We start from the raw sequence: 144,179 nt of genomic DNA on the forward strand, positions 1-144,179 counted from the left end.
GTGAGATAATTTTCCCTAACCTCCTTTTCCCTTCTTAACTCCTTCTCCACCCCCAGGATATTTCTATTCTCCCTCTCTTTCTATTCTTCTTCTTTTTTTTTTTTTTTAGTGAGGCAATCGGGGGTTAAGTGATTTGCCCAAGGTCACACAGCTAGTACGGGTCAAGTGTTTGGTCTGAGGCCAGATTTGAACTCAGGTCCTCCTGACTTCAGGGCCGGTGCTCTATCCACTGCGCCACCTAGCTGCCCTCCATTCTTCTTTAATATCAAGACATAATAGAACCACTCCCAGGCATTGTCTAATTAAACTCCCTCTATGACTTCTGATGAGATATGGTTCAGAGGGGACACGTGTCATCTCCCCATATTTGAACGTAAGCAGTTTATCCTTGTTTAGTCCCTTATTATTCATTTGTGTTTATTTTATGTTTCTCTGAACTCCAACATCTGGTCTTTTCATCAGGATTGCATGAAAGTATTCTGTTTCATTAATGACCCATCCCCCACTCTGCAGCATTAAGTTCAGTTTTGCTGAGTAAATTATTCATTACTGTAAGCCTATATCCTTTGCCTTCTGGAATATTCCAAGTTTTTTGCTACTTTAAAGTGGTGGCTGCTAAGTCACGTATGATTCTGACACCAGCTCCTCAGAACTCGAATTCTTTCTTTCTGGCTGTTTGTATTGTTCTTTTCTTTGACCTGGAAGCTCTGGATTTTAGCTATGCTGTCGGGGTTTTCATTTCTTAGAATATTGAATGGTGTATTTGTTATTTCAAGATTGGGGAACTGCAAGCGCTCAGTGTTCCACAAGTGGCCTAGGGAAAATTCTGATTTCTGTCCCCTTCTTCTGAGCTCTGGAAGTTCCTGACCTGACCTGACCTGCAAGTTCCCTCTCAGTCACCTGAGAAGGTCTGCTGATTCAGTGACAGAAGCATAGGGTCTCTTTTGGTTCAAAATTCCTGACTTGATAATTCCTCTGCAGAAGTCAGATTAAGAGCAGAACCAGGAGAACATTGTACACAATAACAGCTACACTGTGCGATGAATGACTTTGATAGACGTGGCTCTTCTCAGCAATGCAAGGATCTAAGACATCTCCAAAAGACTCACGATGGAAAATGCTATCCACATCCAGAGAAAGAACTATGGAGTCTGAATGCAGATGGAAGCATACTGTTTGTTCTTCTTTTCCTTTGTTTTGTTTTATTGCTTCATTCTCGTGGTTCCTCCCATTAGTTCTAATTGCTCTTTACATCATTACTAATGGGAAAATAGGCTTAATATGAATGTATAAATAGAGCCTATATCAGATTGCAGGCCATCTGGGACGGGTGGAGGAGAGGAAGGGGGAGAAAATTTAAAACTCAAAATCTTGTGGAAGTGAATGTTGAAAACTAAAAATAAATAAATTTAAAAAGAAAAAGGAAGTCAGGTTAAGCTATGTTCTGAAACTTAGTCTCTCCTGTACGCTTGGAGTCTGAGCCACATAGCTGCTGCTTGTTTTTGAACTTGATCCTTTCTAGGTACACAGCCCAAGACTTCCCTGCCCAGGAAAGTAGTATAGGACCCTTTCTCAGTCTGCCCTGGATTAGTGATCTGGAACTGGATAGTGGGTACTAACGCTACCAGTTGGCACCAGTTCCTGCATGGAGTGACCTGGTATTTCTTCTCGCCCTGGTGCACAGCCTCTTCTTGGGTATTGGAGTGCTTTGCCCAGAGAGCGCTTTTGGCCAGACCCCTAGTGTTTGTAGATCTCTGGATCTCTCTACGATGACCTAGGCTGGAAAACTCATTGTGACTTTTTCTGGATTTCCTCATTATGATTCAGTCCTGTGCATTTTCTAGATCTCTCTGGAGAAGTTTGGAAAGAAGAGCTCACTGTACTGCTTCTGGCTATTCCACCAACTTGGTTCTACTTCAGGATACAATTACTGTTAAGAAAAACTAAGAATTTCCTAGCTGATCTGCTTTTGGCAAAAAGAAAGCCAGGCCAATTTATAATGTTTCTTCTCATTTATTTTCCCCCTTCTGTCAAGATATTTTGTGGTATTTGCCAATGACAATATTGCTTCTGTTTCTCTCTCCGTTCATTGTTACCAAAATGCCTCCGTCTCTGGTTTCTGTACTTTGCCCATGATTCTATTTTCTTAAGATATGATTCTACTGTCTCACCCTTTTCAATTGATTCTTCTGAATAACATATACCCTTTCAGAACTTCCATCTAGTCCTGAATCCCATTCTACTAATTTTCATTTATATCTGTGAGGTCACATTTTCCTTTTCGTCTTAGAATTTCTAGTTCACTTTGCTTGTTCTCGGACCATATTTTCTATCACTCTTCTTTCTACATTGTAGCTACTCTCTATGGAACCTGGGATACTAGAGATATTAGCCAATACCTATAGTAACCATTTTACGTGCCATCCAATATTTACTAGCTGTTGTGACCCAAAGAAATCACTGAACTGCCCTGTTCTTGAGTTTCCTCAATGGTAAAATGGGAATAATAATATTTAGCTATCTAACTTCAAAGGGTAATTGTGAGGAAAATATCTGTGAAACTTAAATCAGCAATTATTGTGTAAACTCTCACTAGTCCACTGTTACTACGTTTTAAGCCATATTCCACAAATCCAAATCCCATTTGTGGATGTCATTTTTTTTAACTGTCTGGTCACCTCCCATGCCTGCCTTTCTCTTCTAAACCTTTAATTGGCAGGCAGTAGTGGTAGGAAAACACCACCTCTTCCAATTTCTCTAGCATATTATTGTTTCTCCAGGATTAAACATCTCTAAGTCATACTCAAAAAGAAAAGCAGTATATTCTTATATTCATGATATTATATATTTCCTACTTTTCTTGTGTTACAGAACCTAGGCATGCATTTTCCCATAAAATTATGTGAAATATTTTCCAAGATATTTTCCATATATTGATTTTTCTTATAAAACATATTATCACCAAATTAATATTTATAAGCAAATGAATCCAGCCTATAGACCATGGCATTGTTTTCGGCAATGTGATTCACCCTAACATAGCTTCTTACTCCATTACAAGGCTTGAATGATTCACGTGCAATGTTTCCAATCCACTTTTCTAGGCTCGTGAAACTTTTTAACGAAATGTTAGCATTTGCAGGCACCAGATGTTTTGACATAAGGAGAAGCAATATGTAAATTTTAATCCATGCTAGGAACAATAGCCTGCAGGCACCTTTTTCTTATTACATGAATCATATACATAACCACAATGTGGTGGATCATATCAAAATCATCACCAACTGGAATACAGTACTCTTGTCCTGGGGTTGCCAATTAATAAAACTGATATATATTTAACTCTATAGGTATTAGTGATTTAGCCAATAAGCCTTCTCATACTATGCTACTGTAACCACTAAATAAATAGGTCGTATCCTGAAGGTGATTAACATGTTTTTTTTTTAATTGCTGGTGTTCTCTAATCTCCCATTAGTTGTCAACAAAAATGATGTACGCATCACATATGATTGGTTTTCATTTGTCAATATTACCACTTTTAATTAATTTTTTTTTTTTTAGTAATGAGTATCTTCCCAGATCTCTCCAATATCTTTTGACTTGGTAATTTTTTTCTTTCCAAATAATAGAGGTGACTTGGAGATAGCCTCAACTGTTTCCAAGAGTACAACATTAAAAAGGAACTCTCTTGTTAGGATCAAAATCCCTTGTAATAAAGAATGAACTAGAAAGCAGTTTCTTACAGGCTGTTTACCCAAAACTAAAGTAAATGTAAAAATTTATTCAACCATATGATATTACAATCTAGATGATACTAAAATCTCCAATATTTTTTCTTTCAAAAAATGTGTGATTTATTTTGTCCCATAAAAGTGACAATTTTTTTTTCTCAGTGATATGATTAAAGTGGGTAACTGGTTTGATGTTGGTAAGACATGACCTTGAAATAAAATAGCTATCTGCCAAAGGGAAGGAATAAGAGAAAGCTCACTGAAAGAGAATGCTAACCTTTACAACCTACCTAGGACTAAAACATACTGTTAGTTATTTCTGAGGTGGCTATGCATTGAAGATATGCATTTGGTGCAAATCTATACCAATGTGGAAAATCTCTCTACCAATATAGATGGGCAACTCACCTATATCTTATAGTTGTAGTGAATTATCTGGAATACCACGAGGTTAAGTGATTCACCCAGAACACAACTAGTATATGTCAAGGGTAAGACTTGAACTCAAGTCATCTTGATAACAAGCCTGGCAAGCCATCCATTCTGCCATTCTACCTCTTAAAGGTATATATAAAATTGGCCAAAACATACCTTCTGATGTTAAGAATAATGCTCTACAGGAAATCTTTATCCATTTCATTTAAAAATGCAATCATACATTAAGTGGCATTCCTTTTATGTGTTAGAATAGATGGTCCATGAAGTCCTTTCCCACACCCCCAAAAATCTAGGATAAACAGAACATTTAATTTTAACTTAGAAAATATTTTAAAATCTGATATTTAAGAAACATTAAGGTATTGAATTAGTATCACAGAATTTGGAAATGGGAAAGGAATGTCTCAACTTGTAAAGGTTTTTTTCTTTTAGAATTTTGCAATATTTTAGCAGATCCATCACCATGCTTGCTAGCTATTTGGCAACATTTTAAAACATTTGCCATGAATTAAAGCCTTAACAGCAGGAATAAGCAGATGGCAAGAGACCCTATTAAAGAAAATATCAATTATTTTCATTGGAGAAGTATTAGATCATGATGTGTTATCATGGACTACGTGTTTATCAGTTGTCAAGTATTTCATCAGTTCAATATTCTCTCCAAAGCCTTAGCTCGTTTTTTCTATTATCTAGCACTGTGAATATAGGAAGACAAAATAAGAAGAACTGTTTTTTTAAAAATCTATTATTTAATTGAATATATATAACAAAACATCAGCACATTATAAAAAGGCATTTTATAAAGATTGCATTATGTATTAAGGCAATCTATTCTTGTACATTTACTTAGAAAACAACATACTGTGATTTAAAATGAAAAATTGCAATAATTACAAAATTCTACAGTTTTATAATAACATAAATGCTTTCCCTGATCTAACCAACTTAAGTAAATTAAAATTACAGTCACTTTACATCAGCCATTCATATGTATAGCCCTATTAAAGTCAAAGATTTTATAATGGTGTTCTTATTAAGATTAAATGACTGAATTATTTTTAGTCTTTTATGCCATGAGCAACTACATTACTGTTGATTTAGATGTTTGAATTGGCTGTAGCTTTTCAAACAATAACCATGTGGAAGGCAGCAAAATAATTTGTTTCTTTTTATTGGCATATATATGCATTTCATGAATTAAATGAGAGGATAGTTTGATTCTTTTTCCTTTTGTATCATCATCTTTTTGGTTTTTGCTCTATGACCCTTGCTTTCAAATATCTGTTATATAACACAAAATATTTTTCTTTCAATATATAAACAATGTCATTAAAATTCAGAATTATTTCTTTCTGGGAACACAACCTTAGAAACACAGAAGCCTTTCACTTCTTAAGTCCTGAGTCATAAATGAGGAAACTGCAGTTTTTACAAAGGATTCATCAGTAGAAAAGATACTGAAAATAATTTGGATATATGCTATTACACATGTAAATCCCTTGTAAGAAAAAGGTGAGAGAAAAAATTCCATTTATATATGTAAAGCAGTAGACAGCAGTATCTCATTGCTAAATTGGATGGGTACTAGGAAAGAATTAGCCCACCCCACCTTGGAATGACTTTCTCTGAGAGTTTCTCAAGTTCAGTAGCACTCCCCTTCTCCCGCCCCTCCACCTTCCTTCTGAATCTCCCAGGGAAAATGTAGTGCAGCACCATTTTAAGGACAGAATTCTTTTCTCACTTCCTGACCAGACTATTCCAGTTTCACCTTAAAATAAATCACAGAAGTATTTAAAGTATGGGGATGCACAATGACTAATGAACCATGGAGTAGTTTCTACTATTAATCATAAAGGGTACATAATTTAACGCATAATAAATCATTTATCAGGTCATATACACACCAAAAAAAGCTCATTATGTAATGTTCATTCTATAAACTATTGAAATCGGTATAATTTTAGGTCACCCGAATTCAAATTTTAATGCACTCGTCTTGGAAAAGTAGTATATTACAATTTTTTTTTGAAGTGTAAAATTAGTCATTATGAAGATTTTTTTTCTTTTTTTGAAGGATGGGGGATTTCACAGTGGTGTCATACATCTCTGATTCTGGCTAGGTAATCCTGAAGATTGTCAAAGTTACATGTATTTGTAAATATCTATATGCTTTGTCCTGTTTAGATAACATGAAAAAAGAAACAGATTTTTCAGGTGTATTTTCATCTACTTGTTTGGTATCACTACATAATTAAGTTATTAATTTGAGAACTAATACCTTTATATATGTGTGAATGGCAGTGAAGTCTTGGAATCAAAAGGTTTGTTGTTGTTCAGTCATATCTGACTCTTCGTGACCCCATTTGGGATTTTCTTGGCAAAGATACTGGAGTGGTTTGCCATTTCCTTTTCCAGGTCATTTTACAGATGAGGAAACTGAGGCAAACAGGGTTAAGTGACTTGCCCAGAGTCACACAACTAGTAAGTGTCTGAGGCCAGATTTCATCTCAGGTCTTCCTGACTCCAAGCCCAGCACTCTATCCACTGTATCACCTAGCTGCCCTTGCTGAATCAATAGGACCCAGGTTCAAGTTCTGCCTCTAATAAATACTAGCTGCATGGCCATGGATAAGTCATTGAACCTCTTAGCATTCTAGATATCCCCCAAAGATCATAAATTGCAGAAAAGATACCAGATAACCCCTGATGAAGGGCTTTACTGCACTAGGAATTCCCTACACTAATGAAATCATGGTGGACATTTTATATATGTGTCTGGGTATAGAGTATGTATGTGATTAAGAATATTGTCTATTAAAATCCCCAATTGGGAATTAAAATCCCCAAAAAGAAGTTCTTCTTACTCCCAGAAATCAATGCCTCTTAAATGCTATGAACTGACTTGTAGGCTATGAAATGCCTGCTTTCTGACTTCAGCTGCCAAAAAATACAATTAACAGATATTACTGTGAATCCCAAGTCACCCGACCAACCAAAATCAGGAATAATAAGCAGAGCAAATCAAGGTGCCTACAGCCAAATAGTTTAAGAGGTTTCAGTATTGTATTCTCCAATGAGTTTAAAGCCCATCGTAGGGAAAGGCAACTTGAAAATTTGAGGTACGAAGTGGGAAGAGAAAAGCCTATTTGACCCAACTCTACCCACTTCACCATTTCTTTTTGCTATTTATCCTTTGGTGTTCCTTTATCTACAGTTGGGTTTCCCCTCCCCCACCTCAGCATCCCTGCTCTCCAATCTTTCTTCCCCTTCCTCCATTTCACTGGCCTTGACACACCCCCACTCTTCCTTTGCTCCATCTTTAAAAACCCATTACCCATTTTACAATCCCTCCACAGCAATTATAATCCTGCAGCAGCCACTGCTGCCCTGTAGTTATTAGTGCCATCTCCAGCCCTCTTTTGGGCATGCTTTGCTTTCAATTTTTTGTATGCAGTCCTTATTAGTAGTAGTGATTATGAAGAGGAACAGTTGCTAGTACTACTCCAACAGACCAGAGACGTCTTGAACCAGCAGAGGCAGGCAGGATGACAATGTTTTAATGTTTTAAGACTGCAGAGCATGAGAGAATAAGCAATGAGAAGAGAGCAGAAAGCAGTCCCTACCTAGCAAGTCATGTTACTCATCATTCTAAATTATGGAGTTCCTCCTTTTCACTTGGAAATGTCAAATTAATTACCAAGGGGTAGGTTTTCATAGCAAAGGTAAATCAACAAGCATTAAGTGCCTACTATATGATAGGCATTGTATTAGACATTTTCATAAACTGGAAGGTTGATTTTGTAAATAAAAATAGGGTCCTGGAAATGATGTTATGAGTATAACTTCTTAATCTCATTTTAATCCTTGTTTTCTCATTCTAATCTGAAGATGTAGGTAGGATAAATTTGTCTGTCTTTGTGGTCCTCTGAGGAAATTAAGACCACTGCCTCTAAATCCAAGACCTGAATTACAGTCAAAGAAAAAATTAATTTTTTGGTGGGGGAAGAGGAGTAGAATGGATCATAGAAACTAAGCGTAACTCCTTTAAATTGCCCATGATCTCAATTACAGAAACATTCCCATCTCAAAACATATACTGAATAGTATTACATGCCTATATTTTCCAGATAAAGAAATACATTCATTCACTCACTCAGTATAACAAATATCTATAAAGTGATGAGTGATAAAATTTCTTTAGTCATTTCATAAGCATTTTAAACTATGGTTCCTGACAGTATATAATCTAGCAGTTTTTGTAGGATGTAATAATTTTCTGTTTTATTGCATCTAAATTCTTCTACCTAGTTTTCAAGGCCTTCTATAATTTCTTCTACCCAATCTATATTCTTAAATGCACCCTTAACTCAGGTCAGGAATGTAATTTTCTTTGCCTTGCTCATATTATTCCAGTTACCCTCTTGGATGTACCAACTGCCATCTTCTCCAAAGCCTACACATCATCTTCAAAGTTTAAATCAAGTTCCAGCTCTTCCTTGAAGCTTTCCTTTGTCACTCTGTCCTTCCCTGATCTTCCTCTCTTTTGATTTTCTGAAACATTTGGAGTCTATACTCTGTATTTCAGATGTTAATTATATTTTGTCCTATGTTGGCTCATGTATGTCAGTCTTATTGATTAGACTATAATCTTCCTGATGGCAGAGGCCAAGACTTATACTTCCCTCTGTCTCTTTGTGATGAATAAAAAAGTGCTAAGCATTGAGCTCTTGCTAAGTACTCATTAAAAAGTTGCTAATGAGTTACTTGCTTAAATGAACTAGGTACCCCTTATTAGTCTTTTTGGTAACTCAAGTCTTAAAATACAAAAGATACTCAGAAGATACAAATTTGCACGAATTAATCTAGGAACCCAAACTCACAAAAATTCTCCAAGTTCTTTTAAAGGCAATACCTTCCTCTGGGAATGGATAGAAATAAGTAGCAGTTTTAAAATCTGTTGGTTCACCCAATACTTTCATCATCATCTCCATCAGTGATTACTTAGTTAATACCTAATGTTAGTCACAATCATAATTTTTAAAAGGTGGACTACTAAAGAAACACTTGAAGTCATAACTTATTGCTAGTCAAAATAAACATCTAATCATAATTTAATGTCATTTCCTATAATCAAGCACTTTTCTTTCCTGATAAAGAAAAGAAAGATATGATTTCTCAAGCTGACTACAAAGTCAGAAGGGTAAAAAAAGAAACGAATAGCATTTTTTGAGACAGTCATTTTAGAGGTGATGTGACATAAGCTCACTTTTTAAAATGTTATCATGAGCAGTGGGATGGGAAAATTATGTATCATGTTCTTTGTTCTAGACTAAATGCATCTGTCATCAACTACACTGTGAGGCTTTGAGAACAAGTGAAGTGAAAATGGCTAGAAGAATTAGGAACAATTTGTTAAAGTGCTTGGGAATTTTCAGCACTTTGCTTTGGAAAATGTCCAGTGTTTACTGTAGATTTAATTCTAATTATCCAGGGGCAGATGTTCCATTTTGTAATACATCTCCATTTGGCTATGGGCTCTCATTAGCATGTCCACCAGAGGACAAGGGGGAGCCAATGAACCATAAATCTATCAATCTTGCTGCTCATAAACTGATTTTTTTTTAATGTTGGGCAATGGACAAGATTGAAATGAATGACAAAGTAGAGGTTTGAAGTTTTCATTGACTATAATCGATTCTATCCATAAGCACTTAGCTCAGTTTCTACTTTCAAACCTCAGTGCAGGGCTAACTCCAAAGTAGAAGTCTGTATCCTATGTTTATTTCTTAGTTATAATTTTCACACATCCCTTCCTGGGAACCATTTCAATATTGGTTGAAAACTTCAGAGAGAAAGAAGTATCCATGCAAATGAGGTAACTTTAGCCAAAAATATTCCTCCAACTTAATTTTGCATCTTCAAGCAGTCTCCTCCTTCGCTTCAACACTCCTCAAAACCCAGTTTGCCATGAACAACTTATTCTGTTACAAAAATTAAGCCTCAGCAATATACCAGACTCAGAGCATAATCACATAGCACCAGCAGAGAATTCCTTCCCAATGTGAAGATAGGGTCTGTTCAGTTTTTTTTTTCTTTTTTATAGCTCATCTCCATCATCTGTGCTAAAACTACTTCTCCTACTGCTGTCTTTGGATACTGTAGGTGAAGTGGCAGATAGCAGAGGATCTGTTCCAAATGGAGATATTGAATCATCCAGTAATATATGATCCAATCTTTGTTCCTCTTTCAAGGCAGCACTAAATGATAAATCAGTAAAGTGTGACAGGGGATAAGAAAAAGCCATGGATCCATCGCAGAGGTCAGATCTTGATCCCTGAGCCAGAGTCAGTTCTTGGGAATAATCGCCTGATTTATCCTCTGGATAGGTCTGATGATTGGCGGTATGGGCAACCAAATCAATTGCACTGTGTGAAGAGATGATTGGCAGACCATGTGCCCGAGCTTGTATTTCCAGTTCCTGTAGGTTGAAATAACAATTCAGTAAGTACTTTGAATGTAAATGTTACAATGTAATGCTCTCCAGAATTAGACCCATACGATTAATAGGTATTCATATTGTGAACTGTTATGCTATTAAATATTATCACTATTAAAAATTGCAATTCTGCCCCCCCAAGGGAAAAATTATAGAAACTAGTCTATTTCTAACTAAAAGAAAAAGAAAAAAATATTTAGCTCCCCTCTTCTCACCAATCCTGTTGTTCCCTGGAAATCTGAAGAACACAAGACAGTCCCATGTTACCACAGAGCCTCTTGGAGGTTATGGAAAAATCAATGATTTATTTGAATTGAATAACTTCGCACAACAGTCCTGGACAATTTTACATAAAGCTAGCAAGTACTATACCGGCAATATGCATACCATCTTAAGCAGAAGAAAAAAAAACCTTGAGGAGTAAGAACTACGAAAATCCATATTCTGGTACTTTGTGTCACATGTACAGGTGATGAGTGACTAAATATTACCTGGCACAACATACCCTGAGGCAAAGCAAACCATAGGAATGTTACTAAAGGAAAAAAAATGGGGGGAAGAATTTAGTGTCCTATATTATTTTGAGAAATAAAGGTGATACTTAGTATAAAGTATAATACATACACACACACACACAGCCGTGTGTGTATGTGTACATGCGTGCATGCATGCACCTTTTGGCTGGAAATATACTGTGCAAATGGGATAATCACATATTCCCAAAATTTTGTAATTAGTTCTCCAGATATACACACACACACACACACACACACACACACATATATATAATCCATAGTTACATAGTTTTGACTAGCAATAACATATGCATAATTTATATATATAGTTCTCCAGATTATGTATATATTTTAAGGTCATCATAATTTTGGATTTTATAACTAAAAACCAACTTAAACAACCTGCTCTATGAATTTGCAGAGGCATTTCAAATTGTCCTTCAGAGAGGAGGGAAAAAAAGGGAATGAGGAAAAAAATAAATGAGGCCAATGAATAAAACTGATGATGGGAAAATGGTGCATAAGCTTCGCGGTTCATGGAAACATTCTTATAAAAACCTGAATTCGAAGTAGAAGCTGTCGGTTAACCAGCTCTAATTTCTTCTGCCTGTGTTCTAATTCTCGGGCTCTCTGTTGTTCTTTTTGTAGCCACTTGATGTACTCCACTGAGGCTTTTAAAATAGTTCCTTTGTTCCAGCGCATATCACTGTGGAATGTAGAGATAACCTTTTCACAATTGTGCATGTCAGCAGAATTCATAAGAACTTACAAAATCTTTTACATTAATATGAAATAATGATTTACATGACTATTATTCACTCTTAGATATTATTGCTTCTGAATAGAAATTTTAATAGAATAGTTAAGAAGCCCTTATATAGTAAAATTAATCCCTGAATGAAAATAAGTGTCAAAAGAAAGTAATAAAGTGACTTTTTGTGGGAGAGCTAAATACAATATCATGATTCTACCATTACAGTTTTTATATTTTTAGTGAAAATTGCTTTTATTATTAACTCTGAGATTAAAATCTATGTGCAGTATTTCTGCATTAATGAACTAGGAAATGTATATTACTGAGGACTTAAGCCTAAATTTTTTAAGATCATTTCAAATATACTACTCTTTTTACCTGACTTTCTAATAAGGTTGCTTTTATGCTTGTTAGAAAAAAAATAATAAAAAAAGGTCCATACCAGTGCTGATCCTCATTGATTGTGGAACAGGCAAACTGCACAGTTTAGTGATTTACTATTATATCACTAATAAGGCAAAACTTTCTTAAATGATTTAGCAAAACTTTCCTTATGAAATGCAGCAAAATGGTTGAAAACGCTAGATGCTTATTTGAAACCAGATATTTAAAAAGGCTAAATGATATAAACACGACAGACTCAAAATCATGGAATTCTAGAGCAATCAGGAACTATAGATTAGTTTAGCTTGTTCATGCCTCTTCTACAGATGAGAAGCCTGGGACCCAGGAAGGTTATGACTTGTCCAAGGTCAAGTACATTAATTAGTGGAAGGAGTAGCATTAAAACCATGGCCTCCTGATTCCTAGTCCAATTTGCTTTCCACTAAAACACTCTGCTGCTCACTTCCTGTTAATCTTTCAGGTTTGCATGAAAGAAATGTGCATTTTATTAAAACACATATAATTTTTATTATAGAAGAAATTCCAAATCTGAAAACATGGAACAGACTATAGATTTTAATTCCTGAGAACATCTATCAGTGGAATCAAAGCCAGATGAGTATTTGCATGTATGCACTAGAAAGTGGGCATACCTTCAGTGTCATATTAAGCAGATCTAGTTAAAAATTTTACTGAATTTATAGCTAATAGGCAGTAGGGATTTTTTAATGCAGCATAAATAAATAAATAACACAGTAATACAATTGGACTTCTTTCAATGCCTGTTTTTTGAGGCATGCTAGATTTCACTCTCATAGACTGTATATGAATAACATTGAAACATAGCATATAGTCTTCTGGGGTTGAGTGGTAATATGTAGAAAGCATGCCATCTGGCATGCAAATGAATGATTTGTGTGTTATATGTAGACAACATGTAGCAGTGACTTCAGCTGTTGCACAAAGGAAAATACTTTTTAAAAAAATCACTGAAAGGGATGCGAAAGTCAAATTGCTCCTAGGGTTCCCTTCTTCACAGATGCACTGGGAATGTGTCCTGCATCAGTCACATTATAAAGGTGTGCAGGGAAACCACAGTTTCTGTCACTGCCTTTCAGAAGCATAATATCTTTTGGTCTTAACACATTGACCCATCCCACACTCTTACTTGGTAGTAGAGGTAAGCATCATAGTACAACAGAAAAAGGGCTAGTATCAGAGAGGTCTGTGTTGCAATTTCATTCCTGCCACTTGATGCCACCTGTGTGACCTTAGAGAAATCACTTAACTTCCCCAAGTCTCCTTTTGTTTATTAATAAAATAAGAGCATTGGACTAGATGGTTGTAAGATCTCTTTCATCTCTGACTCTATTATCTTAATAAGGGAACACTGGCCACTTTTATGTTACATAGAGCAGGACCTGTGGTTGAAAAATATGGAAGACTCCAAACCTAAAGATGGAAGTATGAGCAGAGAAGCCACAAGATGTCAGCTCCCTTTCCCATGTTAAAAAAAAAATCTTCTTTGCTAATTTAGAGGCTTTATGTTATGTGATTTAGATCTAAATAAGTCTTTCAAAAAGGTGGTAGGAATTATGTAACAATGGATAAGAACTAGAGATAGTTCTTATCTTCAATTTATTATAGGGTTACCCCTTACAAAATTTCAAAAACACTAACCTTAAAAATGGTTTAATCCTTGCCATTGCTTTCTTTAAAAAAAAAAATCCTATTGGGTTTTTCAATCTGTTTAAGCAATTTTCACCTGTCACTTAAGGGAATTTTAAGCAGCTAGTTGGTTGGTGGTTGTCCTTCTGGAAGAGGACCAAAATGACATCACTACGTTGGGGTCAACTGAAGTAATCAGACCAATACGAGCTTAGAAGGCTTTACCACAGGTTGGGCACAAATAGTTCATGGGAATATTTGGAGTGGAGATGTCTCTAAATTTGGGTATCTCATGTTTCTTTTGAGCTGCTATAATTCTGCTAGCAGCTAGTAACCAGTGAGGGGCACCTGATTGCTCTGCAATACCAAATCTTTTTCTAAAATAATGGCTCAGGATGTCCACCCAATGTAGGCATAAATAACTATCCAGGAACATTTTTGAAAAATAAAATGTTCTCCCTTTCTTTCCTGCCCACTCTGCCAGAAGCTAAAGTATTTTTTTATAATTTATAGGTATGATTTCACTCCTGTCACTCCCATTTTCATATAAACCCAAAACTAAAGTCACTTATGAAGACAGTCGAGGAAAAAAATAAATCAATTTCATGGATTTAAACGAATCAATTTTGTAATGTATAAATTATGGTGATTGTTTAGTATCATGGGAAAAGTATGAGTATACTGAATGAGGATTCTTTTTTTTTCCTTCATTTTGTCATCATTTAAACAACCTGAGAAAACAACAATGATGGAGGAAAATCCCTAAAGATTGAAAAAGACCTTTTTTTTTTTTTTGGTAGGACAGCTCCCACACAAGTTTAGGTGGTAGAGAGATGGTCAAACAGCTTTCTCATTAGTAAAAGTACTGTTTTGTGGTATGTTTTTCTCTCATATTTCTCAACCACATGCTTTTCTGCTTATAATTCCATATTTTCTTTCCAATAAAATATCACAAAGATATTCATATAATTCTATGGCACCATGAAATAACATTGCTCTTAGAGTCAAAAGATTTCAGGTCAGGTGTTGGCAAATCATAATTTTTCTGACCTTTGCTTTCCCTACCTATAAAAGTAAGATAATATGTACCCCAAAGAGGCAGTGTGGCTTAGTGTATAGAAAGCTGGCTCTACAGTCCAGAAAACCTAAAATCAATCTTTCCCTCTGACACACACTGCCTTTATGACCCTCCAGAAAATCGTTACGCCACAGGTTCCCTACCTCTATTGTAGATTATTATAAGTAGGAGATTTTTTTTGACCTGATAAAAGTATTACAATCTGTGTCAGAGACAGATATCCCAGAATGCAGTCTCTATTAAGTATGCTTTCAGACCTGCTATGGTGGTGACGAGACACTGAGGTTCCAAAGTTATTTCTGTGACTTAGTGGAAAGGGAATAGAGGAAAACCAGGAGGTGCTTACCACAACCCTCCACTTGGTAACTTCCTTTTAAAAATTTTTTTTGATATTTTGTTGGTGCCTTCTGTTTCCTACATCACCATAGTTATCCCAAGTACCTCTCACCCTCCCTTCCCTCTAGAACCAACCATATAACAAATAGTATTTTTAAGAGAGGAAAAAAATTAGGAAAAGTAATCAATATATTGAAAAAGTCTGAAAACATGTGCAATGTGAACCTTCAGTGGATCTCCCACCTGCAGAAAATGAGTTTGGGGTGTTGTCTGATATCTCCTCATTCAATTTCCTACTTGATCTTAATAATGCTGTTACCTTTATTTTTTTTATGTGTAGTTCTTTCTGTTTATGCAGTGTAGGGATAGTTACAGATTGCATAGTGGATAGAGCATGAGCTATAGTCAGGAAGACCTGAATTCAAATCCAGCCTGTGACACTTACTAGCTCTGTGACCACAGGCAAATCACTTAACCTTTGTTTGCCTCAGTTTTCTCATCTGTAAAATGGAGATAATAATAGCGCCTATGTCCTGGGGTTGTTGTGAAGATGAGATAATACTTTTAAGTGCCTTGAATAGTGCATGGCACATAATAAGGGCTATATAAATATTAGCTATGTTACTGTTATCATCATTATTATTACTGTGTATTGTTTTCTTGGCTCTGCTTATTTCATTCTGCATCAGTTCATAAAGATCTTTCCATTCTTCTCTGTATTCATTTACACACATCATTTCTTACCACACAGTAATATTCCATTACATTCACATACCACAGGCCATTCCCCAATTGGTGGGCATCTACTTTGTTTCCAATTCTTTGCTATCACAAAAAGTGCTGGGTTGCTTCCTATTTCAACTAATTATTCTTCCTAGGTGCTAAAAAGCCTTCAAGAGTTGTCAGTACTCTTTAAATTCAGCACCCTGGGATCCAGTTACTTTGGTTAAGTTATAATTCTGTAAGCTGGTCAAAGAGATAGGTTTAAGGACCAGATCTATAATTTCATTGTTATAAAGAATTCTCAAGTGAGAAAATTCCTTCTTTGATATACGTCAGAACTGTCTTTGCAACTTGTCTTGAATTTTGCATAGATCACTGACAAGTGGCTCACCCAGGCTTAAACAGCCAGTATGTATCAGGGGCAGAACTTTAACACAGCTCTTCCCAGTTTCAAGACTTGCTCTCTATTTTTTATTCATGTTGCCTCCCTAAAGTAAAGGAAATATTTGAGGCTAAAATAGGTAGATTCTCAAAATGCCTGAAGCTAGGTCTACATATTGAGTCTTTAAGGATTAAATCGATGTATTTATGATTAGACTAAAAAAATTACCTGCTTGCATGTAATGCAACAGAACTAATAAATTGTTTTTCTTCAAAATTTTAAAGATACAGACACCCAGGGAATGTTTAAAGTGATGTTCCTTCATTAACATCCTGTTCAAGCATGTATTTCTACATTAAATTTACTTTTCATATTACACAAAATGAGTTTGAACCGTCATTAATAGGGCCCCTCACTTTTATCATGTGTTAACCTACTGTCCTTTCTGTCCATAGGTAAATCTATTTTAAATTCAGCCTAATCTTTCCATCATGAAGCTTTGAATTTCTCTGACTTTTTCTATTTTTTTGCTTCTTCTGAGTTTTCAATTATAAAATAAGGGTCAGGCATATATAGAGGTTATAAGGTGTGTGGCATAGTAGAAAGGGGGCCTGAATTAGAATCCAGTGTAACCCTGGATAAGTCACTTATCGTCTCTGGGGCCTCAGTTTCCTCATCTGGACTGGGAAAGTTGACTAGATGACCTCTAATACAATAAGCTGAAAAGTAAAGATTGTGTTCAATAAACAGGCTACTTGGGTTGCAGAGTACCAAATGCTCAGCTTCACTGAGGTTCTGTCTATATAATCCCACAAAAGTTTTAAAACTTCACCTCATTATTTGACCTATAGGAGTTAAACTTACATAAATAATAACTTTTGTCCCTCCTATAGCTCCAGATCTTTGAGACAACTAGAAAGTTCAAGTTCACTCTAAATGGCCCAACAATATTATGTGTTGATGTACAGAATCACTCTCAAACAGGTTAAATCAGTCCATCTTCTGAATGACCTTTAATCTACCCACTATGATTGACAATATGATGCCAGATATAGAAATTCACTAAGACCTAGAAGGAAACAACCTACTCATTTCCTGTAGATTTATAAAACAACTCTCAGTGATGACATTGACCATTAGCAGCTGTAATCCTGGAATGGATTTTTAAAAATGGGTTTCTGTAATATCCTTATCTTTTCCTTGAGCCACCTAGTTTCCTAGTCATTGGTTCTTCCATTCCCCCCCCCAGTATTGAAACCATAGACATTATTATAGAAATGACTGTTGAACTCACGGATCATTAGACTTTGGAATAAGAGTGCCAAGCTCCTTGATTCGGTAATTAATATTGTACCTTCTTCTTCTTTCAACTATTAGAAAAGAAATGTTATTGATTATTCTCATTAAAGCACAGTGCAATTATGACTAGATGTAAACTTTTTTGAAGACCTCTGAAAAACAGTAGGCAAAGATTATAATTTAGTCATAAAGAGTTATAGACAAAAGAAAAAAAATGGGTGTTATTGTTCTAGAACTAGAAAGATCCTGATACTGCATTTTAAGATTCCCCAAAGTGAATTTTTCCATTCTTTTTTGTGTAGTCTACCACCCACATTAGTTTTAACTTTGTGTGTATATATAAATGGGTATATACACATATAAACATATGAGAAGTTTATGATGGGCTTGACAAGGCAGCAACACTATAAGGAATAACAAATGAGAAACAAAATTGTTTTCCAAAAATATGTGAACAAAAAAGAAAATAGACTAGTCATGTGATGAGAGTGATAGATAATCATTAGCCAACCTACCTGCTCCACTGATGTATTCACAAAATTAAAAGAAAGTGAGGAAGGACCCTAAAACATTGGGCTGATAGCCCATGATGAACTTAGACATGGTAGTGGACAAGAGTTGATCAGGATGGGCTACCACTTAATATAACTGGATAAACTACCTTCCTAGATGAGTTCACAGATCTATTTGAGTATTGATTGTGCGACTTGACACATATATTGATACCAACTAGACTATCAACCCCTAGAGAAGCAGGGACCACCTCTACCATTGCTTTCATGGTCTTCACGATAACTAGAAAAGTGCTAGTTGCATAGTAGGGGTATGCTAACTACTTATTATTTCAAAGTGTTATGTTTTTGTATTATTATAATGATTTTTAGATAACTTGCATTATAAGGTTCAACTTTAATTTATAACTTTCCAAAATGTGACGAAGCATTTTATGAGCTGTAATTTACTGCAAGCACTTTAAATAGATTAAGTTCTTCAAATAAAAACTTTCTTTGGTATGGATTTTGTCTTCTTCTGGTTTCATAGTCTCTCATAGTGACTAGTACAATACAGTATACACAATAAGTGCTTAACAACCACTATGTGAATAAATGGACTTTTCCCATATTAACTAATTCTGGCCATTGATCATTCTTGATTTCAAGCAAATTATTTCATATCACTTATAGACTTGAGCTTCTTAAGAAAGGTCAGAGGACCTTGGTTCAAATCATGCCTCTGCCCTGTTACTACATTGGGACTCTGGGAAAGTCACTTATACTTTCATGATATTGGTTTCCTCAAATTAAAAAATAGGGGGTTATACTAAATGATCCCTTTCTTCTTTAAATCTGTGATCTTAAAAAGGGGATGAAGAGACCTAAAAGGTCCCTAAAGGGAAGAATGCATCAAATCCCCCAAAGTAGATCAAGACGACATTGTAGAATTATTTTGGATCTGTTCTTGAGGACAGTAGGATAACACAAACCTGTAAGAACATCAGCTACCTTAGTGAGCACACTCTCCAAAGCAAATCATGGCTAAAGGATTTCACCTTTAGAAGTACCCTACCAAAATTTCTCTAAAAGTAGAACATAATTGATCCTCAACTCAATGCTGTTTCTTTTTGTACCACTGTTTTTCTGATGAATATAATTTAAAGAAAGGTTAAGTACAATCACTTGAAAATTTTAAGAGAAGAAAAATTAAAGATAAGCCTGAATAACAAAAGAAAATTATTTCACAGTGTATCTTAACTAATAACTATTAGCATATCCAAACATTCCACTCATATATGAAATAAATCCAAAAAAATAAGTTTCAGTTCTGGGTAAAAAGGCTTTTTCCTGCATCTAAAATAGTAGGATACATTACTCTCCTGGTTGTTTGTATAATCTGGTTGTTTGTTACTTTTAAATCCCAATACACAAAATGTCATCAGTTATTAGAATGTGCTCTATAAAATTGCTCATCTATTAGAAAGAGAAATCTAGTTCCCAGTGTTATCCATGTATGCCTTTAAAGTTGAATGATGAATGTTAGGAAATGTATTATAATTTTAGTAATATGTGAAAAGTATGTACGCTTTCAATGTTCAAAATAATTTGTTATTTCATTGCGTTGTAAGAATATATTCTAGAGCAGCTAGGTGGCACAGTGGATAGAGCTCCAGCCTTGAAGTCAGGAGGACCTGAGTTCAAATCTGGCCTCAGACACTTGACACTTACTAGCTGTGTGACCCTGGGCAAGTCACTTAACCTCAATTGCCTCACCAAAAAGCAAAAAAACAAAAACAAAAACAAAAACAAAAAACTACTCCAGTGGATGAAGATAGCACCCAAGGATTCCAGCTAAAACTCTTAAGAATCAGATACCAATATTGTTTTAAGTTAAGTGGCTTTTTTTAAATATCTAAGCTGCCAAGATTGAAGAAAGCTAGGAAGAGTTATTAGCAGCCTACCTGATTTAGGATTTAGAGGCAAGTGTAATAATAAGAGAACCAAGTACCTCCCAGATTAAGTCCTTTCCAATGGATGAAAAGTAATCATATGGGGGTAGTTCAGCAACATGTGCTGAGCTTTGATTTCAATTAGCATTTGAATCAAGTGGAGAACAAATGCAGAGATGAGTCTTCCTTTATTAGAACTAAGGGTAAGAAGAGCCATTTCTTAAAAAGATAAGTATAATACTTTAGTTCATTTTTTGAGTAATAGGCAGTAGTACATCTAGGAGAACTATCCAACATTAGAGCCTCAGTGTTTCAAGAGCACCTGTGCCTGTAACTAATGGCTACTGGGGCTTTGCCTGAGAATGAGTCATTCTATAAAGGCTCCAAATACGTCAGTGGGGCCATAAGTTTCAATATGATTTCCAAGTGAATTGTAATTTGTACAGGCTGAGTCTATGGAGGGTTCAAAAGCCCCTTCTGAAGTCTCTTTCGACTCTGAGTTTCTGTGAATCTGCAAATGGCCATGACAGTATATAAACTACAGAGAAGGGGGAGGGAAGGTAAGACCAGAGTCAAGAGAGTTCAAATTTTAATTGAATATACTGAACTAAGCCATAAACTGCCATTCTTCACTCTAATGCCAAGACTGCAATATGTCACCATTACATTCAAATTTGAAACATGTTTTGTCCCCATAAAAATTCAAGCGTATGACCTTCAAAGAAATAGAAAAATTACTCTTAGAAATAGCTCTTGAATTATTATAATCCTGCCCACTCAATGGGAGTTGGCTTGGACCATTTACTAAAACAGTTACTTTTTAAAGACTCTTAAGTAAGTCAGTGAATATTGAGCACATAGTCAGCTGGCTTAATAGCAGTTTCTATTTCCTCCTAGTTTCTTTCCTCCTGGTCAGTATGAAATAATATCAGAGGATATCCTTCATCATAGCCTTGGTACAACAATGAAATCAGTGCAGTCCTCCATAGTGCTGTTCTCATGCAACTCACCTCCAATTCTCTTCTAACCATCATTAGCACCATTTAGCTACTCAGGTTCTAGGTTCCAACTCTTTTTCTCCCCTCCTTGAGTTTCTCTCTTCTGTCTACTACTAGGAGCTAGACAATTGGCATTTGAAGTTTGCAAATCACTTTACGTATATTCTCATTTGATAAACTGTGCACCAGCCAATCAAATGCATCTGAGAAACGTTCTAATGTCAACAATCAGCCTTTTCTCATATTCTTAGGACTTTCCAGACTTGCCCTACATCTGCCCTACAACAAAATTTTCTCTTAAAAAAATGATTTTTATTGATGTCTTTTGTCTTTTTTTATATTACCATAGTTTCCTCATGTTCTGCACTCTATCTAGAGAGCCATCCCATATAAATAGTATTTTTTAAAGCCTAAGAAAGAGGAAAAACCAGCATGACTGAACAATATATTTTAAAAAATCCAAGAATATGTGCAACATGCAACACTTATGGACCTTCTATCCTTGCAAAAAAAAAAGTGAGGTGGGGGCATCTTCTCATATGTCTTGTTTAGAATCATGCTTGTTCTTTATAATTTTGCAACGTTTTTGTTTCTGTGCTTTGTTCTGATTTTGCATATGTATGACTGTTCTTTTCAATTACGTTTTTCTAATTACTGTGTATAATTCTTGCTCTGCTTCCGTTCATGTAGATCTTTCCATGCTTCTCTCTATTCATCACATTAATCATTTTTTACAGCACAATAATAATATTCCATTACATTCATGTACTGTAATTTGTTGTCATTCCCTAATTGATGGGTATCTATTTTGTATCCAATTCTTTGGTATCATAAAAAGTGCTGCTTTAACTATTTTGGTGTAGAAGAAGACTTTCCTCTTGTCAATGACTTCTTTGGATTATATGCTCAGGAACGGAACCTCTGGGTCAAAGGGTGTGGGCATTTCAGTCACTTTATTGCATAGTTAAAAACTGCTTTCCAAAGTGATTGCACCAATTCATCACTTTACCAATAATATACTAGTATTCCTATTTCTCTACAACACTTCCAACATTGACTATTGCTATCTTTTGTTTATTTTTGCCAGTTTTCAGAATATGAGGTAAAACTCGAGGTTGCTTTGATTTGCATTTCTTCTATTGTTAATATTTTGGAACATTTCGTATGGTTGTGAATAGTTTTCAGTTCTCTCCTTTGACCACATAGCTACAGGGGAATGGCTTTTGGTTAGATCTGTATTTATCTGCATATTCTTCTAGCCTATTTCTTTTTTTGGATTTGTTAGTGCTGGGCTCTGTGCATTCCTGGGGTATGGCTGGCCTGAGCTTCCTTTTATATATTTCTGCTACTTCCAGTGCTCCCAAAGTGATGTGATCCAAGGTGAGGTCTGCTCACAGTCCTGGTCTGAGCTCTGCAAGTTCCTGACACAGGTTTCTGTCTGTTGCCTTGTCCCTGGATGGGGGATTTAATAGACAACTCTATCACTATTAACCCGAGAGGCTCTGCAGGTGCAGATTGACTGAAGTGCAGATTCTGCTTTGGTATGTGACTACTGTCCTGATTTATGCTGGGCTGGAGGCTAAAATTGAGTCTCTGCTCTCCTCTTGGAAACAGAGCCACATAGCTAGCTTTTGCTTCTAAAGCATGTTCCCTGCCCAGTACACAGTATGCCATTACTCCTGTCCCCCCTGGATCTGTGACTCAGAATTGGGTAGTGGGTGACAGAGCTACCAGATGGCCCCTATTCCTGTACCCTATGCTAGTTTAGGAATCCCTGAGATCTTTCTGCCCCAGTGCTTTCTACTCTGGTGCTCAATCTCTGTCCTCTTTCAGTCCCTGGACATTGTAATGCTACTTACTGGAAGTATCTCTAAATAAACTCTCTCCCCAGTATCCTAAGATCTCTTCATCCATCTCCCTAAGCTGCTCTGGTCTGGAAAAATAATTCACAGTGACTAATTCTGTCTGGTGTGTTTTTATAGAGGAAATATGGTGAAAAGCTAGACTTCTTTTTTTTTCCTACATCTTGGATACTTAGCCCTTACCACAGAAATCTGACACAAAGATTTCTTTTCCCCTACTTGATTATTCTTTTTATCCTAAGTGAGTTAGATTTGTGTAGTAGCTTTTCAGTTTCATCTAATTAAGTTATCCATTTTATCTTTGTATTTGCCTCTATCCCTTGTTTGGTTAAGAATACATTTCCTTCCCATAGCTGTGAATTATCTACTTCTCTTATAATTTTTTTTAAAATGCTATAATCTTTAATATTATGGTCACTTATCCATTTAGGATATATTGTAGAATAGAGTGTTGGTCTAAGCTTAATTCTATAAGATATTTTTTTATAGTTTTCCCAGCAAGGTTTATCAAATAGGAAGTTCTTTCCTAAGTTATTTTTTTCTACTTTACCAAAAACTGGTTCTCATTGAATATCATTGTTTCTGATTCTCTCTTGTCTAGTCTGTTCCATTGAGCTACTTTTCAATTTTTTAACCTACACCAATTAATTTTGATACTAGTAATATGGTTTGAAGTGTGAAAGTGCTATTCTTCCTTTGTCTTTGCCTTTCTTCCCCATTACCCTTGATATTCTAGATCTTTTGTTTTTCTAAACTAATTGTCATTATTTTATCAAGTTCTATAAAATATCCCACTGATAATTTGATTGATATAGCATTAAAAGCATAAATTAACTTTGTCAGTCTTGTCATTTTTATTATATTGGCACTGCCCAACCATGAGCACCAAATATTGCTCCAGTTATATGAAAGTTGTTCTTTATTTCTTTATGGAATATACTGATCACCTCCTAGACATGCAATCCTGGGAACTGAGGTCAAAAGATAATTTCTTCTGTTGAGGAAGGCTTCTCATCTACAAACATTGCAAAGACATGTCTATGCATAGACACCATTCTACATATAGCTCACCCCTTACTTTTTTCTCATTTTGTTGCATTTGGTTGCTTGGACAATAAGACCTCATGTTCATTTAGTCAAGCTCACTTGAGAACTAAAGTACACTGTACACTTGTTATGTGTTATGAAAAGCAACACCCTCTTTTTGAAACTGTCTTGTTTTCTCAATTTAGCTATTTATTAGATGATACAATTGACTAATATGCATTCATCTGAGCTAATTTGCAAGGATTACACTGAGTGGGACTTTGGTGTCTTTAGTATTGTCAGAGGAAGCAAGAACAGAAGGAGACTCTGTTCTTATTTCTCTTACTTTAAAAGATTGCAAATTTTCCAAAGACAGTTTCATTTGGTGCAAACCTTTGAATTAGTGAGCCATAACACAGCATGTATACTCTTGGACCAATGAATGATAAAGAAAGGAAAGCAGGATTTTTCAGTATACGAAAAGATCTTGATGTTCATTCTTAATAAAATTTGGACATATTCTGTACAAAGCTGCTACAACATACATTACTTCACAATAATTTCATTAATACTTTACAACCAAACACTGGCAAATTCATGAAACTTTGCTGTAATGTTTTGTCTACTCTTCCACTTATGATGAGTCTTCTCCCTTCTACCCCTCCTCTCATGGAAAAATAGCTTCATGTAATATAACTTTAGCCTACATTGTGTTTCTATTTACCCAATTAGCAATATTAGGCAGAATATAACTATATACTTTTCAAAATTTTATTTTTTCTCAATTTCATGTAAAAATAATTAACATTTTTTTAATTTTGAGGAATTGTTTTGACATGCAATTAAGAAAAAGTAAAAATTTTAAAAGTATATAGTTATATTCTGCCTAATATCATTAATTGGGTCAATAAAAAGACAATGAAATTTTGAGTTCCAAAGTTTCTCTCTCCCTCCCTGTCCATACAATTAATTAATGTTCAGTTAATATGAAGCACCTCACAGAAGAGTCTTAGAAAGGCAGTGTATTATTTTAGTTACAACATATTCCTCTTTATCTAGTTATTTTAATTTAAAAAAAAAATAAGTATACTCACTGAGATTATGATTGTCCTTTTTTTGCCTCTCTTTTGCCAGAGCCCGGGTATCTGTTTCTGACCAAAAGCAATATTATTAAAATAGACTTTGATTCTACCTAAGTTTGGATAGCTTTACTTAATATATCTAGCAATATCAAAAGATTAAAATTAAGTGGAAGGATGTTTAATTAGATAACACCACTAATCATGCATTTTTCATCTAAATATTTGCAAATATGAAACTTTTCTAGCAAGTCATAATTGTAATTTATAGAATCTCACATGGGAAGCCCAGGGGGTCAGAAGACCACTCACCAATAGGGACTACCCTTTCCCCCTTGCCTTCATAGATATTACATAATTATTATTATTACCTAAATTTTTCAAATAAATTTAGATTTCTCTATATCCTTGAGTTGAATTTCACTTGATTTTCAAGATCCTCTTCTTGAAACATTAATTATGTCCTCTTTAGATCAGCATAACTTCTTTTTTTAAAAAATAATGGTATTAATACAATATTTCCACACTTTCTTTGAATGGGCTTATTGAAAGGTGTGTATGTGTGTGTGTGTATGTATATACAAAGAGAGAGAGAGAAATCTAATTTATTATATGAGGCAGGATTTGTCTATTTATGGCATTAGGATCTAAAGTGAGAAAAATTGGCATGCCCTAAAGAATTAAGTGTATTTCTAATGTAAACAGTCTTGAGGATCATTTTGAGCCACCAAACTAAGATCAGTGTAACCATTTAATTCTAACTCTATTTTGCTCTTGTACAACTAGACTAGGTCAGGAAATGTGGGTCCTGGCTCTGAGAATAACCAGATTTGGGAAAATCCCTTAAGTTCTGTGGGTGCATTTCTTCCTATGTAATATAGTGTAGTGATAGAAGAGATAGACACTCAGCTATTTCCTAGCTCTAGGAAGTTGAAGTGATTCTAACTTCAGTCTCACTCTTTGTGTTTTTGGTATAATGGCAAAATGCAAATGAAAGCAGCTCCACTTGGAAAGTGGAAAAACATCAACTCATTTGCTCATGACACTAAATAATCATTTTGCCTAATTATTGCACCAATTTAATTTATTGTTTTTAATCTAATATTATTTTGCTACAGCAGTTGAAAAAAGGAGAATTTCCGTCAGATTATTTTATGCAGCACAGCCTTGGTATAGGATTAGCCAGTGCCCAAACAACCAATAGCTCAGCCTGGATGATTGATCAACTGATTATCCAGTCAAAATCCTGCGTTGTGAGGAGAGGGAAAAGATATGTTGAGTTTTCCCTACTTCAACTGGCTGTGTCGATAGTGTGAACAAACACACATCATATACGGTTTCAGCAAGCATATTATCAAAACTTGGCCCATTGCTATTTTTAATAGAATATAAAAGTAGCATTGCTCTATTACCTGGGGTTTCCCTTTTCACAGGCAGAGTTGGACAGGATGCATTAGTGAGTCCCATGTTAACTGGTGAAATCCCCTGGTCACCATTGTACACATCCAAGATGCTTCCAGATAACTTTGTGAGGAAGGAGAAGAAGAAAAAGGTTTTAAAAAATCAGAACAGATTAATGACATCATCACCACCACCACGCCACTGCTGCTTCTAATATAGTTTTGACAAATTTTCCATTTATTAAATTTTGGTAAATCTTCATCAGATAGTTGGAAGGATAAAACATACTGCAAGAGAATGGGTGCTTACTACCTAGGCTAAAAGTAAGCTCTAGTGCTAACGGAAACAGAATTCTCGAATATTTTTAAATATTATGAGAGTTTTGATCTATTCCATAGCCTAGCTAAAAGTAGGAACGCTTAAGAATCATAGCTTGGGAGAAATGAATAGCACATGAAGAGAGATGGAAACTTCATTGCAAGTTAAAACTAAGGAAGACCTGTTGGGAGAATTTCTTTAAATACTAGTGTATTAAAGTATAAAAGTATTTTATTAAATGGAATTTCTTAAATATTAAATACTTAAAATACTAATTTAAATACTAAATAAATACTATTAAGCATCTCATGTTCAAAAGGAATATCACATAATAAAATTAAATGAAACTTATTTTATGAAAGGATTATTTTTCTTGTTATAGATATTTCAGCTGCATATAAACTCTAGGCTAACATCTTTCCTACTAATAAATGTATGGTTCATCCAAATAGAGCAACACTGTGTTACTTAAGGTACTTCCAAGAGAATGATTCTGTGGAATGCCATTTCTTATGCTCAATCTGAAATAGCCACCAAGGCAATATTAGAAAATCTGTTCACGTATCTGAACTCCCAAGAAAATGAATTTCAAAGCATGCTTAGAATTTGTTCTAATTATTACTGAAGAAAAAGCTATACTTTATAGCAAGAATCTGAAAGGGAACCACATTTCCATCTGAAATAACTAGATTTCACTTTAGATAGCAAACCAAGAACTGGACAATAGCAAGCTTTCCACATTCTTCAAGAACTAGGTATGGTCTCTTTCCTTGACTCAACCCATATGTCTTCAACCTTTCACTCCTAAAATCCAAGAAAGCGGCATCTCTTTCCAATTCCGAACTGCAGAGGTACCACCATTCCTGATTTGTGTTATTAAAGTCCTTGCAAGCCGATTTCTGAACCTACCGCTTAATTGAAACCGTTCCCTCAAAGGTTACCAGTGGGCTCTTAAGCGCTAGAACCCACATCCTTTTTCAAAACTCATCCTTATTGCCCTTTCTGAAGTTTTAAACAAACCCTTCCTCCCGAATCCTCTCATCATAGGAGTAGAAGATTGCAGATTAAGAACATTAAAAATGACCTCCTGTCCCCTGGCCATCTCACATGTTCTCCCTCCTTCACCTGTCTCATAAAATCTCTAACTTCCAACAAGATACTCAGGCATCACCTGTGATATGATCCCCACAAGAGCTGGCACCCTCCCTGCCTAAACGACCATGGATTTATCTTGAGAGTATCGAGGATTCTGCCTCACATCCCTGCCATTTTCGTAGCATATCTTCTCCACTCCAACCATCATCTTCACCTTCTCCGCACCAGAACCTTACACTCTGCCCCCAAAACCACCCTGGGCTCTGATTGTCATGCTTTTTGCCTTATTCTGGCCTAATATAGGCATCCACATCACTTTGAGGCCATTTCCATTCCATGCTGCTGGTCGTTCATACCTCCTCCTCTGCTTTAGAGATCCTCTTTCTATATAGTTCCTCCCTCTGCCCTCATTAGAACACATGCTCCCAGAGGCCAGAGACTTTCTTTCTTTCTTTCTTTCTTTCTCGTCACACAGCTAGCTAGTAAGTATCTGCGGCCACATTTGAATTCAGGTCCTCCTGACTCCAGGGCCAGTGCTCTATCCATTGCGCCACCTAGCTGCCCCCAAGACTATCTTTGTTGCTTGAGTTTTCAGCTCTAATACTTAGCATAGTTCCTGGCACATAGAAAACATTTAAAAAATGCTTGCTTCATCAACCTATTTTGTATTTTGGGGGGGATAAGGAAGAGTGAGGTGTTATCTCCCCCTATACTTATGTAAGTTCCTTGAAAGCAAGGACTGTTTCATTTCTGTTTTTGTATAACTTGTACCCATCACAACACCTGGCACATAGTAATACTTCCTAAATGTTTGATGTTTATTGATTGGAGTCGAAAGGAACTTGAGTGAGTTGTCCAGTCAGTGTCACACAGGTAGTAAGGGGCAGAGCTAGAATTTGATTCCAGATTCTCAGATTCCAAATCTAGTGCCCTTTCCAATGATCCATGTTACTTGGTTTCTATGAAAAAGCTCTTCCAAGTCTTCTATTTCTTCCACTATCTAGTTACTTGTCAATGCTTTGTCATTCACCTCCTGCCCCTCCCTTGCCCCCATGAGTATATGTCCAAGGCTCTGACCAGAGTCTTTCTCCCTTGTCTACATTCTCTCCTTTGGTGATCTTATCCAATTTCATAGTTTCAATGATTACCTCTACATAGTTGACTCCCAAATCTTCATATCTAGACCCTAACTCTCTCCTTAATCCTCTCTCTGAAAATTCTCTTCTACCTCACATATTCTACACCCTCAACCGTGTACTCACCATCTTTGGATGTCCAAAGGCCTCTCAAACTCAAAGTGTTCAAAGACCAATTCATCATCTTCCAGTCACCCAGGCTCAAAACCTGGATCATCTTTGACTCTTCCATATGCTTCTTCCCCCATATCCAACTGGTCATCATGTCCTACTGATGTTACCTCTCTCTACATGCCTTGTGTCTATCTCCTTTTCCCCACTCACATTGCCATCACCACTCTTCAGACTTTCATTTCATCTTGCCTGGACTATTGCAATACCCTCCTGATTGGTCTCTTGTCTCCATTCTGTCTCTTCTCCAAGCACATCCTCTACACAGCTACCAAAATAATCTTCCAAAGATACGTGTCTGACCACATCACTCTTCCATTCAAAAACTCCTAATGGCACCCTTTTACCTCTAGGATAGAATACAAGATTCTTAGCTTGGCATTTAAGGCCCTTCACAATTGGACTGCAACATACCTTTACCATCTTATTTCATGAATCCTACATTCCAGCCAAACCTGGTAGCTAGCTATTCTCTAACCTCAATATGTTGCCTCCTCTCTCTGTGCATTGCATTTGCTTTCCCTTTAATGGAATGCATATGATAGAAAAGTACTTTCTTCTCATTTCTACATTTGAGAAGCCCTTTATCTCTTCTTGGCTCACATCAACTGCTTTTTTCTCCATGTATCCTTCCCAAATTCCCTGAACAAAAGCCTCTTTTATATCATGTATTCCTAAATCAACTTGCTTGGATTTCTCTTTTATTCCCAACCACTCTCCACTTGTTATTCTACTTAACTCTGTCCATATCATGTTCCTCCCACACAGTTACCAACATAGTAGAATTTACCTCCCTTTATGAATAGACCATGCCCCATTTTAATCTTTTTATTCCCAGTACTTAACACACTGCCCTCTACATAGTAGATATTTAATAAATTTTTGTTAATTTGAATCATGGAGGTGATTCTCCATTTTCAAAGTTTTATAGTAATAGAAGTAGCATGTTATAGTCAATAGAGAGCTCAACTTGGAGCCAGAAATATCTGGGTTCAAATCTCATTTCTCTCACAGAGATAGCTAGGTGGTGCAGTGGATAGAGCACCAGACTTGGAGTCAGGAAGACCTGAATTCCAATCCAACCTCAGTCACTTACTAGCTGTGTCACCTTGGGCAAGTCACTTAACATTTGTTTGCCTCAGTTCCCTCAAGTCTATAATGGAGATAAAAGGGATAAAACCTAGCTCACCAGGTTACTGTGAAGATAACATGAGATATTTGTAAAGCGCTCAGCACTGTACCTGCCATAGTATAGTAGGTGCTATATAAATGCTTACTTCCTTTCCTTCCCCTCCCTCCTTTTGACACATAGTGCCTTTATGGCCCTGTGCAAATCCTTTCACCACATAGGGCCCTAGAACTAACTCCCCCAGTTGCCAAGAAGATAGCGGTCTGCACTGGCAGATGGAGTTTCCTTACCTGGGAACTCCCTATATCAATGAAATCAAAGGTCCAATCCCTGTAATAACAGACAAATATGAAAATAGAGAAACCATGGCGTAGAGGATAGAGAGCTGGCCTTTGAGCCAGGAAGACCTGAATTCAAGTCCTACTGGGTGTCTATGCAAGTCACTTCACTTTGCAGGGGCTAAGACAATACGTTACGTAGCACATACCAACCTGAATTAGAAGAGGAAGTTTCCCAACTGGAAATGTATTGTACTAAGCAAAGGTCTAGTCATGCAGGGGTGGGGAACCTGCAGCCTCGAGGCCACATGTGGTCCTCTAGGTCCTCAAGTGTGGCCCCTGGTTTGAGAATGAAGGACAAACAGTAGCAGCAGCAGTGTCTATCCCAGTAAATTTGTAAAATATTTTACACGTTATATCACTTAATCTTCACAATAACCTGGTGATGTAGGTGCAATTATTATACTCATCCTACAGATGAGGAAACTGAGGTAGAGAGAGGTTAAATGACTTGCCCAGGGTCATACAGCTAATAAGCAACTGAGGCAGAATTTGAACTCTTCTCCTTGATTCCAAGTGCAGTGCTCTAGCCACTTAGATGCCTTTATATTTTCTAAGTTCAAGCTCTGCCAAGCTTTTACAGATTTGGAAAGGCTTCAATTATGGGTCTGGTAAAAGACATTATGCCTGTTATCTGAGGCCCAATTTAGCTAAGCTTGAAGAGACTCATCACCACAAGGGCATTCACTAAGTAATGACTTTTCCACTATAGCAACCCATGAAAACCATCATGTAAGTCACAGAGGGATTATGATAGAAATCAGGGAATACCTACTGTGATACAGACACAAATCTGAAATATTCAAGCTGAAGTTGTATCTCTCTGTTTTCAATCTGTTGCAAAGTTTCCATAATCAAATTTTAAGTTTCTTGATGTAATCTCATCTCTTTTTCTCCACAATCCATATTTCATTTCAATAAAGATACAGACTTTTTAAGACGTCATTACCATCATAATACCATGGTTGTGCAGATTTTTCAAAAATTGTTTCAAACATATTTGACTCGATATTGTATATTTTATATTTAGGATATGCCCTGCCTTGGGACAAAATAAAATCTGGTCGTTAAACTATTTTGCATTTTCTTTCATTTCTGGGAGCTGTTCTATGAGCTTCAGGAGCTCCTCACAGTCTCCTTTCTCATCCTCAGCAGAAGGTGCCTTGTCTGCCTTTATCTTTTTGTGGAGCATGACCTGACTTTTCTAGTTAATGTCCATAGACTTGAGCTAGTCAATTCAATAAACATCTATTAACTCTTACCACAGATCAGGGACTTAATAAATGCTTGTTGAATTGAACTATCAAAAAATTTTGCCTCCAACAGGAAGTCCTGAGTTCAAGTGTGGCCTTGACACATATGGTTGTTTGACCCTGTGGATTCAAAGACAAAAGAAAAAATAGCAATTTTTTCTCTCAAGGAGCTTTTGTGCTACTCAGGGAATATATCAAGAGGGCAGAGTCACATGTACATGGATAAATATAAATCATGCACAAAATAATTTGGAGCAGGGACAGGAAGATCAAGTTCAGGAAAGGTTTCATGTAGGGGGTGGCACTTCAGTGAGTACTGAATAGAGCTCAAGATTTTATGAAAACTAAGATGATTAATACATGTTAATTTTCCACAGGTGAAAACAAACAACAACAACCAAAAAAAAAAAAAAGCCCTCCATCTCCAAACCTTACCTCTCACATGTGCTGGAGATTAATGTTTCTAATGCTCTACATCACTGGAAGTCTTGAAGCTGAAGATGGATGACCACTTGTTAAAGCAGGTCTGGGTGAGCTAGATCACCTCTGAGGTCCCTTCCGACTCTGAGATTCTATGATATGATACAGGACATTTTTTGCCTGAATGTCCCATAAGTGTCTCAAAATTAACACGTTCAGAACAATTACTTCTCTCATTTCCTCTCAAACCACTAACCTTTTTCACCAATCCCATTTATGTTAATGCTACTATCATTTCAAGTGGTTACCTAATACCTTTTTTTGCTCTTTTCTCTTTAACTGCTATTCATAATTTGTCACTAAGTCACGATATTTCCTCATCCTCAATGTCTCTCAGATTTGGGAAGATAAACTACAGGCATAAATGGAAAGCCTTGTGTTCCCCAATCCCAAAACAATAACTCACACCTAATTTACTACCTCACATGTTCTGCCTGTTCCCAGCTCTGTCCCCTCCAAGCTATTCTTGATGACAGAATAATGTTCTAAAACCACCAATTTCATCAAGTTACTTTTCTACTCAAGACTTTAACATGACTCCCTATTGGCAATCACATGGAATCTAAACTCTTCCTAGCTTTCAAGGTCCGTTACAACCTGGCCTCACCAGATCTATCCAACCATATCTCCTGCTCCTCCCCAACATGCACTCTTCATTCTGGTCAGGCCAGTCTTTGTTTAATATATTAACCTTGCTTCAAATGTCCTCCATTTTCCCTTCCACCATTCAAAATTTTATTCACACTTTAAGTACTAGTCAGTGGTGTCTGTACCTGGTTAGAAAGTCTTCCCTGATTACATTAGTCCATTGGTCCTTGTCTGTCTCTTTTAAACTTCTATTCCATGCACTATATATACCACAGAGGTTGGTGATTATTTTGTCTTAATATTTCCTATATTAGTTTTGATGGCAAGGTCTTTAACAGAGACTATTTCTTCTGCCACCTTTATTTCCCCTAGAGCACTTAAAGCACAGATGGGTAGATACTCAGTAAACACTTATTGAATGAATGATTAATTGAAAGGACACAGGAATTTATGGAGGTCTTTAGATATAATGCCATCCTTTGTCTCCCTGGAACACTGAGGAGAAGGCTGTTTGAGTTTTTAAGACTGTTTCTTGGCTTCTCTGCTTTGCTTTTCCGCTGGAGATGCAGCCATACTATTACAGAAAGGGGTTGATGGGAAAAGTTAGCATGAGGCTATTAGGTAGAACAACTGGGGACATAAAAGGAAGATAAACTACAGGCATAAATGCAGAACTCAGTAGGGGAGCATGTACATGTACAATGTATGCATACATGAAAAGCTTAGCTTTTCAAAGATTAACACATTTTCCTTTGGGGCTCCTATTCATTTAAATGCAGTAGACAGTACTTTTACAGTTTTAGGATGCATTGTTGAGTTCAATCCTGCCTCATTTCTGTTTGCCATAGCTAGGCTCTGAGGCTCAGATGATAAACACTGAACATAGGGAGAAGGCCCACTCATTTTTTTTTAGTACAAATAATGCATAAAAAATTATATGAAAAGCAAATTTTAAAAACCTAGATCTGTCTCTTATAACTTGAGATGAACAGAAAAAATACAACGTAGGAGAATGATACTTTTTTCACATTCTTTTCACATTTATAGGCATATATAAATCTATGTACCTTGTGTGTATCCAATGTATTGATTAACTATGTATATATAGCAATATATATAAATGTATATATGAACTATAGCCAATAAAAGGTAAATTATAGCTTAATATATAAGCACTTGAACAAATAGCATATAGTTCCTTCCCAAGGGGAAGCTGACTTTAGTGTTTACCCTTTAAATGAAAAGTCCAGAGCAGGACACTATGATTCTAACAGTTCTATAGAAAATAAAACACATAGAATTTTAAAGTTTTCATAGAGTCCACAGCACTACACTCTATCGACTCAGCTGTCAAATCTTGTTGGTAGATTAGCCTCTGTTTCTATGTGCTCCAATAGTCTGTTTTAAAGATACCTTCTTTTATTATTTCTAAGATTATAAGTTTCTGCTCAGCATTTACTGTGCTTTTCAAACTCAAGACACTGACAGATAATTCACTTGCTCACCAGTCTGAACTTTGGGGAGTCTATAACCTTCACAATGGCAATGGTTTTCTCTTTCTCCTTCATCATTCCCTTTTTCTTAAACTTGCAAACAATAAGCAGAAGAGCTAGGCTGAAACTTCTGCGCTAAAATGAACTTTGATTCTTCCTTGGACTTTAAGACTAATTTGGTCTAGGATGTGACTGACAAAAGCTTCCTCACTGATGTTATGCACATTCTCAAGTTACTCAGCTAAGCGAAGGGGGTTGTTAATATTTACTCAATCCCCATCCCTGGAATGGTTTTGACCTATAACAGTTTACTTAGATTGCCCAATGCCCCCAGCATTTACATTTACCTGGTTGAAGAAATACCGATAAAATAAGATGAAGATATGAGTTACTTGGGTCAGCAGAATTACGTGTACCTCTGAAAAGGAAGAACCTATCTTTCCTAATGTGTGGCAGCTCCATTTTCCTCATACAAAATCATTCTCACTGAGTAATATAAAAGGGAAATATTTTATCTATTTGATATGTTTTCTAAGAACTACATCCCATCCCCTGGAATCAGGGAGTTAGTAAAAGTATTTAACCTCTCCCTTTCATGGATTCTTAATTACTCTGTGCTTGTGTGTATACATGCATCTACTGACTATACACTCAACTAATCCAGAGGACTAAATTTCTGACCCATCACAGAGGTAAAACCGGCCAAACTATTGATTCTTTTTGGTCATCTTAATGACTAGGTGAGTCAATTGGTCAACAATGACTCTTTTTGCTATCTACAATGTAGAAAGAGCCACGCCAGCAGCACCAAGTGACCAGTGAAAGACCACCCCTGGCTATCTCCTCACGACTCCCTAAAGAAAGTCATCTGTCAGTGGGGGTCAGGGGGAGGGAGTACGTGAAAATCTGAACTGAGGCTTCATGAACAAAGAAAAAACTATTCCTTGAGATCTCATTTTCTTATATGAATTTTGACAAACTAACTCTCTAATGAAAATAATTTATTCCTTCTGAAACAGAGTTGAGAATAATAGTTATGTGGTTATCATCAGTAAGTGGTCATTAAAAACTCTTGGCACACAATTTATTACCACATCTTCCTTCTTTTAGTGTACTGACACAAACACTTATTCAAATATCAACATTTCCATTAACAAATAGAGACGTGGGCAATTTAGCTTGGAAATAAACCTCCAAAAAGCTAAAGAATGCCAGTCCCTAAGGAAGGATCTAAACCAGCTGATCCTACAACCCTACGGTCACTGCCTCTATTCTTTTTTACTTTAGAAGACACAATTTACTAGCCACATATTCTAATGCCAAATCCTCCCCATATATATATTACATTCACAATTCACTATTATATTATGCAATGATGACTGCAATATACTAAAATCCTACCAGCTAATATAATATGGACACTTAAATTTGGAAGGAGCCTCAGAGAGCATCTTGTCCAATCTCCACCCAAACCACAAACACCATTTCCAACATTCCCCTAAAGCAGGAATCTAATTTTGCTTGAAGAAGTTGTGATTAGCCTAATGCTCATGTGTTTACCCTAAGAGTTATTGCCAGACTAAATGTGAAGCTCACTTTTTAGGCTATTTACTTAAAAACTTCAAGGGTCCACAGTTTCATCTATATGGATGCTTCCTCTCGTGATGTAAATCCCAACCCCCTCTCCCACTTAGGAAACAGTTTAACGAAATAGTAAGGTGTTTAAAGAGTACCTAAAGCAATAAAATTCATCACTACATAGATAACCCTCTGTAAGTAAACCTCTAACAAATGTAGTTAGGCCAGTCGTTGGACATAACAGACAAAGTTTGTTGCCAGCCGCACAAAGCCTTTCCATTTTGGGAGGTCCAGAGCCTATATCCCAGTGTTTTATGGACTGATTCCTTGAAGAGGCACAGGAATAGGACTCTAGTGGAGATAAGCTGGTACCTCCCAACAATAGCAGAAAACATCAGAAATAAAAAAAAAAGAATAAGAATTCAAGCTTTTTTAAAACCATGCAATGCCCTAATATCCACACCAGATTAAGCATGATATCAGCTTAAACTATATTGAATGCAGTCTTTATAGGTCCATAGACAGAATTATTTAGCTAGATATTTCCTTCAATGAAGTTCTTATGCATCTCACACAGACTTCTTTCTCTACGGTCATGAATGCTTTCCTCATTGTGAAATCTAACCCTTCATCCTTCAATCAATCAGTAAACACTTAATAAGTGACGACTATGTACCAGTCATTTTGCTAAGTGCTGAGGATACAAAAAGAAGTAAAAGACAGTCCCTTCCTCAAGGAATTTGCATCTTCTTACGGCCCTCTGCAGCATTTACCACTGTTGACCAGTTTCCTACTGGACAGTCTCTTTTTTCTGGTTTTCTTGGCAGTGTTCTCGCCTGGTTATCCTCTTGCCCATCTCCTAACCCGTAACTCCTCCTAAGTCTCCTTTGCTGAAGTCTCCACAGCCACTAATAGTGGGTGTACCCCCAAGGCTCTGTCTTAGATCCTCTTCTCTTTTCTCTCTATAATCTCTCATTTGATGACTTCTTCAGCATCCATGGGTTCTATCTCTCTGTGCAGATGACTTCCAGATTGATATATGTAGCCATGAGCTTTCTACTGAATTCTGGTCTTGCATCACACCAACTGCCTGTTGGATATTTCAAACCAGCTGTCTAAAACAGAACTCATTATCTTCCCTCCCTACCCAACCACAGACACCACTGTCCTTCTAGCTTAAAACTTCATGTCATCATTACTTCTTCACTTATTCTACATATCCAATTAGTTGACAAATCTGTCTTTTTCTACAATATCTCTGACGGTCCTTCTCTCTCCATTCATACAGTCACCACCCTAGTTACTGACCTGATCAGTTTTATATATTATCCATTCATACAGCAGAATGCCTAGTTCAGGCGCTTGTCATTTCTTGTCTGGGTTATTGAACTATCCACCTATGTAATATTCCTCTTTCAATTCTCTTTCACTTCTAGTTCGTCCTCCATACAAGCACCAAAGTGAGTCTCCTTAAGCTCAGGTCTCTCCATGTCACTTCCATACTCAAACTCCAGTCCTGAATACGATCAACTATAAAATTCTTTATCTGCCATTGAAAGCTCTTTCAACTTGCCCCCATCACACATGGATGAGTCTATGTGGTGGATTTATTAAAGTCCAAAAGGATGAGAAGACATGGGTGAGTTGTATAGGACTGGACACATTGGTGAGGTCACTGGTCAGTAAAAATATTAAAGCAAGAAGAAGCTGACTGGTTTCAAACAACCGACTGGGTCTGATATTTATGATCCTATACAATTCAACAGTCCAATTCCACCTCCATTAGGTTAGTAAGGAATGAGAAACTCTTTTAAATAATATGAAAGGGAATTTCTGCATTCAAGTTGAAAGTAACACAACTAAATATTTAAGTGATTATATTGGCCAATGAGTGATTCAACCAGTATATTAAGTATTTGCTAAGTGCCAGGTAGAGTCCCTGCCCTCTGGATGAATTTTCACATTCTATTGCAGTTCCCGCTATCCTAAGTTCTAACTTTGAGGTTAGTTAGAGGCTAGAGCTTGACGTTTTGGGCTTGTGTCAATTGCCTATTTCATCCAAATTTGTTCCTCCCTCCCAAAAATGAAATATGTTCCTACATTTCAAAAAATACTAGTCAAAGTTATGATCTTTAAAAAATGATTTAAAGTTACCATCAAAGATATCTAGGTGAATATGTATATGAATTTACAGTGTTTAATAATCTCAACTGAGAAAAATTGTTCATATTCTCTGATATGGGTGACATTCATTTAACATCATTTCAATATTGCATTCTGTATAACACATGCAAGAAATGGGTATGTTGTAATCAAATCAATTCCAAAGAAAGAGAAAATCATGAAGAAAGAAAGTATATATGTATGTGTGTATATATATATATATATATATATATGTACACACACAAACACACACACACACACATACATATATTGAGGAACAAGATGTTTCAAATAGTAGAATTCATACATAGGAGAAAGAAGTTTGTAGGAAATTAAGCCACATTTTCCTTAATCTAGGAGGTGAAGAAACAATAAGAAAATAATATTTCCATTCCAGGAAGTTAGATATGCAGTATTTGCCATGACCAGATAACTATTTTACTTTAAGCATAAGGTGAGACTCAAGAGGTAGAATCTTTTGAAATAGCAATCCTCAATAAAGTTGGTCATGGAATATTAGCCCAAAAGAACAAAGTTTGGGCATAAAATTTACCAAAAAAAACCCAAAAAACAAAAAACACACAACAATTTTAAAATCTCATCAATGGTAATTAAGTGCTTCAGCGATCATTAAATTGCCAGATTGAGAGTAGGGGTAGAGAAGTGTTGGTAGAAAGGGCATCCTCTCTTCTGGAAATGAAAGGATTAAAGGGACTCTTTATGGAACTCCTTGAGAATTCAAAATAAGAACTCACAGCCCTTAAAAGTAAGCCAACATTCTTTGTACTAAAGGAACAAGCCCCATGTTTTGCACAATTGCATAAATTTAGACCTAGAAGGGATCTAGTCCAACCACCCCTCTCCACCCCCAACATCAGAAACCTGAGGCTCTGGGGCTGAAGTAATTTATCCACAGTTACACAAATAGTACGTGACATAGTTGGGATTCAAACATAGGTTCTTTGACGGCAAATCCAGTGCTTTTTTCTCCTGAACCATACTGAGTGCCAAAGAGCTCAGAATTCACATCATTAATTTAAGTTGTTTAAAAAAAAAAACCCACCTAAAGTCAGCATTTGAAGTGTTCATCTTTTTTTTTCCTCTTACTTTCTGGAAAGATATAAATTTCTGAAAATCCCTGAAGGAGAATCTATACACACTACAGCTTGCATCTTTGCTAATTTTTTAATCAGTAATGAGAAGGTTAAGTGAGCAATTGCTGATGAGATTCAGTCCTTGGATTGCACTGCATATTGCTATAACTGAGAGAAGGGAATCAACCAATCTAGAAGGAATTTGTCCTGATTTCAACATCAAGTGTACCCTCTGTGCTTCCATACAGGGTACAGAATGTTTTACATGAACTTGTACTAGCCATAAACACCATTTATGGGCCTTCCAAGAAGTTTCTTTTTTCTTTGTGCTTACTCTTCTAAATCTCTGTGACTTGCAACCCCTCCCTCCCTTCAAGGCTCAGCTCAAAGGCCACCTCCTAAAAGGATCCTTTTACTGACCTGATCAGTTTTATATATTTTACATATTATATTCATATATACATACTGTTCATCCTCACTCTGCCAAAATAATAATAATGATAATTACTAGCATTTATATAGTGCTTTAAGGTTAGCAAAGTGCTTTACACAAAATACTTCATTTTATCTTCAAGACAACCCTAAGAGGTAGATACTATTACTATTATCCTCATTTTCTAGAAGAGGGAACTGAGACAAGCAGAGATTAAATGATTGGTCCAAGATCTGTATACAAGTCTTCTGCAGAGTAGGATGTAAGTCTATGCCTCACCTGGATTATTACACTAGGCTCCTAACTGGCCTCCTTGTCTCAAGTCTCCCCCTACTTCAACCCAATCTTCCACCCAAAAGCTAAAGTGATTTTCCCAAGTACAGTTTTGATCATGTCACTCCTCACATAAAATCCAGTAGTTCCCTCTTGCCTCTGATATAAAATATCAACTCCTGCATTTTTTATCTGAGGCCATTCACAACCTGGTCCCACAATACCTTTTTTCTTTGTTGTTTTATTATGTATTATTCCTATTTCTGTGCTTTAACATGAGGGGTCCCCTATGTATGGATACACACATATACATTCAGCTCTCATTGTTCATATTAGATAGGTTCTATAAAGATACTGTGAACCCTGAAATACTGACCCAGTGTTCTCAGGGAACACACAGGGTTAGGTTCCTGTGAACCTCTGGTCATAATGTAAATGTTAGCACTTTCTGGAGCAGCCTCATATACAGATTAGTGAGTTTTCTCTTCCTTTTTTCTTGAACACTGAACTCATGGTTAGCCGCACTGTCTCATACCTGAACTAAGATTACCAAGCTTAGGAACACTAGACAACACTTCAACACTATGCTTGGGGGCCATTTTAAACAGCAAAATCACCCCACAAATAGCTCAAAAATGCAACAACAACAACAAAGTGTCATTAGATAGACCAAGGGCAGCTAAGTGGCACTGGGTAGAGCACTGGGCTTGGAATCAGGAAAACTCTTCATGAGTTCAAATCCAGCCTTAGACACTCACTAGCTTTGTGATCCTGGGCAAGTCACTAAACCCTGTTTGCCTCAGTTCCTCATCTGTAAAATGAGCTGGAGAAGGAAATGGCGAACTACTCTAGCTAGTATCATTGCCAAGAAAACCCCAAAATGGGGTCCTGGAGAGTCACACACAACTGAAACGACTGAACAACAGCAAATAGACTAGGAAAAGGACATTTGTTTATAGTATGAAAGCTGAAACAAGGCAGGGTGTTGCCTTGTTCCGACTTCAGCTGAGACTTGTGCATTGAATGACTCAGCATGTCTGTGAATGATTGCGAAAGCACCTTTGAGTATTGATTTCACAAATACAAAATCTGTGACAACTGTACATGTATACACAGTATGTGAATACATATACACACTTGTATATACAATTTGGAAATATCTATCTATATAATTTCTCTCCAAACTTTTTCCTTTGGTGATCTCCTCAACTCCCATGTGTTCAATGATCACATTTATGCAGATAACCTCCAAATCTATATGTAACCCTAGGCTGTCTGGCCAGCTCTAGCACTGTTAACTACCATTTACCCTATTTGGAGAAGGAAATGGTAAACCACTCAGTATCTTTGCAAGAAAACCCAAAATAGGATCACGAAGAGTCAGACAAAATGACTAAACAACATTGTCATCCTCTACATGGCTACAAAAGAACTCTTCCTAAGACACAGACCTGACCATGCCATTCTCTTGCTCAAAACCCAATTCCTGATGCTTCCAAGATAAAATACAGACTCCTCAGGATACCATTTGAAGGCCTCCAACATACGTTTTCAGCCTCATTTCACTCTTCTGCTTCAAATAATCTACATTCCAGTTAACCTGTATTATTGAGCTTTTCCCCAAAGTTGACATTCTAGTTTCTGCCTCCATGTTTTTTTTTTTGGGGGGGGGGGCGTTGTTTTTGGTTTGGTTTTGTTTTAAAACAGGGCCCTCTCCCATGGCTGGAATTCAGAACCTCCTCATTGCAATCTCTCAAAATATTCTTGTTCTTTCAAGGTTGAACTCAGGTGAGGCCTTCCTTGATTATCCCAGTTATCAATGTTCTTTTTGTATCCAAATTACATTGTATTATATGTGTCTATAAGTTGTATCCCTCCAGTAGAATGTAAGCTTTTTGAGGGCAAGGACAGTTTGGTTTTTGTTTTCTTCTTTCCAGCACTTACAACAGTGACTTACTCATAGCAGGCAGTTAATAAACGCTTGTTGAATTAGATTGAATTAGAGGGGGACAATGACTTAGCCAAGGACACACAGATAAATGTGTCAAAACTAGGATTCAAACCTAAGTTTGTTGCTGAGTTCTTTTTCCATTATACCATACTATATTGAGAAAAAAAATTTTTTTGAACAGAAGATACATTTTATCAGTCACTTAAGAGGAGGGAAAAATGTCATTGAAGTTAATATCTTTATTAATAAAGATGTAGTTATTAAAAGTTGTAAGTTTTATTTATTTCTAGCCTATTTCATTTTATGATACACAGATCAATTAAAATTTAAAAACACTCACCGTCCTTTGCATTAGGAGTGGATCTTCTGGACAACCTGTTCCTTTATCATTAAAACTTGATTCCATGCTGATTATGTTCTCAAAAACATCATCCATCTAGCAAAATATAATATACTTAAAATAAATACACAAGATCAAAAAGACCACCTCATCCCTACAATCACTCGATTGACAAGCATTTTTAGGCTTTCACCATGGGCCAGAAATTTGCTGGATGATTTCATTTGAAAAATTAAATTATGGTGGCATCTACATAATGGCCCCCACATCTTTGTGTGTGAAAATAATGGTCAGTCCATGCACTTTATGTGGCCAAAATATTCTCACTGAAAATGAAGACGAATAGGAGGCAACGAAGTGAACCAGACGCAACCAGATAGAATGTAGAAAGCACCGACCTAGGAACAGGAGACCTGTCTCTGCCATCATTTCATCTTATGACATTGGCTAACTGAAAATCTTTGTTGTTCAATTATTTTAGTTGTGTTTGACTCTTTGTGACCCAGTTTGGAGTTTTCATGGCAAAGATACTGGAGTGGTTTGCCATTTCTTTCTCCAGCTCATTTTACAGATGAGGAAACTGAGGCAAACAGGGTTAAGTGACTTGCCCAGGGTCACACAGCTAGGTCTGAGGTCAATTTGAACTCATGAATATGAGCTTTCTGGATTCCAGGCCCAGCACTCTATCTACTACACCACCTAGCTCCCTTTAACAATCTCTAGTATGTTAAAATAGATTGGAATAAAAACATAAAATAAAATAAAATAGATTGGAATAAGTAATCACCAGGACCCTTCTAGATCCAAAATTCTATAAATCAACTTTCCGTCCTTTGGTGTAAGTGGATTTTCTCCATACTTGCTCCATGAATAACTAGCAGAGGTTCTGAAAGCGCCTCCTGGAATGACCGGGGCTGGGGGGGGGGCAGTAGCCTCAGGTGCTGTTGGGGGGCATTGAATAAAAATTAGGGGGTGGTGGAAACATAAAGAAAGAGAAGAAAATTTTGAAAAAAATTACATGTTTCATCTGTTGTATAACAGAGTTAAAGTCATAGTGATTACATTGTTTTCCAAATAAACACACAAAATGAACATTATAACTGATCAGTTGGTCAAGTCCACCAACAGGTCTTTACAAGCAAATGTTGGCAGGCAAGCGTGTTGCTCATTGTAGGGAAGTCCAGCATGCATTGGCAGGAACATGTACATCTGATGACTTGTTTACAATATGATACCGTATGGTTATATGACACAATGTTGTGTCATCAAAATTTCAATGCAGGAAAAAAACAAATTAGAAATAAATTATTAAATCTAAAATGCGTCATTTTTTAAAGAAATTTTTTTCAAATGATGCAAATTAAAAAAAAAAATTAAAGGGTTAAAGAAAGTAGATTTCCAGAGGGGCCCAGAGTAATTTTTTTTTTTGAAAAGGGGGCAGTAGGACAAATAAATTTAGGAACCTCTGCACTAGAGCAAGGCAGCCCTTATATAGGAGAACTGGTGGCTATTACCCTAAAGTGCTTCAACGATTTTTCCAGATTCAGAATGCAGGCAAATAGGACCCCGATTGATAAACTTGTCCATTTGCCCAATAATCCCTTTTTTTTGTCCTTGAAACAACTTTTGAACAAAGCTTTTCCATGATCTAGCCTAAATTACAATTCTAGTAAACCACTCATACAAATAAATAGATGCCTGTATATCCAGTCAGAAGACCTAAAAACCTAATACAACTCACCTCCCCTCTCAATCTATTTCCTTAATCCTTTCTTTTTATTATCATCCCCTTTCCACTGCCTCTTACAATTTTTTCTTGTACATGGGCAAAAAGGATATTTCTGAATGCCAGTCTGAATACATAGGGGTAGAGTGTGTGCCATGTTCTCACCTCAGGATGTGAAAACCAATAAAAGAAAGTGAGTACAAATAGTGTAAGGACATTGACACTCCTGTAAGTGGGTCAAAATATTTCATTTTTTCATTAATTTTAAATCCTAAATGAGATGTCTATGGATTTCAAAGAATCAGGAATAATGTGGCTGAAAATGATGTGGAGTCTAGCCTTATATCTAGTTATCTCCATTAGGATTTTCTTAAGAATCACATAAAAGTAATTAAGACTACCACCTAAAATTAAAATAATTATATATGGTTTACTTATGATTATCACGTAATCTAATCTCCAGAAATTTTGAGGTATAACATTTTTTATTATTATTGTCAGCAGGTTTTCATTTTCCCATTTTTCCTTTCACCTAGGTAATAAAATGAGCTCTATATCTAAAGGATATCAGACAAAGAAAAATGCATTTTTTTTAAAATGGTGAGGAATAGCAAAAGTCACAGTGAGCAAAAGATTGTTTTCTTCTGGTCTTTCCTCCAGAAGAAAACAGATGATATTGAAGCCACTCCAGATAAATGTTCTCTATTTTCCCCATACTTTCCCGCCTCCTCTGGGACCTCCATGAATTATCTTCTCTCTTATATCTTCAGTCTTTCCCTCTACACTGAGTTCTTCCCCTTCATCTACAAATAAACTCAGATCTCCCTTATGCTAAACAAATAAATAGAAACTGTCCTTGACTACCCTAATTCCTCAAACTACACATTCTTCATTCATCCATTCATTTATGCATTATGTAAAGAATACCCAATTATGTGGAAGGCAGTTTGATATTAAAAGTGCTCTTTTAGACCTGACCCCCAAATACCATTGTTTTTCAGGCCTCATTCTCCTTGACCTCTCAATAGTATTGACACTGTCCCTCATCCTCTCATTAAAATATGCTCCCCCTTTGGCTCCAGTGACAATGAATTTTCTGGGCTCTCCTCTTATCTCTGGCCCCTCCTCTGCTCTTTTCACTGACTTCTTTTCTTCCTGTTGCCCCACCTAGGTAATCTCCTACCATTAGCTCATCCAGGTTGAATTATCACCACCTAAGTCTCTATCTGCAGTCCATACCTCTCTTTCTGGATACAGTCCTATATTTCCAGCTGCCCCCTGGACATCTCCCCCTCCATATTCCATCAACATGTCAAACTTAATGTCATGAAATGAATTCTTCTTTCCCCAGACCAGCTTCTCTTCCTGGCTTTTCCTATTGTCATTAATTGCCCCATCATCTTCCAAATTCAGTGTTAACTTGTAATCCCTCCTTATTTTTATGCTCTACATCAAATCCTGTCAATTCTCCCTCTGAAATCTGTTGCATCTATTCCCTCATTTCTATTGCCACCACCACCTGTTTCTCAGGTCCTTATCACTTCATACTTGTATTATTGCCACAACCTGATAACTAGCTTATTTGCCTGCAGTCTCTCCTCCAGTATAAACTGAGGGAAGATCTTCCTACCATATTGACTCAATTGCTCAAAAAGCTTCACTGGTCCTCAACAGCCTTTGGAGTAAGTTTTGAGGTGTTTGAAAATGAAATGGGCTACCTTATAAAGTAGTGAGTTTCCTGTGACTCACATTCTTTAAGCAGAAACTAAAGGACCACCTGTCAGAGGGATGGTGCGGAGATGCTTCCTCTATTAGTGGAAGGTGGGATTGGATGGCCAATATGGATGACTTCTAAGAGTCTATGTCTTTCTCCTGCTCAAAAACATTACATGGCTCCCTGTACCTCATTGAATAAAAGCTCTACTTCTCAGTCTGGTATCCAATGTCCTTCATAATCAGACACCAATATGTCTTTCTAGCCTCACAATCTATTCCTCCCTTATGTGCAGCCTATAGTCTAGCTATCATTAAGCATACCTTTGTCATCTGCTCTTTTGCCTGGAACATTCTCTCCCCAAATTTCTGTTGTAATTCTACCCATTTTTTTCAAAGCCAAGCTTAAATATGATCTCATTGATAATTCCTCTTGAACTCCTAGCCAAAGTCATCCTTCCTTCTGATTTACTAATGAACTTTAATGATAGCGTTCCTTACATCTCTTACCACATTCTTTCTCGTAGTTATTTACTGCCTTCTCTTATTCCTACCAACCATCAATAATTGGAAGGTCTTATTTAATCATTATATCTCCCTGTAGTTCCCAGCACAATGTCTGACCCAAAGTGAGTACTCAATAAATATGTTGAATATTTCGAGAAGCCTCCTCTGATTCTTTCCATTGTTCTCCTCAAATGACCTCACATTTACTTATCTGCGTACATGTATCTTTCCAGCATAATGCAAGCTCCTTGAGACCAAGGACTGTTTCATTTTTGCCTTTGAAATCTCAGTATCAGCATATCATCTTATACATAATAGATGTTTAATAAGTATTTAATTGAATTAACTAATGCATGACTGAATGATAGCTAGGGGAAAAACATCTGCAACACTGTCGGATAATACATTTCCCTGTTTCATAGCTGGTAACTTCTAACCAAACTTAAAATCCTGAATTTCAGATAATTTCCTCTGGGTCAATCCTCTGCAGGTAGGAGTTTGGAGAGTGTCTTTGAATAGTTGTTGGCCCCAGGGTTTCCTCTAGAGGGGCTGAGTTGTACTATGTCCGGCTCACTGTGAAAAGTCAGAAGACTGACATTTGTAATTTGACGTCTAGTTAAAAAACAAAAAAAAACAAAAGGAACATATTTCGCATTTTGTTTTGTCTTTCTGATCTGTACTATGTTTTCATCTGTGTATGGAAACTTCTTCTGTCAATGCCAATCATTAACTTGTCTAATACTTTATTCTATGAGAGATTTGTCTATGGTACTGAGAAGTTAAGTGACTTTTCTATAGTCACACAGATGGTATGTTTAAGAATGAGAACTTGAATGGGGCAGCTAAGTGGTGCTGTGGATAGAGCACCAGTCCTGAAGTCAGGAGGACCTGAGTTCAAAGTTGGCCTCAGACCAAACACTTAACACTTACTAGCTGTGTGACCCTGAGCAAGTCACTTAACCCCAATTGCCTTAAAAAAAAAAAAAAGAATGTTAACTTGAATCCAAGTCTTCCTGGCTCTAAGGCTATCACTAACTCATATATTTTGCTTAAGAGAAGTTAAAAAGTTCATATTCTCAAGTTCCACTCAGCACAAGACTATGCCAATAAATTCTCACTTTCTGTCCTTCCCCACCAAAGAGTCATCTCCTATTTCAAAATGCATCTTGAAAATAGATATCTATTGGAAATATGTTTTGCATGACTGCATATGTATAACCTATATCCAATTGCATGCTTTCTCAATAAGGGGGGAAAAGAGGGAGGGAGAGAGAGAATGTGGAACTCATAAATTTTTTAAAAATCAATATTAAAAATTTTTTTTACATGTCACTGAGGAAAAAATATTAAGTAAATGTCAAGAAAAAAAGAAAATGGATATCTATAAGATCCTCTTGCCCTTCGTATGTAAAACTTATTCTCCTCTTATGTTTGCATAGTCTTAATGGAATTATGTGGAAATTCTGAGTCCAAATTCACTTTTACAAAAATGACAAACAATTAGTATGTCAGTATGCATTTTTTTTTTAAATGAAAGAAAGAATACACTAGCCAAATGACTTTCAGAGTTGGGTTTAACTTGCTGAATAGTTCTTGAACTGTGCTCATTTAAAACTTCTTGTGAGATTGTATGTATGTGTGTATGTATGTATATATGTATGTGTATGTGTGTGTGTGTGTATATATATATATAATATATATATAAAATTTTTGTAAAATAAAACATTTTGAATATTTTCTCCAAATGAATTATGATCATGGATTTAGCATGGAAGAGACGTTAGAAACTTTCTAGTTCACCTCCTTTGTTTTACACTTGAGAAAACCAAAACCTAGAGAGGTCAAGTGACTTACTAAAAGTCACAAAGGCTAAAAATGGGATTTGAATCCACCCATCTTTTTCATTGTACTACCTCTAATGCCTCTTTATCCTTTTGTCCTGGTCTTAAGTGACCAATCATAATTTTCAAAGCCGTTAGTCATATATTCCATACCACATTTTCATGGTCCTTCCCAAGAGCTAGCAACTTGGTGATTGGATTTTCTATGATCCCGATCTCACTGTCAGGAGGTGCATGTCCATTCTGTACCAAATGTGTGGCACCTGTGGCTTGTGGATGAGTCAGTGTTAGGGTTTGATTGGGCAACTTGGCATCTAGAGTCAGATACTGCTTAACTTGGTGTCTCTGTGCTTGCTGTATATGGTACCTAGTTGGGTTTTCCACTTGTGTTTGGACCTAGAAATCAAAAAGATAAATGTTAATAGGTCACATCGTTTGTTAAATCAAAATGGCTAACACAGTCTATTTTTAACAGCCAAATCGTGACATTAAACACATAACATCCTAAAACACTCCAAGCCTTTTGTAGATTTTTGTAGTTGTCATAAGTTACATAAGGCTATAATGACTTTACTATTTAGAAAAATCAATATGTGTCAGTGAGAGACTACTGGATTTCTTAACCTTTACTACATATCGTTTGATGCCAAAAGCATTGGTAAAAATTAATTTCTCTCAAAATATTGTACAAAAGAAAATGGCATGCAAATGACACAAAATTAATTGCAAAAGTGATTGCCATAATGCAGTGATAGTGATAAAGAAAATGCTCAAGATCTTGCTGCTGTGAGTTCTTTACTCACCTTGTAATAAGGTCGATCAGTTAAATGAGGCATTGCTGAGTTCTGCAAGAAAGAAAAACTTTCAGTCCTAAGGAAAGCCTACCCATGTATCAAATGCCAATCAAACAACCAGTGTGTGGGCTTTTGGAACCTACAAGTCAAAAGTGAAACTTTTTAAGCTCGGTGGGTCATTATACAGTCCTCAGTAGTAAAAAGCTTGCCACCTTTTTGAAAACTCAAGGAAATCTTTCCACATTTCAGACTTATTTTCACTAGCTTGTGTGTTTGCACACGCGTGTGCATGCACGCACACACACACACACACACACACACACAGTGCTGCTGATAACTTGGGCCTCTGACTTTTCCTTCCACTACCCTGTGAAGTGACTAGTCACCAATTTCTAGTAATAAATTTTCCTCAAGTGGCCCATATGTAAGTGTGTTTAATATGCCTGGCATGTTAAACAATAGCAAAGGCTGCAGTACAATGCTTATTTTTTCTTTTTTATTCCATCTACACAAACTACTGTTTAATTCCCTTAACATACATTAGCCCAGACAAATAGCCCATACAAAGTATTTTGCATTTAAATGAGCTAGTTTGGGGTACAATATTGTAGTACTTACTTTAGTTTAATTCTGTTATGCTGACATTTTTAGCATTATTTTAATTGTGTGACCATAAAATAATTTTTCAGTCATATAAAAAAAGATTAAGATTGGTAATAAAGATTACACATATTACTAATTATATTGCTACGAGCTCTGAAGTTGTAAAATAACATTTCATTAAAACACCAGTGGGAATTTTTTAGGGTGGCTGTTTAGATTATTCTACAGTTTCAAGTTAACACTCCTCATTCTCTTCACACATTTACAAAATATACTTCATAAATAACATTTTCAGACTCATAAATTAGAGTCCTCTTTAGTTATGTATTTTACATTAATATTTAAGGACATTTGTATTAGGTTTTTTTTTTTAAGAGTGCCTCTGGTTCAAAGGAAAGGATGTTGACTTCATCAGTTCCCCAGATTCATTCACCCCTTATGAAGCATTTATTAAAAGCCTACTGTACCAAGTGCGGCGAAGGAGACCAAAGATGTCGAAGACCCAGTTCAAACCTCCAAGGAATTTACAGTTTGGGTACAACATGATCTACACAAATCAGAAAACTCAAGAACAAAACAAAAATGCTTCATAAAGCTGTGCCAATTATAGCCAAAAATAGGAACTAACAAAGTCAAAGTTTTTCAAGAAGGTGAACTTTGAATGAAGTCTTGAAAGAAGGCTAAACCAAGGCAATGTGGCAGAGCTCATGCGGCCTCTGTGAGGGGAGGCCTTTCTAGTGACTTCTAGGGACTAGTGATTTCTCCTTCCTGGAATGACTTTATATTTATTTATCCGTACTTCCCCAGTAGAATATAAGCTCAAAAAGTGCTCCTTGTCAGTTTTTAATCTTTGTATCCATAGCACAGGCCAGCTAGCTGCTGCAGTAGATAGAGAGCTGGGCCTGGAGTCAGGAAGACCTGAGTTCAAATCCAGCCTCAGACACTTACTAGCTCTGTGACTCGCAGCAAGTTGCTTAACCCTGTTTGCCTCTGTTTCCTCATCTGTAAAGTGATCTGGAGAAGGAAATGGCAAACCAGTCCAGTATCTTTGCCAAGAAAACCACAAATGAGTCACAGAGAGTGGGACAGGACTGAAATGACTGAACAACAACAACAAATCCATAGTACCTGGTCCCTGAAAATTTTATTTTCTTTTGTTTCGAGGAAATTTTTTTTGGCGGGGATGGGCTAAAGCTGAGATTTCATTGATGTAGGGGAACTCCTAGTGAAAATATTATCGGTTTTAAAAGGTAACTATTCTGCAGTTTAGAAAATTGCTTTCAGAACTGTGAGATTAAGTACCTTACTCAGAATTACATAGCCAGTATGTGACAGAGGTGACAACTGAACCTAGATCTTCCTGGGCAAGCAGCGGATAGATTGGTAGGCCTGGGGTCAAGAAGACCTCAGCACAAATGTGGCCTCAGTTTCCTCATCTATAAAATGGGGATAATAATAGCACCTAAGTCCCAGGGTTGATATAAATAACAAACGGTATAAAATCTGTAAAGTGCTTTACAAACCTAAAATGCTACATATAACTGCTGCCTGTTATTTCTGGCTCTCTTTTTACCACAGCATGCCTCTTGCCCCGCCTGGCCTGTAGCAGACACCTAATAAATGGTCATCAAACTGAGTTCAATTAGATGAATTTATATGGAAAGCATTGCAAGGGGAGAAAAAATAACCTGAGGAAAAGGAGAAAAGCAATAGCTGGAATCAGGGATGGAAGAGAAACAATCCAGAGCACTTCTCCAAAAAGAAAGCTGCACCCTCTCCCAAACCACAGCAGAACATGAGACATGGTCAAAGATGAACTCAAATGGAACTCGATGTACTTCTCCATTAACGATCTGTTTATTTGCAGTTACAAAGGATGAAACTCTGGCCAGTAAGGAGGCTCGTATGTATATCTGTCCAACACAGCGGTCCAAGTAGAAGGAGATTTGCATAGGGTAAGAGCATAATTTCAAAGTACAGGCCTTCAGAGAAGTCTCATTAGCAGAGGACTTCTTAGCCTTTTTTGTGTCCTGTACTAAGGATGTAAAAATATACACATAGCTCTTTTTGAAGCGGCACAGAACAGGAATTTGAGGGGGGCGTCTACTATTTAAGGAATAGCTGAACAAGTTGTGGTATACAATTGTGATGCTATATATTGTCCTGTACTAATGATAAAGAGGATGGTATCTGAAAACCCTGAGGACACTTGTATGAACTAAGGCAAAGTAAAGTAAGCAGACCTAGGAGAATAATTTATTCACTGACAATAATATGGTAAAGACAAAAAACTTTTGAAAGGCTTAGAAACTGATCAACCACAATTCCAGAAGAGTAAGGATGCCTCAAATTACCTACCTCCTCATAGAAAGGTAAAAGACTCAAGCACGAAGAATGAATGAAACATACATGTAATTTTTTTAGACATGGCTAATATGAAAATTGTTTTGCTTGTATTTGTATTTGTATTAGCAGTTTTATATTCTTTCATTCTCAATTGGGGGTGTGTGGGAGGGAGAGAACAGATTTTTATTGATTGAAATAAATAAAAAAGAATTTTTAAGTGAATGTTGCCAAATTACAGAGAATAAGCATAGCTCCAAAGAATAAAAATGAGAAGAAGCTTCCCCCTGCCCCCGACTCCTGTGCAAAGGTCAGAGTTTCATGGATATGGAAACTTGCATGTGCTTTTGGCCTTTTTTTCAGCATATTGATTGGTTTGCTGATTCTTTTTTCTCTCATCTTTAAAATCTTTGTTACATGAGATGGTTCTCTGAAAGGGAGAAAGTTCTTTCTCTGGAGGTGAATAGCATTTTTCTTGAGTCTTTTGGAATTGTCTTGGATCATCGTATTGCTGAGAATAGCTAAGCCATTCACAGTTGATCAGCAGATGGCTTTCTCAAAGAGTTTAGCCACAAAGGAGAAGGGAAATATCAGATAGTAACTAGCAGAAAAATTAGGATCTAGTCATGGTTTTTTTATGGATGAGGGAAAGATGGGTCTGTTTATTGTTAGTTGAGAAGGAGCCAATTGGTAACTATTGAAGAGAAAGAGAGAGAGTGGTGATAAAGGTGGGGCAAAGCTGCTGGAGAAGACAGGAGACGGGATCAAATCACTTCCTCCTGAATCTCCCAGCATGGCTCCCTTTAATAGCTCAGCAAAAAACAAACAAACAAACAAACAAAAAAAAAAAATAAACAAACCAGACCCTGAGGCCATGTCCTATAATGAAGACTTAATCTTTCATTCTTAATGGGACATAGCCTCAACCCTCTCAAGCAGGTAGGTCTATACCTCTCAAAAAATGTTAACCCAAACTTTTAGGAAATTCCATTCAGCTTAATGCAGTGCAAAGTAGCATTACATAATAACAATTTGCATTAATGAGTGGTTTTCTAAGTTTACAAAATATTTTTCTTCACAATAACCTTATGATGAAGGTAACGCAGATATCATCCTCATTTTATATACAAGGACATGGGTTCTCTAAACATGTCAGCCTGTGATGATGAACTGCTCTCTCCAAAGTCATGTGTTCTCTTACTGCCAAATCCAATGTCCTCAGTACTTATCATTTTTCATCTCACTGCAGTCTTTGACACTTAACAACTCTCTCCTGGATACTTCCTCTTCTCTGTATTTTTGTGATATTATTATTTTTTTTTTTGGTTCTCCTCTTTCCCGTAGGATCAACTGTTTTTCAAACTCTTTTACTCAAAAATCATCCACCATGGTCCCTAAAAATAGGAATCCCTTGAGGATCTGTCCTAGACTCTCTTCTCTTCTCTCACCATGACATTTAATCAGCTCACCTGGGATCAATGATCATCTCTTTGCAAATAGCTCCCACATCTACATATTTAGTCTGAGTCTCTACCCTCAGCTCCCCTCCTGTATCACCAACAGAGCAATGGCCATTTCAAACTGGACATCCTGCAAACATCTAAAACTCAACAGATCCAAAAGACAACTGCCCCTCATACATGAAACTCTATCGCTCTATTTCCCTACCTTTGCTCTTCGTACCTAGAACAGACTCTTGTTCTCAGACTCTCTGGCTTCCTCTAAGGCTAAGCTCAAATGCTACCTTCTACATCAGTGGTTCCCAAAGCGTGGTCTGCAGACCCTTGGAGGATCTTGATAACCTTTCAGGTGGTCCACAAGGCTGAAACCACAGGATTTATATAATAATACTAAATACTTATTGCCTTTTTCATTTTCATTCTCTCACAAGTGACAGTGGAGTTTTCTAGAGGTGAGATGATTTAAACTTAGCTACCAACATGAAGACTGAATATTTCAACTGCAGAATTGTATGTTTGCCTTACAAACAGACAAATCTACAGGCATGATTTGAACTTCAGTTTTGCTTGTATTTATCTGGTAGCCGGACCGACTAATCATCAAAGATTGTCTTTTATGTGAATGTTTGACATCAAAGAAAAGCAGTGCTAAAATATTCAAAATGTTGAGTAGCTTTTTTAAATCTGATGATTTATTCTGGAACAAGCCTGTCTCTTCAAAACTGATAATATTTGCTGCCAGGAATAAAATTTGAGTTTTCAAGTAAAAATTTGAATTTTGGAAAACATGTGTATGTCACCATGAGCTTGACAGCTTCCCAACACGAAAGGAACTACTTGAAAAGCCTACTAAAATACTCCTGCCTTTTCCAACTACTTGTTTGTGTGAAGCTGGACTTTATACTTATTTTGTTGTTGTTGTTATTCAATCTTTTTAGTTGTGGCCAACTCTTCACGACCCCATTTGGGGTTTTCTTGGCAAAGATACTGGAGTGGTTTGCCATTTCCTTTTCCAGCTTATTTTACAGATGAGAAAACTAAGGCAAACAGGGTTAAGTGACTTGCCCAGGGTCATACAGGCCCAACACTCTATCCACTGCACCACCTAGCTTGATATACTTTGACCAAAACAATATATTGCAAACAACAGATTCAATGAAGAAGCAGATATGAGAGTCTATTAAGCCAGACATTTGTGAAAATGTAAAATGATGTCACTCTTCTCACTAATTTTTGTTTTGGAAAATATAGTTATTTTTCATAAAGTATCTTTATGTTTAATATATAAAGGGTTTATTATTGTTACTTTAAAATAAGTATTTTTAAAATATATCCATAACAATTTCTATTGTGGTAAATATTGAGATATGACCCACGTAAAACAAAGCTCTTTGGGAGTTCTCAATAATTTCTAAGAATGTAAATGGGTGGGACAGCTAGGTGGCACAGTGGAGAGAGCTCAGGCCTTGGAGTCAGGAGGACCTGAGTTCAAATCCCGGCCTCAGACACTTGATACTTTCTAGCTGTGTGACCCTGGGCAAGTCACTTAACTCTGATAGCCTCACCAAAAAGGAAAAAAAAAAAGAATGTAAATGGGTTCTAAAACATAAAATTTGAGAACTACTGTTCTCCATGGAGCCTATCTTCACCACTACCCCCCCATTACTATATGTCAATTTTAAATATATCTGCATAAATCTATATATGTGTTGTGCCCTCTCCCTCCAATGGAATCTAAGAAGACAGAACCTGTTACAGTATTATCTTAAACAACACCTAGCACAGTGCATGTTACACAGTAGTTAGGTAATAAACACTTGGTTATTGATTATTTGCCCCCTTTTAACTAAAAAAGTTTCTCTATATTAGACATTAATCAACCAATCAATCAACATTTATTAAGCATCTATTGTACCAGGAACTGCACTCAGAGCTAGGGATACAAAAAGAAGCAAAAGACAATCCCCTCCCTTAGGGAACTCACAATCTAACGAGGAAGAAAACAAATAAGTCCAAATAAACTAGGTGTAGGCTTAATAGGAAAAAAATAACTGAGGGAAGGCACTAGAATTAAGAAGGGTGGGGAATGTTTCTTGTAGAAGGTGGGATTTTAGGGATTTAGGTGGGATTTCTTGTAGAAGGTGGGAAGCCAGTAGACTGAGATAAGGAGAGAGTCCTATGCCTGGGGGATAGCCAAAGAAAATGCCAGCAGCCTAAGGATGGAGTGTCTCGTTCATAGAACGGCCAGAAGACCAATGTTACTAGATCGAAGAGTGTATGTTAGAGAGTAAGGTATAAGAAGACTGGAAAAGTAGGAGGGGGTAGGTTATGATGGGCTTTGAAAATGTCAGAGGATTTTGCATTTGATCCAGGAGCCACCAGACTCTTTTAAGGAAAGGGATCCTTCAGTAAGGTCACTTTCATGGCTGAATGGAGGATGGATTGGAATGGGGAGAGACTTGCGGCAGGCAGACTGACCAGCAGCCATTGCAACTATCCAAGCCTGAGGTGAGGGGGACCTGCACCAGCGCGATGACTCTGCGATTATTTCATTCATCAAACACAGTATTAAGCACCCACTGTGTATAATACAGTTGTAATTCAAACTTTCTGACATCATCCAAAATAATTCAATAATTTTCTTTTCCATTTTTGTCCCTCTCCATTTTCCTCCTACCTCTTCATTCACTGGTTCTGGCTTAAATAGAAAGCACCTGACGGTGTTTTAAGGAAGAATGTTTCTTGGGAGATTTCCTTCCTATTTTGGAGACTCAAAACACCGAAAAAGCTTTCCTTAATCTCTGAATAGGCAGAATTAGATGGTTCATGTTGCTAATCTCATTTCTGAATCTTCTGAGATTTGCCCAAAACTAGTTTAAATTTATACTAAAATGTGCCTTTAAAAACAGGATCTTAAAAGATAAATAATACCTTCAACAAAAATGTAAAGGGCACAGGAATTCTTTTGTAGAACTGAAATCTTTGAAGGATTCAAGTGAAAATCTATTCACAGTTCTAACACTCAGTAGGGAAAATGTTCAGTGAAGCGTGAAGAATCCAGGATACCTGAGTTCTAATCCCAGAATTGCCACTAACTTGCTCCATATTCATAGCATTTGACTTCCCAGGGCCTCAATTTCCTTATTTACAAATTTGTGTATACAATGTCCAAAGGCCCTCCCAGCTCTTTCTACGATTCTTTGAGTCAAAAACATGGGTAATTACCAAGTAGATTAATTTAGATTTGACCAAATCTCTTTATTGTTATCATAGGTAATATTTATGCAGTAATAATAACAGCTAGGCATTTTGCTAGCACTTTAAGGTTTGCTGGGTACTTCATAATACATTTCCTCATTTGATTCTCATAACAACCTTGCTAGGTAAGTACTTCTATTATCCCCATTTTACAAATGAGGAAACTGAGGCAGAGAGGCCAAGTGACTTGGCCAGGATCACACAGCTAGCAATTTACTGAGGCCAAATTTGAATTCACTTCTTCCTGACTCCCAAGTCCTTGGCTTGTTCCACTATCTACTCAGCTACCTCTATAGATTATACTTGTAACAGCCTTGGAAGGTAGGTGGGGAAACTAGGTCCAGGAAAGGAAAATTGATTTACACAGGGTCAATGAGTATTAAGTATCTAAAGCCGGATTCAAATTCAAGTCTTTCTGACTTCAAATCTGGCAAATTTGGAAAGAAGAAGTAACTTTGCTTTATATCTAAATTTAAGCAATTTTTCTTCTTCATTCTCCTCCACCACCACCCTTAGGAACTGATTTCATCACTTTAGGGAACTCCCAGTATAGACACTGCCCTTGCAAATTAAGATCTACAATTCATATCTATCATAGTCTTAGAAAATAGCCAGTAATACAATTGTATATATGTACCAATGCCAGAGATAGGACTTAAATCCAGTTTTTCCTCACTCCAAGATCATCTTGACCTTATCCACTTTGCTACACTACCTCTCAAATGTAAACATATAAAAAGGCCAAAGTCCTATGGAACCTAAGAATTTGCAAACTGGCCTCTACAAATCTAAAATATATTCCCATAATTTCCATACCATGTTATCACCTTGACACTCAAACACAAACAGAAAAAAAAATTAAGTTTGTGAATTTTGTCTAGATCTATAAATGAGCTATTATTTTAATTAACCTAGATAGTAGTTAAGCTAAAAATTCAATTAAAAAAAAATCTTTGGAAAAAAATCACTCAATCTCCATTTTAAAATAATGCTAGTTTCCATTTAGAATTTTGTATCCCCAAAGTGTCATGATCCTTTAACAAAATTTAGAAGCACTATTATATGTTTTTAAGACTGCTACAATTGTTAAATAAAAAACCAGCCAAGAATTATTTAATAAGTAAACCTAAGTACTAGATGAAAATTTAAATCCCAGAAGGTCTAGCTTCAAAGGGCAACAAGTAAGCAACCCAGTCAAGTGGAGGAAAATCCTTTTCCTAGGTGGGGAAAGGCCACTCCCGAAGGAGTCACAATGGCTAACTGAAAGAGTTTTAGCAACCTTGGTCTTTCTTTTACTGCTTCTAGCCCAAAGACAGGAAGATATGCTGGAGCCCTAAGAATTCACACAGATATACAGGAAAAGGCAACTTAGGGCATTTGCTATGGTGAACAGATAGTAGACAGATAAAGTTCTCTCAACACAGCAGTTTTTGGAATCTGCTGAGTCGCTCAAAGTCCCACAGACGTTGCCAAGCCCTGTGAGAACCCAACTCCAAGAAAAGGTTGAAATGAGCTAGAAAACTGCTCTTTGTAAACCTGTCATAAAAACAGGGTTAGATAAGCAAAGATGAGAGTCGACGAGATTTGGTTTCAAGCCACAGCGTTCATTTACTGTGTGGTCCTAGGCAAGTCACCGTACACCTAAAACCCTCATCATCTTCCTATGCCAAATGGAGATAATAATGCTTGGAGTTACTTCCTCCCTGGATTATTGTGAGGAAGCACTTTCTGAACCACAGAAGTATTCTTTCAATTATATTCCTATTTATAATTATCTTATTCAGTTCTGAAAAGCAATTATTTCTTCTACACCAATCCACAGTACTGAGGACTTTTCTGTTTCAACTATATTGAAAAAGATGAAAAGAATGAAACGAGAAATGATAATGATGATGAGTATTAGTGGCCAATCTTCCATCAAAGTCTTCAGTGGCACTATGAAAAGGGGATCTAAGTTTTTAAGTCAGTAATCAATCAACAAGCTTTTAGCAAATGCTTTTTTTGTTGTGGTTCAGATGTTTCAGTCCTGTCTGACTCTAGGGGTTTTCTTGGCAAAGATATTGGAGTGGTTTGCCATTCTCTTCTCCAGATCATTTTACAGTTAAGAAAACTGAGGCAAACAGGGTTAAGTGACTTGTCCAGGGTCACAAGGCTACTAAATGTCTGAGGATGCATTTGAACCCAGGTCTTCCTGACTCCAGACCTCAAACTCTATCCACTGTGCCACCTAACTGCTATGTACCAATCATAGCCATATCGAGTATTTGACTGACTGAAAATTTTATTTTAAAAACTGCTTTGGTTATTGTTTTGTCTGAACAGTTAAATTAGTCAGTTAATTAATAGGGATAGGAACATTACCTGTGATTTCGTTGGTAATGAGAGCTGTGGGGTGAGAATACCCCTGTCAATGCAGATGGACACTGCTCTGCAATTCTGTGGAGAGCTAGTCATAGAGATATGATCCATGTGCTTCTCAAGTAGTCTAGAATCCTTTGACCAGACTTTGATTTATTCTAATAACATTACCAGATCATTTTAAATATCAGAAGGGGAAAAAAAAACCACATCCAAATCAAGACAGACAGTATGAAGCCTGAGGTTTTAATGACCTCTCACGGCAATCTCATTCACTGTAATGTGACTGTCATTATTTCATGTTGTTAATGTTATATTCATTTTGAATTTAATGAATGAAGTAAAAGTTTGGACTTCACAATTGAATAATAGGTTACTATTAATTATGTCACTTGTGTGAGAGGTATATATAAGAGGGAATCTATTTTGGATCTTAATATCCCTACCTGCTAGATATCTACTCGTAAGAAGGATATGACATTTGTTAATGCCTTGTAGTAAAGTATAATAAGTCATTTTTTCAAATCTCACCTTTGGAACAGTAGTCTTTGACAGTGGTATTCTAATAAATCCTGAGGTGACAAGGCCTAAAATCATCTAGTACTGCATGTCTGATTGAGATAAAACTACGAAACTAAAACTCAGGCAGGCTTCATCAAAAGTTTGCCTTGGGTTTCTGAATAACTGTCGACCCATTTTAGCTGAGTGAGCATCCCTCAGTTCGTTAAAAGGAACACAGATTCAGAGTGTGAAAGACTCTTAGAAGTCACTCAGACTTGTGTTTTGCAAATGAGGAAGCTGAGGCTTAGAGAAATTGGATGACTTGAAATGATTTGCTTCCAGGGTCTCACAACACTAAGTACAAGGCAGGTCCTAGACTCCAAACCCAGCATTGTTTTCACTACAGTGTACTACTTAGACACAAATCATTCAAACCTGAAGGATTCCAATCAGAGCACCAAGGCCAAAAAAACCCCAAACTTTTTTTAAGGAGCTCTAAAAATTTTCAAATGGGGCCTTTTCGCCAAAATGCAGTAATTGGTTATTCTTTGTGTGACATTTTAGCAATGGAAATGCTTGAATGAGGCTTTTAATAGCCAAAGTTAGGCTATTAAGAACCTCCTAATAAGACTGATTTAGTACCTGACTACATGGATAACTTAACCTAGTTTTGCCTATTTCTGTTAACTGTATGGATCAGCTCTTGAAAGCCACAAGGAAAAGATTTCCTGGATGAATAATTCTATTTAAATGTATAGAGTACTTTAAAGCTTACAAAACATTTTTCCCCCACAACAACCCAGTAAGGTAGGAATTTCTGCTTTTTTTGTCTTTAAACAAAAATAATCAGTATATGGAAGGCTTCATGATATTCATCAGCATCACATTTTAGAGAGTTCCCTAGGCACTGGGAAATTAAGTCATTATTCATCACTGTCACATACATAATGTGTGGTAAGACTCAAACACAGAACTTCCTACCTAAGTATAGATAGTAACACAACCATTTTACAGATAGGGAAGCTGAGGTTAATCAATTTTGGCCCTTAACATTTTTTGTGTGTTACGGACTCAAACGCAGATGCTGGCCTAGTCCACGGAGTGTTGGACTTGGAATCAGGAAGACCCGAGTTCAAATTCTGCCTCAAGCATTTACCTGCTATGTGACTTTGGGCAAGTCACTTAACCTGTTTGCCTCAATTTCCTCAACTGTAAAATGGGGATAATAACAGCACCCACCTCCCAGCATTGTTGTAAGGATCAAATGAGAGGATATTTGTAAAGCACAATGCCTGGCATATAGTAGGCACTTAATAAATGCTTGGATCCTTCCTTCCTTCTTTTGGCAGTCTGCTGAGGCTTATGCACTGCAGAATAATGTTTTGTTTTGTTTTGTTTTGTTTTTTGGCCAGGCAATGGGGTTAAGTGACTTGCCTAGGGTCACATAGCTAGTAAGTGTAATGTGTCTGAGGCCGGATTTGAACTCAGTTCCTCCTGAATTCGGGCTGGTGCTCTACTGCGCCACCTAGCTGCCCCCAGAATAATGTTTTTAAATGCACCAAATGCAACACAATGGATTAAAAAGGAAAGAAGTTGCATTAAAATAGTTATCAAAAATTTTTAAAGAAAAAGAGAGTAGAGAACTAGATCATTAGATCTCCAGGCCCCCTGGGCCAGGGTGATGTAGCCAGGAAGCAGGAGAGGTTGGATGTGAACCCCAGTTTCATGTCTCCAAGGCCTGTACTCTTTGCATAACATGATGGCCTCTTTTAAATTTCAAATCTGAATTACTATATGAGATTTGAATTAAGCAACTCTCACTGAGAGGCATTAGACACAACCTGTATAAGTACTCAAAACAAGATCCTGTTCAAGTTACAGAAAAAGAAAGCTAGAGTACCAAAAAAAAAAAAAAAAAGATGAAAGGTTTATCTACTTCTGATTCTTGGAAACCAAACTCATTTTGCTAACATAAGCTTAAAAACCTTTTTATGGACAATTATGACATAATTGGTTTTTTTCCCCACATGTTATTATTGGCAACATTTCTTGATTTGATAAGTGTTTATGGAATTCTTATTATATGCATGGTTTAGTCTAGGGGTGGGGAAGACACGGGAATGATTTTTGGTCCCTGCCTTTCTAAGGTCCAGCGAGAAAGAGAAATATACCCACAATCATCAGCTGCAATCAGAGAGGTATAAAGTGCTCTATTAGTTTAGAAGCTGTATGGATAAGTATCTAATATCATCTCTGAATCTGCACTGACTACACTTCCTCTTACCTTGCTAAACTTGCTAATTACAGTTTAGGTCGAGTTTGCTGCCTTTTAGACCTTGTTCCTCCTATTGTAAAATCAACTTCACAGAGCTGCTGCTCAAATCATGGACACCAACTTTCAGAAAAAGAAAGCTACAGAAGGAGGAATTTTGGAAATTTGAAAATAAATTTTCTTCTCAATCAATAATCATTTATTAAGCTCCTTCTAGATGTTAGGCGCTATACAGGGTGCTAGAGATACCAGGAACAAGTGAAATGTTTCCTTCTCTCTGAGTGCCCATAGAAAAAGGAAGTTTCCCTAATAAATGTGTAGCACAGTTCATTCCTTGAGGGGATTTAAAATACACACACACACAAACACACATGCACATGTGTGTATAATTGTTTTTTGTCATTTCTTTCCTATTTATCCTGTATATAGCTTGCTTCGTATATATTTGTTTGCGTGCTCTCTCCCCTATTAGATCGTAAGCTCTTTGAGGGCAGAGACTGTCTTTTGTGTTTTTTTGTATCCCTAGCATTTATTATAATGCCTGGCACACAGTAGGCAATAAATGTTTATTGACTGACATATACACACACATATATACTTATATCTCTATATGAATACAGATATACACACATATGTACACTATTCAAACACACAGACACACACACACATATGTTTAAGACTGGATCTCCCTACCTTTCCCCAGCTGAAAGAGCAGTGGTAACTTAGGGTCCAGTCCCACTGATGACTGACACGGAAGCATTTTCCTGCTCCATTTCCAATCATTGCTGGTTGGTTGCTTCTTAAGCAGCCTCGTAGCCCTTTGCTCCCCAGGCTCACCATGTTGGTACCCAACAGTGCAGACTCAACATCACCTTTTAGGTCTATTGCATCCCAAAACTCCTGAGCTCAAGTAATCCACCAGCCTCAGCCTTCCCAGTAGCAGGAACTACAAGTGTGCACCACCATGCTTAGCTATGAATTAATTTTTAAAAGCATGAACAATCATAAATTTCATAGTAGATAAGAATCAAAAAATTTAAGTGGGGGGGAAAATTCTCCACTATATTTGTCTTCTAATAATGCATCATTTTCCTCTTAGAGCATCTATTTGTAGGTGTATGCCATGGACTTAACACTTGACAAGAGTACAAAATGCATTAGTTGCATACCAATCACAGAACTTAACATGATTGCAGTCTTTTATAAAATAAGAAGCTGTTTTTTCCTTCATAATTACTTGGGGGGGGAAGACTGTGCATCCAATTCGTTAATTCCATTTAAAGGTAACACCCCAAAATGAAAGATTTAAAAGCCTATGTTGTTGTTACTTGGAGCAGGAAAAGCTCAACTCCAAGTGCCCAATTTCAGTAGCTGACTTCAAGAAACATTAATCCTTACTCTAATTAAAGTAAACTTTCCAAGGTCTAACAACATTTTATAACTGTACTGAATTTAGTGGTGTTTTTAGCAGTGGGCTTATTTAAATGATTTAATATCAAAATTAATCTGTCTTTAAAGCTAACAATGAATAATTTCTTACCAAATTTAAAGCTTATCAAAGATTGGTTTGGCTCACTCATTTCGCATCCAAACCTACAGTAGCATACCCAAGCTGAAATATGCAAATTAATTACTTAAGCTAAACTCAGTAAAACATCTCAAATGAAACTTCCTTCAGAAAACTTTTATCTGGTAGCATTAGAGTCTCATCATAAATATGCATAAAGTCAGAACACAAAGCAGAAGACATCCTACTTCAAAAATCAACAACTGTGTTTCGATGATGCTTTACGCTATGCCGTGTCTTTTAAGTTAAAACAAAGCTTGTGTGTGACTCTTAAATGGATGATTTTTTCATCCAGGCTACAGTGACCTTTTGATATCATATTCATAAAGAAGTTGAGAATGTTCTTTCAAGGATGTAGACAGTGAAGAAGCAACATTGCTGAGTTCTTTACAAAGGTCACATTTGAAATACCTTGAAAAGTCATCAATGTCTGTTCTATTTTGGAATTTAGATGTCCTAAAATAACTCTGAAGGTTATAAATGGGCAGAATTTGGGGGGAAAGATACCCTGAAATGCTCTATCATGCTCAGCATTTATTATTAAAAATTCTGATATAAATAAATGTACTGTATTTATAAATTTTTATTATAGCTCAATAGTAGGATTTGGGGTAATATCTATATATTAACATCCATTATTAATAGCCATGAAAAATAGACTTGTCATTTAATTTAGTTGAATATTTAACAATGATAAAAATAAAACTATGCAACTTTGAAAATAAAAAGATTAAAAATATTTTCTGTCAGAGAAATTTTTTTCCCTAAACCAGGCGAATGGTTTCCATATTTTTAACCATGAAAACTTTTTTTATATCCTTTATCTACTCATTTTATTGGTTGATATATTGTAATCAATTAATAGAGTCATTTTTATCATAATAAAATGTCATCATTAGAACTGTAGTAGTCTATTCTAACCACTTCATAAAGTATATGATTGGGACATTTTAAATGGTTAAATATTAAAATAATTTAATTGAAAATGAGACTTTGAGATTACTCATTTTGATTGACAAACTGCTGAAAATAGCTTGGCTTCATAAGTGCTTTTGTCCCTTGTCTGCTCTGCAGACTTCAGTAGTCATTCTGAGGTCGAAATTTGTCTTTCTTTCACCTTGATTGACTGGTAAATATGACTATCTTTGGCTGTCTGCATTAATTGAATTCACCCAATGAAAGCATAATTGCTCAACTCCAGATGGTCTAGGGCCAGTCTGGATCAACTGAGCTAAAAAAGAACCATGGCAAGAAAGTGAAGGTATCTCTACTCATCAAATTTAATCAGATAATAGGCCAACCCTAACTATGCTTGTGATTCTAGTGGTTTTCAGTTCATGCCTTCCTCTTGAGCAATGAAGAGGAAGAAATCCTTCAGGATCAAAGGGGCATGCACTCATTACTTTAGTTTTTATTTTTTGGAAGCTGTACAAATTACATTCATCTTGACATATCAAATAAAGGAACAAAAATGAGATATCTGAAACAAATTCCAGGGAACACATCGATCAAAAACTAATGAGAAGATTTAGAATTAAGACACTAGTTTGAGATCTGTTCATGTCCAAGAATCAATCTGATAGGAGTTCTCCCTAGGAGATTGATTTATATGATGTGAAGTAGGCTCAGTGTAGAAACTTCTAGTCAGTCATTAAATAAACACTTTTTTTTAATGGTCTACTAAGTGCCAAACACTATACTAAAAACTGAGAACACAAAGAAAGGTAAAAGATAATCCCTGCCTTGGAGGAGCTTACAATCTAATCTAACAGCCAGACTGGATATGCTAGGCGATATACAGACAAAAACAAAAACAGAACCTGTCCTCAAGAAGTTTATATTCTCCTATATAAAATGTGGTTAATAAAAACTTTTTTAAATATTATAACCTCACCCCCTCCCCGAACATGTGTTCTTTCTACACAAGGTTAACATTGACCTGAATATTACACTGGTCTGAATAACATTGATCTGAATATTAACGTATTCAGAACACATTTATTTTTAACAATTTGTTCCAATGCTCGTGAGTGGTTCAATGGACACAGTCATATTCTTTTAGTTTCTTTTTGTGTCTGAACATCACATTGTCAGATAATTGAGATGGGGGCAAGGAACACAATTTGTGGCCATGAACAGGGCAAAGCTAGGTAGCCCACATGGGTGATGAACCAATGGCTATCATCTCATCGCCACTGTCCTCTCCTGGGAAACAACACCCTGGATTAATAAACTCAGATCTAATCCCTCACTTCAGGATGCCCTTTTCCGTTAAAGTATAAAAGTGTTACACACTAAGCTGCACAGACACTGTTTCCACAAAGGGACTTTGATTCCTCAAGTGATCTTCCCCAGCCTTAACTTCCAGTTGCCTGATGTTTCATGAACTGAAATCATCTAACGATAGTTTCCAGACAACAGATACAGTTTTAAAGCCAGCATGTCTGATTGTAAAACAAAAATAAATGTCTTGACTTCACTAGCTTTTAGCATCTATTTAGAATTCTCACTCGGGAGGATAGTCCAATAGGTGAGGGGGAAGGAAGAGGAAGCGAATGAGAATTCCTCTTGTGAAACAGGGCTGTAGGGAAATACAGTACTCCTGTATACCTTATTGCTTGCCCTCTCTTTAGTGGGCAAAACTAGACTTTTTTTTTCTTTTTTTAATAAAAAGAGCACTGGGTTTGAGTTCCAGTTCTTCTGTTGATGGGGTGTATCTGGAAAATCTTTTCATTTGTCTTTGTTCATTTGGGACAAGCTTTAATCCAATATATATAGTCATTCATTAACAAAAAAAAAATCAGTGTTGCAACAAGAAAAAAAAGGGACATTTTGAAATGGCAGTTTGAATCTTCTACTCTGGCAAAGCTGGTTACACAGATAGTAGGAGGGAAATCTCTGCCATGAAATATTCCTCGGTAGAAATCAGTATTAATTAGCTAAATTTCCTCCTTGATGAGGAAAAGTATGTGTTGCACATCCTAAAAAGTCTTTCCTGATTTTCAATACCACTAGTGACCAATATTTTTAAAATATTGTATACATTTTGTATTTATATTTATAGGTGTATGTTTTCCCCTAATAGAATATATCTTCCTGAAGGCCAGAACTGTTTCATTTTGTCTTTGTCTCCTTGGCCCTTAGGTGGGTTTCTGGCACAAAATAAGAACTTAATAAATGCTTGTTAAATGAATGCATTATGGTTTTTCTTCTTGTGAGAACTGGTGGCTAAATAGATTAACCTCTTAAAATGACCAAATAGGTTAAGACTGAGCAAATCTCAAACATTTCTGGGGAAATATGAAGGTTCCTCCAACTGAACTGAAAATGTTGATATATTACTCCCATAATTCACTTTTTAAACTTTTATATCATTTTAAAACTCCTAATACCAGGCCTACAGACTGCCTGAGACTTTTCTATCATAGAAGCTCAAATTTTTAATCTTTCAAACTACGCGACACGAAAGATGAACAAAGGTGAAAGCAAAAGCATCAAGGAGTAGAATGAGACACCTTCCCTTCCTCCATCTTGATTGTTCCTTATAGTCTTGCTTATGACCATATAACCCTGAAATTCATGCTCTAAAAAAGCCATCTATAAAATTTGCCATCATGCAACACAAATGACATGTATGGTAGAAAGAAAAGAAGAGATGAGGAAAAGAAAAAAAAATCACAAGTACTTTATCCTCTCTCTGTATAGCATTGAACATTTGCGATGTGAGAGATAGATCAGGATAAGAGCAGGAAATAAAAGCAAGTCTTTATGCAGAAATTTTTACTAATGGGGACCCAAAAGTAGTCATTTTAAAAATAAAAAGCTAATTAATTGGGTATTGGGGGTGGGAGTTTTTCATCAGGCAATCAGTCTTCCTCAAATATCCCAATGCAGCCTTGGCTAAAAGGTCATTTTTAGGCCTTTACCCCTTCTTGAGATATTAATATATACAAAACTTTTACTATGAGGGGTACTTGGTAGAATTCTTTTTCCCCAATGAACTTTAATTATCAAGAAATTTTTTTAAAAATCCATCATAAGTACATTTGACAGTATGAATCCAAAACCAAAATCATAATAAATATTCATGACATTACATGTAAAAATAAAATAAGTACAGTTGAGTACTTGAAGGTATAAAAAGCACCTTAAATACATTATGTCACTGGATTCTCACAGGAGCCCTGTGATAATAGGTACTATTATTATCTTCATTTTACAAATGTGGAAACTAAGGCATAGAGACTTTCCCAGGAATCTGGAGCTGGTAAGTATCTAAGAGGCAGGAATCCATCTCAGCTCTTTCTGACTTCAATCCAGTCCTTTATCCACTAACCCATGTTGCCTCATTGGTACAGGATAAGATGATGCATAAAGTGAGCCTTCTAATTGGACTTTTTACCTTTCTTTTCATTTTAAACTTTAATCATTTCCTTGATGGAGACATCATCATTAATGAACAAGGTCAGTTTTTTCCTTTATTGATAAGTCACTAGTAGTTATTTGCAATGATATCTATCATGACAACCTTACAAATACCTTACAGGATTTACCAAGATCATAATCTATTTTCTATTCTAAAGCAACTCAGCTCAAAGGACATCTTACAAAGTTACATAGACCACATAGCTGAAAAATAAGGCATTTTTCATTACTTTTCGATTTATTTGTTGTGTCCATTCTTCTTTAGTCAAAAAGTGATTTTAGTTTATTCTATAGATATAAAACCTTCTATCCTGGCAAGTACTGAAACTTAGTCTGGGAAGCTAATGAAGTAATCTGTCATAGACCATTATCATCGAAACTCCTGCCAGTGGTTCTAGTATAACAGGCCTTCCAGTGAAACTCCACAAGAGAGATTCAGATAACTATACGACACCCCCACACACAAAGATTGAGTCTCCACCTAAGCTGTGTTTCCAAACGTGAATCATTTGACCATGCAGTCTGTCAAGGAAGTCAAACAGTCAAACCAGGGAGAAACAGAGTGAAGTCGGGCAAAACAAAAACAAAAACAAAAACAAAAACAAATCCTGTCAAATGGCTTCCAACTTGATGCTCATTTCTTGCCTGATGAAGTCAAAATGGTTTTTTTGTTTTGTTTTGCTTTTTCCTGAGGCAATTGGGGTTAAGCGACTTGCCCAGGGTCACACAGCTAGTAAGTGCCAAGTGTCTGAGGCAGGGATTTGAACTCAGGTCCTCCTGACTCCAACACAGGAACTCTATCCATGTACCACCCAGCTGCCCCATGTTTTGTGTGTGTGTGTTTTTTTTTAAAGTCAAACTACTTTGTGCTCATATACACAACTCTGGTAGTTCACACATTTTAATAAATATATGTTGTGTCCAGACTGAGAAAATTTTAACAGGCTACATCAGTGGTGTCAAACTCAAATAGAAACAGGGGCCACTCAACTGTACATAAGGATCCCATGAGTCCCATGGGCTACGTTTCCATACTTGGGGCTAATTATGGTTAAGAGAAATGGATCTACGGCCTGATAGAGAGGTGTGGACTCAAAGTGCAGACTGAGATTTTTTTGACATGAACAATGAGGGAATTCATTTTGTTTGATGACATATTTAAAATTTTTTTTTCTCTTTTTTCAGTGGAAAGCATATTTTCATTTAAAAAACTGTAAATAAAATTTAAGTTTAAAAAAGAGAAAAAGGTCAAAACTGTGGTTTTCCACAGCTAGATCAACTAATGTTCAAGGAACTCTAGCAGCAACAGAAGGAGTTTGGGAATAGCTTTCCCATCAATTGGTAAAAGAGACATTAGGAAAAAGTGAGATAATATTTTTTAAAGTGCTTTGCAAACCTTAAAGAGCTATGTAAATGCTAGCTATCATTATTAATTATTAATTATGATTAATATTAGCTGAGAACCTCTCTAAGAAGAGAGGGGGTATAAGACTAATAGTTGGAAGCTTTAAAGTGCTTTAAAAGTGCCAAGGTACTTTGTATATAAAGGTGTCCCAAAAGGCTGAGTGCATCACACTGCCCTAAGATTTTGGGAACAACCTGTATTATTATTTCATGTAACCCTTTTAACCATCCTGAGAGGTAGCCAGTTTTCTGTCTCAGAGAAGTTAGTTGGGGGAGGGGGGGTGCAGCTAAGTGGCGCAGTGGATAGAGCACCGGCCCTGGAATCAGGAAGACCTGAGTTCAAATAGTCTCAGACCAGATACTTGACATTTACTAGCTGTGTGACCCTGGGCAAAGTCACTTAACCCCAATTGCCTCACCGGAAAAAAAAAAAAAGAAGTTAGCTGACTTGCTGAGGGGTCACACAACTACTAAGTGTCTGAGAAAGAATCTGAACCTAGGACTTCCTAATTCTAATTCTATTTCTGGTACTCTGCCTAATAGAAATGTTACAGGAAGGGGCAGCTAGGTGGCGCAGTGGATAGAGCTCTAGCCCTGAAGTCAGGACGACTCGAGTTCAAATGCAACCTCAGATCAAACACTTGTCACTAGCTGTGTGACCCTGCGCAAGTCGCTTAACCCCAATTGCCGGGAAAAAAAAAAAAAAAGAAATGTTACAGGAACAAGAGATATCCTGCACTTCTAACACCTGCTCCAGCCTCCCCTCATGAGAAGACAAGTCACATGACACAAGTGTAATTTAGCATGGGTTGGAAGGGAACTATAAACTTTCCATCCCCAGGATAGTGCTAGAAGAAATGCACCTCTCTGCCCTGCTTCCTATTGCTTCCCTAGCAGAGTCATCTCTAGTGTCCTGATCTATACCTTGCCACTGGACCCAGATGACTCTGGAGGAGAAAGTGAGGCTGGTGACTTTGCCACAGTTCTCCCTCACTTAAATCCAATTCACTTGTAATTCATCATCACCTTACTGATTTCATGGTCCTCTAGGAGAACAACTATGCTCAGTGCCCCTTAAGAATTGGAGTTGACTCAGGTATAATCACTATAATATTGCTTGCCTTCTCAAGGTGTGAGGGAGTGGTGAGAGGAAGGAAGAAAATTTAGAACTCAAATTTTTTTAAATTAATGTTAAAAAAAATTATATGTAATTGGGAAATATTTAATGAAACTATATACATATTTTTTTTAAATTGAGTCATGGCTAAGAACTGGGGAAAAGAGAGAAGTGCCCCATTCCTTTCTATAGATGCATGAAGGGTAGGTATATGGATGGTATGTATGCCAGAAGCCTACTGGGGAAGAAAGGATATAAACCATGTCACCATCAACCAAAATGGAATTATGGGTAGAGACCCTCTTGGAATAGTTCCTCTAGCCTAAAGATCCCACTTCAGAATAATTTTTTAAATGAATAAAGTAAAATACAGAAGATTATAAAGGAAATAAATTATATTGAAAAATAGTCTATAAACAGGAAGGCTGCAATCACATACAATTTAGCAAGGGGTCTAATAACTGCAGCAGAGGTGACAAGGATTGCAGATGATATTCTGAGATAATGTGCAACAATTATAAATGTGATTGCTATTGGTGACAAAACTACAAGTGCTACTAATACCATAGTTTGTTGCTTCCATTCATAATTGAAGGAATACTAAATTTCAATTTCAGTTCAGTTGTTTTCAGTGATTTCTGACTCTTTGTGACTCCATTTAGGGTTTTCTTGGCAAAGATACTAGAGTGGTTTGCCATTTCCTTCTCCAGCTCATTTTACAGATGAAGAAACTGAGGCAAACAGGGTTAAGTGGCTTGCCCATAGTCACATTGCCAGTAGATTTCTGAGGCCAGATCTGAAAGAAGGGAGATGGATGAGATATATAGGCATTTAGAGGGAGGGTGGCTCACTGATTGATATTTTATTTTCTTTGGACTTTTATGAGTCCCATCTTAAGCTCTAACCCCACAGGCTTTCTTTTTCAAGTCTCACTATGGCATGAAGATAATTTTAAGTCCAAGAAAGCTACATATAAGCAGCTAAATGGCAGAGTGGATAGAGTGCCAGACCTGGAGTTAGGAAGACTCATCTACCTGAGTTTAAATCCAGCCTCAGACACTTGCTAGCTTGTGTGATCCTGGACAAGTCATTTAATCCTGTTTACCTCAGTTTCTTCACCTATAAAATGAGCTGGAGAAGGAAATGGGAAACCACTCCATTATCTTTGCCAAGAAAACCCCAAATGGGCTCATGAGGAGTTGGACAAAACTTAAATAACTGAACAATTACAAAGTCTTCAGTATGTTGCCTTAGAAATGGGACACTGAATTTGGAGTCAGACAACCCAGGTTCAAATCCTGCTTCTGTTACTTATTACATATAACATTGGGCAAGTCCCTTAACCACCTCAAATATCAGTTCTCTCAACTGTAAAACATGGGGAGATTCTGACCAGCTGATTTCCTAAAGTCTTTACCAGCTCTAAATGTGTGATGCAATGAATTTCAATCCTGGCAAAAGATGGCTTGCTTTCTGAGCACTGGCCTAGCTAAGTATGGGGTGACTCATGACCAATAAAGTGGTCACTGCAAGCCAATGAAACAGAGAATGTAGATCAGTCCTATTCAACTCCCTTCCACATCTGTAATGAGGCTGACAGAATGGTGAAAAAAAGGAAATAAATGTTAAGAATCATAGTTTTTAGACTATCCATCCTTATTAGCTTGTCAGTTCATGCTCTGAATGTGAGATCTTTTTCTAGATACCAAGTGAACATATACTTGGAGGAAATAGATCATCTATATTTTGATTTTCTTATAATTAATGCAACCAAATAACAAAAAGAAACTACAACCAAATGGAAGAATGATAGTAGGATGTCTCATGTATTCTCCTTGGAGAAACAAATAAAGGAGTTGATGTAGTTGGTTTTATCTCATGTACAAAGACAATAAGGTACATTATTTCCTGGGACATTTAGTCATCTTATGTTACAGCATTTGAAAGAATATGAGCAAGAAAGCAATTACAGCTCATTGCAGAGTATAAGCATATAAAGGAACTCCGTAAGGGACTTGGTAATGCCAATGGACACATGCTTTGCTACACAGTGACATCAATGAAAAAGTAGGTAGTACAGGAAAAATGAGCTGAAAAGTATGGTTCATGAGTAAGAAATGAGAGGCCAAAGGCCAGTGGAATACACAGAACACTCTCATATATGGATCAAGACTATTTTATTTAAGAAAATACACACATACAGAGAGAGAGAGAGAGAGAGAGAGAAAGACTGATTCTGTAATCTTGAGCTGCATTAAGAGAAGCACATCTTACAGGAATGGAGATGTGATAGTCCTACTGTACTCTGCCTGCTTAGATTTCGAGTAGATTAACCATGAGGTTGGGGGGTGGGGTGGGCGAGGGACTATGTTCAATTCTGGGAACCACAGTTTACAAGGGATAAGAATAAGCTGCAAAGTATCCAGAAGAGGACAACCTTGGGTCCACATCATATGAAGATCACTTAAAAGAACTGGGGATATTTTAGTCTAAAAAAAGAGAAGATTCAGGAGAGACATGATGGCTGTCTTCACCTATCTGACAGTTGTCATGTGAAGAGGGATTAGACTGTTCATGTCTGGCCCCAGAAGGCAAAAAACCAGGAACAATGGGTGGGCATAGGGAAAGTTCTGCTAGTCTATGAATATTCTGTCAAAAAGAGAGACATGGCAGCCAAGGGCAAAAATGACTAAGATAGAAATTAATTTTTAAGTTTTTTCTGAGAAATATGCTAAGATATTATGAGTAATACCATATTATAAAACAGTGAGAAGCAGCAAAGGGGAAAACCAAGCTTAAAAAAACCTTGATGAGATATGCAACTAATCAAAGCAATACCAAAAACATTCAAGTATCAAACCAAAAGGACAAAAAGCAAAAACCATGAAAAAAGATTTTTTTATAATAAACTATTTTCATATTCAAAGACAATAGAACCTCTTCTGCACTCTAATATCACATTCCCAGATGTGTTTCATAAGGAATTGGAAATAACCATGACAAAAATAAAGATGGGGGAGCAGTTCTAGAATGGTCTAGAATGAGTATAAACAAAGGACATCTGGGCTGAAGGTACAGTTTTGAAAGCAATGAGGGGTTGGTTCTCAAGATACCTACAAAAAGAGGATACTAAAGACATTTTTTTTTAATTGGACATTACCAAGAAAAGGCAACAAAAATAGTCTCAGTAACGACTGAACCATACACCTACTTTTTCATCTGGACAAAAATGTTTATGAGAATAGACTACACAGCAAATGAGGAAGTGCATGGAGCGAAATGGCACAAAAGATGTCATCCACAAAATTCACGACCAGAAATCGAAGTGGGTCAGTCCTATAATGAGGACTAAAGGATTAAGAGTCTATGTGGTCAGGGCAGCTAGGAGGTGCAGTGAGTAGAGCTCCAGCCTTGAAGTCAGGAGGACCTGAGTTCAAATTCGGCCTCAGACACATAACACTTACTAGCTGTGTGACCCTGGGCAAGTCACTTAACCCCATTGCCTAACCACCCCCACCAAAAAAAAAAAACCTCAAAAAAAAAAGAGTCTATGTGTTCCTAATGCATTGTTGGTGGAATTGTGAACTGATCCAACCATTCTGGAGAGCAATTTGGAACTATGCCCAAAGAACTATAAAACTGTGCATACCCTTTGACCCAGCAATACCACTAGTAGGTCTGTATCCTAAAAAGATCATAAAAAAGGGAAAAGGACCCATATGTACAAAAAATATTTATAGCAGCTCTTTTTGTGGTGGCAAAGAATTGGAAATTGAGGGAATGCCTAACAATTGGGGAATGGCTGAACAAATCGTGGTATATGAATGTAATGGAATACTATTGTTCCATAAGAAATGGTGAGAAATGGACTTCAGAAAAACCTGGAAAGACTTGCATGAACTGATGCTGAGTGAAGTAAGCAGAACCAGGAGAACAATGCACACAGTAACAGTAACATTGTGCGACAACAGACTTTTTTTTTAGATTTAGCTCTTTTGAGCAATGAAGTGAGTGATCTAAGACAATTCCAAAAGACTTGAGATGGAAAATGCTATCTGCATCCAGAGAAAGAATTATGTAGTCTGAATGCAGATCAAAGCACACTATTTGCTCTTTTTTTGTTGTTGTTCTTTGTTTTTTCTTTCTCTGGATTTTCCCCCTTTGTTCTGTTTCTTCTTTCACAGCGTGACTAATGTAGAAATACGTATAATATGATCATACATGTATAGCCTATGTCGAATTGCATGCCATCTTGGGAAAGGGGGAGTGGAGGGAGGGGTGAAAGATTTGGAACTCAAAATCTTTTGGAAGTTAATGTTGAAAACTAAAAACAAATAATTTAAAAAAATTTTTTTAAGAAGTCTATGTGTTCAATTGGTAGGTACTTAATAAATATTTATCAATAGATTGATCTAGATCATGGTTGATTATCCTTTAATGCATCATAGATACCTTTGGTCATCTGGTGAAACCAATGAACTTTCCAAAATAACATTTTTAAATGCATGAAAAGGAAGTCAATTATAGTGAAATACTATCACCAAAACTTGTTTTTATGTTAAGTTTACAGACTCTAGGTTAAGAACCTCTGTTCTAAAGGAAGGACCCCAGGATATTGGGTAAAAATCCCGTACCAGATTTATAGGACAAAAGTCATAAAAAATGGACAGACTTGGATGAATTTCAATCTGTGAAATATCTGCATGGAGGAGATCATAGATTCATCAAAATATCAGAGTAAATTCTAATTCATCTTATTCATGTTTTGAGCCTTGTGAATCAGAGTAAGTCTCAGAGAAGTTGGCAGGTGCACTGTCACAGACTAAAGTTGTTAAGACTATTTAAATGGGGGCAACAATCCAGAGAATGAAATTTCCCCCAAAATGTATGGAAGTATTTTAGGTCAGGAGAAAACCTTTAAAACAAAGGAAAGAGGCATTATACGAACAGTGCCCACCTCTTGAATTAGAGGGAATCTTCTGTCACTTCTAATGTGTTTAAATTCTACTCTTAAGAAAAGTCATTATAGGGAGGCAGCTAGGTGGCGCAGTGAATAGAGCTCCAGCCTTGGAGTCAGGAGGACCCGAGTTCAAATCTAGCCTCAGACACTTAACACTTACTAGCTGTGTAACCCTGGGCAAGTCACTTAACCCCAGATCGCCTCACCATAAACCAAAAACAAAACAAAACACAAACAAAAAGAAAAGAAAAGTCATTATTTAAATATCATTTAGAGACAAGCTTTCAATAACAAGATACTAATTAAAAGAAAGGCCGTCACTCCATAGCCTCATTCTGGAGTACACCATATGCAGGGATGGGCAAAGGAGAAGTTTTGGAATGACTTCTCAATAGAAAAATAGTTTTCCATATGGGATATATTATAAAAATGAAAGATAGGGGCAGCTAGGTGGCGCAGTGAATAGAGCACCGGGCCCGAATTCAGGAGGACCTGAGTTCAAATCCGGCCTCAGACACATAACACTCACTAGCTGTGTGACTCTGGGCAAGTCACTTAACCCCAAATGCCTCACCAAGAAAAAAAAAAAGATGAAAGATGATAAATGAATTTCTTCAGATAACATCTGGATTATTTCCCACTTCCTATGCTGTACTAGATTCTTGCATTGGTTTTCATCTTTAAGTGACATTTCTATCCTATATTATGAATTCCTAATAATTGGAACTAGATAATTATATTGTACTCATAAGGAGTTTATCTTCATGAAAAAGTAGTTAATATTTCTGGTTAAAGAGTAGAATAAAGATTCTATCCCTTGTAAACTAAACTCATTAGTTGGGTCAGGCTGGAAAGTAGACTAGAGTATCATCTGGCAGAGATACCCTCAGCCTGTAGACACATGACTTCTGGGGCCCACAAAGAATTTTAAAAGTTATGGCTGGCATAAGAAGTAGTATGGATAGAATTCCATTTCTGCTTCTGACACATACTAGTTCTGGGTGAGTGACTTAACCTCTCAGAGTTCTAGGCAACACTTTAAGACTACAAGTTGCAGAGAAAATGCCAACCTACGTTGAGAGAGGGTGTTTCCTCACTCAAGAATTCCCTATCCCAATAAAATCACACGTCCATTCCCAATCTTTAGGTCTGGCATTTTTAATTCATATACATCTTATGGACTATAAAGAAAAGCAATTGGCAAGTCACCAAAGACCACAACATTTCATCCATTTCCTTTCATATTGTCCAGAAAACTAGACTGCTACATTGGCTTTTCCCAGCATGACAACATGGAGGGGAAACGAGTTTTCTGTCCCTCCAGTTCTTATAGCAAGAGGCAGCTGTCCTACCCTCAGCTGGCGCTAGACTAGCACCTCCAGGGTCCTATCACTGGATTGATTATTTCCTCTCTTCCGCCTCCTGGGAGAGGAGGCAGCTAAGTGGTGCAATGGATAGATTTTAAGGCCTGGAGCTGAAGACTCTGGTTCAGATCTGGCCTCAAACACTTACCATCTGTGTAAACCTGGGCAAGTCACTTAACCCTGTTTTTCTGTTTCTTCATCTGCAAAATGAGCTGGAAAAGGAAATGGTAAACAACTTCAGTATTTATGGGGTCATCATAAAGAGTAGGACAGGGCTGAAACAACTGAATAATAACAAAAGCCTCCTGGGGAAAGGGAGAGAAGGGAACACATCCAGAGCATCCCCTTCCCCATGCACATGCCCATTGCTGGATGTCCTCTGCATTGCACTCCCTCTGCAAATGCATATATAGAAGATATAGGTAGAATACATTGATACAATCAAGCATGGTTCGAGCAACAACTAATAGACTAGAAACTTAAGAACTGTTTGATTTTGAAGTACCTCTGTAACTTCTAAAGTTTTCTGGAATAAGTTTAACTCAGTCATTAAAGGAAATACTCTTGTGTAGGAAACCAGAAGACTTCGACAGAATAGGAATGAAGAGAACACTTGGGAATAATACAGGCTACTAGCTACAAATTAGGTTGATGGAGGCAATAACCAGTACAGATTTCTCACGTGACTTGTCCAAGGTCAGCTCACCTCTCTATGATGCCTCATCCTCCAAATGGAAATAAAAACAGTGAACCCTCTCATAAGTGTGCCCTGTAGTCTGATTAAAGATTGAAAAGATCTTTGAAAATCCACAGTGCTCCTAGGGAAAAATGCTAAATATCATTATCATTATTACACCTAATGCTATAATTTGGTCTCCCCAGATTCCTTTTTTATGCAGTTTCTGTCAAATTCTGACTTTTGACTTTTCTTCTCTCTGGACAAATCTCCAATGGTAAAGCAAAGGGAAATACCGTAGCAATTAGAGGAAAATTGAAACAATTAATTCCCCTCTTTTTTTTAGAAAAAAAAAAAGCGAAGAGCTAATCTCTGTGAACTGGTTCAACTACACAAAAAAGTCACCAATGACCTTTTTCTATCCAAGTTAAAGAAAGAAAAATAGACTTTACAACTGTCCCTGGTAACCAATCAACCCATTATTTCAATATTAATCAGTCTTTACTTTTATTTCCACTTATGATATATAGTAGTCTATCTGCATTTTCATGTTACCTCTTCAATTGGTATTTCTGCTCCTTTAAAAGTCAGAGAATATACCATACGCATTGAGGACCAGGTACCATTTTGAGCAACAAAAATTTTCCAGTAACCTGTATCTTTCCCCACTTTGGGATGTTTGGGAAGTTTCTCTTTCTCAAATGGTAATCTTCTGATTTATGGTAGCATATATAATAGTAGGTGAAAAAGAAAAAAAAAGAAAAAAGAAAGAAAAATTAAATGAAATATCTTAAAACTATAATTCTCAAAGGGTAGTAAGATCATAGATTTGGAACTGCAAGGAACCTTAGAAGTCATGGAGTCCAACCCCTTCATTTTACAGAGAGATTAAGTGACTCACCCAGAGACACATAGCTAATAAAGCTTTGAAGTGGTATTCAAACTCAGGTCTTCCCAAGTGCAAGTCTAGTATTCTAGCCACCATACCACACTCCTCTCCTTTCATCTTGAAAAAAAAATCTACTTGATACTGGTCACTGGTAATGAATCAATCCATTGTTTTAATATTACCTCTCTCTAACTATGAGTAAAGGTTGGGAAGGGGATACCTTTGGCTTGCTTGGTGAATTGAATATAGCTGACATCACTTGGGCTGTGGTTGAAGATCTTCTGATTGATTTCAAGGAGGCTTTTCCCTATAGTTGTGTAATGTATACCCCTCTTTTTGAGGCTCCTAATTCTTGTCCAAACCTAAAGGTTTGCTCTCAGGGAGTTCACAGATCATGTAAAATCTTAGAGCTCAAAGGGAATGTAGCAGGCAACATTTTCTCCAGGTTCCACTCCTGACTTTGAACTCTCCTTACCATGTCACAGAAACCTCTTCACCCAGGAAGTTCACTCATCCCTGTACTTCTCACACTGGAAATACCCTCCCCTTGTTTCCCCTTCCTCTGATTGTCTAGTTCCTCCCAGTGCCTCCATTTCAAGGAAAATACCCAGGCCAGCCATGACTTCATTTCTCTCCAGGTTGTACTTGTGACTCTCTAGGACTTTCTCTACACCACTCTTCTTCCCCTATCCAATATTAGACTTACCCTATTTAAATTGTGGAGGTATCAGGATAAACCCAGAGTGGTTAAATAAAGTCTGAGACCATAATTCATTGTGGGGCAAAGGGTAAAATGGTAGCTTGGGAAATGAGTAGTCAGGATCTTGAATGCTTATATTTAGCCTGTACTCTACTTTAAATAGCCTCTTTTGCTTTACTATGATGCCATGATTTATTCAGGTTTGATCAAGGGAGATTCTATGGAATGGGAATTGGTAAGCAGTGGATTAAAACTGATTACCCCCTTGAATACCATGGACCAGGCAGGCATAGCTTAAATGGGACATATTAGGAACCCTGGGTGCCACAACTAGCTTTGGGATCATTCTCATAAGGACTTTAAATTAAAGATGGCTACAGTTCTTAAGTCATCTCAACAAAATATAAACTTCCCTTGACAACAAAATCTATCTATAATACCAGAATTTTTGAACTTCAACCTTAGTACTTAAAGTTGAGGTGGAATTTCTCAAGTTCTTTTATACAACCTCCTAAAGCTGTCAAGGATAGACTTTGGATACTTCACAGGAATCTGATCAATATGCTGGCCCTTGCTCTTAATTCTAAGTAGGTGTTTAATAAATGATAATTGACTATATGTCTGATTCTCCTCACTGGAAGAACATTTTCAGCAACAAAAGTTCCCATTCAGTTATTTTCTGTAAGTACTCTCATGATTGTGAAACTCATCCATCTATGGCACCTGACCGAACAGTATGCCAGCTAAGACTATTGCTAACAATATCAACCACCCTGTCCAACATTAGCCTCCATCTCTCATTATAATCTCCTTCCAAATTTTCACTTATTCTTACCTACAAGAAATCCAATTATACTCTGCATTCAGTGAACTCCATGTCAAACCTTTTTCTTCCTCAGATGGAGTAAATTTTTTTCTACCACAAGGAAGTAGGATGACATGCTGCAACCCTGCCCAGATGTAACTGGCCTACTCAACTCAAATTCTCTGAATTCAACAATTATGAAACCCTATAATCTCAAACTCTCAAAAACAACCAGTTGCATTTTTTCCCGTAACTATGAGTACTTCAGGAACATTCTTTCTAACAAAAAATCTTTTGAGGACATTGACAGGATGAGTAAGCAAATCAAAAAACTCTTGACTTCATTTTCTCCTGAAACTTTAATATCTTAAAGAAAACAGGCATTTAGAAAATAAGACTCTTATATTAAAATTTTTAGGCCTGATTCTTAGCCAACTTTCTGACAGCCCAATTTTTATAGAGGAAGGGATCAACTAACCATGTTCATGTTGGATAGCATCAGTTTTGAGGACAGGGAAAAAAGGGCAAGATTTCAGCATGGCTGCCAAAGGGCAATTGCAGTTTCTACTGAGAGAGCTACTTAATATCAAAGAATTAAATAAAGGCGAAAAGATGAGACAGAATGAAGAGATATGATAAGCAAGGACTAAGAAAAGTCACTATCAAAAAGGCCCTCAGATCAGACATGGAGATATCATCAACGTAGGAGAACAGTATATGGGGTGGAAAATGGAGGATTGAGTTGTCATGGCTGATAAACAGAATGTGTCTATTTAGAGTTCTAAGCCCGAGGTGCTATCTCTGAGACCAGATATACATACATATATACATACACACACACATATGCATATATACACACATATATTTACTCATATGTGTATATATAAGATTATATATATATATATGTATATATATATGTAAGATCTTATTTTCTCCAATCCATTTTCAGCTCCCTGACCAGACCAATCTGCTTTGTATTATTAGACGCTGGTTCTACCAATAGAGGTCTCTCAGAATTTAGTGCTTAGCATAATGTCTGACTCATAGGAGATACTTACTAAATGTTTATTGACTAGAAACTAGATATTCCCTTTGTATGCATTAGCTGACATGATCATTTTAGGAGATTAGCACCCCAAGACTGGCAATAAGCCTGCCAAAGTCCCATCCACAGGAAATCCAAGCTTGTAAAATTATTTCCCTATTGGACATTTCTCTGAGGAGAGCTGCCTGAACTATAGAGAAAAATGCCTGGTCAAACTCATTTAGCATCAAAACCTAATATTGCTCAATAGCAGTTCAGGGGAGAAATTGAGGGGCATTTCCCATGCACCTCTAACCAAGATATCAGCATTTTTTTTATTATTTAGTAATCAGCCCTCCTTTCCTTATCTCTCCCCTTGAGATAGTTTAAATTGGGTTGAAAGTTATCAACTTCCTCCTTAAACTTGCTCTGACCTTCAATATTGCAGTCTGTGTGCCTAACCATACTCATAACTGCAATGTTGAGAATATGTAAATAAAAAAAACCTGAAAAGGAGCAAAGGTCTCACCTTTGGAGGGTGAAAGAATTTACTACACTCTGCCGTGCTTGTGTTCAGGGGGAAAATCCCTTCTAATTACACAACAGTTGGGAAGCTGAAACCAACCTTTATTAACCCATGCCTGAGGAATCAGAGGATTCAACATGCTATTACTTGCTCCAATAAATATTGTTGGGGAGAGAAAAAAAAATCTCGTGGTTTTTAAAACATTGCAAATGGAACTCAGGTGAAGTCACCTATACAGTTATCTGAATATTTTTTGCAAACAATTTCTATAGGTACTTTTGTATCCCCCAATAGAATGTAAGCTCCTTGAGGGGAGGGAATCTTTTGGGGTTTTAGTTTCATATCCTCATTTCCTGGTACAGAACAAGAGCTTTAAAATGCTCCAACACCATAAGTTAATTGAACTGAAAAGAAGACTAGAAAGAACTCATACTGTATAAATTATCTGGATACCTTCATTACCCAAAGTGTGGCTTCTGCAAGATGAATCAAAGAAACCTAAATCCCAACTGATGTCCCAAATTATCTGGACTTTACAGATTTGAGGCTCTCTCTGCATCTTGTAAATTCAGGATGCTCCCAAGATGACATCCAGTTACATTTACTTGAAGCTCTAAATATGCCCAGGTAAAAGTTCATCCTCAACTTTCCTTCAGTTTTGTTTGCCTCTTTCCTTAGCTCCTATCACATTCTACCATGTAGAATATTTATTTGTATGTATATCTTAATAATAGCTAACATTTATGGCACACAACCCTTAAGGTTTGAAAAAGGCTTAAAATGTTTATCTCATTTGGCCTTCCCCCTAATCCTGTGAGGTAAGCACTCATTGGCACCATTTTACAGAGAAGCTGAGAGAGGTTTAAGTGACTTACCTAGGGTCGGACAGCTAGTAAGTATCTGAGGCAGGATTTGAACTCAGGTGTTCCAGACTTCACATTCACTGTATCATCCAGCTTCCTCTTGTCCCCTCCCCCAACTAAATTATAACTTTTTTTTGAAGGTGGGAACCATGTTCTTTTTCATCTTATTATCCCTAGTATCTAGCATAGTGACAGACACATAACTAAGGCTGAATATATGTTTCCTTGAATTGAATTAAAGTTGAAAATGCCTTCGGGGATGATCCCTTGCTGTTAGAATCATTAAGCTTCTGCCTTGAGCAGTGGGCCCCAGTCTGTGACAAGCTAATTATGATACACCTGATGGCAAGGATGTAGGGTGGTAGTGCCATCTTCTCCATCTCCAAAAGGGAAACCCTCAATCTTATCAAAATTAAAGACTAATTTACTTGCTAGGCATATCCTCAAAACCCTATACTGATCATCAATCTTATCTGCAGAGGACCAATAACAAAATAATTTTCCCTTTCCAATACAAGTATAGAATGGTGCACATATTGTCAGAAGTGGTCTTCATTTTGCTTACTTTTGTTTGTTTGTTTGTTTGTTTGTTTGTTGATAGATATGGTTTGGACCAGGAAGAAGCAGCTATTGAGAAGTAACAATGGTAGCAAAAAAAAAAGCATAAATAACATAAAAAGATGGGAAAAATTAAAAAGCACATCTTCCTTCTCAACCTATCATGGACTAGGTTTGTTTGTTAGTCTATTATTTTTCAAAAGCAACAAGGTGCTATTCCATCATTAATCACTACTATAATCTGGTTCCATTCCCTGAGGAAGTGATTGAAAACAACATAATACTTTTTTACATGTTTATTGATGATAAAAAATATAATAGAGTAATTACTTCATTTCAACCAATTACTTTCCTCTACATCACCTCGTTTGCTCTTCACAACTCTATGATGCTGAGAGTATAGATATTACTTACTTTCTGTATTCTAATGATGGGGAAATTAAACTCCCTAAATTTTCCTAGCAAGTAAAAAAACTAAAGAGCTGGGACTTGACATTGTTTTCTGACTTAAAGTCCAGTATTCACATTAATATCCAGCTAACCTTATTAACTGCCTATTATATGGATGACACTGATTCTTTCCATTCTTCCACGCTGTGTTTCATCTGTAGACTGGATTCGTCTATGTTTATTTGGACAATGTAATCTGGTCATGGATTGTATGCTATTTATGTTCATTCAAAGCCTGTATTATACCACAACACCTAGAATTAGACTGTATAGAAAAGGTCTTTGAAAGGTGAAATTCCAGTTCTAAGGGGTGTCCAAAAAGGACATTTCCTAGTTCTATCTTCTTTTTTTCAGTTGTTGATGAATTTGGATGTTTTGTCTGTGTGTTTTGTAGGAAATAGATAAACAAGCATGTTCATCTGACTTTTAAAATTATAGACTTTTCAGGCTGGGACCATAGAGATCATATAATCTAACTCCTACCTTTTACAGATTAGAAATTGTGACATGTTTTATAGATCGGAGGTGAAGTGATGTGTCCAAACTCATAGAAATAGATCACAGGTTCTTAACCTAGAGTCTCTGAAATTTTTTTTTAATATCTTGATAACTATTTCAATTTAATAGGTTTCTTTTGCAATCTTATGTATTTTATTTTGTGCATTTAAAAATATTATCCTGGGAGGAGCAGCTAGATGGCACAATGGATAGAGCGCCAGCCCTGGATTCAGGAAGACCCAAGTTCAAATCTGGCCTGAGACACTTGACACTTACTAGTTGTGTGACCTGGGAAAGCCACTTCACCCCATTGCCTTGCAAAAAAAATATTAATAATAATAATAATATTATCCTGGGAAAGTATCCACAGGTTTCACCAGCCTACCAAAGGGGTCCATGACATACAAAAAAGGTTAAGATTCCCTGAGATATATAATAGCATAGTCAAGATGCAGTGATTGATCCCAAAAGTAGAAAGACCCTTAAGAAAAAGCTGAACAGATTGGCTAATTAGGATCAGAAGGAACAACTTTGCATCCAACTCTACACACCCAAAGTCATTCTATGTTTGGGATTTCTCCTTTGTTTCAATTACAATCGAGATACTTCAGTTCAACATTTCAGACTGCAGTCCAACTTACAAGCCCACAGGGGAGACAGGATGGCCCACATTAGGATTCTTTCTTTTGGGCTCAAAGTTGTTAATGTTAGGAGTTGTTCATTGTTCAGCTGTTTCAGTCATGTCCAACTCTGTGACCCCATTTGGGATTTTCGTGACAAAGACACTGGAGTGGTTTACCATTTCCTTTTCCAAGTCATTTTACAGATGAGGAAACTGAAGCAAACAGGGTAAAGTGGCTTGCCCAGGGTCACACAGTCAGTAAGTGTCTGAGGTCATATTTGAACTCAGGTCATCCTGACTCCAAGCTGGACACTCTATCTCCTATGCCACATAACTGCCTCAAGAATTGTCAATGTTTCTCCTTGAAAATATTCAGGCTCAAAGCCTTTTCATTTATTCTTCCTGGTATAAAATTCTAAGTTCTCAACCAGAAATGACAACAGTGAAATCTCATGGAAAGAGAATAAGGTCTGGAGTCAAGAAACTGGCCTCAAATCTACTTATATGAATTTGGACAGGTCATTTAGTCTCTCGTAGGCCTCAGTTTCATCTGTAAAATGAAGTGGGATTTGACCTCTGACCCTTGTAGATCTGAATCCATGATTCTACTTCAATGCTTCAGGAAATTCAAAGATTACATTTAACAAAGTGTTTGCCCTATTGGAAGCCACTCCTATGGGTTACCTCCATGCAGATGTGAGATGTCCTCTGTCTGGGTGAGAAAACAAGTCAGACTCCTAAATTTTCATAAGAGAATATAAATTCTTACTTTATTGTGTCTTTCAGTTAAAACACTTTTTAATCAATGGTATACAATATTGACCTCAGACACCTGACTGAGAATTTAACAGTAAATTGACTGTGATTTGCTACTTGCCTTAAGCATGCTTGAGACATTGGTTACCTGAGGCAGCCTAATGGACATTACCTATCCAGTCTTGTAACTTCATTAAACTCCATCCCTGTAATGAGTTAAATCATCAAAAAATAATATCTAAGAGCTTAAGAGCCACAGAAGAACCTTCATAAGATTTAATGCAATATCCTCAGTTCTTATATCCCAATGACATAAGAAATGTCTGTTAATAACTATAGTTGAACACATTGTGATTATATTGCCTATTATCTCTTACATTAGGATCCACACAATAAAGTCCTCCTTGAATCTGGTGTGAGAAAAAAAATTCTTTTCTGGACAAATTGAAAATTTCATTTGAACAAAAGAGGAAAATAATACAATACAAAGTATTTTCCTTTTTGCCGCAGTTGCCCCAAATCTTGGAGTAACTATTGCTCACCTAGGGGCAGATAGGTACTATAGGATAGAATTCTGGTAAGCTAGGAAGACCTGAGTTCCAGCCTCAGACACTTACTAAGCGGTACAACCTTACAAACATACACCTATCCTTAAAAAAGCCTTTCACTTCACTCTGCTTCCCCCTCAAACTATCATCCTGTATTTCCTTCTTCCACAGCCAAGGTCATAGAATGAGCTATCTACACTATAGGACTGCATTCCCTCCATCCCTCACTTCTCAACCCTAGTCTTACCTCACTCCTCTACTGAAGCTGCCCTCTCCAGGGCTACCAATGAGATCAGCAAAAACCAATGGCCTTTTTTCTCCCTATTGTGAAAGCATATTAACAATTTCCCTTTTAGTTCAACAGAAAATATTAAGAAATAAATCTTTCCAGTCTAAAGGTCTTTGCAGACTTACCAGAAGGAAGGAAACTTGATCAGTACTTAATCAAACTTCTTAGGAAACAATGTCCCCCATTAAAATTCTTCTTCTCATGCCCAACACCATTTTCTTAGGAAAAGGTTTGTGAAACAGAAATTTGAAACTGGGTAAAATTAATTAAGAATGGTATCCAAATTTAGAAGTTAAAAACCGCTTCTAGGTGAAGGTATTAGCATTACAACTGAAGTCAGTCACCTCTTTCCCCATTTCCTGACTGGATTAGGGCACTACAGAATAAACAGATCTCGTTGGTTGCTTTAGGTTAGTAGGGACCAGATGGGTGGAGGAGAGCCCTTGAAAGGAGTGATCAAAATAAAAGAATTGAGTGGCTTTTAGGAGAATGATTCTCCCAGGAAAGATTAAGGGACTATTGTTCTATCAGTTAGAGTAGAAAGTTAACCCAAAACTCTGTTTATCATACTGTGACATTTTCTTTGTCCAAGATTCCCACAAGCGCCAAATTAACAAACATTTAGAATACATACTAGGTGCCAAGCCCTGTGTTAAATGCCTGGAATACAAAGAAAGGCAAAAGACAGCCCTCTCCTTCAAGGAGCTCACAATCTAATGGGGGAGAGAGCAAGAAAAAAAAAACTATGTATAAACAAGCTATATACAGGATTAATAGGAAATAAGGACTAGGACAGCTAGTGACATGGCCAAAGCAGGGAGATGGGGTGCCTTGTGCCATGCAAGAAAAAGGGAGGCCAGGTCACTGGATTGAAGAGTGCATAGGGGGAGGGGTGTAAAGTATAAGAAGACTGGAAGGGTGGTGGCCTGCCTGGTAGGACATGGATACCCACAGTAAGCTGGAGCAACACGTCTAAAGATGCAGCAAGGGAGACTGAAAATGATCTGACTGGTAGGAGAACCAAGAGAGAAGGGAAAACCTAGAGATAAGAGTATCTAGAAGAGGTTGATCCGCGATGCCAAGGGCTGCAAAGAGGTCAAGAATGCTGAGCAATGAGAAGAAACCATCAGACCTTCAATTAATTCATCTGACAAATATCTTGTGTTGTAGAAAGATTTCTGAGGCCATGAGGGGATTCTACCAGTTTCTCTCCAAGCAGAAAAATTCCTACATTTGAAGTAATGTTAAATTAATAAAATGGTGTAAGTGTAAGTATGTTTTTCACAACTATGGAAGTGTTTTGCATGACTGCACATCTATAACCTGTATCGAGATGCTTGCCTTTTCGATGAGGGTGGGTGGGGAGGGAGGAAGGGAGAAAATTTGGAACCCAAAGTTTTTAAAACCCATGTTAAAAATAAAAATAAAAAATAAAAAGTTTTTTAAAAATAATTAATTAATTAAATGGTGTCTGGCACCATTTGGTGTCTCATACAAAATGAGATTTGTATCGAAGCCACGGAATATAATATTCCTATTTTCTCTTCAACAGTGTCCTCCTTCTACTTGAGCTCTCTGTTGAATTTGATCCTGTCACCTCCTTCTATATACTTCCTCTTCCCCTGGCTTACAATACTGTTCTCTCCCGGTTCACCTCCTCTTGTCTGTCTAACCGCTTCTTGTGGTCCTTTCCTGCATTATCAACCACCTCTCTTCCCCCACTAAATGTAGTTGTCACTCAAGGCTCTCTCCTAAGCCTTTTTCTTTTCCACTCTTCCGTCAATATCTCCAAAGGATTCAATTAGTATTGCTATGCAGATGCCTCCCAAATCTAGATATCTAGCCCTGATTCTTCACCCACATACCAATGGCAGATACATAGAAATTTAAAATTAGAAAGAACCAGAAAGGCCATCAGTCTGTTCACAAGCTTAAATTCCTTCTCCAGGACACTCGCCAGGCAGGCATACAACTTTTGTCTGAAGAGCCCTCATCACCAGCTGCCGGATATCCCAACTTAGATATCCCGTAGATACGTCATATTCAATGAATTGAAAATGCAATTCTCCACAAATGCCACCTCTCCCCATTACTGTTCTGTGAACCAACAGACCTTCATTCATTTAGGTTCTTAAACCTTGAGTCAGCTTTGAATCCTCCCTCTTCCTCACCCCACATGTCCAACCTGTTGCCAAATCTTATGGATTCTTCCTCCCTGACATCTCTTGCATGGGTTTTTCATAGCTACTCATATGACCTTTGCCCTAGTTCTGGCATTCACTATCTCTTGGGTCCTATAAGGGCTTCTTAACTGGCCTCTCCATTTCTCCTTTCTCCCCTACATAGCTGCCAAATTCATATTCTTGAAACCGAGGTCTGACCATTTCATTCTCCTAATCAAAAATCTTTAGGGGATCCCTTATGATGCAAAACAAAACAAAACAAAACAAAAAAACTCTTCTTACCCTACCTTAAAGCCCTCTACAACCAGGCTCACACCTCTGAACTCTACATTATCACTCAGGCAATAAACATTTATTAAATACCTACTATGTGCCAGGCACTGGGCTAAGCACCAGGAATACAAAAAGAGGCAAAAGATAGTCCCAGAACTCAAGGATCTCACAGTCTAATTGAGACAACAAGCAAACAAATATGTAAAACAAGCTACATACAGGATAAAAAGAAGAGAATTAAGAGAAGGAATAATGCACTAGAATTCAGAGGGGTTTAGGAAAGGCTTCCAATGGTGACTCTTATTCCAGTGTTCAGACACCAGACAAATCAATCCTTATGAATGCCAAGAAATGCCTTCTAAGCCAGAGTAGTGATATTCAATGAAACTGTCCCTTACATCAGAATCTACTGCCCAATATGAAGACTCATGAAGGCCCAGCACTCTATCCACTGAGCCACCTAACTGCCCTCCCTCTCACCTGGAGGTATTGCTATTGCCTTCAGGTGGGTTTGCTCACCTCAAGTCTCCACCCTCTCAGATCCATCCTCCATTCAAACTACCAAAATGATTTTCCTAAAGTGCAGGTTAGATCATGTGCCTCATCCTCACTCCCCACTCAATAAACTCCTGTGCATCCCTATTGCTCCCGGGATCAAATACAAAATCCTCTGTTTGGCATTCAAAGCCCATCCTCACTCAGTCCCCTCCAACCTTTCCAGTCTTCTTATAGCTTACTGCCTAACCCAGTGATGCTGGCCTCTAGGCTATTCCACAAACAAGACACTTCCTTGCTCAGCTTTAAACATTTTCTCTGACCGTTCCCCATCCCTGGGATGCTCTTCTTCCTCCACTCCACCTACCGACCTCCCTGGCTTCCTTTAGATCCCAGCTCAAATTCCTTCTTTTACTGGAAGCCTTCCCAACCCCTCGTAATTCTAGTGCCTTCCCTCTGTTAATTTTTTCATATTAATTCTTGACATATCTTGCTTTGTTTATATTTATTTGCATGTTGCCTCCCCCATTAGATTGTAAGCTCCTAGAGTGCAAGGATTGTCTTTTGCCTGGCACATAGTAGGTGCTTAATAAATATTTATTGAGCGACTGAAATATACAATTTCAGTGAGCTTCAGTCTCCTTAACTATACAATGGATTCCAATTATAATGAAATACAATTATCAAAATGTTTTCCCATCCAAGTACATGGATGGGAACTTCTATTCTATATAGAGGACACCTGCAGTAAAATCCAAGTAGAAATCCCAGACCCGGTAGAAATAATCTTTCTATCAGTCCTCTTCCTTTTTCTCTCTTGTTCTCAAAAGAAGATCCAGTGTTTTATTTTGTGGGATTTTTTTCCCCTTTTGATTTTCTTCCTTTCACTCATATCTTAAACCATCTCTCTAATACAACAATTCCTATGTATTCCTTTCCTACTAAACTATCAAGTCTTTGCTAGTATAAACTAAGTGAACAGTTGATTGGCTTACGTGCTCTTCTCCGTGGTTATGTTGTTGTTCAGTAGTGTCCAACTCTTAGTCTTAAGTGACCTTATTGCAGGTTATCTTGGCAAAGATACTAGAATGGTTTGCCATTTCCTTCTCTAGGTCATTTTACAGATGAGGAAATTGAGGCAAATAGAGTTAAGTGACTTGCCCAGAATCACAGGGCTAGTCAGTATCTGAGGCCAAATTTGAACACAGATCTTCCTAAGTCCAGGCGCAGCAGTTTATCTACCGTGCCACACAATTCCATCTCTTCCCCCATTCCTCAAACATACTCTCCCTTCACCTCTACCTCTTTAAATGCATATGTTCCTTCAAGGCTCAGCTCAAGTTGTCCCTCCTAAAGAAACCTTTTCTGATCCCATCACTACAAAAAATACTTTCTATATATTTTGCATTGACCTGTCTATGTACACGTTGACTCCTCTTAGTGGACTGCAAGCTCTTTGACAACTGGAACTGGTTTGTTTGTTTTTTTTTAATTTATGTCCCAAGTGACTTGAATGATACCTTGAATACAGTAAGTACTTAATAAATTTCTATCGGATGAAATGATTTGAAGTTTTAGGGCATATCATATTGAATGTGGCCATAAATAAATGAGGTACATTACTGTCTGTGACTTATATGGACTCAAACTTATCCATTTGCCAAGTTAATTTAAGACATTTAAGTTTAAAATAAGGCTGGAATTCTGAAAAGACAACAGAAGCAGGTCACTTATAGTCAAATGATAAATCCAAACATATGTTAAGCCCTTAGTATCTGCCAGGCACTAGGGTAAGCACAGGAAATACAAAGAAAGGTTAAAAAAAAAAAAAGTCCCTGCCCTCAGGGATCTCCCTCTCTAAAGGAGGAGATAACCGGTAAATAATTACATACACACAAAATATATTCAGAGTAGTTCAAAGGTTATCTCAGAGGAGAAGCCACTAGCAGCTGGGAAGGCCTCTAGCAGAAGAAAGATTTGAACTGAGGCCCTAAAGAAGCCATAGAAATTAGGAGACAGGTTTGGAGAAAGAGTATTGAGACAGAGAATTCTGCTGTGTTATGTTTAAAGAATATCAGGTAAGCCAATCTAGCTGGATCCTAGGTTGTATGAAGGAAACAAAGTGTAGGAAGACTGGTAGGAAGGTAGGAAGGACCCACTATATAAAGATAAATATCTATATTATTTATTTCAAATTTCAGAAGCAGGTAGGTGGCACGGTAGAAGGAGCTAGAGGCCGCAATCAGGAAGACCCCAGTTCAAATCTGGCCTCAGACTTGTCCTAGTTGTGTGACTGTGGGTAAGTCACTTACCTCAGTTTCCTCAGCCATGAAATGGAGATTATAACAGCATCTATGTCACAGGGTCATTGTGAAGATCATGTACTTAGAAAAACATTTTTGATAATTCATTTTAATATAATTGACTTCCTTTTTAAACTTATATATAAATAAGATAATATTTTAAAGTGCTCAAATCTGGCCTCAGACACTTGATACTTACTAGCTGTGTGACCCTGGGCAAGTCACTTAACCCCGATTTCCTCACCAAAAAGCAATAAATAAATAAATAAAATTTTAAAGTGCTTAGCACAATGCCTGGCACATAGTAAGCATTATATAAATGCTTATTTCCTTCCCTTCCCTTCTATGCCAGACAGAGGATTTTATATTTGACCCTGGAGGTAAAAGGGAGCCAGGTAAGAAGGGACATATGTAAATCACTTAGGCAGCTAAATGGAGGCTAGATTAATATTGGGTAGAGACAAGGCAGGGAGAAGACCATCGTAATAATTAGAAGGCTATTATAATAATCCAAGTTGGGTTGTAGGGGAGCCTGCACTGGGAGGAGAGGGGGGCACTGTGTGAGTGAAGAGAAGACATATAAGAAATGTTATGAAATTATAAATGACAAGATTTGGGAAGGCATTGGTTAATGTGGGATGAGTAGTGGAGGGGAGGAGGGAGAATGACACAGAGGTTAAGCACTGGGGAGGATGAGTGAGTGAGAAGATGGTGGTGCCCTTGAGAGTAATAGGGAAGTTGGAAAGAGAGGAAGGTTTAAGGGGAAAGATTAGTATGTTTTGTTTTAAATATGCTGAGCTTCAAACGCTTATAGCATTTGAAATGCCTATAGTCTTCAGGCCACAGGTTCCCCACCCCTGGCCCTATATAGGGATCCAGTTTGAGATGTCCAAAAGACAACTGATGATGTAGGATTGCAACTGCTGAGGGAGGCTGAATATGTAGATCCAGGAATCATCTGCCAAGATAAGATAATTCAACCTACTGGAAGCTGATGGGATCGCCAAATGGCATTGTTAAGAGGGAAAAGGGCCCAAGATTGAGCCTTGAAGTACACACACAGTTAGTGGACATGACACAGAGAAGAAAAAGAACATGTGAAAGTGCCAAAGGTTAATAAAGGAAAGCAAAAGTAGACATTTCTTCCCGAGTTTTCCAAATGCTTGCCTCCATTCTCTGCTCTATTTTAGAGGTCTGTCCTAATGAAGATAGATGACTAAGAACCTTAGTCCTTTCTCAGAGATGAAGATACTGAAGGTCAGTTCCACTGGCCCCACCCCTATAGTCAGCCCCTTGTAGAACTATTCCAGAATGGTGGCTTCAGATAGCTATAAGTACCTTGGGATACCTTAAGTATCATATCCCAAAGGATGCTAGGAAAGGGGGTGGCGGTATGCTTGGGGTTTGACCAACAAATCCAACAGGCTTTCTGTGGGTATCAGCAATTCACAAAAGGGGTGAAAAACAACTTTTTTAGACATCTCAAAGAGTCAGACTTCATAACTTTTCCCAGACTGTTCCCTTCCCCCACTAAAAGCTATTTCAACTCTTAATATCATCAGGGAAACTCAGACTTATTCATAGTCACATGGCAAGGCTGTGGCTCAGCTGGGACTCAAAATGCTGAATTTCTGACTTCCCATTTCATGTTTTGGTTACAAAAATTCAAAGGAATCCACCACACACACACACACACAAAATACCTTATCATTTAATTTAACCTCTGCTCAGCCCATAGAATCTTAATTATGTCCATGTCCAGTGTTGACACCTCTCTCTCTCTCTCTCTCTCTCTCTCTCTCTTCCCCCTCCTCCCCACCCCCCCCACCCCGGCCCATATCATTTGTCCTTAACAGAGGAGGTGATTTATCTTCCTGCCCATGCTTATGGCCACTACTGCCACTGAGGCCACAGGCCTAGAGGCCACATGTCTTCTAGGTCTTCAAGTGAAGCCCTTTGACTAACTCCAAACTTCAATGAAGCTAGGCCTCAACAAAGGTTCCCCACCCCTGTGAGGTCTATACAAAGATAACTATACTGATTCAGGCCCTGTTGTCTACAAGGTTATAGTCTAAGTAAAGTACATAATAAAGACTCTAAAATACGTGTTTGTTAAGATTCAGGGGCAGGAAGGAAGAATGTAAAGACTTTATGGGAGAATATCAGAGAAAGAGGCACATAAGCATTTGACCTCTTGTTTTCTCTCTCTCTCTCCCCCCCTCCCCCTACCCTCCCAAACCCCACTCAGATGGGAGAAGTAGCTGTAGCCTGGAAGAAAGAAAAGGAAAGAAAACCCAGAGAAATCTACTCCAATATCTCATCAGCAATCTAAATTTCAGCTAACTGGGGGAAATCCTTATCATCATCTTTATCATCATCATCACCATCATTAGCATTTATATAAGGCTTTAAGGTTTGCAAACCACTTTACAAAGAATCTCATTTTATTCTCATAACCCTGGAAGGTAGATTATCTCCATTTTACAGATGAAGAAACTGAAACAGAAATTAAGTGACTTAATCTAGATCATATAGCTAATAAACATCAGAGGCTGGGTTTGAATTCATGTCTTCCTGATTCTAGGTCCAGCACTCTATTTCTTTAATTATACCAATGCCTATTATCACCTCTTATTGCTTCTAGCCTCCGCTGCTGTCCTGGGTTTAATTTAATTTTTCCCCTTTTCTTTCAAAGAGAAGGAAACATGAGAAAGATAACAATTAATGAAATTTTAGGATCATTATATTAAATTCCCTGCTGTTTTCTTATAGCAATTAATTTTAAAAAAAAGCATTGACTTAGGTTACCTCATCCATTCTTAAAATTTTACAACTAAGGAGATTCTACAACTTATCTTAAGTTATTTCAATACTTCAACAACTCAGTCATCTGAAAACCCCGCTAATGATTAACAAAAACTCTTTCATACATTTTAGCCTCATAAGTTTCTTCTACCATAGTTCTAACAAAAAGGGACCAATAGTTTCTTCCCTCACCATGTAATGACCTTACCCAAGGCCTTCTTAAGGAAAGAAGAAACCCATGCCCTCTTCCCAAAGACAACCCCAGCTTGTAAGTTTCACTGATTATAAACTCTCAGAGACAGTACTGATGCCATTTGGATATCTTTAAAGAGATTAAATTCCTTCGGTTCCTGCTTTCCATTGGTTCATGCTCTCTAGAGTCAGGATTCTTTTTTTTTCCCCCCTGTTTGGACCTTACAAGAATGTCTTTTCTTCTCCTTCCCTTTCCTAAAATGAACCAGAGTACTGCTGTTCCAAGCTCTCCTCATAGGCCCATATTTTCTCTACTGCTGATCATTCCTGTTACTTTGCTGAGCACCACCCTATCATTCTGCAGCTACTGTTCCTACAGTTAAAGAAGCAACTAAATATAATTGCATAACTCACGATAGCCCCCCCTTAAAGGAGCCCCAAATTTCACATCACCTTTCCTATTTGTTTTATTTTTTGCAACCATATTACATCATTGGCTTTATAGGCCTTTTATTAGTCTACTGGTCAATTCAATTTTTCACTGGGGAATGTTTTTTTTTACTTTCAAAATTTGTTATCTGGCAGAACCATCTGATTTAGACTAGTTTTTATCAGGCCCAGAAACTATGGAGTTTCATTTTTTTTTGTATTGATTGACGTATTTTCATTTCTTCATATCTATTTTCCAAAAAAAAATTCATGACAAATTTAACTATCAATTCATTCCAAAGTATTTTATCTCGTGGTACAACGGAAAGAGCATTGTGTTGGAGTCAGAGATTCTGACTTCAAATCCCACTCCTCAAGTTTACTCCCTGTGTGACCTAGGGTAAGTTAGCTTCCTTTAGCTTCAGTTTCCTCATCTGTAAAATCAAAGGGTTGGATTACATGACCTCTGAAGATTCCTCCAACTCTAGATGTATGAATATTCTTTGAGATTATCGGATGAACTTGCTTCCTTCCCTACCTTCTTCTCCCTCCTAATCACCTTTTCTTAATTGAAAGTATTTGTGCCTAACTTGTTTTCTCTCCCATACCAAGCAACAATAGTCCTTTCCTTTAAACCTTCTCTTTTTTCTAACTGTATTTACCATATTCAAGTATCTTTTTAACCCCCTCAGCTATTGAGAAAGAGATATAGAAAAGTGTTGTGCCACAGAAAAATAGTCAAAACTACTTTCAAGAATATTATTCAGCTTGTTTCATTTCTTTTAACTATCAACTCCAAGTTTCAGTTCAACAAAAGTTACCGGTTTCTAGAATTATGTGATTTCCTACTCATGAAACTAAGAATTTGACAGTCAAACAAACTAAAAGGCAAACTTTAGAGGCAGCCTCATCCAGTACAGAGAGTGCTTGACCTAAAATTAGGAAGACCTGGCTTTAAAAACTACCTGAGACAGTGAGCCCTGGTCAAGTCATTTAACCAGTTTCCTCAGCTGTAAATTGGGTATACCAGCACCTGTAACATTCAGTGGGTGTGAGGCTGAAATCACAAAGCATATAAAGTACTTTGCAAGGTTCAAAGAACTAGCTATACAAATCAGTTATTACCAGGAAATACCAATTTTAAATATGTGAAGATCTTTTACTGTAAAAAGTGAATTGGCAAATTGGGGATCTTTTAAAAGTAACTCCCTAATAAAAGATAAAAAATGTCTAACTCTTTAAAAAGCAATTTGAAGGAGTTATTTTTTAATATATTAACTCAGACTCATAATCCAAGTTCAAAGGGATTCTAAATTTTCCAGATAAAAACCTCAACCTTCTGTTTCCATCTGCCTCTGTTGACTTGGGAGAGAAAATTCTTGAAGTTTCTTGTAAAGTTAGACATTTAGTGAAGTCTATAGTAAATAAATGACTAAATCACCCAAGAGAAATTAACCATTACCTCAGGTTTGGATTTGGGTTTCTTGTTTAAGCCCTAAAATTGACATTTCAAATCAGAAATTCTGGGGAAATAGTAATATTTGTAATAGATATGACAGGCCCTAGGTATCATACAACAAAAAAATTTCAAAACAAACTGTAAACTGCCCTTATTATTTTTTGTAATTCCTTGCACTTCTAGCAAAAGTTGTTTCCTAACCATAACATTTTAATTTAAAACTTCAATTACAAACAGTAATCTTACTTTCTAGATTAAAAGCATATTGCTACTGCTCTACAGCAGTCTGTTGCTATATGTCCCAAGGTTTTTTTTTTTAAATATATCCAGATGTTAAATACTTTAGAAATTCATCAAAATAAATTTCAGAACAATACAAAGTAATGAACATGTAATCATAAATTACCATCTATAAATTGCACTGCCACAAATGAAATGCCAAAGAATTTTCCCCTTTCAGAAACCAAAGACCTGTAAACATCAGAATGGAAGAAAAGAAATTGTTTCAGTAACCAAAAATCTTAAGTATCTAGAGATCACCACATTCTTGATTATGCCAAGAAACCCAAAGCTACTTACAAGATCAATTTTAAAGGAAATTATAGGAAATCACAGCTTGACAACTCTAATATCCAGTTGCCTACTTGACATTCAAGATGATCCCTGAATTACAAGCAAGCCACATATTGCAACAACAGAAAACAGGTATTGATTAGAATGGTCATCAGTTTATTTAAAAGTACAGAAAATTAACCGGTCAGTTCAGATACCTACCAGCACTGATTGGATTTCTATCACTGTTATCACTTCAACTAAGCAGCAATGACTCATAATCCCTGCCACCAGAACATAAGCAGCAGCATGCAAAAAGGGACAGGAGAAAGAAACAAACCACAGCTCAAAACTGGACCATGAATAATGTATAGCATGGTCTTGTTTGAATCCACTTAGTTCAGGAGAGAGAAAAGAGAAGTAGCTCATTAGGGCATTTCCTGAACCCTGGTTGGAATTTCAGTTAAGGGAGAAGAAATGACAAAGCACTTTTAAGGAGGAGGGGGACTTCCTATCTTTGTCTCAAGTGTGTTGGGGAGTGGAGAAACAGTGGCCCAATGAACCCACCTAGATAGTGCTGGTGAGGCCCCAGAATGAGCTTGCTGTGATCCCAGGATTGCCCCATCGTTACTGCTTTTGCACAGAAAACACATTCTTGTTATCAAATTGGACTACGGTCCTGCACTTTGTAACAGCTCGGGGTCTTTCCCTTCTGCATTGCTCTCACCTGCCTGTGCTTTTCAGGTTGTATTTCTACTAAAATGAATAGATATTGAGCTTTTGCTTCCTTTCTGGCATAAAGTTTCCCCTATCTTACCTCTTTATTTCTTAGACCTCATTTTGCTTTCAAAGTTCCTCGACGATCACATAATAAATCATATTATATCACCTTGCCCAATTATATTTTCACCTTACCAATGGGATTGAGATAAGTGACCCCTTATAGCAGCAATTCTCAAACCTTTTTTTTAATGGCGGTTGGGGGGTGCCGTGGACTTCCTTGGCAAATCTGGTGAAGTATATGGATCCCTTCTCAGAATAATATGTTAAATGCACAATATAAAATACATAGGATTACAAAGAAAAGCAATTATACTGAAATATAGTTATCAAAATATTAAAACACAAGTTCACAGACCTCGGCTTAGGAGTCTATATCCCATAGAACATAAGTTCCATGAGGACAATTTCATTTGTCTTTCTGTCCCCTAGTACTTGGCAGATGGTAGACATGCTTAATAAAATGGTTGACTGATTAACATAGATTCAGCATCATGGATTTTGAGCTGGAAGGGACCACAGAGGTCATGGAGACCAACCCTTTCATTTACAGATTGAAAAACCTGGGGTCCAGAGGAGCTAAAGGATTTGCAGTGTCACACAACATAGCTAAGAAATGTTTGAGGCAGGTTTTGCCAGGTCTTCCCTATTGCAAATCCAGGAACCTCCATTCTATTCCAAGATGAATGCAAGTATAATGAAAACTTCTTCAGGGTAGAGACTGTTCAATTTCTTGTTTACTTGTCTTGGATCCACAAGGCTTGGTATACAGTTGGCACTTAAATGTTTGTTGAATTGAATGCAATGAAATTAAGAGGTCTCTGGATTTCATTATCCCCTTCTCATCCCTGTTTAATCCTTGTTTTTCAGGGGGCACACAGATGGGATTTTATACCTTCTAGTATTATCTTTATAGATCCACCTTCCCAAGAGGGCACACTTAATAGTCATCACACATCCCTCAGGAGTTCAAAATCTGGAGCTCACTTCTGCTCACCAACCACAATTTGTGCTATAAGAATTAGCAGGGCACTAGAGAATAGTGGCTTCATCTGCTTTTCTCTGTTTAACCTACATTTCTGATTCCTGAAGCAACACTTTCATGTTAATGACTGAAGTTTCATTTTCATTTCTAAAGGTTCTGTTCATATTACTAAAATTGTTGTGTTTAAAAAAAAAAAGAAGTGCAGTCAAGTTGACATTTATGTTTGACAAGAGAGTGATTAGAATAACTGGAAATATCTCACCAAAATACTTAACTTCCTAGTCTCTGAAAAAGATCTCCCTAACAGTCAAATGAGAAGAAAAGTCTACCAGAATAGCTAAGTTCCCTAATCATCTTACATTTCAGATGACATTATTAGCCTCACTAAAAATCCTAAAGGAATGATGAGATTTTAATGAAGGTAAAAATTGTTGATTAGAGTGAATATTTAGGGAATAAAAAACTTTGACTACATTAAACCTAGCACTTGAAAAAGGAAAAATAAAATAATTAGAAATACAATTCATTTTAGTTTAGCCTAAAAACAAAATAAAAAAAGATAAGAAAGGAAGTTAAAATTCAATTACAGTTTCACAACTCTGAATTTGCTCCTTCTCAAAACTCTTGTAGCTTTGATCCAAACACAGTATTCTGTTTTGCTTTTTCTGTGTTCTACCTTGAAATACCTCCTTTTCCACCAAGTTTGTTATCTTTCCCTTATCTTGTTACTTCCCCCTAATCACTTCCATGATGGAGACCCAATAAATTCTGCTTAACCCAAAATAAAGAGACCCAATTCTTCCATTTTACAGTTGAGGAAACAGGGCCTAGTAAGACCAAGGTCTTCCAGGAAATAAACAAATTGGTTCCTACATCAGTTTGGAACTAGTTGCTCTGCCTACCAGTTCCACCACTGAGGCTACTAAAATGGTTCTGCAGGTAGATAAAGGACCTACCAGGTTTTCTGGCCTAATATGAGTTTATGGACTCCCACTCCCAGGTATACTCCACAGCTTGGAACAAAGTGGCCTTTGCAGTACTTTACTTGGTTGGACAAGTTTCTTACTTACTCCCTACCTCATGAAGAAATAGGCATGTATTGGACTATTAGGATCATTTCTTCCAGGAACTCAAGAAAAAATGTGAAACCACCCCTTTGTAGAACACCCTTTGTAGAAGCCTCTTTCAGGCCCCTAAGTCAAACTTTGTCTTGTAATACATCTGGTTGATCATTTTTTGAAGGCTTAGTCATGTTTATTTGTGATGAAGTAGGCCACAGATGAGTTCCTAGCAAACTAACCTGACTCATTTTTAGAAACTAAAATAATAGAGGTTAACTGGGGCTTTGTTGCAGAGCAACAACTTGCCATGGGAAAATGAGGGGCCCGGGGGTATACTTCCCCTTTCCAGGGCACTGACATTTGGTGAGGACAGTTTCCTTCCTGCAGTCCAATCTCTTTCCTCCCAAGGATCTCGCTGTCATCACATCCCTCTCCTGTGGCCTCTTTTTCCCTATAGATCTTGCCCTGGGGACTCATACTCTACAGCTCACCCAAGCTCAATGGCGATAGTGATACAAAGCATCTTGGTGGTGTCTCCGAATCTCTTTCTCCTTACGTCTAACTTAACTCAACTGAATCTTCCCCAGTACTAGAATTCCCAGTTAGGTTCTACTCATCTATCAGCGTGACTACAAAGATTCCCTTTTGCTGTGCTGGTAAATGCTTCACTGTTCCCTCCATTTCTCCTCCAATCTAAGTACTATTACCATAACAGCTGACATGGGTGAGCTTGAGCAGCTCAGGATATACTGCATCTGGTTAACTCCAGAGCAGGGCCATACTGAGCCTAACTCATTCTATGGGTAAGAAGACCATACCATTCCAGCCATTTGCCAAGTTGGAGAAATGTCAATACGAAAAGAACCCCCAGCCCACCAAACCACACAGAGCAACCCATCCCTACAGCCCACCTTACAACTCACATGCTCATACCTCTCAACATTGAACTGTACTCAACACCTAGCATCGTGGGTTCCACAATATTCAGTGGACTCCTCAAGACCTCTTTGAACTTTATGAACTTAGCCATCCTTTAGTGAGATTGAGTGTCTATAGAACACACTGCCTCTCCCATGGTACTCAAAATGATCAGTGGACTTCAGTTCAGATTGTGTAATTCAGGAAAATATGGCCATGTGAGTCTAGTTGGAGAAGCATTATGAAATATTTCTTCCTATCAGTTCTTTGGATCTAGTGGATGATTTTATACATGATTTTATATAACATATAATTTTATATGTTCTGGTCCTACCACTTCCATGGAAACTTTCCTTGAAAACTCAGTCACAAAATGATCTCTCCTTCCTCTGAATTCATGGGGCACTTATTGTCTTCACTCTTCCCTTAGTACCCATGATATACATCCTGTTTTGTGTTTGGTTCCACAGAAATGCTGAGGCAGCAGAATAAGGAGGGTCCATGGTCAAGTCAATGAAACCATGAAAAAAAAGGTTGTCTTGGACAGGAAAGTCATGAAACGAATCCCCAAGTGGCCTCCTCCTACAGTCATCTAATAATATTTGACGTGAACTTCCTAGCTTTGGGATCACTTCTAGTTCTCAGCAACCCCACTGTAGTTATACTTCTGCAAGGTACTTTTCACATGCAGACAGGTTTCTGGCCCAGTACAAATTAGTCATGCATCTCTACTCTCAGGGAAACACCACTATTTAAGCTAAAGTGACTTACTGTATCACTCCCAAGAGTATAGGCTGCCTACTAAGTTACCTCTTACCTAATGGGTAATAGCATCCTCTTGGAAAATATAGATAGGAGTTCTTAGAGGATCTCAAGGAGTCTGTTGACTCCCCTCATTCTCTCAGAAACTGCCAAATTTTGAATTAGTCAGCTTGAGCAAGGATAAGAGGAACTATATTGTAGCTCCTCTTCAGAGTATAAGTCAAGACTTCTGATGGAAAACTCCTGGCCTGGTGGATCAATTTCTGGAGGGTTTGGCTGTCCCTGTCCACAATGAATTAGCTTAAATGAAGCCACTGGAGCTCAAGATCTTCCTTACTGATGGAACTGTGATTTATCTTGAAGCTGTCTTCATCTACTTCTGGGACCCTAGCCAGCATGCCAAATTGGTTCAGGCTGTCCTTAAGGACCATGCCATTCCAGCCATTTGCCAAGTTGAAGAAATGTCAATATGAAAAGAAAGAGATATATATAATAAACTACTAGGGAGTCCATGTGGATCCATATAAGGTGGAGAGGATACCACAGTGGGGACCCCTACAAGGGTCCTATAGCAATTCCTCAATTTTGTGAGGTCCTACTGTTACTACATCCCTGAGGTCTTTTTTTTTTTTCTGTAAGCACCCCCAATACTTTCTGCTCAATACTCCTAAACTTCCCATGGGACATCTGATGGTGAACAGCACACTCACTAATATTAAGAACTTTACCTTTACCGCCATCTTGAACTATCCACAACCTCAAACAATTCCTTCTAGACGTTGATGTCAACAGTGACATAGAAGGGTCTGTTCTCCACAGCTTTACAAATATTTCTCCAGCAAGTTGATCTTAGTGGAAAAGAACTATATTATATGAAAGAAGGAGCTGCTCACAGTAAACCCTACATTTGAGGAATGGAGAGATCATCTTGAAAAAGCATAGACCCCATCGTAATCCATATCAACCAGAAGAACCTGGAAGCACCTACACATTGCTTGTGTGCTCACAGAATCAGAGTTAGATCATCAGTCCACCTTGTTTTTGAACCAAAATCCCCTCCTCAGCTTATCCAACAACTGATCATCTGGCCTTTCCTTGAAGACTCCAGTAAAAAGCCAAATCACTCTGGCTTTCATTGGTTAACCAACAATAGGTCCCAGTCGAAGCCCCACTTGGTCATTGTTGGGCCCTGAGTGAATTTAAATAGCAATTGTTTCTGTTTGGACCAGAAACCCTGAGAGTCTTTGCCTCCTAGATTGATTTTTTTTTAAACAGGTAAAGAGGCCATTCTCAGCCTCATTTCTTACCTAGCCTTAATCACTGAATGGTGTTGCCTCAGTCAAACTGAGACCTGTTAAAATACTTAGCTTAAAAAGGCCAAGGTCTCACACTGCATCCAGGGCCATCTCCAGTTCCTGATCTACATCTCACCACTGGACCTGGATGGCTCCAGGAAAGAGGCTGGTGACTTTGCACAGCCCTCCTCACTTAAATCTAATTCACTTGCATGTCATGACATCACCTTTCCTAGAATGAAGGACAAACAACAACCACCACCACCAGTAAAAAGGAACTCACTATCTCCTGAGGCATCTCTATTCTAACTTAGTGTAGTTCTAAGTGTTAGAAAATGTTTCCCTAAACCAAGCCTAGTCTTACCTCTTTGGAACCTTCATTCCTTGCTCCTTATTCTGCCTTCTGGGGCAAAATCCAACACAGGACAGTCCTTCAAATATTTGAAGAGAACCACCATGCCACCTTCCTAAATCTTCTCTTCTCTAGGCTTAAAATATATGGATGGTCTCAAGACATTTCAGCAGCTTGTTTGTCCTTCTCTGGATACTCCAACGTATCAACTTCCTTCCTAAAATGTGGCACCCAAAACTTAATTCACTATTCCAAATGGGATCTGACTAGTACACTATGTAGATAGTGCCTCCCTACTCTCAGACTCTATGGCTCTTAATACATTCTAATCTCATAGCTCTTTTTGGTCACCATACCACACTTTTACCTCATACTATGTTTGTAGTACATGAAACCCTAGGTTTGTTTTTTTAGGACAAATTGATGCCTAGCCATGGCTGCCCTATCTTGTATTTGTGAAACTCATTTTTTTTTAACCTAAGCAACTTGCCGGTATGCCCAGTCCTATGTATTTTAGAAGCCTCCTGTGAAATAAGCTCCTATCGCATCACCTGTTGACTACCCCTATTCATGGACATTGGTAACCCCAGACTTTCCTACAGACTTGCCCCAATATTGAGGATAGATAATCTGAGAACTCTCTGTCCAAGTTTAATGCATTTCTTCCCCTTTAATGGATTACCCACCATAGCCAAAACCACCAACCTACTTCTACAATATATTTTCTGGTTCTCCAGTCTCCATTCCTATAGCACCCAAAGGACTCCTGGATTCTCTCTCATTTCTATACTGCATTAGTCATATTTTCCTAGGCACAGAGCTATCTTTCTAAGACAAAGTATTCTCAATAAGAGAATTAAAAATGTGTCCTTGAACATAACTATTAGACTTCTTGCAACCAAGACGACTGGGTCACTCTGTCACCTAGAACAGAATTGTTACATGTTACATACATGCATCCAAAACATTCCATATTACATAACTGTTTCTGCTTCTAGTCATTCCCTGCACCTACCACATAGACCTTGGTTCTTAGCATCAACAGCTACCCGAAGCATTTATCCTTGGGCCAATTTTCAAATTATGCTATGAATAGTAGAAATGGCATTTCAATGAGAAGTTTACTATCACATTGTACCCCTAAAGAGCCCTTCAGTGTAAGGTATCAAGTCTGCCATCTACTCAAAACATTCATATTGATTGATAGATGTTCCTGAGAAATAGAAGACTGGTTGATAGGCCCCTTCTCAATGACACATGTGTTGAGGTTTGTTTTCTATTGGCTAACATTACTCTCCTTACTAGTTGGTCACATCATATTTCATGGGTCTTACTGTAATGGACCTACTTGAATCCTGAACTATATCTACTAAATCCCCAGTAACCCATACAAAACACCACCATTAACTGGTAGCTAGGAATGGTTATAGGCCTATGTAATAGAAACCATCATCCCCAGAGTTGAGTTGCGTAAAAACATGGTGTCAAGGTATAGAGCAATGAGCATATAAGGCTACTAGGTGGTGTAGTAGATAGAGAGAGCACTGGGACCTAGAGTCAGGAAGACCCAAATTGAAATCCTGTTTCTGATACTTGCTGGCTATATGACCCTGGGTGAGTCATTTAACTTCTGTCTGCCTCAATTTCCCCATCTGTAAAATGAGGATGATAATAGCACTTACCTCCCAGGGTTGTTATAAGGATAAAATGAGATATTTTAAAGTACTTTGAAAACTGTAAAGTGCTACATAATGTTATTATTAATATATGGCTTACATATTATATTAAATAATATATTATATTTAAAGGAGTGTGGTTACCAAGTTACTGTCAAAAAAGAATGTTGCCTTTGGCAAAGATTTTGACAAACTAATATAGGCAGCCATTAGTAGAAAAAGCACAGAACAGAGAGAATCAGTATAGCATAGAGCCTAGAGTCAGGAAAATTTGACTTCAAATATTGCCTCAGTCACCTACTAGCCGTGTGACCTTGGGCAAGTCACTTAACCTGTCTGCCTCAGTTTCCTCATCTGTTAAATGAGGATGATAATAATATCTCCTTTCACTGGGACAAGAGGCTCAAATGAGATAACATGTAAAGCCCTTTGAAAACTTTAAACTATTAAATAAAGGCTAGCTATTTTTAGATGTTTTCCTGTTGATCCCAGCTTATCTCACAACTGTTGGTTTTAACTCTCGGCATATGTGACCCTGGGCCACATTTAACCTCTGTCTGCTTCAGTTCTCTCATATATGAAATGGGGATAATAACACCTACAGCCAAGCATTGTTTTAAGGACCAAATGAGATGATAAATGTAAAACATTTAGCGTAATTCCTGGTCTACTATAGGCACTTAATAAATACTTGTTTCCTTCCTCCTTCTGTATAGATGCTATGGGTCTAGTACTTTTCTAAATGTCGGAATACAAATGAAAAATACAAATAGAGGCTGGTAGGGTATGCAGTGGATAGAGCACTGGTCCTAGGGTCAGGAAGAATTGAGTTTGAATCTAACCTCAGATGTTTAACTAGGTTATGAGGCAAGTCAGTTTGCCTCAGTTTCCTTAACTGTAAAATAGGGATCATAATAACACCAAATGAGATAATAATTGCAAAGTATCAGCACAATGCCTGGCACATAATAGGTACTATATAAATGTTGACTACTATTATATACTCCCTTGTCTCGATGAGGGACAATAGGTGTCTATTTAAGAAAAGGATTCGTGGCATAACGAATCCATCTAATAAAAGTCTACACTTTAACGTCTTTTTCTTTTTACTGTATTTCATAAGAAGACTGAAAATCAAACATGTAAACATTTATTTTTCTTTCCTACCTCTTTCTGGGAAAGTTTTGCCCAGTAAAAGAGAAGTGCCACAATGGTGAACATTGTGTGGTTGCCAAATTCCAGGCTTATCTTTGTGCATTAGATCAATGATCAATAATAAATAATGTTGAAGTCAGAGCTATTGATGAGTCGGGGGTGGGGGAGAAATGGTGCTTGCCAAATGCAAGCTAATGTACCTTTAGAAATAGAATCAGAAAGCAGTTCTCAGAGAAAGAAAAAAACAAGAAGAGAAATGACACTGTAAGTGATGGGAGAAAGCTGGAAAGAGGGAGGAGAGAAAGGGAGAGAGAAAAGAAGATGAGAAAGAGGAAAAGAGAGACAAGGAGATAAAGAGGAGAGACAGAGATTAGAGACAAGATTTTAATGTGCAATGGTGACAAAATCTCCCTGGTTTTGAAGAGGCAAATGCCCAACATGTAAGGATATTTGGTAAAATCTCTTTTATGTTTCTTTCTTATGAGAATAGATATCTAAAATGTTTAGTATTTTTTTCTTTTCTACATAAAAAAATCTCTTTCCTAAAAAGAAATAGATTGGCCAAAGAAAATTCATTAATACACCCACTGATCTCATCATGTAGACATACCTACCTATCCTGGATATCTCTTATTCATGCTTCCCCATGTAGGAGCCATGGGAAAGGGGGTGTGAAGCCAACAAGGTAGACATGACAACCCTTTACTTCCACGATTTGCTTCCTCTACACCTACTCACATTCTCCTGAGTGACAGCTGGAGGATGACTGCTAAGTCCACTATAAATTTTTCTAATCTCAACTGGGCCTTAAATGTAGCAAACCAATATTTTTACTCATTCCTAACTGATCTTCTATTCCATTCACCACAATTTATATTTTAAATCATCTCTTCTCTCTTTAAGGGACCTACAGCATTGCTTCCACTCCCCATCTCTGCTAAGAGACTCCTATTTGACTGAGAAAACTGAGGTCACATTTGTTGAGCTCCCTCTACTTCCTTCCTCCTCATCTCATAACCCCTTGACATTTTCCAGGCTCTGTCCTGGGTTTCCCTCCATTCTCTCTCTCTACATTATCTTAATTGGAGAATCATTTAGCCCCCATAGGTTCAATAATCAACTTTATGCAGGTGTCTCCCAAAACTATATATCCAGCCCTAGTGTCTCTTCTGAGTTCCAGTCCCACATTAGCAAATTCCTATTGGATATTTTGAAATGGATATCCCCGATACATATAAAACTTAATATTTTTTTTTAAATTGAAGGTCCTTTATTTCGGAACTTGGAGACTGAGAGCAACCTTAAGACCCTAACTGAGAAATTGGGGAAAACTCAATATTTTAAACCAGATCTCATTTTATTCCCCCTTCAACCTTCTTCCCCTTCTGACCTTTAATACTACCAAGGTCACCACCATTTTTCTCAGCATTATTTGACTCCTCCCTCTCATTCACTCTCCATATCCAATCAGTTGTTAAAACTTTTGTTTCTATCTCCATGACATCTCTTCACATACATCTCCTTTTCTTTACTCACCTGGTCACCACTCTAGTTCAGACCATCATTACCTCTCCCTGGACCCATTGTAATAGTCTTTCTAATTGACTGTCCTGCCTCTAGTCTCCTTCCCTCCACCACCCCAATATATCCTCAATTTAACTGCCAAAGTGTCAGTTAACAATTCATAACTCTATTCAATAAACCTCAGTATTCTCTTATTCTGTCTAGGACCTGAACTCTTCTGTCTGGCATGTAAAGCTCTTCCTAACTCTTTCTCTCTTACCAGTCTTCTTTCCTAATACTTCATTCCTCTCATATGTTCCAGCTACACTGCCCACTTGCTGTTCTCACACATGACCTTCCTTTCCCTGTTGCTGGGGTTTTGCATTAACTGTCCCCTAGACCCAGAATGCTTTTCTTTTTAAATCTCTGCCTTTTCAAATTGCTAACTTTCTTCAGAACACAGCTCATGGATCACCTTCTGTATGAAAGTCTTTCCTGATCCTTCAAGCGTCTGGAGAATCCTCTCCCCAAACCACCATGTTTTCATTTTGTATATAATTGGTGCTTATATAAAAACATGTTGGCTCATTCATTACAAGGTAAGCTCCTTGAGAGTAGGCACTGTTTCAAGGTTTTTATATCCTCAGCACCTAGGAAAGTACATGGTCCTTGATGAATATGTGTTAATTGTGTTCTCTTGTAATAGTGTACATGTACAATTAATATGTGCACATTCACAATTAGTGCATAATACATACACAATTAATATGCATGTATAATATCCAATTCACTAAAATGCAACTAGTCTATTATCTTTGAAGTCATATGTAAGGGGGAAACATACAATTAAAATTATTTTCTTAGAAGTTCAGACAGTAGGATTAGAAAAGACATTAACACAAAAAATAAGAAAAGACAGGACTATTTAATCTAGGCATCTCTGATATATACATGAATATGATGGAATTGGACTATTTGAACTATGTTATTATGCCGTAAGAATAAAAAATATTATAATTAGTCACCAATCAGATAATCAAACTTTTACTAAAAACCTATGTTAGAACAATAAATAGTTGAGTGGAGCATAAATGAAAATTATAAAGCTAAGTTTTACTTTTCTTTCTAGATTTCTACTTGGATAGAACTAAATAAAGCTCTAAAAAGCATTTGATGAATTAATGAATGAGAAATCATTTAAGAGCATGCTATGCTCCAAGCCTTGTGCTGAGAGCTGGGGATCCAAACATAAAAAAGAACACAAAAGTCCTTGCCCTCAAGGAGCTTACAATCAAATAAAGAAAGACAACACATATAAAAGAGTGGTGACCAAGGAGGGGTATTTTTGACTAGGAGGTCACGTGATGTTACCATTGCTAAGCCACAGAGCAATGAGTTGACACGACCTTTTCAGAAATGACAGTATTGATTTGATTACATTCACAAAACTAGATATGGAACTGAGTGGTGTGGGGACAATGTTGAAGAAAGGGTACAGGGATGCCCACATGGCATGAAGATGACCAGAGAGAAGCAATACTGTATATCTATTGGTCTGGTTAGTTATGGATAACTTTGCCATTCAGAGGGCAGAGCCTCAGAGTGAGAGACAGAGAGCCAGAGCAAAAAAATAACATGAAGATGGTAGGAAAGCAAATATGATAATAAATGCCAGGTATAAACTTAGACTGAGGCAGTTAGGGGGCATCATAGTTCACAGATAGAGTGCCAGGCTTAGAGTCAGGAAGATTCATCTTCCTGAATTCAAATCTGGCCTCAGAAACTTACTAGCTGATCAGACCTGGGGTAAGTCACTTAACCCAGTTTGCCTCAGTTTCCTCATCTGTAAAATGAGCTGGAGAAAGAAATGGCAAACTATTCCAGTATCTTTGCCAAGAAAATCCCAAATGAGGTCACGGCAAGTTGGACAACCTCTGAAATAACTGAACAATAACAATAAACTTAGATATGTCAACAGCATTTGATAGGGGAAAAAAACAGACCTACAAGAGACTGTTTTCTCAGTATGGAAGATTTGGTTGGGGTTTTTAGTTTATTTTTGGTTTTGGACCAAATGTAAGATTTAATTGGTATAGGAGATTCCTGATGGGAAAACTCCCTTTACCAAAGCTGAAAGGGAGTAGTTCTCTCACAGTCAGAGAGAGTTGCCTGGTGGCACTGAGAAGATGTGCCTTGTAGCCTACCACAAGGCCTGTATCATCTGGATCGGAACTTGAACTAAGGCCAGTTTTAGATCAACTAAGCTATAGTGCTTATCTAACCATTGAGATCAGCTCGTCATTACCAATCTTGAAATTTAACGAGATCTCTCCAGAACACACCACTTCAACAGCTGGACTATTACAATTCTGTTTAACTTTTATTAAACTGGAGTAATAATGTCCTTAACAATGTCCTCAATGGTACTCTGAGACTTCAGTAATTATGAAGGATGCATGACAGAAAGGATGAGGAACAAATTTAAAATGTGCATATCATTATAACATTCCAATAATTTTTTTTTTTACTTCTAAAGTTTCTTTCATCTACCTCAATGTGCTTTAGAAACATCAGCTCATTAATCTTCACAAGTTCCCTCAAAGGTACACAGTATTATCATCGCCACCATGCCACATGGGCAAATCAAGACACCAAAAAGATGTAGTGATTTGTCCAAGCTTCCTCAATCACTTTTTTGGCAGAACAAAGAAAAGATCTCCTGAGACTTTGAGAGAACTAACAAAATATAAGGTTTTTGCAGAGTTATATTCAGAGTTTACTCTTTACTTTCCACTTAATACTGTCCTGCCCTAAAGTCCAAGGTGCATTACCAGCCCTACTAAAAACAAACAACAACAAATCAAGCAGAGATGTTTCTAACACTCTCAACTTCTCCTTTGATTGCTCTTCCTCAAGTTCATTAGCAATCCTTTCTTGACCCTAGCGCTGTGCCCTCCCCTCACTATAGCTACACCTCCTCCCTGTTCTCTAAATCTGCTCGTAAAACAAGATCTGGGAAATCTTGGACAAATCCGCCCAAGGGTCAGTGACTGCTTCAACTCCCATGGGGCATTTGCATTTCAACTAGATCCTTACCCTAAAGGAAAGAAGCTGAGTCAAACATTTGCCTGGGGAGGCTTGGGTGGGTGGAGTGTCAATGGCACTTTCCCAGCATGCCACTTGCTCCACTTAGTCTGGAAACTCATAATCATAAATCATCACTTACTGGACACAATGATTTCTGTTCTACAAACTCCCAAGTGAAATTTTGCCTCCCTTCTCTTTAAGGAAGAGAATGGCTCTAGGACATGCCACTAAATAAAGTGTCCAGATTAAGTCTTTGCTTTGTAAATAAGGCTGCCCGTCTTTAGAAAATGTTCTCATGGTTTTCTGAAATCCACCTCTGTAAACTGTATCTGCTCTCCTTCTGAGGCAGGTAAGAATGAACTCTGCCTTCAAGTAAACATCAGTCAGCTTTCTCCTTTACCTTCTCACTCACAGAGCCAGCTAGATATTTTCTGATCTTTCCTGCAATAACAGGTAAGGAAACTGAGGCCACTGAGGGTTAAGTGACTTGCCCAAAGTCACTTAAGTAGTAAGCAGTCCATCATGGGAATATTTCGACCAAAGGACCTATTCCTTCTAGTTCTGAAATTCTATGGTTCTATGATTCTCTGGTCATGTGGAAATATGATAGCAAGAGAAGTAATAGGTCTTTAGAAGTCTAATTGAGAAGCCAGAACTTCTGAGATGGAACAAGGCAGAGAAAGAAACAGATCTAAATGAGAAGAAGGAATCACTTCTTGGGGGAAGGGGAAGTAAAGAGAAGCAAAGTTTTTTCTTTCATTTTGATTTTAAGTGAAACTATGTGGGAGCGGTGGCATTTTTGTTTTCTATTTTAGGAAAACTTTTTTTTTTTAACCTCAGAGTCAATGCCCTTTTGTTTCTGGAGCCTTGAAACCAGAATGAGTGACTCAAAATAGTCCCTAAGACCTATGTTTTAGAGAGTTTATAAGGACAAGTGAAATAGAAAACAGAAAGGATTGGGACTTCACCCTATTTTTTTTCCTTTCTCAATTTTCAAGATAAATTCTTTGGTTTTTCATTCCTTTCTTTCCTCCTGGGGCTGGATCATATTGTCAACCCCTGGAGAAAATACCATTTCTGATGTGAATTATGGACAATGCCCAAGAGCCTGTAGACCTTGAGCAAGTACCCTTTGCTGCATAGAACATCTAGGTGGCACAGTGGATGGAGCCCTGGACCTGGAGTTTGCAAGACCTGAGTTCAAATCCTCCCTCAGACACATAGTGTCTATGTGATCCTGGGCAAATCACTTAACTTCTGTCTGCCTCAGTTTCCTCATTTGTAAAACAGGGATAGCAAGGGTGGATGTGTGAATAAAATGAGATATTTGTGAAGTACTTTGCAAACCTTGAAGTGATATAATAAATGTCATTTATTATCATTATTATTGTTCTCTAGATTTGGGCAGTTTATAAAGGAAATAGGAGTTTATGGTTTAACCATTTGTTCAAGGCAAACTAGCAGAGTTGCTGGAGGTCTGGCCTTGGAGGCAGGAGGTTAGGTTCCAATCTGGCCTCTAACACAGAGCTATGTGACCGTGAGCAGGCACTTAATCTTACAGGCCAACTGCTCATCTGTGTTTGTGGAAAGAGTTTCCCCAGGAGAAGTTCCCTGTGCTAGTGAAGTCACAGGTCTAGATAAAAACACCCTTGGCTCACATAGGTGAGATTTTGCCTTATCTTGCCCAAAACCAGACCTCTGTCCCACTTCTCAGCCAGTAGCTGCAAACCGTGCCACCTCCACGCAGGCCATCATCCCCTGCCCCCAACCCTCTGTCTCTGGAATCACCCCGAGCTTGGATAGGTGGTCTTTTTGCTTTACCTTGCTTCTGGCTTCCACCAGACTTCCTCAACACAAGCTGCAAACCATGCTGCTCTTTTTGTTCAATGTTCTCCTCTCATCCCCTTCCCTCCTGGCTCCCATTTAGGTGCTGTCTTCCCCCATTACAACTCAGGTTTTCTCACCATGTTGCTTGTATTATAGCCTCAGTGCTTAGCATAAAGTCTAACACAGAGTCAGCACCTAATCGGTGCTTTGCCTATCTCTCTAGCAAATATAAAAATAAACTGGAACACACACAACAGGAAAATAGAAGCATATACACAAATAATTCTTGTAAGGCCCATTTACCTGTGGTTGCTCCATACACAAGGACCAATTCACAGTCACTCCCTTGAAGCAGCTGCAACAAATACTTCCAGAAAACAGGCACTACATCAATGTAGTGTCACCAAAATCATGGCCAACAAGGATCAGAAAAGATGCTTTAGACAAGTTCGCCCCCCCCCTTTCTCTTCACAAGACCCCCAGCCACAGACCAGAATCTGCACTAAGTCTGGACTAAGCCAGTCTTGGGTTGACTGTAGGCTTATCTTCAGTATTTGAAATCATTTTGATTTAGAAATGCCAAACAATAAAGAATTGGTATTGGAAATTTTCCCTCTTTTTTGACGGAGTTCAAAAGACAAGAGAAACTATATATAGTGCCATGGATTAGGAAATTAAAAGTGGAAATCTGTCCTTATTACTTCAGGTTGCCATTTCTCTCAAGGGAATACTAATACTTAGCTTCTCAAGCTACTTAGTTCATGTAGTTCTTTTATTGATTTCCTGTCATGACACTTAACTGAAAAGGATCCGTTAAATTTGCTAACTGAAACATTTCTCCAAATGTAAATAAGTAGGCATGTCTAGGCTAGCATTTAACATACTTCAATTACTCTGTGTTTAAGCTTTTCCAGAAGAGTTGCCCATTGGTAAAGTATGACTCCTTTTGTGTTATTACATCTACCATGTGATCATGTTCCCATTTGTTTTGAAAGTTTGAAGTAATAAGGCAATGGAAAACATTAGGCATATAATGAAAATGAAAGGTTATCTAATGAGGATGATGGGGACAGGGTACAAAGTATAAGGAAAAACCTATTTAAAAGTCAAAGGTAAATCAGAGAATGACTAAGATGATCCCAAACTGAACTTACAAGAAGACTATAAAAATTAAATTCTATAGATAAATAACATGTCACATCAGGGAAAGGGGGAAATAACTGATAAAAGTATGCAGAAGTAGTAGTTGTATATCAAAAAAATAAATCTCACCCTCAAATTTCTCATACTACTTTATCTGGACTTATTAGCACATGACACATTTTGTCTTCTATCACAATTATTAGTGCACACTTCTTATAGCCCCCATAGGATTGTAAGCTTCTTCAGATCAAATACCATCAAATACCATGACCTGATGTTTTCAGCTTTATTTCCCCAGTACTAAACAAGTACCTTAATTACATGCATATAGGTATTTAATTAATAAATTACCCATCAAGATGGTCAACCTCTAGTCTTTGCTCATATTCATAGCCATATCATTTATGGTTCTTTTTAGTGCTCTCCAAAATTACCCTCACCTTCAGGATTATGGATTTATATACACTCATATGCCTGGTACTACTCCTTTAACTTTTCTCTTAGATGATAACATTGTGAGATTTAAAACCAGATGGGACCTTGAGAGACATTTTTTTGGGAAAAGATATAGCCTGCCACTGTGTGATTTCAGATGTGAGTCTGATCCCAAAGTTTGTTGATGTTTTTACCATTAAATTTCCTTAAATGTGTTTGAATTTAAAATTCCATTTTAAAATTTTAAAATTCAATAAAAATAATTTAAAACTATCTATATTATATGTATTGGCATGTACACATTTGAGATCATGTAAGATGTCTGTTGTATTAGAGAAAAGGAGCATGAGAGAACTAACCATGCAGTCAGGCAGATCTGAGTTTAAGTCTTGCCTCATATACTTACTGGTTAAGTGACCCTGAGCAGTTCACTTAATTTCTCTGGGTCTCAGTCTCTTCATCTGTAAAATGTTCTTTGACATTCACAACCTTCAAAATCCATTCCAGCTCTAGAGTTACGATTCTATGATTCTCTTCTCTGTGATTTTCTCCTAAGAAATAGTGTGAACATCTTTAATATCCCTCTTCTTTTTCTACCATGCCTACAATCTTCCGTAATATCCAAATGGAACCACTTCATCTCTATGGCCCCTTTCACTGAAAGAGATTGAGCATAGGGGTCACTCAGAGATGCACTTCTCTAATTCATTTATCATGAAATATTTATATTACAGCTATCTGCATTTTTGCCATCCCCTCATTCAACCGAAAGATCTTAAAGGGACCTTATATACATCATGTTGTATATAAGCACAATAGCACTTAATAAATGCTCGTTGTAGTACGTTTATATCTGTCATACTAAGGCCCAGCCTGCACATTCTGTCCTTTCAGACAAAAACCAAAGAATAGCAATACTTCCATGTTTCTTTTCGATCAATAACAATAATCATGGAGCACAATGTAAGTACAAAGGATAAATGAAAGATAAAACAAACAAACCTCAATTCCTACCATTGAGTAAGGGCAGAGTAGTGCTCATGGTGGGAAGAGTAAAGGACCTGGAAATCAGGAAAGACCTAGGTTCCAATCCTGCCTCGAACAGGGGCAGACTGAATTTGTGCAAGTTGCTTAATTTTTCAAGATTCCCTTATCTGTAATAAGGGAATAATACCCATAGAATCATTCTAAAGATCAAATGAGGTATAGTGTTTTACAACCTATAAATGCACTATATGTCAGCTATTATTTCAAAACCTAATAGGGAGAGATAAGATATGTATTTGGAATAAGGACAGCTTCATCATAAATTAACTTTATTATTATAGGCAATATTTAACCTCTATGAAACCCCAATTTCTTTATCTGTACAATAGTGATAATAATAATTGTACCTTCTTCTTTAATAGGTTCTTGTAGAAAAATCTCTTTGCAAACTTCAAGGAGAAATATAAATGAGATTAACATTATGATGATGGTCATGTAATATTAGACCCCTTCGTAATCATATTAGAAGAATTTGGGTAAACAGGAGAGGCACAAAGCCCAACATGAACATATGTCTTGATTTTCCAAAAGTTAGTTCACAACAGCTCCCAGAAATATGGCTAATGAGAAAGGCTGTGATTATGCCCTCTGATCACCTCCCGAAACATGGTAATGCATCAAATAAACTAAAGAAGTATATACGGTGAAAGAAGTCGTCAAAGAGGAAAGATTATGAAAGATGAACAAAGAAAACGGCCACAAAAACAATGAAGAAATGCAAAATAAGGTAATGTCAGGCACAAACTAAAGATGAAGAAAATAATTCTGAAATAACAGAACTAGAAGCACCCCTCAAAATAAAATGCAACAGCCACAAAAACTCCAAAAGTGATTGTGAGGCCTAAGAAGAGAAATGACATTAGAGATCTCAATGAAAAACTTGGAGGAGAACCTGCTGCTTAGACTCAAGAGCTAAAGCACTAAGTGGATTCCCTGAAAAAGAGAATATAAGAGATGATTTGATTATCTAGATTTGATTTGATTATATAACAAAAAAAATTAGGGAAGACAAACTCAAATGCTAGGAAAATTAAAAGAATATGGGATATCTACAATTAAAAAAAAAAATTCAGAAGACAGAGCTTAGAGACAGAATCTAAGAACTTTGGCCACTGAGGGAAAAAAAAGGATAAAACAAAAATCCAGATGCCATGTTTCAGGGAATCATACAAGAAAACTGCCTGAAATTATAGAAATCAGGGGACAAATTTGAAATTCAAGTCAATAAGCATTTATTAAGTGCCTCTTAGGTGCCAGGCACTGTGCTAGGTGTACAAGGATAAAACCAGCTCCATCCCTCAAGGGGCTCACAAGATGCAAGCAGCTATGCACAAATAAGAGATTTACTGGATAAATTAGAAGTAACCACAGAGAGAAGGTACTGGTATCAAGGGGCCAAGGAGAAGCTTCTTTCAGGAGATGGAGTGAGACTTGAAGGAATCCAGATGTTGGGGGCAAGTTTAATTCCAAGAGTCTGTTAGTTCAGTTTTGATGTTGGGAAGAAATGAGGCATTTGCAAGTCAATGAACAATTAACAAAAGGAAGTTTATTTTGTTCTAATTCAACAGGTTGAAAAGCATTTATTAAGTGATTATCTTGTGCCAGGCACTGTGCTAAAATCTTGGGATACTGAGACAAACAAAAAGAAAGGCCCTACCCTCAAAGAGTTTACATTCTAACAGGAAAAAAAACACATAAAATGGAGCCAAGAAGGGGACAAGAGAAAAGGTACAGCTAAAGAGGCATAGTAGTAAAGGCTAGAGAATCAGCAACAACTGGGTCAGGATAAAGTATGGCTAGCCTGAGCCCATTCCCCAAATGCAGGTCCCAGAAGGACTTCAATGATGGGGAAAAGGGGACAGCATGACAGAGGGATATTCTAAGGTGAGAAGGTCCCAAGATCTGACAGAAGTCCTAGGTTGAGAAGGCAGGGGAGTCATGGTGGCAAAATTTGGAAAGGGAGGGAGCAAAAAAGGGAATGAAGCATAGCTAGATGGGGATTATCCCCAAAATGGAACTCACCTGTATGAGAAGATGGTCATCACAATGTAAGGAAGTTCTAGGATATGAAGGCAGCTCAATCATGGTGCCAAATATGTCAAACTTCCCTGGGACCAGGACCCTGCTGCCACAAGCTGAATATCTGACAGACCCACCGGCAAAGGCTCATCAGCGCCCATGAATCCTGACACTTGGACTTTAGAGTAGATGCTCCAGCTGAGTATATCTGGATAGGCTCCTCAGAGGCCCTCTGGGTACTCTTCTGCTCATTCCCTTCACCCAACCCAAAGTGAGCCAGATCTTCTACATGGAGCCAGTCACCAAGGATATACAATTAGAATAAACTAAGTGGCACTTAGCTTCTATGGTTGCCCAAGCCATAAGGACAGGATAGAGTAATTCATTTGCTCTTCTAACATCCACCAAATCAAAGGGACCCAGCTCCATTTGGGTGGAATTGTTATGCCCTTAAGTGATCAAGTATGTGCATTATGTAAGACAAAAGTCAATCAGGCCTCCGAGACAGTTTAGCAGTCCTTTAGGAAAAACTAATCCCCATTTCTGCAGCGAGGCTGGGCTGGGAATCAGGAAAAAAGATTTTCCAGAGTTCAAATCTGATCCCAGACAGCTACTAGCAATGTGACTCTGGTCAAACTACTTAACCCAGTTTGTCTCAGTTTCCTCATCTGTAAAATAAACTGGAGAAGGAAATGGCAAACCCCTTCAGTATCTTTGCCAAGAAAACCCCAAATGGGGTCACAAAGTGTCTGAAATGACTCAACAACAACAACAATTCCTATTTCTGGGTAATGAGAGATCCCTAGTCCTATCATACCAGGGAAGGCAAGAGGTAGAGGTAAGAAAGAGGCATGGGGGACAGCAGTGAAAATGCACGGAGTAGAGAGATGGAGTGTCTTGTGTGAGGAACAGCAAGAAGGCCAGAGTCACTGGATCAGAATATGTAGAGAAAAGTAAGATGCAAGAAGACTGAAAAAGTAGGAGGGGGCCAGGTTATGAAGGGCTTTGAAAGTCAAACATAACATTTTACACTTGATCATGGAGGCAATAGAAAAGCACTGGAGTTCACTGACAGAGGTAGACCTGTGCTTTAAAAGATCACTTTGACAGCTGAGTAGAGGATGGACAGGAGTAGAACAGACTTGAGGAAACTTAAGGTAGGAATCCCAACTATAGAAGGGAATATTCCAGTAATGAGACAATAAGAACTATGCCAAGGTTGTGGCTGTGTCCGTGGAGAGAAGGAGGAGTATTGGAGACTTAAGGCAGAATTGACGGGACTTGGCAACAGATTGAATATGAGGTGAGTAAGAAGGAATTAGAGTCAAAAATGATACCTAGAGATTGCTAGGTATGACTGGGGGGATGATGGTACCTTCAATACTACTATGCAAGTTCGGAAAAGGGGAAAGCTTTGGGGAAAAGATAATCCATTCTTTTTTTATATGAAACACATTTGAAACAAAGATTCATACGTATTTACAGTAAAAGGCTAGAGTAAAATTTGTTATTCTTTTTGTTTTGTTTTTTTAAGTAGTGACCTCAGACAATGCAACCAAAAACATAGGCAAAACAATCAGTGAAACTATATTACGCCCAAAGACACCATTAACAAACAAAAATCAATATATAAGCATTAATTTGCAAAATATCAAGTACTTAAAGGAAAAGTTTACTGAATTCCAAAAAGATTTAGATAATATAACTGGTGACTTCAGTGTGCCACTTTCACACTTCAATAAATCTGACAAAGACATAGAAGAATGATCTCAAAAGAATGTTCAATTTCAAAACCTATATATGACAGACCTAGGGCAATCTTGATTAGAATCATAAAAGTTATATTTATTTTTTCAACATCTTACAGAATCTTCAAAAAGTTTATTATATACTAAGGCATAAAGAACTCATAAATGAAACCTGAAAGCAATAATATTGAATTTATCCTTAGAGACCATAAAATTATAATGAATATGAACAAATTACATACACAAATCTATTCCCAAAATACTCTGAAACAAATATTTTACAACTGGATTTTTTCAAACATTTAAAGAACTAATTATTCTTGTATTACACCAACTGTTTAACAAAACAGAGAAAGGACTTGACCAACACTATCCAGGAGGGAGACAAAGTTTTTCGTTGGCCAAAATATAGGGCCACAACCAAAGGATTTTGTGGATAACAAGTATAAATACTAAAGCCAGGAATGCAGGTTGGTTGGGTGGAGTTTGTCTCCTTAGTTTATCTATTGTTCTAAATCAAATTCATTTACTTAGTAAACAGAAGAAAATATCTAACCCTAAAACAGAACCTTATCTTAGGGATTAGATCTCAACTCAGAGATAGGGGGCATGTAGTCTCTAAGTGAGCCAGTTGAGTGTGGTAATTCTTAAAGAGCTTTCTGTCTGCCCTAATCATAGGAGTTCTAGCCATTATCCCCCAGCACATTGAAGCTAAGATGGCCAAGGCGAGTAGGAAGCCCTGAAGAAAACACAGAGCTGATAGCATAACATACAGTAGAGACAAGGCACCACAAGAACCCTGAGACCTTTACAAAAGTATTTACCCAAAAACAAGCGATAGGTTTTTTTTGGAATGAAAAAATACTGGAAGCACTCCCAAAAAATAAGGTATACGGTAAGGATGTCCACTGTCTCACTATTGTTACCTTTATCATTGTCATTGTTATCGTTGTTATTGTTATTATTATTATTATTATTATTATTATTATTATTACTAGAGACAGTGAGATAGTATAATGGATAGGATTTAGTACTTGTAGTCAGGAAAGCCAAAACTCAATTGAAAGGTGGGTACATATAGTGGATTCTTAATAAAAACTTGTTGATTTCAACTGAATTCTATTTAAAATGACAATAAAATACATTATATGCCTTGGCATCAACTTACCAAAACACACCTAGGACTTAAATATAACTATAAAAATGTTTATATAATTAAAAGAATTTTTAAATAATTAGAGAGACATTCAATATTCATAAGTGGGCAACACCAATATAACAAAAATTATATTACTACTCAAATTATTCTACAGGCTACTTATGTCACCAAAAGAATACTTTATGGAATTGGACAAAAAATAAAATTAATTTGTCGGAATAAAAGGTAAAGAATATCAAGGAATATAATTTTTTAAAAAAAGGAGGATGTTGCTGGGATTTGCATTACCCGTTCTAAAATTATAATAGACAGTGATAATTATTTTTTTTTAAATCCACACCATCTGATAAACTACAATAGATAGATATTATATCAGTGGAATAGACTACCAAAAATCAAACTATGTGCAACAGGGTTTGATTAAACCCAGAACTCAAATACTCAGATATTAGGGAAAGGATTCTTTAGACACTAAGAATTGAATAATTTCTAATTATAAGGACCAACTTGATCTAGGAGAAGAGATGAGAAAACATACTCTTCTTTGAGGGCAGGGATTGTTTTTGCCTTTCTTTGTATCCTCAGGGATTAGCCTTCTTTTCACATAGTAAGCTCTTAATAAATGCCCATCCTACACTAATTAGTTCTGTGACTCTGGGCAAGTCATTGTGTCTCAGTTTCCCCATTTGTAAAATAAGGATAATAGCAAGCATTTCTCTTCTTGATAAAATATGAAAATATTTATAAAGTGCTTTGCAAACATTAAAGCACTATATGAATGCTATTATTATCATTGCTATTATTGCTATTAACTGACTTACCTAATTTTGAGAAGGTAGAAAACTATTGATATGGAACACTGTATATATTGTCATACTCAGTTGTTGTATTGGTTAATTTTGCCAAACTTCCAATTTTTTTCTTTTATTTATTGCAAGGAATGGCTCCCTGAGCACCAGAGAAGGAAATAAAGATTTATAAATGGAAGAAATATGAAAAACAAAAGTTATTAGGAAGATAACAGTCATACAAATATGAGTGGAGAATGAAAAATCTGATCTCTCAATATTGTATGAGTGGTAAATTGTTACTGTTATGAGATTAAAGAGATAATAAAAGAAACTGATTAATTCTATTATTTAATTTGTTCTGGGTTTTGTTTCTTTTTAAGGCCTTAGCACCAATAAAATCGATGCAACAGATGAAAAATATGGGTTGGCATAAAATTTCTGCATAAATACATCTGATAAAAGTCTGATATCCAATATCTAAATGGGAAAGGACAATTTCAAAAGAATAAATATAAATTATCAATAACCAACTGAAAATTGTTTTAAAATAGTAATGACAAAAGAATGAAAATTAACAATCCTCAGGCAAAAATGTTATACCCTTCTGACTGGGTCCACTATAACTTTATGTTAGCCAACCTCAATTGGGTCCTCACTACCTCTAGACAATCCTACTTATCCTCCCTTATCATCTCATTATTCCACTCTCCACAGTGACTCTTTCAAACCTTTTCATCCCTCCTCAGATCTCTCATGGCTCCCCAACCCCATACTCTCTCAGCTGAGAACCTCACCTCAAATTGTACAGGAAGAATTGAAGCCATATGTTGTGAGCTCTCTCGTCTCCCCTCTTCCTCATCTCCCATCACTCTGATGCCTTCTGCCACTATTTCCTCCTTCACCTCTGTCCCACATGATGGAGTGCCCTTACTCCTTACCAAGATTAACCCCTCTACTTATTCAAGCCATCCCATCCCATCCCACCTCCTCCAGCAGACTGTCCCCTCTGTCATTTCCAATCTGGTTTCTGACCTATCATTCCACCTAAACTGCTCTCTTCAAAAGTACTAATGATCTCTTAGTTGTCCAATCTAATAGCCTTTTCTCAATCCTCATTCTCTTTGACCTCTCTGCAGCTTTTGACATTCTCTTCTCTCTCAGTTTTCAGGACACCATTCTCTCTTGGTTTTCCTCTGACTGCTTCTTCTCTTTCTTCTTTATTGGGTCCTCTTACAGCTCATACCCTCTAACCATAGGTGTTTCTCAAGGAGCTGGCCTGGGACTCCTTCTCTTTTCTTTCTACACTATTTCACTTGGTGATCTCTCAGCTTCCATGGATTTAATTACCATTTCAAGGCCAATGATAAGCAAATCTACCTATCCTGCCCCAAACTCCATACTGACCTCCAACCTCACATCTTCAACTGTCTTTCAGACATCTCAAAGTGGATGTTCAGTAGACATCTTCAAGCCAAGATGTCCAAAATTGAACTCATGATCTTTCCCCTTAAACCCTCTCCCATTCCTACCTTCCCAATTACTGTAGAGGGCAACTCCATCTTCCCAAGCCCTCAGGCTTACAACCTAGGAGTCCTGCTGGATTCCTCACTATCTCTCCCTCCCCATATCTAAGCTCCTGCTAAGACCTGTTGATTTCACCTTTGCAATGGCTCTTTTATATGCCCCCCTCTCTCTCTTAGGACACTGCCACCCCTCTAGTATAGGCCCTCATCACCTCGTGCCTTGATTATTGCAGGTCTGCCTGCCTCAAGTTTCTCCCCACTCCAATCCATCCTCCATTTAGCTGACAAAGTGATTTTTCTAAAGTGCAGGTCTAATCATGTCACCACCACCCTCCCCCCACTCAACAAACTCCAGTGGCTTTCTATGACTTTAAGGAGCAAGTACAAAATCCTCTTCCTTGCATTCAAAGCCTTTCATAACCTATCCCCCTCCTACCTTTCCAGTCTTCTTGCACCTTACTACTGGACATATATTCTTTGATCCAGTGACACTGGCCTCCTGACTGTTCCACGAACAAGACACTCGATCTCTCAGCTCCAGGCATTTTCTCTGGCTTTTCCCTATCCCTGGAATGCTTGCCTCCTCAGCTCCGCCTACTGACCTCCCTGGCTTCTTAAAGAAGTCCCAACTAAAATCCTACTTTCTTGATGAGAAGGCAGACTTCAGAAAAACCTGGAAAGCCTTGCATGGACTGATGCTGAGTGAAGTGAGCAGAACCAGGAGAACGTTGTACACAGTAACAGCCACGTTGTTTGATGACTAACATTGATAAACTTAGCCCTTCTCAGCAATGCAAGGATCTAAGACATCTCCAAAGGCCTCATGATGGAAAATGCTATCTATATCCAAAGAGAGAACGATGGAGTTTGAATGTAGATCGAAGCATACTATTTGCCATTTTTTTTCCTTCTGTTTTGTTTTGTTTCCTCTTTCTTGTGGTTCCTCCTATTGGTTCTAATTCTTCCTTACAACATCACTAATGTGAAAATATGTTTAATAGGAATGTATATTTATAGCCTATATCAGATTGTGCGCCATCTTGGGGAGAGAAGTGGGGAGGGGGAGAAAAATTTTAAACTCAAAAGCTTATGGAAGTGATTGTTGATAAATCAAGATAAATAATAAAAAAAATTTTTTAAAAAATCCTATTTTCTACTGAACATCTTCCCCACACCCTCTTAATATCAGTGCCTTCCTTCTGTTAATTTTTTCCTATTTATCCTGTATATAGCCTGCTTTGTTTATACATATATATATATATGTATATGTTATACACACGTTGTCTTCTACATTAAGTTGTAACCTACTTGAGGGCAGGGACTGTCTTTTGCCTCTTTTTGTATCTTCAGTGCTTAGCACAGTGCCTGGTACATAGTAGGCACTTGATAAATATTTATTGATTTGCTGATGGGAAAATACGTTGCTGGAAGGACTAGATTAAGATAGGTATGCTAATTTAAGGTAGTGGAGCTATGAATTGGCTCAGTCTTTCTCCATTACAATTTGAAAACAAAGCAAGAAAAGGTGTAACTTTTTTTTTCCCATACACTTCAACCCAGATCCCAGGATTGCAACTTTGGGCCAAAGGGAGTTTTTGACAGGAAAAAAAAAGACATTTCTATAATAAATTCTATTACAAAAAAACTGACAGAATGTGACCAGTGATTGGGAAATGGAGGAACAAATTAGATTTAGATAATGGAATATTACTGAATCATAAAGAGTGTTAAATATAAGAATTCCAAGAAACACGAAGAGACTTGCGTGAAGTGAGAATGAAAAAAGCAGATCCAAATATATGCAATGATTAAACAACATAAACTGAGTCAACCAGGAGAAATAACAAAACCATTAAATACAACAGGTAGAGTTTCAAAATTAAAGGGCATAGGTAACAACTCACAAGCTGTTTTTGTTAATGGGCTCCTATAAGGAGGTTTCTTTATGGATTAGTTGAGAAATCATGATTGTATCCATTCTGCATCCCACCTCACCCCTCATGATGAATTAGGTAATTGAGTAAATGAAGCATCTAAGTGGTAAAGTGGATAGAGCTTTGGACTTGGAGTCAGGAAGATGTCAGTTCAAATTCTGCCTCACTTACTGCCAGTATGACCCTAGGCAGACCACTTAATTTCTGTCTGCTTCAGTTTCCTCATGAGTAAAATAGGATTACTAATAATAGCACCTAACTCCCAGGGTTATGAGAATCAAATGAGATATTTGTAAAATGCCTGGCACAAAGATGCTTGTTTGCATGTTGTCTCCCCCATTGGATTTTAAGTTCCTGGAGGGCAGGAACTGGTTTTTTGTTTCTTGTTTTTGCCTCTGTTTGTATCCACAGTGCTTAGTACAGTGCCTGGGACATAGTAGATATTAATTAAATGTTTACTGAGTGATTGTTTAAAAATATTATAAAAACCAGTAGACTCTGAAGTTGATTCCTAACAGAGTTCTAGAACTTGTCCCTTGTGTGTTTTCTCTTGTACTCAATCTTTGCCTTCAACATGATCATCAATCCTTTGAACCTTTCCTGTTCTGGTTTTCCTTTCTCGTCCTGTTTTGGTTTCATGTTCTTCAGTGTTGATCCTGTAGTTATTTATCCATGTATACTACCCTGGAATTCTTCATCCCTTGGCTTTTCTGCCATTTTCATATCCTAAATCCTAGGCATCCCCCCCATTTGCATTTTCTGCTCCTACTCCTAAGCCACTAAAGAATTCCTGAAAGTGAAATGACTCAGTCCACTACCAGCTCCTTTCTTGCTATCCATTAATGGGGCTTTCAATTGGTCCCTCACAGCTGCATGGCAATGCTTTTATTTTTCCCTGATTTACTCATTATTATAGTCCTCACAAAGGCACTTGACAGTCTCCAATCTCCCACCTCCCCAGTCCTTTCCTCACACAGCTAAGAAAATAATATTAATACATGCTACCCTGATGTTCAATAACTTTCAATGGTTTCTATTGACTCCAGGATAAAATACAAACTCTTTAACCTGATATTTAAGAACTTCCATAACCTGGCTTCAATTTCTTTCCAGTTTTACTCCACATAATTTCCATTTAGGCATTCTACTTTCTAGTAAAATATAGTTTTTCATTACCTCTTGTTTGGACTATTATAATAACTTCCTAGTTGGACATCATTTATTCAGCCTCTACTCCCTGCAATTCATTCTTTACATTCCTAAAGCATTGGTCCTACTATGCCACTCTCCTGCTCAAAAAGTTTCAATGTCTCCCTCTTAGAGGATAAAATATAAACTATTCTCTTTGCCATTAAAAGCCCTTATAATATAGCTCTAATCTATTTTTCCAAGCTTATTGCACATTATTCCATTTATCATTCCCTTTACCCAATATTCTGTCTCCTATCTCACTGCTTATGGAAAGACCATCTTCCACAATCACAATAACCTCCTTCTTCACCTTGCTGCCCTTGAAGGCTCAACTAATACACTACCTCTCATAAAAGATCTTTGTTATATTACCCAGTTGTTACTGTCCCTCCCAACTTACTTTGGATATATTTTGCATTTATTTATCTGTGTATATGTTGTGTCCCCCAGAAGAAAATCATCTCCATGAAGATTGATACACCATTTTGTTTTTTATTTTGTATGTCCAGAGACTGACCCATGCCTGGCTTAGAGTAGATGCTTAAGGATGCTTGTTGAATTGAATTGATATTGGAATCTGTTCCTGATTCCTTCCCATCATATCATTTTCTTCCCCTGTGAATGTTCTAAAGCCAACTTTCTGCCTAAAAAACACTGTATCTTCACCCATACCACTGAAATCCCTATCTTCTTTCAAGGCCCCTATCAGATGCTACCTACTCCACAAAACCTTTTCCCCCAGATTAGAGGGATATCTTTCTCCTCAAATTTTCCTGGAGCTTTCTATCTGTACCTCTCCTTTGCCTCCTCTAATTCTGTATGTGATATTATGCTTGCCAATTCATGCTATGCACACATATAGCAATATAATCTAATGGAAAGAGCACCAAATTTGGAGTCAGGAGCTGTATCATTTTTTTGTCCACTTCCTCTGCCCCAGTCACTCACCTAACATAGTGTCTTATACATAGTAAATGTTTATCAAATATTTGTTAAAATATTTATTATAATTATTATTTTTATTAAATTATTCATTTAAATTTATTAAAATTATTTTTATTTAAAAAATAAAATATTTGTTAAAATGAAAGGTAAAGAAAAGTGACTGAAAGGCAAATAGAGGTTAAGTGGATTTTAAAATGGTTGAAGACCAACCCCTAAAGGATGAACTTATGTCAGTCAGCAGGGAGGTCTCCAGTGATATTCTAAAGGAGTGTGCCCTCAGGCCTATGCTATGCAATGTTTTAGCAACAGTTTGGAATAAGATATAGAAGGCAGAATTATAGATATTTGCATATGCCACAAAATTGAAAAGGATAGCTAATAAATTGGAAGACAGAATAAGAATTTTTAAAACCCTTGATGGCCTTAAAAGATAGGGTAAATCTAATAGCATGTCATTCAATAGAAATACGTGGAAAATCTTAACATCCAGGTCAAAAGACATACATATTTCTATACATATTCATACCTCTAGGTTAAAAATTCAAACTCTTTTACCTACTTTTTAAAGCATTCCATAATATGGCTATCCATGTGTGTATATGTGTATATAAAAATATGTGCATATATACATACATACATACATACATACATATATATATATATATATGTCCAGCTATAAACAGAAGGTGGCAGAGATCTGGTTTAAAAGCAGTTTGAGGTAGGAGTGGAGGTGGGGGGAGGTGGAACTGTGTTGTTTATTTTAGTATATAAATCCAGAATAAACTAAAAGTACGACTTGTAACGAAAGAAAGTTCATATGAGCCTAGGTTGCATTAATAGAAGCATAGTCTTTAGATTCTACTGGGAGGGTCAGAGCACTTCAATCAGATTGTGCTGAATTTTGAGTGCTGCATTTTAAGAAGGCTATTGGCACATTTGTCTGTACATAGAAGATAGTGACCAGGAAAGTTGTGAGCCTGGATGCCATTTCATGTGGGAAATAGTTGCAGGAATTAGGGATATTTAGTTTGGAGAAGAAAAAAAAAATCTAAGTAGGTTATCATAGCTGTCATCAGATATCTGACAGCAGTCATGTGGAAGAGCAATTAAGCTCATTCTGCATGGTTTTAGAGGGCAGAATTAAAACGAATGGGTAGAAGTTAAATGTTAATTCTCTGTGGAGATAGCAGATTTAATGTGGTTACCATTGGCTACTCTTGAGTCCAAAGTTAATGTCCTCTAGGAGTAATCAACTATTTCGATCCACAGATCACAAGCCTCCAAGCCAGGATAAAACAAACAATATCATAGAAAAGACTATTTCCTTAAAAGAGAACACAGGTAAAGAACTAAGAGTTCAATCCAGCAGCAGGCACCAATATTATTGCTTTAGGAAAACCAGCATTTTCCCAAACTCCAAGAACAGGAGGTATTTAGACCAATCACCTCTGTCCCAGCATAGCAGGAACTGGGGGGAGAGGTCACCTCCCCTTGCTGCTTTTACCAGAGGCTCTAAAGGTATAGAAAGCAAGATGGGGCACCCATTTTCATCTCTCACTCTTTCTCTCTAGCTTTTCCTCCCCAGAATCCAGCTCAAGTCTCAGTCCCATGAAACACAGGCATTCACCTTTTAAAATGGGCACTAATTATTTCAAATTTCAAAGTGAGCTAATGGGTAGGCTTTTGGGAGATGTAGTTCTGAAACTCCCAGACCTCTTATTTAATAAAGTAATTTCTAATAATTATGGTAATACTGTACAATGATGGTACAGGCTGTCTCATACAATCCTGAACTCCTTATCAATAGAAAACTCTTCAAACAAAAGCTGAATGGTCATTTGTCATGGCTATTTCTGCTTAGAAGGGCGAAATTGGACTAGGTCACCTCTGTAGCCTCTTCGAATGCAAAATGTTAGTATAATTTTCTCGTATTTAGCATAAGATCCAAGAAACACAACACATGCAACTAATGAATGAATGAGAATTGTAGATCTCTAAATCAGGGTCGGAAGGCATAGTCGAGCTTTGCCCAAGTCATCCAAGACAATCGTGTCACCTCAAATAGAAATAGAGGGCACTAAACTATATATGTAAGGATCCCTAGGGTTGGCATATTGATTTATAAAATCACAAATTAGCATGGTGTTTGTTCTATTGTATTTTTAAATTTTACTTTGTTAAATATTTCCCAGTTACATTTTAATCTAGATGGTTGACACCCCCGAGAATACCAAATTAATTTAACATATACTTATTCTCTTTACTCCACAGAAAGCCTGACATTTCCCTCAATTCTCATTCCCACCATAGAAAATAACTCAATAGAAAAAAAATTAAAAAAAAAAAGAAAATAACTCAATACTAATCTAGTCTGAGGAATATTGCATTAGACCAGGGGTTCATAACCTTTTTTGTGTTATGAAGCCCTTTGAACCCCTTCTCAGAACAATGTTTTAAATGCATAAAATACATAGGATTACAAAGAAATCCAATAATATTGAAATGCAGCTATCAAAAAAAATTTTTTCAAGTCCACGGATCCCAGGTTAGTCTCTGCACTAGCCTGAGTCCTGCTGTGAACACCTAATTAAAACTTTTTGTCCATTATGTCTGACTCTTTGCGACTCCATTTGGGGTTTTCTTGGCAAAGACCCTGGAGTGGTTTGCCATTTCCTTCTCCAGCTCATTTTACAGATGAGGAAACTGAGGTAAACAGAGATTAAGTGACTTGTCCAGGGTCACATAGGTAGTGTTTGAAGCTGTATTTGAATTCAGGTATTCCTGACTTGAGGCCCAGACTCTATCCACTGCGCCACCTAGCTACCCCAGTCCAAACTTAACTCTCCACAAAAGGCTCCTAATTTCATTGATAAAGAAATGGAAAGATTCTTGGTTTTGTCCCATCTAGAATGCAGAATGTAAATATAGAATGTATTGATATTTCTGCCCTCTTTAAAAGTAATTCATCTTAAAGTGCTGCTATAAGATATAATTACAAACTAAGTCAGCATGGTCTAAGGTGGGAAATTTCAGATTATATTCCTCTTGGGGTCTTTTGTTTATTTATTTATTTTTTTTGGCTAGGCAATGGGATTAAATGACTTGCCCAGGGTCACACAGCTAGTAAGTGTTATGCATCTGAAGTCAAATTTGACCTCAGGTCCACCTGAATCCAGGGCCAGTACTCTATCTACTGTATCACCTACCTGCCCCATCTTGAGGTCTTTTGAAATCTATTAAAACAAGTCAGGAAGCCATCCACTATCTCTTGATTACCTGTTTCATTGTCATATAACGGAAGACAATGCACAACTCCATAAAAGACACAACATGGAGAAAAGTTATAAAGTGAATTATTATTTGTATGTTTAAAAGAGGATGCTAATTAACCCACATCATTCTCTAGTTGGTAAGATTTCAAGCAATGTAACAAAGTGAAATTTAAATTCAGATAATTTGATTGGGGCAGGAAGCTGTACATACTGGAGTGGAAGAAGGAATCACCTTGTTATTAGGTGAGCCTTGGCTGGTATTTTGTCCCTCTGTCAACTTAATTGTTTCCATTTTTCACACTTTCTATCATTCTGCTACTTTTAAACACACAGTTTCAGTAAAATATCTCAAAAATTTTTTTCCATTATGGTTCCCTTGGCAGTGTTGGTGAGGGGGGTAGGGGGAGAATGTCTCTTTGGGGAACTGCAATGTTGGATGGGGAGGGGAGAGGACAGGGGCTGCAATTGTAGATACAGGTCATTTTCATGTTAAGGGACATTATTATGTGTCAATGAGCATTAATTAACAGTTTTAATGAAGGTAAAACATGAAATCATAGAACTGTAGTCTAAGAGCTGAACTGAAATCCTATCTCAAAGAACCAAATTATTAATTTTCACAATAGAAATGCCCTCTACTCAATTGTATTCCTCATTGTCTTTCTGCTAACATTATCTAGCCTTCAGTTTAGCCTCAGCATATAATCCAGGATGTTTTCTCTCTCTGTCTCTTTTTTTTTTTTAACATCATTGTACCAAAATCACTTGGCGCATAATACTATACTTAAAAGAAATGTATCCTAATTTCAGTTCTATATAATTTGGTTTTAATTAAAAAGTCAGTTGGAAAGGAAGAAGAATGTGAACAGGAGCATCTTCATCTACACATAGTGGTCAGCATGAGTCTTTAGTTCCCTCCGTCCTATTTGTAATTCTCATTAGAATGTTGGGAACTTGGGGATGACCTGAGATAAATAAGTCTCAGACTTGAAGCAACCTTGATTGCTACTTCTGGGCTGCTTTAAAAACTAATAGCGTAGATTTTTCCAGAAGTTTAATGTAAACATTGCCTAGATTTTTTTTTGAGAGAAATGGCCACGTTCTATCAGAGAATAGATTACCAAATATATGGACTTTTGTTGTTAAAACTTGAATCTTTTTACCCTTAACTCAAACTGTCTTGACTGCTCATGTTTATGCAAAACAGAATTTTTGGAGGAAAAAAGAGAACTACTGTAACATCAGAGGAAATCATCAAAGAACCAGTGGTAACATCTTAAGGCTTTTATCAAAGTAGTGAGGGAATGCATTAAAGTAACAATATCTGAGACTTACATGTGATGGGACTGCCAAATGGAATATGTCTTAGGAGCATATGAGGATAGGGTGATTTTTCAGTAAGAGAACAAGTTATTCTCTAGGTAGTGTGTTGGGCTGTGATTACTCCTGCCCCTCCGAGTTAAAGAATGTTATTCTCACATACCAATTGGAAAAACAAACAAAAAAAATACCACTATTTAAAAAATAACAAATAGTTCCTCCTTGAGAAACAGCACCCTAAATTTTTTTTTTACTGTTTACACAATATTGGAAATAGCCATAATATAAACAAAAATGTTAAAGGAGAACCAAACTGTCATTAATTATAATGACCAATTTCAGACTAAGAGAGTCAGTTATTAAAAGGATGGCATAGATGTTGGTAGAGTCTAAAGAGGTCTGAATTTGAAGGTCTGGGTTTGAATTCTGACTGTGCTGCTTATTTACATCACACTCTCGGGCTCAGTTTCCTTATCTGTAAAATAAGGGAATTGAAATTGATAACCACTGAGGTCCCTTCCAACTCTAAATCTACGTTCATATCATCTCCCACAGTTCAGTAGAACCAAGGAGGATTATTTAGGTGGAATGGAATAAATGTTGTCAGACACTCAGTCAGATATCTGTGCTTCAGTGTTTTTCTTTGTTACAAATTAGACAAACAGACAAGCCTTTAATAATTACTTACTATATTCCAGGCACTGAAAATCCAAAGATAAAAGTAAGATAGATCCTGTCCTCAAGAAGCTTACATTCTGTTGGAGAAAGCAGCATATATTGATAAGTTCAGTTGTTTTTCAATCATGTCCAACTCTTCATGACCCCATTTGGGGTTTTCTTGGCAAAGACACTGGAGTGGTTTGCCATTTCCTTCTCCAGCTCGTTTTACATGAAGTAAACAGAGGTAAGTGACTTGCCCAGGGTCACACTGCTCATAAGTGTCTGAGGCCAGATTTGAATTTAGGAAGAGGAGTCTTCCTGACTCCAGGCCCACCACTCTATCCACCAAACCATCTAAGCCTCATAAAGGGAAAGGATATAAAGCTAAAACGTTTTGAACCCAGGCCTCTGAAGATGAAATCACAGAAGCAACTTGCCCCAAAGAGGAAGGAAAAATAAAGGTAAATACAAAAGAAATATGAGGCAATTTTGTTGGGGGAGTGAAAAATCAAGGGGATTACAAAAGGCTTAATGTATATGGTGGTACTTGAATTGAATCTTGAGGGAGACAGGATTCTAAGGGAGGGTTCAATATGACTTATGGAGGGTATATCACGAAATGATTATGGCCCAAAACCAAGTCATCAATAAAACTTTAAAAACTCTTGTCAGTAAGTGGCATCCTCAAACATTTATCATTAAACATTTTGCTGGAGAATAAAAGTTTACCAAAAAAATAAGTATGTGATATACTTAAAGAGCTGAATATTTCAACCCCACTGAGTCCTGATATCCAACCTGTGATCAAAAAAATACCTGCTTCTATTTATCAAAATGTGTTCAACATAAACGACTACTCAGCCAGAAAGAGAGCCAGTGTTAAGTACGATTATATATTAACATCAAACCACCGATAAGCTGGGCGGGTTGGGGGGTGGAGAGGATGGTAAGAAAAAAGAAACCACATGAAAACCCACCATCAGCCACCCTACTAAGTGTCTATTACTGCATGCTTCTTCAGTACTCCCAGGAGATCTTGTATTAAAGATAACTCCTTCAGACATCCTGCAGACAGCATGATACTATCCTCAATGCATTTACTTATACACCCACAACACTAAAGAAAGAATATCAACTTCTATGAATATTCACTGTGCTTTTGTTCATTAGAAAGAAGACGAACACCCAGCCATTATTTAGGTTGACACCAACTGTTCACCCTTTCTTTCCATTGGAAAAAAATCACAGCACTCTTGAAAGAAAGACTGATCTAGGTACAATGCAGTCCCGTATTATGTAAGTCTTCACACCTCAGTCCTGACCTCCAATGCCACTGTTGTGCAATTGTTGGGGCTCTCCTGTCTCAGAGACAATACCTGTACCTGTCAGACTCAATGCAGTCATTCTCTCAGGAATAAAAATCTCTAAATCCGTTTCACACACCACTGATGGCAGATTCTCAATCTAAGCCTCATAAAGGGAAAGGATATGAAGCTTTCACTAAAACGTTTTGAACCCAGGCCTCTGAAGATGAAATCACAGAAGCAACTTGCCCCAAAGAGGAAGGAAACAGCCCAGTGGAATTCATTAGTTACTCAGATCTTCTGAAACTTATGCCCTCCATAGTATAAGCAATGTGGATTTTATTCCAGCGTGTTTAAATGGTCTCTCGCATTAAATTGCTTTGAGTTTTTAGCAAAATAATAAACTTTAAATAGCTAATGCAGGTTGATACCTTCTTTGCAATTTATTGTCTTAGGAAGTTGTTTGTTGTTGTTTCAGAGAAGACCATGACACCAAGAAGGCGATGCCATGACTTACAAGTGCATTGGATTTAAGTGAGGGAGGGTTTGTGCAAAGTCACCAGCCTCACTCTCTCCTCTGGAGTCATCTGGGTCCAGGAGTGAGATATAGATCAGGATGACTGGCGATGGCCCCCAGGTTAGATTAGAGGTTAAGCGGCTTGACCAGGGTCACACATTCAGTATGTGTCAGGTATGGGCATTGAACCCAGGCCTTCCTGGCTTTGAGGCCAGCTCCCTCCTTCCTAAACCACAGCTGCCTCTGAACAGTAAGAAATTCTTTCACATTCTAGGTACAAATCAAAGTTTGCCTTTTACCTGGGAAAGATATAAATCCAAGGTCAATTTCTATGGGATAACACCATGCTGTGATTTTCAGTTTTTAATATATGAAACTTTCTTTCAATCGATACAGTCATACTAGATTGAGGGGAGCCAACCTTAGTGACATTTCAGCCGTCCACCTCCTGGGTCATATTGTAGGGGTTGCTTAGAATGAGACTACCTTCATGACCCCAAACTGAGATTCTCCCTTTTGTGGTTTTTTGTTTGTTTGTTTGTTTTTTAGATTGTTCCTTTTGATTAGCATTGTAGATACTTCCACTGATACAACCAAACCAGTTCTCCATCAACAATCAGCTTTGACCTTTCCCATTTCTCCTACATCATCACCTTTCTGGTTTCACTTGTGTCCACCTGTAGTGTACTTCCCGTGGTCAGCCACTTCAACCATTTGCTCACCAGCACCTCTCAATCCCCCTCTTTTTGACATAACTTACTTCTGGTTTTGCTTATTCTCATCGTGGTATAATCACCACAATAACAACAAAAAGTCATTCACCAATAGGACACACTTATTATAAATCCATGTTACTTAACTTCACATCAGTCTTGGCTAATGCTTGGTCAGCCTCCCCAACATAATGTAAGCTTCATGAGGGAAGTATTTCATTTTTGTCTTTGTACTTCCAGGGCAGGTACTTAATAAAATTCTTGTTTGATTGATTGATTTTATGTGCAACTCTTAAGGTCTCCTTGTAATATCTCCCAAAACGTCCATCAGCAAATCTTTTCTATTCTATTTAGTTCTAGACCCCTAAGCTCTCAGGAGATAATCTCATTTCATATAACAGGATCAAAGACATCTAGGTTTTTTCTCCACAATTCAAAAGTTACATGTTTTCACCCAGCATCTCCAACCTACCCCTGGTATTTCAAAGGAAGAAGTAGCTCTGCTCCTGGAAAACTTTAACCCCTTCTCCTGTCTGCCTGGTGAGGCAGCAGGGTGGAGTGGACAGAGGCTGGGATTATAATTTGGAAGACCAAGGTTTGACTCCAAGGCTCTGACACTAACTAGATAATGTCTATAGTTATGTGATACAACAATACTAGTGTGATATATAATACTAGTTCTTAATATTATCCCTTTCACTTTTCCATGGGACATTGTCCATCAATCTTCCTCTTTCATTTTTAATATTTTCTTCTTCTCTGGGTCCTTCTCTGCACAAACACACTGAGATCTTTCTAATTCTTTGAAAAAGAAATATTTTTCTTATCTCTATACTAGCTTTAGGCAATCATTCCATCTCTCTTCTCAATTTCTCTGCCAAATTTTTGGAAGAAGTATTCTACATTTGGGTAGCTTGGTCATGCAGTGGAGAGAGTGCCAGCCTGGAGTCCAGAAGACTTGAGTTCAAATCCAGCCTCAGATACTTACTAGCTGTGTAACTTTGGACAAGTCACCTAGCCCTATTTGCTTCCATTTTCTTCTCTGTAAAATGAGCTGGAGAAGGAAATGGCAAACCACTTCAGTATCTTTGCCAAGAAAACTCCAAATGGGGTCATGAAAAGTCAGATACAACTGAAACAACTCAACAACAGTAAAATTCTCCATTTATTGTCACATAATTCTTAATGACCATCCTCTGAGTCATCCAGACTCACAACCTAAGTGTCATCCTTAATTCCTCATTCTCTCCCATTTCTTATATCCAATCTGCTGCCAAAAGGTATTGACTCTACCCTCATGACCTTTCTTGCATACTTTCCCTTCTCTCCGCTGATACTGCTTCTATGCTGATAAAGACCCACATCACTTTATGCTTAGATGACTGCCCTTGTGGTTGGTCTTCTTGCCTCAAGGCTCTCCCCAACTCCAGTCCATCCTCCATATCCCACCCCCACCCTAACCCCCACCCAATGGCTTCCTATAACCTGTAGGATCAAATACAAAATCCCCTGTTTGGCATTTAAAACCCTTTATAACCTCATCCTCCTCTACCTTTCCAGTCTCCTTACATTTTATTATCTTCCAAGTACTCCAGGTAGTAGCCCTGGCCTTCTTGCTGTTATTCTCACAAGATTTGCCCAGGATCTCGCAGTGGTGTTGTAAATGACCAATCTGAAGCTAAGTATTCCAATTCCAAAGTCTTTATGTGCTTCTGGTAACTCCCTAGAATGTATCTACTAAGTAAAAGATGAATTAAGATTTGCATTGGTAGAGAGAGTTCCCTTCCCTGGTCATCTTAGACTCTACCCTCCCTCTCCACCTATCTCATCTTAGTCAAACCAGCTTGCTAGGTCCTCTGGCATACCCTTTACATTCATCTGTTCCTTCCAATTTCCACTACCAAGATTCTAGTATAAGCCCTTATTACCTCTTGTCAAGAGTAGGAGCCTATTTTAATAGTCTCCTAATTGGTTCCCCCACCCCTACCCCCACCAAGGATTCCTACACACTAGTGCCAAATTAATCTTCCTAACAACAATCTGATCAGGTCAGTCACTCCTTTCTTCAAAAACTTTCTATCACTCTCCATTGCATACTTAATCAAGCCCAATTTTTTTTTTTTAAGAAAGGCCCTTTCTAGCTTCTTCCCATGTTAAATCAATCTCTTCCCATGTTAAATCAATCTCTTCATAAACGGTACACTCCAGTAAAAACTAAACTATTCTCCATTCCCCAAGCATGCCTCAGGCTTTCCTGCCTCTTAGCCTTTGCATATGCTATTCTGCTGGTCTGGAGTTCCCTTCTTGTTGAAATCTGACATATTCTTCAATTTCCAGATGAAATACTACCTCAACCATGAAGTTTTCCAAGGATTCCTAAAGCTGGAAATGATCTCTTCCTCCTCTGAATTATCATTGTATATTGAGTATCTATTAAGCATTTATCATATGCCATTTTATTATAGTTACTTGTGTTTTTCTTATTGTGTGTGTATATACAAACACATTCTTCATTAAACCAAAATTAAACCATTTAAAATGTTATGACGATAAGTGCACATGTAATTTTTTCTAAAAATATACAATTCTTGATGTAGGATTGAATTCATATACACAAAACGTAAAAAGGTATTAAATATTGCAACATCTTATTCAATCAAGACACCCTATAGTACCTAATGTAATGATTTACATCAAGTGTATGTTTAGTAAGTATTTGTTTAATTGAATTAAATTTTTTCACAGAACATTAGTAATAGAAGCAGGGATCATCAGTTAAGAAAACTGGGACCTAAAGAGGTTACTTGACTTGTCCAAGATCACACAGCAAGAGAGCAGTAGAGCTGAAACTGACATTTCAATCTCTTGACTTTCAATCAAGGGTATTTTCCATTATATCACACTCTGATAAGCTCATCTTATAGATGAGATTCCTCTATACCAAGATCCTCTAGATACTTAATTAACTAAATCTCCTTGCATTATATACCAGGGTGAACTTATTGCAGACTGAATTCTCTTCCTCAAGGAACAGCTCCATAATCAAGTCCATGGCTTAAATGTCAAGACATCAGAAAGACTCACATTTGAAATCTGCTTCAAATACTTACTAGCTGTGTGACCCTGGATGAGGCACTTAACCCTATATGCTTCAGTTTCCTCATCTGTAAAATGAGCTGGAGAAGGAAATGACCAACCACTCCAGGATCTTTGCCAAGAAAACCCCAAATGGGGTCATGAAGAGTCAGATATGACTGAAAACAACTGAACAACTACAAATGTATATTCTTGTGGATATTCAAAGGAGGCTGTTTATTTCTGTTTACCCTTGGAAGACCAATATAAAATATTGGTTAAATTGGGGGGGGGGTAAAAAATGTCATTACCCAGGAAAAGTTGGAAAGTGGGAAAATGGAAGACAGAAAGATTAAAAGGATATTGGAGTGTCAAAAAGTTATGTATGCTCCCTGTTTAGAGAACTTCAAGCATCCCACGCTTATTGTAGATATCTACAGCATGGGGCTTTGGGGAGTCAAAAAATAAGGACTGGATTCTAAAGGGAGACAACATGCCACAGTGGAAAGAACGTTGGCCCTGGAGCAAGAAGACCCGAGTTCAAATGCTGCCTTTGATATTTAGAATTTGTGTGACTTTAGGGAAGTTACAACCTGCCTGGGCCTATGCACAAGTTTCCTCATCTATAGAAAGGAGGGGTTGGACCATAGATCAGGTGTTCTTCCCCTGGGGGGTCCCTGGATGCCTGGGCATCTGTGAATAGATTTCTGGGAGTCCATGAATTTGGTTGGGAAAAAACATTTTTATTTCCACTAATTTCTGAATTAGATTTAGTTTTTCCATCAATTATTTTCAAATATCCTAATGAATCCATAAGCTTTACCAGATTGCCAAAGGTGTCCATGACACACACAAAAACATGTGATAGGATAATTATCTACCAGCGCTTTCCCACAACATGGGTTAGGCCATAGGGGTAGCTATAAGGTGGGGGAGATATCTAGAAAAGCCCCACACCACGGTGTCCTTGTTGCATGCTCTCGAGTCAGAGCCAAGTAAGCCTCATTTTGTTAACTGTTAAGTGACTTGCAAGTATCTAATTTCCTCTAATATAGAATCAGAACAAAGTTTAAGAACCCCCAGAGCTACGTGGTCCCTTGTAGCCCTACATCTGTGATCCCAGGGCTCCAGTGCTCCTGAGGAAAAAGTGGAAGCCTTCAGATCTAGGCCTAGTTCTGTTACTGATTATTTATTTATTTATTTTTGGGTTAGGCAATTGGGGTTAAGTGACTTGCCCAGGGCCACACAGCTAGTAAGAGTCAAGTGTCTGAGGTCATATTTGAACTCAGGTCCTCCTGACTCCAAGGCCACCTGTTAGTGATTAACTGTGTGCCTTTGGGGAAATTACTTATCCTCTCTGGTCTGCAGTTGTCTTCTATAAAATAAAACATAACACTAAGGTTTCTCCAGCTATTAAAGGCTATGATTCTGTAGAACAGAGGTGTCAATCTCAGGGAGAGAGGGTGGAGAAAGGAGAAATGTGGCCCACAACCCTCCTGAGTGATGCCCAACCAGATTAATATGTAATTAGCAGATATTTAACAAAAGTAAATTTAAAAATCCAATAAAATATAGATAACATTACATTTTAAAACTTAAGTCAATATGCAGTCCGTGGGGATTCTTAAGACAGATTAGCAGCCCTTATTTCTATATGAGTTTGACATCATGCTATTTATGTTGTTTAGTCATTTTTCAATCCTATCTCACTCTTTATGACCCCATTTGGGGCTTTCTTGGCAAAGATACTGGAGTAGTTTGCTATTTCCTTCTCCAGCTCATTTTACAGATGAGGAAACTGAGGCATACAGGGTTAAGTGCATCATCCAGGGTCACACAATTAGTAAGTGTCTGGAACCAGATCTGAACTCAGGAAGATGAGTTTTCTCAATTTCAGGTCTGGCACTCTATCCACTGTACCACCTAGCTGCCCTTGCTATACCACTACCACTACCACTGTGATAAGTCACTTTTAAAATTAGAGTGTGCCAGTCCCCAAACTCTTTGCCCTGATCTCTCAATGCAGAGAACAGAGAGATGTGTCAGGGCTCTTGGGAAGGGATCACTTCTTCATAATTCATCAAGAGCAAAAATAAAAATAAAAAGCTAGCATTTATATAGTGTCTTAAGGTTTGCAAAACACTTTAGGTATATCATGTGATCCTCACAACACCCCTGTGAAGTAGATGTTATTAATGTCTCCATTTTTACAAATAAAAATGAAAATGACATTTGCTAATTGCCCTCCCCAAGGTCATATAGCTTGTGAGTTCCTGAACAAGAATTTGAACTCACGTCTTCTGGAATCGACATTCATCACTCTATCTACTGTACCACCTAGCAGTCCAATAGTTTAATGAATATGATGTTAATTATTTATACACAAAAGAATGATACACTACAAATATATTTAAATGAAATTATTAAGCAATTAGTTTCCATGTATTTCTTAAAATATTCTATCTAGATGGATGCATACATACAAAATAAAAATTTTAAATATGTTAAAAATATTCTAGTGTTCCATATTGCTATAAAAATTTTGATACAAGAGTACCTCTTTTATGTGGTAAGTTGTTGTAAGCTCTAAGGTTAAATAGTTTCTATATAAGGTTATGACCTGTAAGGTTATAAGTTTATATGTAAAATTAATTTCTAGGTGTCAAATCCATATTCCATTCACTTATATTTTAATTTCATAGATGCAATAACTTGATTGCTTGCTGATTTTCATCATGAGTCTGCCAATATTTAACTTTAATCTCATTATTTAAAGGAACAATGAGTTATTCTATTTTACCAAGGATTCTTCATGAAGTATTAAGTATCTAATCTGTTTTGCAACTTCAGATTTCTCTATTTGGGGTTTTGAGCTGGAACAAAGATGCATTGTCAAACAATTTGGCAACCAGAACATCTATCTCTTCAACTTTATTCTTTAAGAAAGAAAGAAGATTAAACAGGAATTTTGTTTGTTTGGGGTGGGGGGGGGTTTCCTTTTAGTAGGGTGGTGACATAATCAAAACCTAAGATATCTGAAAGGGATATGTACAGTGAATTGTGAGAGGGGACCAATAGTTAGTCAACAATATTTTCTCTTCTTTCTCTGGTGAGTCCCCCAACCCATCTCCAGAAACTTTTACAGTTCTATAATCTTATAATACACCCTTAGGCAGGTTCCTCTTTCCCACAATTGGAAATAACTTGGTGTTTGTTCCTAGAGAGTCAAATAATCCTTTCCAAGGGCAAGTTCTCAGAGATCTGTATAAGTATCTCAGATCTAAAAGGTCACTCTCTGGGGCAGCTAGGTGGTGTAGTGGATAGAGCTCTGGGCTTGGAGTCAGGAGGACCCGAGTTCAAATCCGGTCACATAGCTGTGTGACTCTGGGCAATTCACAACTCTGATTGCCTCACCAAAAAGCAAAAATAAATAAATAAATAAATAAATCTAAGGGAAAATCGCTCTCCATTAAGCTAAATAGGTCTAAAATAAAAGGTCACTCTCCTTACAACTGGGGAAAGAACTTGGGGACACTAACGAGTCAACCCCTCTCCACTGTACCTGCACAGTACACATTCACATTACCAGTGAAGGGTAAAGTTTAAATTTTCTCCTCATTATGGTTTTATGCCCTGTTGCTCTCTGATTCTGGTTGCTATAAATCTAAGATTAAAATTGCCGTTGGCTTGTGGTCCAGGACCGCCTTGTCCAGTGTCTGTTACTTTTACATGGCATCTTCCCCCTTCCTCCACTGCCATTACAATTTTCTTCCCGCTACTACTACTACCTCAATGTTACAGCTCCTTACAATATGTTGACTCATGGCAGGCGGATAAGCCTGTGGGCTAGTCAACACAATCCCTGTTCTTCTGTTTGCAAGGCCTATATCTACTCCTGGCTAGCCTATAAAGACCTCCTTATCCATGTGTGAAGACCTTCTTAACTGAAGGTACCCAGTTCTTTCTCTTAGATGAGTTAGGAATATTGAATTCCACTCACTTCTCCCCTACCTTAGGGGATAGACAGTGTGTTCCCAACATGGTCACTATTCCTGTTTAGTCTTTTTGAGGCTGGGGAAAACCACAATATTTTCTATTTGCTTTTCCAACATACAACATTCTGCTATCACCACCACTTGTAGCTCAGGTTATGTCCATCACCCTGAGGTTCTAAGTAGCTGTGCAAATAGTTCCAAGAACACAAGAAAGGGACAGAACTAGTAACCGATACCAGGAATCTTGTTACAACAGTGAGTATTCCTCTCCCCATTACATTCTTTTCTCAGATAAAAAAAAACCAGTAAATTCCTATAAATGACACTTCATGCAAAGAGATACAGTTTCTTCTTTCCCCAGTTAGAACCAAACTATCTCTTTTTGACTTCTGACTTCTTATCTACTATTCTTCCTTCTATATACTATGATCACTCTAGAAGCTGACCACAAAAAGGAAGATGATACATGCTTCACTGAAAAGATCATTTCTGGATGAGTTGGAGTATTGCCAGTTATCCAGGTTATGATAAAAACCAGAAAGATCTAGCTTCAAAAACTCCCTTTCACACGTGGCTGGATAAATTGTTGACATGTCATTTAACTTAACCTTATTCCCTCCCATCTTTAAAAATAATATCCACCAATATCCAAAGCTTGTAAGATTATTTACCTCATGGGGTCATTGCAATGATCAAATTAGATAGTGCTTTGCAGACTTCAGTGTGCCATACAAATATTATTATTATTATCTTGTTTGATTCTCACAGCAACCCTATAAGTGCTGTTCTTATCCCCATTTTAATGATGAGAAAACTGATTCAGAGAAAGGCTGAGTCAGGTAACAGAGTTTATTGTTGTTCAGTCGATCTGACTCTACATGACACCATTTGGGGTTTTCTTTGCAAAGATACCAGAGTGGTTTGTCATTTCCTTCTCTAGTTCATTTTACAGATGAGGAACTAAGGTAAATAGGGTTAAGTGACTTGCCCAGGGTCATACAGTTAGTAAGTGTCTGAAGCCAGATTTGACCTCAGGAAGATGAGTCTTCCTGACTCCAGGCCTGGCACTCTATCCACTGCACCACCTAGCTGCCCATCTAGGGTCACCCAGCTAGTAAAGTGCTAGAGGCAGGCCTCAAACTCTGCTCTTCCTAACTCCTAGTCCTGCCCTGCCCCAGCCAATGCCACGCTCTGCCACCTAGTGGCCAGAGTTTAGAACGCAAAAAAGGGGACTTGAAATATCCTGAAAAGGTAGGCTAGGATCAGATTGTAGAGAGCTTTAAACAACCAGTTGTGAAGTTGATGTTTTCTGCTGAAGACAACAGCAAGCCACTGAAGATATTTTCATGTGTGCAGATCTTGAATCATCAACAAGATCATGAATTCTTTGAGTACAGGGACCACTGTCTTTGAGGTTATGGCGAGGTCAAATTGAATAACGGATGGAAATCAAAATAAACATATATATAATAAAATATATGCATGTATATAATAACTGTATAATAAAATATACATAATTTGAAAACTTTGAAAATGGGCTATAAAATGCCCATGATGATGATTTTTATTATTATCATTACTACCCTACAGTCACTAAGCCTCAAGCAATGTTTATAGGTGTGCCGATAAATGTTTAATAAACGGGGTGGAGGATAATGTATACAAACATTTCAATTGAATCTGCATTATTAAGACTATCTTAAATCTAGACAATAAAAAATAAACCAAGCCCATATGTTTAGCAATTTCTGAGTATAATATGCTCACACTGGAAATTTAACAATTGGTTTTTGCAGTCTCTTTAGAAAGTTGGCTTTGACACCTCTCTGGTTGTCTTTCATTTTTGCATTTTCCACAGCATCTACCAATGTGTCCAAATGCTAGATAAATACTGGTTGATTTAGTTCTTGGGCCTTCTCCTGAGACTCAGAAGCATTACTTTGTCAGAGGAACACCTAGAGAAGAACCTGCCTAACAGCTTGACAAATCGATTTCTAAAAATGGTTGCTATCTAATTCTATTAGGAAGGATATGAATACATAAATGTTTTCAAAACTTGAAAAACAAAAATATTTAAGCAGAGACAGCAGTAAAAATATATATATTCTCTTCCCTGGTAATTATAATAATTGAGATCAGTGAATATTCAGATAATGGTGAAGCTCAAATAGCATACAAATTGTCCTGATACGTATTTTTCATCTTTGGCATAAATGGGAAGACATTCCTTCCAGGAATACAAAAATTAAATTTAAAATAATTTTAGCCTTATGGTTGAAGTTGTACTTTTACATGCAATAGGAACACGACGGTTTGGAACCAACAGGATAGATAAGCTTATTATTTAAAAATGATTTTTTTTCCTTCTTCTTAATGCTATTTCATCTTTAATTTAACCCTTTCACCCCTTTGTAGACTAAATCAAGCAAGATGCCAACATGAGTCAATGACATCAAAGAGAAATATAAACCTGAATGACCCAATATAAATAGGGGATTGGAATATCTCCTAATATTATGCTATAACAACTTTATAATAAAGTAATCTTCCAGCCTATATCTATTAGATATAGACTTTTCCTGCAAAGTATGTAAAATTGGAATATCAGAGGAAATTCATGATAAAATTTACACTACAATTGCAATGTAATTTCTAAAATTAAATGCACATTATATATAAGCTATCGTCTTTTCCTTATAAAATAATGTTCATATAGTAGGTTATATATAATTACATAAAGTACATGCTACTAATCAGAGTATGTTCACTTGACAGATGATGAGAATTTGATTAAGATATAGAAGATTTTGGTACGTATTTAAATTTGTTATTCTCTGCCATTGCCAGATGATCAATGATGACTATATGATTCTGTGTTTCTGTATATATGAATAGTATAGATTAATTTTTTAGCATTTATAATTATGATATATTTGTATATAAAATATATGCATGAACACATTTACTGACTACAAGCCAATGAGCACATGCTATGATATGGATGTTCAAATGTGTGTGTGTGTGTATGTATATATATATATATATATATATATATGTATGTGTGTGTGTGTGTATGTATGTATGTATGTATGTGTGTGTATACACATATATACCATAAACTATTTATATGCATATAGAATTGTTGACTTACCAATCAGTAAGTATTGCATATATAAACATAAATATTTTATATGTGTGTCTATTTAGGGTTAGTGTAGCTGTGCTCATGTGACTTTGTGACATGTCCCCTCAAGTGGGCTTTACATAAACGTGTACACACATAAATGTTCATATATCTTACATGCATATTTTGGGTGACTCTTTATGTGACCTCCATGGACTTTGTAATAAAATGTCTATTGACTTCAATGAGCCAGATGGGTTCACTCTTTTAACCTGTTTAGTTTAAATCTTTTGATAAGTAACATTA

At 37.2% G+C, this 144,179-nt stretch overlaps 1 protein-coding gene across 8 annotated transcripts; it reads right to left on the reverse strand.

Annotated features, from left to right (window-relative positions):
* Positions 1 to 6,698: 6,698 nt before the first annotated feature.
* Positions 6,699 to 96,955, reverse strand: TFEC (transcription factor EC). Of its 8 annotated transcripts, XM_027845043.1 has the most exons (10): positions 96,780 to 96,835; positions 96,412 to 96,476; positions 49,040 to 49,081; positions 48,390 to 48,632; positions 42,450 to 42,545; positions 26,628 to 26,739; positions 25,231 to 25,287; positions 17,803 to 17,878; positions 11,742 to 11,889; positions 6,699 to 10,650 (listed from the first exon to the last, which is right to left on the reverse strand). In XM_027845043.1, exons 2-10 carry the CDS (start codon positions 96,412 to 96,414, stop codon positions 10,270 to 10,272), a joined length of 1,158 nt encoding a protein of 385 aa, XP_027700844.1. In that variant the 5' UTR covers positions 96,415 to 96,476; positions 96,780 to 96,835; the 3' UTR covers positions 6,699 to 10,269. The 8 variants fall into 8 exon arrangements, with proteins under 8 accessions (XP_027700844.1, XP_027700841.1, XP_027700840.1 ...); XM_027845040.1 differs by lacking the exon at positions 96,412 to 96,476 and having other exon boundaries at positions 25,231 to 25,281; positions 96,780 to 96,955; XM_027845039.1 differs by lacking the exon at positions 96,412 to 96,476 and having other exon boundaries at positions 96,780 to 96,954.
* Positions 96,956 to 144,179: the final 47,224 nt, after the last annotated feature.

Source organism: Vombatus ursinus, unplaced genomic scaffold, assembly GCF_900497805.2.
Source record: "Vombatus ursinus unplaced genomic scaffold, bare-nosed wombat genome assembly UNPS02014946.1, whole genome shotgun sequence".
In the NCBI taxonomy this organism is placed as follows: domain Eukaryota; kingdom Metazoa; phylum Chordata; class Mammalia; order Diprotodontia; family Vombatidae; genus Vombatus; species Vombatus ursinus.

Excerpts from the sequence above, each read along its gene's own strand:
- TFEC (XM_027845039.1), bottom strand. The coding sequence starts at position 96,836 with ATGAGTCATTGCTGCTTAGTTGAAGTGATAACAGTGATAGAAATCCAA. Across the intron at positions 49,082-96,779 it reads TAGAAATCCAATCAGTGCTG|AACTCAGCAATGCCTCATTT; the intron begins GTAGGTATCTGA and ends TCTTTCTTGCAG. Across the intron at positions 10,651-11,741 it reads AGCTTCTACTTCGAATTCAG|GAACTGGAAATACAAGCTCG; the intron begins GTTTTTATAAGA and ends TTCAACCTACAG.